At 50.9% G+C, this 143,494-nt stretch overlaps 1 protein-coding gene across 2 annotated transcripts; it reads left to right on the forward strand.

Moving 5' to 3' along the window:
* Positions 1-43,366: 43,366 nt before the first annotated feature.
* CDH22 (cadherin 22) lies at positions 43,367-115,050 on the forward strand. Of its 2 annotated transcripts, none has more exons than XM_057702547.1 (11): positions 43,367-43,627; positions 52,843-53,137; positions 65,812-65,931; positions 75,515-75,682; positions 80,324-80,517; positions 83,132-83,385; positions 92,182-92,318; positions 103,868-103,989; positions 104,111-104,228; positions 109,949-110,203; positions 113,123-115,050. In XM_057702547.1, the coding sequence occupies exons 1-11, from the start codon at positions 43,367-43,369 to the stop codon at positions 113,686-113,688; spliced, it is 2,490 nt and encodes an 829-aa protein (XP_057558530.1). In that variant the 3' UTR covers positions 113,689-115,050. The 2 variants fall into 2 exon arrangements, with proteins under 2 accessions (XP_057558530.1, XP_057558529.1); XM_057702546.1 differs by having other exon boundaries at positions 109,952-110,203.
* Positions 115,051-143,494: the final 28,444 nt, after the last annotated feature.

Below are 143,494 nucleotides of genomic sequence, written 5' to 3' on the forward strand. Positions count from 1 at the left end.
GTACATGTCTCGACGCTTTGACAGTCCCTCAAGGACAGGAACCATGTCTTGTACTAATGGCAGACAGGCAGATGGATCTAGGCACCCATCTTCATCTGATACATATTGGCTGGGTGGCCTTAGGCAAGTCTCTTTGACTTTCTGAGCCTCAGTTTCCTCATCTGTAAAGTGGGAAACCTAAGACCTTCCTTGCTGAGTTGTTACTGGGAATGAATGAGGTAAGGGGCACATCGTGCCCTGCTCAGTATAGGTACCAAATTAATGAAGATGTCCTTCTATATCTTATAGCCAGTTCAGAACATTGAGAGCCTACATTTATCTATGAATATTCACTTATCAGCACCATCCCCAGCTGCCTGCTCTGTACCTGTTTGTCCATCATTCCCCTTCTGAGAAGATATGAAAAGAGGGCACATGAGCTTCAAGACAAGCACTTGGGGGTTCCTGATATAAGAGGATGAAACAGTAAAGGTTGAATTTTATGAATCTTCTGGCCATCAGGCAAGACTCAAGCCTGACCATCTTCTGTCAGGAGGAATTAGGACAGGATAGCCAAAATCTTGGGTTCTGGATCCAGACTGCCTGGGTTTGAGCCCCTGTGTGCTCCTCTTTAGCTGCCTGACCTTGAGCAAGTGATTTAACCACCTCAGTTTCCCCATCTGTAAAATAAGAATGGTAATCACTGTACCTGCTTCATAGAGTGTGGTAAGGATTAAATGAGCTTATATTTGTAAAGTGCTTAGAACAGTGCCTGGTACCTACTAAGCTCTAGAAAAGGGTTTGTCAAGTAAAATTGATGAAGGATTAAGGGAAATAGGAGTGGAGAGCATGGGAGCTGAAGCAGGATAGGAAATGGGCTTTCAGAATTGTGTTTTTGCAGAGCTAGAGTCTAGCCAGTTGCCGGTCAAAGTGGCCTCTTTCTGAGTAAGGAGAAGAAGGGATGTTCTCTAAGTAAAAAGGCGTTTTCTGGAGACCACTGGAGTGCTTCATTTGGGAAAAGATGGGCCCAGGCCCTTTGCACACAGAGGCAGCCTCTGCAGAGGACAGCAGGGAAAGAGACCCAGGGTTCTCAGTGGCACCTCTGAGCCCCAAGGGATTCTCACCTGCCCTTTCTCTGGCCCAGTGGAGGCTCTCTCCTGGCATGACTATTCCCTTCCTGCCAAACACAGGTGAGACTGATTGCTGCGTTCCTATGATGGAGGGGGACCAAGACACTTTGTCACGGGGTCTCAGAGAATTCCTTCCCGCAGTCTGGCTGAGCAGGGAGTGGAAGGTGTGTCCCAGAATCTGCTGCTAGTGAGCACCGGGAAAAGTACAGCGGACCAGGCATGGTCCTTGCCCTTGAGGAAGTTTGGGAAACACAGCCAGTTCCTGGAGTCCCTCTTCTCCTTGGGCCTCAGTTTCCTCATCTGTCCTCTTCCTTTTTACAGAGTGGTCCTTCCACCTGTCCCTCTCTTTTTCTCCTCCTCCCAAGGCTCCTCCCCAAGCAGAGGATGGGAGGGGTCCCCAGGGAGGAGAGGGAGTTTGTACAAACTGGGGGCATGACTGGAACTTCTGATTGGCTGGTCAGGGACATTCTTTTCCCTGGTTGCCATAGCAGCCATTTCCTGGGGTTGTCAGTGATGAAACTCATAACATTGTTTTCAAATAATCCGTGTAATTGAAATAACAATTGAGCTGTTAACTCGTCTCTCACACGGGGCTGGGACAGAGCTTCCTTTCCATATACCCTCCTGCCCACCCCAGGAAGCTCTGGTCCCTCCCCACCTCCTCTCTGAGGCTCCAGCCCCTTCCTTGGGTTGGAGGAAAAAAGAGGAGGTAAATTTGTTATAAAATCCTAGAAACTTCGGCCCCCAGAGTTGAACCAGAACTTAGAAACCAGAATCCCCCTCGCCCCCGCATCTTTTGTAACTAGAGGTGCAGAGGAGGAAGGCGCTTAACCAGGGTCACACAGGAAGGAAACAGCTGAACTAAGACATATAGCTCTGTTCATGGGTGGGAATTGGAGTTGATGTGTTGCACTGAGGGGTTGATAAAGTCCACAGAGCTGCCCCCTCCAAGGACTTCAGTGTGTATGAATATTTACCTACCTGTATCCCCATTTTACGTGAATTGCTGAGGACCCGAGAGGTTAAGCTTAATACAAGTGTTTTTATAACTTTTCAGAAAAAACCTGTTGAATGGGTGGATCTCAAAGAGCACAGACCACTTCTCTCTCTCCTCACTCCCACCCCCACCAACCAGGAACTAAGATCTGGCTTCTTTCAGCCAGAGGACCTCTTGGAAATAGGGGTTGAGAGCAACTGGGGGATTTGTGGCTTAGAGCAAGAAGAGGATGGATTCCTGGAGGAGATAATAGGAGGAGGAAATTTCAAAGTACTGAATCCCCCCCACCCCTACCCCGCTGCCATCCACCCCTATTCAGAGGCTGGGTATTCAGAAGCTTAAATATGAGCAACACAGATCCTTGCCCAGTCTTCAGCTGGGGATGGATGGAAAAATGGAAGAAGCAAGGCCTCTTCTATTAGTAAATATCTCCATGCACATGTGGGAATGCGGGTCTGCACAGACAGCTCCCTATAGTGGCAGCTCCGCTAAGGATAAAAACATAAAAAAAAAAAAAAAAGTGTCTGGTCGCTGTCCAAGGTACTCTCTGGGTCTGCAGACTGTGGGTGGCTGGGGCGGCAGGCACTTGCTGGGACTGGGGGTGGGGACAGTTCTCTGAATGTGAGACTGGGTAACAGCAAGAGGTTGGCTTCCTTCCCTGGATTCCAGAGTGTTGGAACCGCTAAGGGTCTTGGCAACCATCTACTCCCTCCGTTCATTCATTCTTACTTATTCAACATTTATTGAGCACCTACTCTGTGCCAGGCACTGTGTGGGCCATGAGGATATGAGAACTAGGGACACTCAGTCTCCACCTTGAAGGACTCTTTCAGTCTTTTGGGGAAGACACACACACACACACACACAGACACCTTTTGTGAGGGAAATAACTTGGGCTCAGTTGTTGATGGTTGCATAGGAGTTCTCCAGATGGATAATGAAGTAAACAGTATTTCAGAGGGGCAGCATAGGCAAAGAAATAGAAGTATTTACAGTTTATAGAACAGTGGGAAGTTCTGTGTGGTTCAAGTATTGGCTGCCTTTGAAGAGCCTGGGTTCTGGAGAAGGGCAGTGACATCCAAAGTGCTACCTTGACTTGGGGCACAGCTAGGGCTAAAACATGATACCTTACTTTGTCAGTCAGAACTGCAGAGCTAGTTGGGTCTTTGAAAGAATCTAGTCCAAACTGCTGTTTTTCAGATGGGAAAATAGAGGGTCAAGGAAGTTCAGTGTTGTGCTTGGGATCACACAGTAAGGATGTAGCAGAGCTGGGATTTGAAATCTGGTCTATTTGATATCAAAACCTGAAATGTTTTCACAGAACCAAAGTTGGGAGCAGAGTGAGTGCCACCTCAGCTCCGCTAGAGAGGGCTTGGGCAAAGTTGGGCTGCCCCAGTGGGACCTGTGCATGGAGTGGGACGGGCAGCCTGGGCCAGCTCCTGTCCCATTGTTGGCACTCAGCCCTTTCCCAAGAGGAACACAACTCCAGCGGAAAAGCTCAGCAGCAAGACCTTCCTCTTGGCTGGAGTGAGCCTGGTCCTACTTGCAGTCCTGCCCTGACTCTCTGAGTGACCTCAGGCAAGACATTACCTCTCTCCAGGTCTTAGTTTCCACAGTCATCTATATCATAGGAGGGTCCTCCTTGCCTACTCTCTGTGGCAGTTGTTCTTAATGGCGAGGGGGAAGAGGGCATGACTTGGACCCCCAGGGCACATTTGGCAGTGTCTGGAAACAGTTTGGTTGACAGGGATGCTACTGGCATCTAGTGGGTAGAGGCAGGGATGCTGCTGGACATCCTCCAGTGTGCAGGACAGCGCCCCGCCCCCCATAAGAATGATCCAGTCCAAAATGTCAACAGTGCCAAGATGGAGAGGCCCTGCAGTCTGAGCCTTGTTTGTGAAGATCAAGTCGGGCCACAAGGATGAGCACTGAGGGCTGTGCAGAGGTGCACCCCAAGCTTTAACATAGAGAAGCAGAAGTGGCCTATCAAGGGCAGACCTGGCTGTGTTGAGAAGTACTTAACCTCTCTGAGCCTTCGTTGGGTCATCAATGAAATGGAGGCAGTAATAATAGCATCTGTCTCGGGAGACCGTTGAGAGGGTGTGAGATCATGTATGCAGAGGGCAGAGGAAAACGGCAACACGGGAAGTTGCGGGGGCCCCCACCCTGAACCCCTCTACTGCAGACACAAACCCTGAGCTTTTAACCTCAAACTGCAGAGCCAGCTCTGCCATGCAGAGCTATGGGCTCTTAGGCAACATAACCACTCTGTGCCTCAATTTCTCATCTGTAAAATGGGGATGACAATAGTACCTACCATATAGGCTTTTGGGAAGGTTAAAAATGAGTTAACAGATGTAAAGCACTTAGAATGGCACAGAGTAAATGCTATGCAAATGTTAGCTACTACTGTTGTTTGGTTTCTGTTGTTGTTGTTGTTATTATTATTATTATTATATGGATTCTATCTGGAACAAGGCACTCACACAAGTTGCGGAAGGTGCCTCAGATACTGGCCTCTCCAGGTGCCATCTCTCCACAGCTTTCTGCCTGTCCTTCCCCCAACCCAAGCCTTCCATGGACCCAGCTTAGGGCCTCTGCGACCCTAATGTTGCTGGTCTCCCTCTCAACGGTCCCACCCTGCTTGTCTATAGCTTGATGAATCCCATCTCCACCCTCACCCTCCTCCTCTCCTGTTGAGTCTGCCAGAGCCAGAGATGGCTGTGAGAAGCCGAATCCATAGGCAGGGAGACCTGGAGCACCTGCACCTCACTCTATAACTCAGGCCCCATCACACAAGACCTCAGCCCTGAACACTCAGATCCTGAGCCCTGGCCCACCTGGACTAGCCCTTGGCTAACCCTTCAGAGAATGGATAAATTCTTTAGCACAGGGTTTCTCAGCCTCAGCACTACTGATATTTGGGGCTGGATAATTCTCTGTTGAGGAGGGCTTCTCTGTGAATTGTAGGATGTTCAGCAGCATCCCTGGTCTCTACTAAGTAGATGCCAATAGCTCACCTCCTCCAGTTGCGACAACCCAAAATGAGCCCAGACATCGCCAAATGTCTCCTGGGTGGCAAAATCACCTCTGGTGGAGAATCACTGTTCTAGAACTTTGTTATAAGATGTGAGTTGTGTCTTACAGTATCCTGGCAGAGACACTTTAAAAACCTAATAAACATCCACAAATTGGTCCTCTGATGCCACCCTAAACTTGATCCCATTTTCCAACCAAAATTACAATCCCTTGACCCACTGTCAAAACCAATTGGCCACAAGCATCAGGCCCAACTCCCAAACTCTTGGCCCTGACCCCAAACCCTGAATCTTAATCTTAAATCTAAAATTTTAACCTATTTCCCAATCCCCTCACCTTAACTCAGATTCTAATCCTAAACCCTTGACCTGTTCCAAAACTTCAGATTTCTTAACCTCAAACAGAATTCAAAATCCACAGGTTAAATACATACATATATATATATATATATAATATATATATTTATACATATAATATATAATATAATGAATCACTTTGCAGTACACCAGAAACTAACAAAACATTGCAAATCGATTATACTTCAGTTGAAAAAGAAAGAGAAATCAATCAGTCAATCCACAGGTTAGCCCCAATAGGAAACCTACAGTTCCAGATCCTTCCAGCACCACCTCCTAATCCTGATTCCTGTCCCTTCTGGCCTCTGGAGATTCTTTGGTCAAGCTTCTAGCCTCTTCCCCTTCGAGGTGGCCCCAGGTCTCCCAGGGAGAGGCAGGAAGGGCCACAGGAGTAAGAGGCTCCAGGAGACAACCCTATCTCATAACCCCTCCCTCACACCACCCCAGGCAGCCAATCTGGAAATTTTATTATTTATTCATTCAAACATTTAATGATCACCCACTCTCTGGGCTTTGTGTTGGACGCTAGAAAAACAGTGGAGAATTAGATCCTACTGTTGCTGCCTACTATCTACTGGGGGAGAGAAAGAAATAGACAAACAAGTAGACAGATAGTTCAAAACAATGTTTCCAGAGTCATTTCGAGAAATGGCCACTGAGCACATATTATCTGCCAAGCACCATTCTAAGTGCTGGTGATACAGCCCTGAGTACAAAAGACAAAGCTCCTACATGAGCTTCCATTAAAGGGCAAGGAAATAAATCAGTACATGTGTGCTGTATCAGACTGTGCTGAGTTCTATGTGGGCAGGGCAGGGAGAAAGCGGGGCGAGGGGATAGGGGGTTCCTGAGGATGGAGGTGTTGTTCTACTCAGGCTGTCAGGGAAAGTCTCACATTTAAGCCAATATCTGAAGGAAGGGAGAGAGTGAACCATGCAGATATCAGGGGCAACGGTGTTCCAGGGAAGAGGATCAGCAAATGCAAAGGCCCTGAGGATGTAACATGACCATTACATTCAGAGAGCAGACAAGGTCAGTGGGGCTGGAATGGAGGGGGGGATGGTAGGAGGAGGTCAGGAAGTAACAAGTGGCCAGATCATGTTGGGTCTTTTTTCTTTAATATTTATTTATTCGGTAGTGCCGGGTCTTAGTTGCAGCAGGCGGGCTCCTTAGTTGCAGCTCTTGGGCTCCTTAGTTGTGGCATGCGAACTCTTAGTTGTGGCATGCGAACTCTTAGTTGTGGCATGCATGTGGGATCTAGTTCCCTGACCAGGGATTGAACCCAGGCCCCTTGCATTGGGAACACAGAGTTTTAACCACTGCGCCACCAGGGAAGTCCCCATGTTGAGTCTTATGGGCCATTTTACCCAGAGTAAGACGAGACGCTCAAGGAATTTGGAGAGGAGGAGTGTTATGATCTGATTTATGTTTTAACACCATCACCGAGAACAGTCTGTACGGGGCAAAGGCAGAAGCAGGGAGACCAACGAGGAGGCTATTGCAATAGCCCAGGTGAGAGAGAATGGTGGCTTAGACCAGGCTGTGAACAAAGAAGGTGGTGAGAATAGTCAGATTCTGGATCTATTTTAAGGTAGTGCTGGCAGGATTTGCCAAGGGATTGCATGTAGGGTGTGAGATACAGTGAAGTCAAGAAGGACTCCAAGGCTTTTGGCGGAAGCAGCTGGGATCATGGCGTTGCCAGGTACTGAAATGGGAAAGCTGGAAGAGGAGCGGCTTTAAATCTATTTTCTTTTACTGTTATTGGGGGTGGGGGGTGGCAGTTGGGGGACAGAAGTCAGGAGTTCTGTTTTGGACATGATGAGTTTGAAGTGCATTTTAGACATCCAAGTGGAGTTGTTGAACAAACAAGTGGGTTTAGGAGTTGGGGCTGTGGGAGAAATCTAGTTGGACGCACGCACTTGGGAATCATCAGCAAATTGAAGGGCTTTAGTTGTAGGATTGCATGTGGTGACCTAGGGAGTGGGTGTAGACAGAAAAGGTGAGCAGCCCAAGGACTACGCTCTGGGCCCCGCCAGCACATGGGGGGAAATGAGGTAGAAACAGCGAAAGGGACAGTGAAATGGACACGGTAGTGAGGTACAGGTGCTGGGGGGTGGGGCGCGTGATACTGTCTTTGCTCCCGGTCCCTTTCTTCTGCAGTTGTGATCCTACCTTCTCATGAAGTTGTGAGCTGACACAGAGAAGTTGCTAACAGAGAAGAGAGTTGACCCTGGACGAAGGGAAAAGAGAAGAGAGACACCAAATCTAGAGCAGCCAGGGAAAGCTTCATATATTAGAGGTGACATTGGAGCCTGGCTTTGCACAATTAATAAAAAATCCCCCATCAGACAAGATTGGGGAAAAGCATTGCAGGGAGAAGGAACAGCACGTGCAAAGGCTCAGAGGCCTATGACCACCAGGGCACACAATCTGAGCTCATGGTTCCTGACCCTCCAAACCTACGACTCACTCCTCACTCTGTTCCCCACATCACCACTGCACCCACCTTGGAGTCCTCCCCAACAGGTCCCTCTCCCTTACCTCCCTGGAGCACTCCTGCTGTGTCCTGAGGATTCTGCCTCCTGCAGACTTCTAGAAACAGCCCTCTCCTCTCCATCCTCCCCACCCCTACCTGGGATTAGCTCCCTGTTATCACTCACCAGGACAACAGCTGCTTCTCCCACCCCCCTGTTTCTTTCTCAGTCGCCCTGTGAGGGTCCCCACAGGGTAAGTGTGGCCCATCTGCTTTACACACACAGCAGCCTGGGTGAGTTTAACAAAAGGGATAAGGTTCATGGCAATCCTCTGCCTCAGAAGCTTTCAACAACTTCCCATTACTCTCGGGACCAAATTTAAAATTTAACAAGGCCCACGAGGCCCTGCACGGTGTGGCCCCCTGCCCGCTTCTCCAGCCTCATTTCAGCCCTCCTTCCCCATCACTCCTGATGCGCCAGCCCCCTGCTGCCTTTCAGATTTCTCCACTCAACTCGACTCTGCAATCCATCCAGCCTCAGGGCCTTTACCCGTGCTGTGCTGTTCCCTCCACTTATCTGCTCTCTCCCTCCCCACCCCCACTGCTTCAGTTAACACCCACTCATCCCTCCAGGCTGAGAAAATCGTACATCATCAGGGAGCCCTTCCCAGAACTCCAGACTGGACCAGCTCCCCTATTTGAAACCCTACTTGCTCCCTGTACCTTTATTTTATCATCATCATTTGTGTTTTTGTTTTGGCCATGACCAGGGATAGAATCCATGCCCCCCTGAAGTGGAAGTGCAGAGTCGCAGTCACTGGACCACCAGGGAATTCCCATCATCCTTTGTTTTAATGCAGTCCTGAGTAGGTAATGATGATAGCTAACAATTATTGAGTATCTCATGCTCAATAATAAATGATAGTATATTACGCTTTCACATATTTTTTATTCATTTAATTGCTCAAACAACCGTATGAGGTAGCTATATACTATTCTTATTCCCATCCTACAGATGAAGAAACTGGGGCCCAGGAGGGGTTATCTGTGCTGTAAGATCACACAGATATCTTAAAAAAATGTGGATATATGTATATGTATAACGGATTCACTTTGCTGTACAGCAGAAACTAACACAACATTGCAAATCAACTATACTCCAATTTAAAAAAAAAATCACATGGATAGTAAAGTCAGACCGGGATATGGACCCTGGCAGCCTGGCTCCAGAGCCCACAAACCTGTCTTTCTGCTTGATGAGAGACCCCATGAGATGAGGTACCATGTCAGTCTTGTTCACAGCTTCGTCCCCTGCATCATTCAGAGGGCTCAGTAAATGTTGAATGAATGAATGAATGAATGAATAGACTTTTGAGCGGTACAGGGTTCGCAGTATGGGAATGCAAGCAAGGAGGCTGGAATGATGGACAGGACGAGACATGAAAGGCCCTGTATGGCAGCCAGAGGACTGCAGACTTGGCTCTGGTCCATGGGAACCATGGGGCTTTCTTGAGCAGAGGAGGGTGGAGCTCAGATAAGTATCTTGGATCCCGCTGTTGGCTGTTGTGGAGGAGGGCCAGAGGTGGGTCCTTTCCTGCCCAGCAGCCAGGCGAGACTGGCACCTGCCCCCTCCCACCTGGCTCTATTAGCATTCTGCGTGTGACTTGGGCTCCACAATTAACACAAAGGTATAGTCATTCATTCTGACTGGAGGACTCGGGGGATCAGCCGATCGGGGGCTGGCTGCGCAGGGCTTCTGCTGGGAAGGCATGTCACAGCACAGCGGCCACCGAAATGAAAAGCTATTAATAATGATCCTGGAACTTCACTCCCATCAGCTGTTTGTTTAAAGGTGTTCCGTACTTGGAACCGCCTGATTTATGTGGGCAATAACGCGCCCCGGTCGGTCCTCACTTTTTAAAGCAGCGCTAATGGGGTGAGACTGAGACCCCGGGGGATGCTGGGGAATTAGGCTTGAAGGCCGGCCTGGTCAGCCTCAAATCTCAACTCCCTGCCCAGCACCATCTTAAAAGGCACTGGAGATGGCAAAACGGGAAGAGCTGAAAGAGCTGGGAGAGCTGGGCTCAAATCCCAGCCGCTACACTTGACCAGCTTAAGCTGGTCTCTTCCCCTCCACCCCAGCCTCAGTTTCCTCATCTGCACTTTGAGTAAAAAGAACACCCACATGGAAGGGTTGTTAGGAGCATCCGTGAGAAGCACACAGTAGGGGCTCAATAATGTCTTTGTTTTCTCCCCCAACTCTTTTTTTCCCATGGAAAACTGTCCCCACCACCTGCCCAGTCCTCTCCAAGAAGGAGAAGCATTTGATCCACTTCAGTGTTTATCAAGGATCTACGGTTGAAATTTGACATTTAAATTCCTGAAGGCCTCACAACAACACAGGGAGAGAGTATGGTGCCCATTTTAGAGATGGGGAAACTGAAGCTCAGTGGAGCAAAAGACAAGTCTAAGGTGACCCAGCTCAAAGTCCTCTACAATGTGAGTTCCAAATTGGCGGAGATTGGATCTATTCTGTCCACTATTGAGTACCCAGCACTTTGCACGATGCCTGGCACAGTACAGAAGTACAATATATGATTGTTGAATTGAAAACAAAAAGTGTCAGAATCTTTGACTTGGAGGCCTACTGCCCTTTCCATGTTGAATCCCAGGGGTAGACACAGTCAGAAGAGCTGAGTGCTACCCCTACCTCTTGGGTAAGTTACATAATGGGGACATTGGATCAGATGACTCTAGGGAGGGATTTCTCAGCCTCAGCACTATTGACATATTGGATTGGATAATTCTCTGTGCTGGGGGCTGTCCTGTGCACTACAGAAGGTTTCACAGAGTCCCTAGTCTCCACCCTCGAGATGCTAGTAGCATCCCTCCAGCTGTGACAAGCAAAAGTGTCTCCAGACATTGCAAATGTCCCTGGGGGTCAAAGTCGCCCCTGGTTGAGAACCACTATTCTAAGAGCTTTCTCCAGGCATCATACAAACTCTGAATAGCAGAGGGTTATGTTGTGGAAGTCTGGGGGGAAGACAAGACTTAGACTCATGACCCAGCTGTGACCCGAGGAGAAATATCATATTGATATTTTCAGAGTCACATTTTCCCATTTGGCCTGTTAGAGGGCAATTCTTCTGCTTGCCAGAGCCAATCACCTGGCAGTTTCTGCTGATGATGCTAACCTGGTCCACACACAGAAGGTCACCTCCTTTTGTGTAAGGTGAATTTCCCAGAATGCATTGCAGCTAAAACTGAGGACTGCTGGGTCCCTATTAGGTTCAGAGGTGAAGGAGAGATCTGAGGCTGTTGTGGATGAAGGCTAGGAATGATCTGGACTGGTCTCCAGGGATGCTCTGGAGGATTTGGAGAGACAAGAGAAAGACATAGGCAGGTCAGGGGGCAGATACAACTTCAGCAAAGATGAGGAGGCAGGAGTGAGCAGTGGTAGGGAGTAAGGAAGGAACTGGCCTGTACCCATTCCAGAAGGATAGACATGAGGACATCCTTCCTTTTCCAGTGGGCCCTGCCTCCCACCTTCCTACCTGGGGAAGCCACCCCTTTTCCCCAGGGGACACAGTTCCTCCGGGCTCCAAGCCATTCCCTCCAAGCCTCTTTCCCACTGGGACTCATTACACAGAGGCGGCCTGGAGAGGCAGGAAATGTGGATGCTTTGATGTGGGACACCAAGGGTTTCAGTTGCAGATTGGAACTTACAGCCCTGTGGCCTTGGCCCAGTCACATGACCAAGGGTGACTGACATTCAAAATATTTAACAATTGGCACAGCACAGGCACTGACCAGTCAGAACAGATGACACTTGGGGGGGAACAAGAAAACAATAGGGCTGGCTGAACACCATCAGGCCTGCCTCTGCACCTATCTCTCCTCCACCTCCATAGAATAGTGACACATCTACCCCTTGGGGCTATGGGATGAAGTGGAGGGAAAGTGCCCAGCACAGCAACCTGCATACAGTAGGCAATCAATAAATGTTCCGTAACTTCCCCGTAGGATCCAGAAGGTGCTGAGGTTTGAATACGCTGCAGCGGACCCTGGATCCCAGCAAAGACGTCTCTCTTTCCATTTGTTGAGGAAGCTATCTAATGATTCTGCCCCACCCCCCACAACCCTCCAAGGCTCAGGAGCACAGAGGCCGGAGAGATGCACGGGGGTCCAACTACATCAACTACAGCCAGCGCGCTGAGACTGTGGGCCCTGGACCCTTGCCCCCAGGGGTCTCCATCCTGCCCAGGGACCCTGGGACACCCAACTGCCAGCCATCCCAGGGGCACCTAGATCTGTCACTCCATCCTGGCCCAGCCAGCCCCCCTCTCGGTGGGTTTAGGCAGCTTGTCATTACGAAATCCATTTTCTTATCTCTTACCATATCTATTTTTCTAATTCTTACTTAACGAGCTCCCTTGAAAATAAGAAAATCATTGGAACAATTTCCTTAAGTGTGAAAGATTAGTTTGAAATCGGCATTAAGGAGACTAATTACCTGCATTCTCCCACCTTTCCGACAGCCGTGTGTCAGCAGCGAGGACTCATTCATCTGCTGCTCAGGGAAGGTCGTCAACATTTGGCTGCAGTGGGATTCTCTGCTCCCGGTCTTACTCACAGGGCACGCGAGCATGTGTGTGTGTGTGTGTGTGCGTATAAGAGAGAGACAGACAAATGAGAAGTGACAAGAGCAGGATGTCCCATGGTCAGGGCTGGGGGTGGGGTCCTTTTCAGAATAGGGGGGCGGGGTACCTGGGGGAGGTGGAGGCAGGATCCTGCCACACAAATTCCTGACAAGCTCCTCCCCAGGGACCTCGATTCCCCACCACTGACTCACTGAATGGCTTTGGGAAGTCACTTTGTGTCTTTGGGGCTCAGTCTTCTCATCAGTAAAATGAGGGTAGGGAATTCCCTGGTGGTCCTGTGGTTAAGACTCCACGCTTTCACTGCTGAGGGTCCGGGTTCAATCCCTGATCAGGGAACTAAGATCCCACAAGCCACTCAGTGCGGCCAAAAAGAATAAAAATAAAAATAAAATGAGGGTAGTTTACGTAGCTACAGTAACAGTATTTTCGGGCTTTCATGGAGACTGGCACCACTCAGGCGATCCCACCCACTCTTTTTTTTTTTTTAAGTAATTAATTAATTAATTAATTTATTGTCTGTGTTGGGTCTTCGTTGCTGCACACAGCTTTCTCTAGTTGCAGTGAGTGGGGGGGTGCTACTCTTCATTGTGGTGTGCGGGCTTCTTATTGTGGTGGCTTCTTTTGTTGCGGAGCACAGGCTCTAGGCACGGGGGCTTCAGTAGTTGCAGCTCACTGGCTCAATAGTTGTGGCTCATGGGCTCTAGAGCACAGGCTCAGTAGTGGAGGCGCACGGGCTTCGTTGCCCTGTGGCATGTGGGTTCTTCCTGGACCAGGGCTTGAACCCGTGTGCCCTGAATTTGACAGGTGGATTCTTAAGCACTGTGTCACCAGGGAAGCCCCCCCACCCACTCTTAATCCCGCCATAGCCCCGTTAGCAGTGTGTACAGAGGAGAGAGTGGAGGATCAGAGAGGTTAGGGAACATGCCCCAGGTCTCACACACACAGCAAGTTCAGAGCTGGAGGTGGAACCTGGGTCTGTCTGATTCCGGAGTTATGCCCTGTCCACTCTACCTAGGCTCCACACCTCCATCTGCTCCCAGAATCGCACTCCCAGCAAATGCAGAGTCTTAAGACCTGGGCTTTAACCCCAACTCATACCGGTGGTGTGATCAGAGGCACCTGCAGACATCTCTCTGAGCCTCAGTCTTCTCCTCTGTGTCATGGCGATTGTTGTCGTGCTTCCCACCACAGAAGAACGTGGCGAGGCCCACATGTTGGAATACACCCTGTAACCTGAACTGTGAGGTAGCCGCGTGGAGGATGGCAGCAGAGAAGTTCATTTGAGGGCCAAGGACTCAGGGAGAGGCAAGACTTACATAAGGGCATCCTCGGATCTGCAGAAGCTGGGGACAAGAACCCAGGTGTCTGCACTCCCAGCTCCCCCACACCTGGTCAGCTAGCCCCGCTTCTGTCTCCAGTGTTGAGGGACCTCCTCCGAGAACAAGGCTCTGAGCAGCAGGAAAGCAGGTTGACAAATGGCGACGCCCAGAGCGAGGCAGGGATTATGGGCTCCAGCGTCCAGCCTGGTACCTGGTGTGGGGGAGGGGCCATCACCCACCCCCTCTCCTGGGGAAAACTCATTGGGGGAGGCGGATAAGCTCTGAGAAGAGGACGGGAACATCTTCCATTTTCCATTTAACCACCTGATATTGAATTATAAATAATTCATACACCTGCCAAACATTTGATTAAAAGAACCCAATTCGCACTGCATTTGTCAAGGGGTAAGAATTGCATTTGGTGTTTTTATTTTAATCTGTCCTTTAACTCTTTTACGAATATTTATTTATGCTTGGCTGTCAGGTTTTATTCTATTTGCCCTGATTTTATTCTGGCTGTAGCTGGCATTTTTTCCTTTCCCTTTTTATTTTGTCACTTCTGCCTAGTAGTCATGCATTTGAGGGCCCAGAGGTAATAAATAAGGAAGAGGGACACTGTCTCTGCTCTCTCCGTGCACTGCTGCCCCACCCCTGTCTACGCCCGCTGTTTATGGACCCCTCTATCCCCGATCTGCTCCCCACCCACCCAGGCTTAGCTACTCTGGGTCTAACCTGCCAAGTCCAGTGTGTCTGGGCATGTGACACACACACACCTCTGTCTCCCAACCTCTGCCCACGCCCTTCCCTGCCATCCCGCTTCTTTGTTGCCAAGCATCGAGGAGGCCCTCTAATAATTATTTTTTTAATGAATAAATGAAGCAACATCATTAAAATCACCAGTACCAGTGTCTTTGGGGACAAAAAGGGAAGTATTGGTATCCATCAAGTCTGGTGATGAGAACAAGCTGTCACCGTGGGCTTTGCACTCGACAAGCTTGGAACCCCAGCCCTGCCACTTACCCGCTGTGCGAATGTGGGTAAAATATTTTAATTCCCTAGGTCCATACTCCCCCATCCGTAAGAGGCGTATATTAAAATAGCACCCACGTCAGAGATTGATACAGGAATTAGTGCATGCGCCCAGGACAGAGTAAGCATTCAAAAGCTGGCAGCTGCTATTTTTTTTATTATAAACTGCAATCTCTCTCTCTCTCTCAACGCTGCCGTATTCCCACTTGCCCTTCCTGCTTCTCCCTGGAGGCTGAAGTTTTGGGCATTTATGATATTATCCTGAATGCCGGGTGTAGGTCAATAGATGTGTCTGTGACAAACAAGAGAAAGAAAAGCAGGCCATTCCTTTTTTGCTGGCTACCTGCTTCCGCAATAATGTGCTGTGTTTGTCGGAGGGCTTACACCAGTCGGTTTGTGAGTTGACATAAAAACTTGTTTCTGCCAAGTGATTCAGGTGAGCTGGGAATTTACTGGAGACCTTGCCAATGCTCTCTGAATACAAAGGGCCTGGGAGGTTGTGTGCCCAAGAAAGCCTGTGATTGTGACAATAAGAGCATCAGGGTGGGGTATTCGATTTTTTTAAAAGTTTATGAAACATATTCTCATATACATCGTGTTCTATCTCAATCTCCCATAAAATTCTAGCATCTTTCAAAATCCATCCAGCCACCCCACTCTCCCCTGGCTTTCCCCAGTCTGCCAGATATCTCACAGGATTAGAAGGGACCTCAGGGCCCTATCTGTCATCTGAACTGTTCACCAGAGCCTCATCATGGGTCTCCCTGCCTCTGGGCTTGTCCTTCCAAAGCCACACTCCACACTGTGTATTCTTTCTGAGACCTAGCCAACCTTCGATGGCTCCCACTGCCCTCAAGGTCAAGTTCAAGTTGGCCTTTGCTTGTGAGTGGGGACTGCCACCCCAGTTAGATGGTGGAGACTTTGTCCTGCGTCACTAATAATTTAATCCCATGAGAAGCCAAACCACAACTCGTCTGGGTACCTACTTTATGTCACGTACTGTGCCTGGCACGGGGTCCGGGGGTGAGTAAGGCCCCTGCTTAGAGTCAGGAAAGCTGTGGGGAGAGGGTATGAGCAGGAACCAACATTCACAGAGCACTTCCTATGTACATTTTGCCCACTGCAACCTGGAAACTTAGGTATTATTTTGCAGAGCAAGGAAGGGGCTTGTACAAGGTTACGGGCTAGTAAGTGACAGACCTGGGATTCAAATCCAGGTCTCTCTGAGTCTGATATCCAAGGTCTATCTTAGTGCCATACTGCCTCCCAGAAACTAGTGAGTGGGGGTCTCAAGAGAGAAGGCAGCTCCCAAACCAGGTGTCCAAAGTCTTTGGGGCCAGTTCAGGTGGGGCTGTGGGACTTCTCAGTAGAGGCAGCAGGTCCTCCTGAGAGGGGGCTCAGAGTCGGGATGGTGCCCCCACCATGATTATTCTATGAAAACAGTGGCCTGGAGACAGTTCAAAAGGCATTTTCACCCTAGAGCATGAAGCAGTAGAAAGAGGGGTCCGTGGTGGTCCCGTGGTTAGACTCGGTGCCCCCGCTGCAGGAGGCATGGGTTCGATCCCTGGTCAGGGAACTAAGATTCCCATATGCTGTGCAGCGTGGCCAAAATAAAAGGGGGGGGGGCCAGGCTACAGAGCCAGACAGCCCCATTCTGGAATTCCAGTTCTGTCCCCACATGCCACACACGCGACCTGGGGAAAAAAATCACTTCACCTCTCCACGCCCTGGTTTCCTCCTCACTAGAACACAAATTATAATCCGTCCCTCAAAGTCTCGTTGAGAGGATGGAGTAAGGTCAGGTGGGTAAAAAAAATGCTCTGTCAGCTAGAAACTGAATTATATATTCTCTGTGTACATATAATTCAGTTCCCCAAACAATTTCGTGAAATAGGCAGGGCAGGAATTTTTTTAAGTTAATTTCTTTTAGAAAATTAATTTTATGAGAAGTACATGAATCCATTCTCTTAGAAACCAGGACATTGTTGATGAAACTAAAGTCCCCTTGGGGGAATTCCCTGGCGGGCCAGAGGTTAGGACTCTGCGCTTCCATTGCAGAGGGCATGGGTTCGGTCCCTGGTCAACCAGGGATCAGGGAACTAAGATCCCATGAGCCGCACTGGCTCAGCCAAAAAAATAAAGTCACCTTCAACTTGGTCTCTTCCCCACTTCCTTAGAAATCACTCCTGTGGTGAGTTTGATTTGTATTATTGCATACCTTTTTTGTACTTGAGCATACACAACATGTACCTACAGAAAATAAGTAGCATTGTTTTGTATTATTTTAATGTTAATGCATTCCTACTAGATACATCATCGCTCCGCAACTTGCTTTTTTCTCTCCAACGATGTGCTTGAAAGCTATCAATGTTGATAGATCCGGTTCATTCCATTTAAGTGGTTGTGTTCCATGGGATGAAAATACCCCATTTTATGTGCCCCCTCTTTTACCAAGAGACATGTAGACTGTGTTCTCTTTTTCCCTTATTACCAGCAGTGCTTCTGTAACTATGTGCATATCTCCTGGAGCACGTGCTGCTGTTTCTCTAGCACAGATGTCAGACTAGATCAGGGTAGGGCTTGTTAGTAATGATAATAGTTGTCCTGTACAGAGCTTTTGCTGTGTTCTAGGAGCATCACGTTGCATTATCTCATTTAACCCTCACCTAAAACCACGTGTGAGCAAAGAGCATGTCTGGTTTTCAGATGAGAAGACTGAGGCCCGGAAACATGCAGAATTTACTCATAGTCACACAGCCAGTTGGGGCAGAGTCTCCACCAGGCCCTGGTTTTCCTCAGCCCAGCACACATCCTGCCCCAGCAGTGGTGTCGCCCTCTGCTCATGGGGGTTTAGAGCAAGAATATCTGGCAAAACCAACCAGGCTAGTCTACACCCAGAGCCCAGAATCCACAAAATTCCAAGTGGCAGGTGTCCTCTGCTGATAAGAAAGGTATCCAGGTCATTTCTGGGACAGGAGGCTCAACTTGTCAGCTGCGAGGACCACCCTCCCCCTTCATGAGTTTTCCTGAATCGGGACATCAGCGGCCACGGCAGCAGAGGCGGGGACTGGCAGGGACATTGAACCGTGAAATCGCAGGATCCTGGAGCTGGACCTTTGAGGAGAAACTGAGGCCTGGGGCAGGGGCAGGGAGGACTCGCTGATGGCCACATGGCCGACCAGAGAATGTGCAGGACCAGGAGGCTGTCTTGCCCCTGTCCAATGGACTGAGCAGTTGAGCCCAGGGCCCTGGAAGCCTGGGCCTGGCTTAGTGGTCAATGAGAGGTGCAAAGCCAGCACTGCCCCCAGGAGGCTACAACCACATGAGAAAGAGCAGGAGGGGCGGCCCCAGGGAGCAGAGGCCCTGCTCCTGCTCCCAGCTCCACGCTTTCCCCTCCTGTCCTGTCAGAGGAGCCATCCTCTCTCTGCCGGTGCTCCTGGCCCTGCTCTCCTGATTCTGCCCTCAGTCTTCTGCACGTCAGCCTCTCTGGCTCTACCGGCTCCTCCCCATCAGCATGAGCACACTCAACTCTCTCTCCTTTAAAAGTCCCTCCCTCCTGCCTCCTTCCTCTCCAGCTACGGGCCCCTCCCTCTTTTCCTTTGCAGCCCCAGTGATCAAGTTGCCTCCGTTTCACTCCCTCCCACTCACTCCTCAACCCACCCCAATCTGGCATCAGCCCCCCTTCCAGTTACAACCCTCCTAGGGTCCCCACGGCCTCCTCACCTCCCATCCCTGCACCACCATCATCATCACTTTGGTCCTTTATCAACATTGGACACCTGTGGCCACGGCATCCTCCAGAATCTCCCTTCTCTGACCTCCCAGACCCCTGTCTCCTGGTTTCTAACTGCCTCTCCACTACCTTTGCCATCTCCTCCTCCACCTGCCCCTCTATTTGTTTAAAAACATTTGTTTTAAAATACAATTGTTAAAAAACAATATTATTTGAAAAATACAAAAAACGTATACAGAGACAAAGGAACAAAAATGACCTGAAATCTCACCAGTTATTCCCCTGCTGATGTTTTTTTTGAAATAGATGCAGCCCATGAACCGCACATCCGGGAATATGCTGTGTCCAGAGAGCCCCTCCCCCACCCTCCAGCCACCCTCCAGAGGCAAACCCTGATCACGGTGTCTCATAATTCCTTCCAGAAAAATGTTTTGTTCATACTCCAGCACATAGGTCTTTATATTATTTTTATTTACCCCGAGGAGATCATCCTAACAACCCGTTTTGTGCTTTGGCCACCCTTTCAATCCTGAGGCCAACCTGGGCCTCTTCTCCCTCCTCATTCTTGAGCCATCTGGTGTCTTGTGCCCGGGAGGGATGGGGTGTGCAGGGTGGCGTGAGGCCCAAATCACTTGTTGCCGGCTTTCATTTCTTCTCTGGATTCCAGACCCACACATTCAGCGGTATAGTTGGCATCTCCACTTGGATGGCACCTCACACTTTTTGTGGGTTTCTCATCTTCCTCCCCTACCCCCAGACCTGCCACCCAGTCTCCCCAAATGGCTCTACCACTCATCCAAGCCAGCAACCTGGGGTCACCCCTGAAAGCCTAATGTCATCTCTGGCCTGTGTCTGAATCCTGGATGCACCATCTAGGTTGTGGAACCTCCCTGTGTCTCAGGTTCCTGGTGTGTTGTGTGGATTAAGAGATGGGAGCTACCAGGTGCTCAGAGACTTCCCTGGCACACAACCCCTGCCCAAGAAATGCTGTCTGTGGTTATGGGTGTTATCCACAATCCCTCCCTTTTCTGATCACCTGCATCCAATCCATCACCTGTGACTGTCCATTCTGCCAGCCAGGCTGGCTTAAAGCCCCCATCCAGCCTCGCCTCCAGTCTGTTCTGCTCTTAAGCGATCCTTCTGTAACCCTGATTACACCACTCCCCTACTGAAACCCTTCAACGATCAGCAACACGTGTAAACTTAAACTCTACGGTCTCGCCCGTGGCTTAGGGCACAGCAGAGATGCAGCGGGAGGTCCCAGCTGTGTATGGCCAGTGTCCTTTCTTATTGGTTGGTGCCCTGCTGAACTGACTGTTAGGTATTTCGATGTGTCCTAGGTCCTGTCAGCCCACCTCACTAGCCCCATCTCTCCGGCTACTCCCCTTACGGTTCACGTTTCAACTGGAACAAACATATTCCATGTCTCCAAACAGGACACACTTCCTCTCCGACCTCTGAGCCTTCTCACATGCTGTTCCCTGGGCCCGAAACTCTATTCCCTCCTCCCTACCTGGCCAATTCCAACATGTGACTCTCTAGGAAGCCCCCCACCTCATCCCACTCCCATAACAGCCTTCTGTAAAGTTTATCACACTTGTGATCTCTTGGTGATGGGTTGGGGGTTGCCCTCCATTACTGTTTAAGATTTGTTCTTGCCTGTGGTCTTTCTACCACTGAAACGCAAGCCATCTAGGGGTGAGAGATTTGTTCACCCATTCACTGCTGTATGGTCAAGCTCCTGACAGAGAGAGGGCGTTCAGGAAACATTTGTTGAATCACTTATTAATTCTTCCACTTAAATATTTGTTGAATTCCTTTTTGTGTCAGGTATTGTCCTATGCCCTAAGGGTACATCAGGGAATCAAACCGACGCGAATTCCTCTCCCAGTGAAGTAGATGCGCTGTGGATGAGAGAGAGACAATCAATAAGCATAATAAATAAGTAAATCATATACAAAAAAGTGATAAACCCTATGAAAAATCAGGAGGAGGAAAAGGGGATTGGCAGAGACTTGGAGAGATGCTGTCATTTCAGATGGAGTGATTGGGTTGCTTTCCACTGAAAAGATGATATCTGAGCAAAGTTATTAAAATTGATAAGGAAGGGAGCCCTGCAGATATTTAGGGGAAGAATATTCCAGGCAGAGGGAACAGCCAGTGCAAAGGCTGTCAGGTGGGAACACGTCTGTTGTGTTCAAGGAAAACCCAGAAGGCCAGCGGGGCTAGAGCAGAGGGAGGGAGGGACAGGGTGGGAGGGGGATGAAGTCAAAGAGGCCATGATCACAGACCATGTAAGGCCTTGCAGAAACTCTGGCTTTTACGCTGAGGGAAATGAGAGCCTTTTTTTTTTTTCTTTTGACAGCTTTATTGAGGTATAATTTACATGCTATAAAATTCATTCATTGTCAGCATACAATTTGATGATTTTTAGTAAATTACAGACTTGTGCAACCACCATCACTATCCAGTTTTAGAACAATTCTTTTATCCCAGAAAGATCCCTTGTGCCCAACTGCAGTCAATGCCCATTCTCACCGCCAGCCCCAGGCAACCACTAATCTGTTTTCTGTCTCTATAGATTTGCCTTTTCTGGACATTTCACATAAACAAAACCATACAGTAAGTGGTTTTTTTTTGGGGGGGGGGGTGGGGATTGTTTGGTTTTGGTCTGGCTTCTTTCATTGAGCCTAATATTTTTGAGATGCTTTCCATATGATAGCATATATCAGTGGTGTGTTCCTTTTTATTGCTGAATAGTATTCCTCTGTGTAGCTATACCATACTTTGTTTCTCCATTCACCAATTGATAGACTTTTGCATTTTGTTTGTTTGCAACACACCACGCGGCACATGGGACCTTTGTTCCCCGACCAGGCATCAAACCCACATCCCCTACAGTGAAAGCAAGGAGTCTTAAACACTGGACTGCCAGGGAAGTTCCCTTGATAGACTTTTGGGTTGTTTCCGCTTTTTGGCTATTTTGAATCATGCTGCTATGAGCATTTGCTCACACGTCTTCACATGGACCTATGTTTTCACTTCTCTTGGGTAGATACCTGCAGATACCTAGGAGTGGAATTGCTGGATCATATGGTAAATTTATGTTTAACTTTTTAAGAAACTACCAAACTCTTTCCCAAATGGGCTGCTATGTGGACAATAGTCTACAGTGGACCAAGGGTAGAAGCTGAGAGACCAGTTGTTCAATGAGCATCATTAATTAAATAAACCCACCGAGTGTGAGGAGAAAGGAATTAGGACTGTCACCAGATTGGCACCAAAGACCCTCACGGAGGACCCAGGCCAGGAGACCCCTCTCTGCAAACCCAGCCTTTCCAGCCCCAGAAAGGTACAGGGAGGACTGTCTCACGCCCGCCCCTCTGTCCACACTATCCAAACAGCTTCCACGCAGGCAAAGCATGAGAATCCCCAGCGTGGAGAAAATCCGTGTCAGGCGTGACTGTTGGAAGCTATGAAGCCCTCTCCCCCCAGGGAGATGACAACATTTTCTTTGCAATTAAAATTCCTTTGAAACTGAGACCAAGGAAAATGCAGAGCAGAAAGCTTTTTAAACTAGGGGAAATACTCTTCTTAGCAATTACCATGTGTGCATTTCAACAAAAGCTGTTTCTCCTCCCTCCTCCTGCTGGCTGCAGGGAGCTGCCCCTGCCCAGGCTCTGGTTCCACATTCACACTGGGACCCGGAAGTCTCCCTTGGCCTTCAAAACTTTTCCCTGGCTGGTCCTTGCTTCTCTGTCCACTGCCCTGGTTCCCTTACACATTCCAGACTTCACTCTAGGCCTTTACTTACAATGTCACTTCCTCTGAGTCCTCCTTTCCCAACCCAGTGGCTCATCAGCCAAGATGCACGTCCATCTCTGTGCTCCCTCTGGCTCTGTCCTCTCCCCTCTGCTATGGTCCTTCCCCATCCCACAGGGATCTTCCGCACTCTGAGTTCACAGCCCCTATCTCTCTCTGCACAGCTTACTGCTCTGACCACAGCGTGCTATTAGTATCTCAGCCTGGGAGTGTGATGTCCAACGCATTAGAAAGAATGGGATGTTGGAGACCGGGGTTCACTTCATCCATTCAATCAACTCATATTCATCGAGTCATTACGATGTGCCATGCCTGTTGCCAAGCCCTAAGGATTAGCAATTTCTGTGTTTAGAAACAGGAGGCTAGGTTTTTTGGAACAACCCTTCAGCTGAAAAAAGCTAAGAATACTGGATAAAATAGGAAAAGCATCTTATTAAAGCATCAAAGAGCTGACAAGTAAGCTTTTTGTAAGGAATTACCAGGAATTATTAGGTCAAAACTGAAGGGAAAAGAGAAACCCAGAGAAGTTTGAGAGCATAGCATCTGTTTTTGTCCTGAGGGCATTTGCCGATCTTGGAAATTTTGAATTTGATTTTTGATGATCTCCCAGCGTAAAGGGAATTGAAATCAAAGTCCGTGGTCTGAACAAAGTGGGCAGTCAAGTAGGAGACCCTCACCAAAATAGGCTGGGACTCTGGAGGGCTTCATCCGTGCAGTAAAGGGGAACCTAGCCTTGAATCATGAATTTGCAGCCTCATCCACGCCACTTGGCTATCCCAGGGAACTGCAAGCCTTGAACTTTTTTTAAAGCAATCCCAGAATGGTAGCACCACAGCCAAATGCAAATCCTTTTTAGAAGCAAATACTTTTATCCTAGGCATGAAATTTTTCCTAAAAGATTCTTCCTTAAAAAAAAAAAAAAAATCCAAGTATTGGGTTGGCCAAAAATTTCATTCCGGTTTTTCTATAACATCTTACAGAAACCCAAATGAAATTTTTGGCCAACCAATACAATGGCCAATACACAGTCAAAGATAACCAGACATGCCAGAAAGGAATGCTAATGAGCTAAGTAAACAGTAGAGGTACAGTGTGAGCGAACAAATGACATTCCTTGCCTCATAGGGCTTACAGTCCAGCAAGGAAGACAGGTATCAACACACTTATCAAGGCCACTAACAACCTCTGCATTGCTTAATGGAGTCAATTCTCCATCCTCAGTTTACTTTGCCTCTCAGCAACTTTCGACATGCTGACCTCTAGTTAATGCCCTTGGTTTCCATTGACACCATAGTCTCTTGGATAGCCTCCAACCTCACTGGGAGCTTCTCCTCAGTCTGTTTCCTTCTCCTCCTCTGTTTCATCTCTGATGTTGGAGTGCCTCCGGGATCACTTCTGGGTCTGCTCTCTATCTTTCCACAAGTGATCCCATTCATTTCCTCAGCATTAAATATCATCTACATGCTGAGGAATCTCAGATTTATATCCCTTCTCCTTGGAGTCCAGACTGTTCTACCCAACTGCCTGCTACATATCTCCTCTTGCATATCTTGTGAAGGTCTCAAACATAACATACCTAGGACTTCCTAGGTGGCACAGTGGTTAAGAATCCGCCTGCCAATGCAGGGAACATGGGTTCGAGCCCTGCTCTGGGAAGATTCCACATGCCATGGAGCAACTAAGCCCGTGCGCCACAACTATTGAGCCCATGTGCTGCAACTATTGAAGCCCACGCACCTAGCGCCCATGCTCTGCAACAGGAGAAGCCACTACAATGAGCAGCCTGCGCACCATAATGAAGAGTAGCCCCCGCTCACAGCAACTAGAGAAAGCCTGTGTGCAGCAAGGAAGACCCAATGCAGCCAATAAATAAATAAATAAATAAATTTATAAAAAAAAAAACAAAAACAAAAAAAAAACATACCTAAATAAGAACTCTTGCTTCCTCTCCCAACCCTTCCTTCCCTCATTTGCCCCATCATGGTAAGTTTCACACCAACCACTGTTAAGCCAAGAATCTAAGAATCACCATGAATCCCTGGCTTGAATTAGGGTGGTGATAAAGATGATGGAAAGTAGTCAACTTAGAGAGTTATTTAGGAAGTAAAGTGAACCGGACTTAATAATAGATTGCCCATTGGGCCGCAGGGATGAGAGTTATCAAGCATGACTTCCAGCCTTCTGGCTTGGACCACTTGATAGATGTGGATGCCATTCACTGAGATGGGACACCCAGGAGAAGGGCCAGTATGGAGGAAGTAGAATATATGTTTGGCTTTTCACATGTTAGTTTTGAGGTCTCTCAGAGGCACCTAAGTGGAAGTATTGAGAAGCAACTGTATTTTTTATCTCTGGACTTCTTCAGAAGGGAGGTTGAGACTAAGCTTGGGAGTCATCATAGTATTGATGGTAATTGGAATCACTGACAAGGCTGAGATCGCCCAGGAAGAGACTGCGGAGTTTGAAAGTGGGATAGAGGAAGATAAGCCTGCAAAGGAGATGCAGAAAGCACTATTAGAGAGGCGGGAAGGAACCCAGTTTTTACTTTCATGTTCCAAATGCTGCTGAGAGGTCAAGTAAAATGAAAAGTGGAGAACATCCACTGGATTTAGCAAGATGGAGGTCATGGGTGACCTCCGTGAGCTGCCTCGATGCAGTGCTGGGGATGAAAGCCAGATGGCAGTGGGTTGAGAAGTGAGTGAGAGGTGAGTACACCCAGTCTGCAGAGAAGTTCTGCTGTTAAGGGAAGGGGCTGAGAGGTGTCAGGAGGTGTGTGCCTGGTTTTGTTTGTTTTAAGATGGAATCTTCTTGAGCACATGTAAATGCCAGGAGCCCTTCCAAGACAGGTAAAGATAAGGCAGGAGAAGGGAGAATTTGTAGTGTAAGGTTTCTCAGATGCCAGGAAGGTGTGAGTAGGCTTCAGAACCCAGATCAGGGGCCTGACCTCAGACAAGAGAGACATTTTCTCTGTTGCAAAGTGCAAAAAAGAGGAGAAAGGAGATGTGTTCCCTCATCTATAAAATGATGATAATAATAGTGCCTACCTCTGGGGTGGGTGGGGTGGGGATTCCATGAATGGATGCTTGTAATGGGCTCAGCCTGGGGTAGTAATGGCAGGTGGTTAAAGCTCTGCAGATAGCAGCCACTGTTATTATCTTTCACTCGCAAAGCTCTGATCCACTCTCGCTTGTGGATAATAATCATCAAACCTCACCTGGTTACAGCACTTAACTCTTTCCAGAGGATTACTTTGATATTCATCTGTGTGAGCCTCACAGCAAACCTGGGAGGATTTATTTCCCCCATTCTATTAACACAGAGGAGAACACTGAGCCTCAGAGAGGTGAAGTGACTTGCCCGAGGTCACACAGCTGGCAGCAGCAGAGTTGGGAGTCCAGTCTGGGTCCAACTCCCAAGTCCACTTGCCCCACGCCAGCTCCTGCCTTCTCCACAAAGATGAACTCAGATTTAGGGTCTCATCACTCCCCCCATGCAGCCCCTACAGTATAGCACTGTGTGTGAGCTTTGTTTTCTTCAAGAGTTGCAGTGTCCCCTGGAGAAAGGGCTGGGAATCCATGGCTCAAATCTATAGCTTTAAACTCAGGAAGCAGAGGATTAAGGTTTGAACAAGGTGCCGAGCTCGGCGCTCGGCGTGCTTTCTCACTCCAGCCTGAGACAGGAGATTAGGGAAGAAAATGCCCTATCTGCCAGCTCCATCGCTTGTCAGGAGAGAGAAGAGATTGAAACCTCCTTCAGGCCTGGCATCGGTGCTGCCTATCTGTCACCCCAGAAGAGGCTCTGCTCACAGTCTGGGGGCTGATTGGCCAAACTGGTTTGCAGCTTGCAGCCCCACAGTCCCAAACCCGGGGATGTAGGACCAGTGAGAAATAGTCTCTCCCTGTTCCCTTCTCCCATCTGTTCTAGGCACAACTAGGTCATAATGAGTGTTTCCACCTCTAAATTAAGACCCAGCCTGTTGCCAAGGTGCTTAGCCTGGCCACACCTTACTTTTCTACCCTCTTCCCCACCTCCCAGCCCTACCCCCACCCTCACTCTGAATATCCCTTCCTCCAAAACATCACCCAAGTCGTTCCCTCTTCCTGGCGCTCCCTTTCCCCTTTGTTGTACATGGTGAACTCCTACTTGTCCCTTCATGGAGCAATTCAAATGCCACCTGCTACAGGAAGCCCCGTGTGACTTCCTTAGAGAAAAACGAGCCTTTACTGTGCATTTACTATGTGCTGATCCCTGAGTTAGGCTCAGAGATGCATCAGATCCTGGCCTTGCCTTCAGGGTCCAGGATTGCAGTCCAGTAGGAAGAAGTGGCAAGGCTGAAGGTCCCTGGGGATGTGGACGGGAAGCTGCGGAGGAGGTGGGAAGTGACAATCCCAAATGGGCAGGCTTGGGGTGGGGAGACCGAGGACCTCAGGCCCCAGGCCAGAGAATGCAGGTGACAGGTCAGTTTCCCTGACAAAGCAGCCACCTGTACTTCTCCTTGGTATGTTGGCTCCTCTTGGCATCTTCTGTCTGCTCAACCGTTCACAAACTAGCCAGGCAAAGTGCATCAGGGGGCGCACCTGGTGAGGAGCATGGCTCTGATGTCAGACCACCTGTGTGACCTTGGGGACGTCACCTGACCTCTCTGTGCCTCATCCCATCCACAAAATGACAATAGAAATAGGGCCTGCCTCGTCGGGTTGTTGGAGAATTAAGTGGATTACACATGAGATGCTTAGGATGTTGGTATCAAGCACTCAATAGATGTCAGCTCTTTTATTACCGTTTATTATTTTCACCGGCAGAAGATTTGGGCCCATTATCGGCTCCGCCTGTGCACTAGGGAAATTCATCCTCTCTCTGAACCTCTCTCCATCAGGAAGATGAGGAAAGTAGTGGACTTGCAGCTCTGATATCTAAGATAGGAATGAAGGGGGGTAGTAATTGTAAGGGGTTGGGGGAATGGAAATACCCAGGGGCAGATCCCTAAGCAGGGCAGAGCCTGCCCCCCCCAAGAAGCCTACCATGTTGGTGAACCACAAAAGGTAAGCTTCCAGAAGGGAGTTAGCAGCTGGATCAGAGAGAGCCTTAAATGCCAAAACAGTGCTTCTGAGAGGTGACAGGGCTTGATCAATGATTTGGAGATGTGTCTAATCATTAGAGAGATAATGGGTCCTTCAGGAGGGCAGTGATCTCCTCATCCTCAGAGGAATGCAAGCAGAGGCTGAGATCTAAGAGACATCAGACATCAGGTGGGTGGGCCTTAGAGGTCTTAGAGGGCCTGAAACCCTCTAAGAGACTACAGCTCTCCAGGAGCAGTGGCTGGGGGAAGAGGCAGTGGCCATAGTGCTTAAGTGCTGCAGCCTGGAGTCAACTGCTTCCTTGGTGTGTGACCTTGGCAGTTGACCCCATGCTCCCTGGCCCCAGTTTGCCCATCTCTAAAATGGGGGTGATGGTAGTGTCTGGCATCGTGGTTAGTGTGAAGATTAGGTGGAATAGCCTTTATTGCTGGCGTGTTACTCTTATCTCTCCGCCTTGGCCTCCAGAAGCCCGTGTCTTGGCCTCTCCTTTCTCCCATCCTAGGAGGAAGCGGCCGCACTGGAGTCTGGGGCTGACGAGGCTCTAGCCCGAAGCCTCCCTAAGGAGCTTACCATGGTTACCAGCTGCCTGCAAGGAGAGGCCATAAATCCTGAGCCTGGGGTGGTAGGAGGGAGGGAACCCGTGTGTGGGGTGGGAAGGGGGGCAGCTAAGTGGAATTGAATCTTGTTTAAGGAGGAGGCCCACGCCTCCCCGGGCCTGTAATTTACTGCGAGGTTGACAAGACGAAAGCGGAATTTTCAGTGGCATAATCGCCGGGACCTCGGGGAGCTGCGGGAGACGAGCCGTGAGGCTGGTGGTGGCAGCCAGGCTCTAAGCGAGATCTGGGGCGCTGATCCCTCTATGATCACAGCGGGCAGCCGACCAGGGGCACAGGGCTCCAGGCGGGGCTGGCCCAGCTGGCTAAGCCCAGGGCTCGGGCCCCGTCTTGTCCGCTGTCATCTCCAGAGCCAAGGCCAGGCCCCGATTTTTCAACGGATTTTATGTAGTAGAACGTGCCGCCCAAGACAGCTGTGACAGTGGCTGCCGACAGCCCTCAGCTGAACCCCTAAGCCAGGACTGCCCTGAGACAAAGGGAGCTGTCTAGCTCAAGGTCACGCCCCCCCGGGAGGGGTGGACAGCTCACGTCCAATACCTGGTAGATGCACAGATACAAAGGCCAGGCCCCTGGCCTCAGCTTGGAACATCCCAGCTCCAGAGCACCCTGTGGGAGCAGCTGGGGCCTCTGCTGAGACAGCCTCACAGTTCAAGTTCTCCCTCTGCGCAGCCTTGCCTCTCACCCCTTCCAAGGTGTTCCCTTCAACTCTCCTCAATAAACCTTCAGCAGGCAAATCTCTACCCCAGAGCCTGTTTCCAGGGAACTAGACCCCAGGTTTTCCATTACCAGGAGGCTTGTTGAAAAACAGCTTTTGTGTGTAGTGTTGGAAGAGGATCACAGAACCTTTTTTTTCCAGGTGGGGAGAATGAGGCCCAGAGAAGCAAGAAACTTACCCAAGAACAGTTGGTGTTAGGGGTGAAAGCTGGGATGCCAGACTCCCAGCCCACTAGCCCAACTCCTCCATTTTACAGATGGGAAGACTGAGGCCCAGAGAGTTGGGGGATGCAATTCAGCATCTATTACAAGGAACAGGGGAGAGTGGGGTCGTGGAGGCAGTGTGCTGGGGTGAATGCTCACGGCTTTGGAGCTGAATCCTAGTCACATGGTCTTGAGCAAGCCATCTCTTCTTAAGTGCCTCTACTTTTCACTGGTAACTGGAGAGACTAAAGCTCATCTCAGAAGGGTAGGGTGAGGCTCACTTAATAAGAGCTTGCACTGGTTGTGTGTTGGATGAGCGCTTCACACACATCTTGATGAATCACTATGAAAACGTGTTGCTTGTAGTAGGTACACGATGCATGTAGTGTGGGGGTTCCCAGCGCGGCGGCTTGTCTTGCTGTGGAACACGGGCTCTAGGCGTGCAGGCTTCTTTGGGAGTCACACAACTTCCCAACCACCTGCTCCAGGGGCTCACAGGTCAGCATCAGAATCTGGTAGGGGGCTGTCCCAGACCTAGGTCAGGCTCTGGGGCGGACTCTTCTAGTTTAAGTCCTAGATCCTTACCTCCTGGCTATGATTTTGGGCAAGTTACTTCACCTCTCTGTGCCCCAGTGTCTTCATTTGTAAAATAAGAGTAAGAATAAGAAGGAGAATAAGAATAAGAATAAGAAAATAAGAATAAGAATAAGAGGGCTTCCCTGGTAGCACAGTGGTTGAGAATCCACCTGCCAATGCAGGGGACACGGGTTTGATGCTTGCTCCAGGAAGATCCCACATGCTGCAGAGCAACTAAGCCCGTGCACCACAGCTACTGAGCCTGTGCTTTAGAGCCCGTGAGCCACAACTAATGAGCCCACGTGCCACAACTACTGAAACCTGCATGCCTAGAGCCCGTGCTCCACAACAAGAGAAGCCGCCGCGCTGGGAAGCCCGCGCACTGCAATGAAGAGTAGCTCCACTCTCTGCAACTACAGAAAGCCCACATGCAGCAACAAAGACCCAATGCAGCCAATAAAAATAAATAAACAAACAAACAAATAAATAAATATTTTTAAAAAGAATAAGAATAAGAATAAAACAGACTGTGGCACAGATTAAACACGATAACTCATGTAAAGTGCTTAGCACAGTGGTCAACAAGCACAGCTTCTTATTTTTAGCTTATTGATACACAAGCCCTGGCATGTAGGAAGCACCCTATCAATGTTGCCTGTTAGTGTTATTGTCACTGTTACTGAATCAGATGCCCCTGGGACCTGGGCATATGTGTTTTAAGAGTCCCTCTTGTTAAGCTGCCAACATGACCCTGCTCTCAGCAGGTCCTCTGACGAGCCCTGGGAACCACAGTTTGACCTTCCACTGTACAGAAGCCCAGAGAGGGCGGGGACTTGCCCAAGGTCATCCAGCACAGCGGCGGGATCACAGCCAAGCTCCAACCTAGTCCACTTGCCTTCCAGCCTGGAGAGCTTCCTCCTGTGCCGCAAAGGGACAGATCCTTTAATGTCATCGGCTCGGGTTGCAATAAAAATTAACTACCCTGAATATGTGCATCATCAATGCAGCTCTAAGACAGAGAAGGGGTGGAAAAGAGATGTGCCACCCATGCTCCTGGGGCATCCAAGCAACCTCTTGAATGACTCCCTGGAGGGCCCTCCACGCTGTGAGGACCCCCACCAACCAGCTGGTCTCCTCTGCTATGGCCTGGGTGAGACCTGATGCTAGGCACAGGGTGAGTGCCCTTGAGTGAGCAGAGCTGAGGGTGGGGCTTCACCCTTAGCCAGCCCAGTGCCAGTCCCCCTTCCCAACTCATCTTTGCAACTTACAGGTACATCCTGCAGGGCCACTCGGGGACACCTCAGTTCTCACCCCAGCCCAGATGGTAGTGTTTTACTGCCTGAGTGAGGGTGATGGGTGAGGACATCTCTCCCCAGGTTGCTAGAGTAGAAGCCGACGCACGGGGGCAAAGGATCCTGCTGTGGACCCCCAGCCTCTGCCCCTAGGGATCCTTTGCTACAGATAAACTTTAATAGACTCAGGTCTGGGGGAACCTCCCTCTGGCTGGAGCCGCGTATTCCAGGAACTGAGGTGGGGAGGGAGCGACCCAGAGAGAGCATCCAGGCCCCTGGTAGGATGGAGGGGCTGGGATCAGGTATGTGTGTGTGTGTGATATGAACAGATATAGCAGGCAGAACAATGGGAGACAGACAACCAGGGAGGCAAAATGGGGGGAAGAAGATGGAAGGGAAAGAAGAGACAGACTAGAAGGAAGAACAGAAGAAAGGAGGAAAGCAGAGGAAAAAGGAGAATGACTAGAACGGAGATAAAAATTGTGGTATCCTCGTGCACTGGAGTACTATACAGCATTGAAGAGGAAACATGCAAGAACAAAGATGAATCTCAAAAGCATAATGCAAACAAGATGCAAAAGAGTGTGTACAGGATGATTCCATTGATGTCAAGTGCAAAACAAAACTAAACTAAGACTTTAGGAAAGCATAATTAGATAGTAAAGTGTATAAAAAGCAAGGGACTGGTTATCATAAAAGCCAGGGAGAAGGGAAGTCATGGGTTATGGTCAGAAAGGGACACAGTGGGGGCACTTCTGAAGGGGGGGCGATTTTCAGTATTTTGATCAAAAGGGTGATCCAAGGGCTTCAATTTATAATTATTTGTTAAACTCCGCATTTATGTTTTGTGCACTCTTTGGTATGAATGTTGAATTTCACAATTTTAACTGATTACAAGAGTGGAGAAAGAGGAGGAGGAGAGAGAGGAGGGGGCAATTCAGGTGTGAGAAGGAGAAGGACCTCCCAGGGCTCTGCTTGGCTAGCACCACAGCAGGGCCCTGCCCCCCATCCGGCCAAGTTTGTAAAATGGAATAAATATTGACACGGCCAGGATGGTATTCAATTTGTCCTGATCACTGGGCTGCGGTGAGTTCTGACAGGGCGAGGTGTAAAACAGCAGCTCGGATGTAATTTCTACTGTCAACATGATGTACAGCGGGCTCTGCCTGCGGCACCAGCGGGCAGGCAGGGCGGGGGCAGGGCGGGGAGGCAGGTGCAGGCCCCAGGCACCTGGCATGGAGAGTCCAGGTGGCCACCCCAGGACAGGTGAGCAGTGGCAGCCAGGGGGTGTGTGTGTGTGTGTGTGTGTGTGTGTGTGTGTGTGTGTGTGTGTGTGTGTGTAGGTATGAACATGCATACACGTGTGTGCTCATAACTTTCATGGGAGGTCAGGCTTTAAGTAGACATTCAGGCCTGGGGTAAACAGTGTCAAGACGTGTTCAGGGGAGGGACATAGTTCATGTTTAGAGCCAAACGCAGACCTTTCCTTCCTTCCCAGCAGCCACTAAGCATCTCTTTGCCCATCCTTGTTCCCCTCCCTCTGCCACAGCCCGTTTGAATTCCACATCCACCACTAGCTAGCTGTGTGACCTTGGTCAAGTCCCTCAACCTCTCTGAGCCACTGTCCCTTCTTCTGTAATAGAAATTTTAAAGAGAACTGTTGTAAGATTTCAATCAGATCATTGATACAAAGTGCCTTGCAGGGAACTAAGTGTTACCTCTTATTATTAGCTAATTGGATGGCACTGCGCCTGGTGCCCAGTAAAAGTTCTAAAAACGTTATCTATCATCATTCTCACTGACTCAGAATCAGCTCAGTACACGCGACCTGCCCCCCTTTCTTCCTTCTCTATTCCTTTGATCTGCCAAGGCTGTTCCGCCAAAGGAACGACACTTGGGACAAACTGTGCCCCCTGCCCGCATTCTTATCAGAGTGAAATGAGATTGTGAGGGGGATGGGGTGATGATAACTTCCCTTTTGGGGTTATTGTGAGAAATAAGCAAGGTGATGCCCGTAAAGTGCCAGAACAGTGCCTGGGTTTTAGTAGGTGATCAATACATGTCACTTAAAACAAACACCACGGGTCAGACCCAATGTCGCTCCCCCCTCATTCTCTACATCTGACGCATCACCAAGTCTGGTCCACTTTACTTCCTAAATATTTCAAATCTGTCGCCTTCTCTCCAACCCACAACAGCCTCCCTGCTCTGAACCACCACCACCGTCTCTCCCCCAGACACCGCCACCGCTTCCTCTTGGGTCCCCTGCTTCCAGTCCGCACATGCACAGTTTGTCCTTTAAGCCTCAAGCCCATGATCTCCCTCAAAACACAAGTTTGATCACATGTCCTCTGCTAAAAAACCCTTCAGTGCCTTCCCTTTGCTCTGAGCTAAAATTCCAAACTTCTTAAGCCCCTTTGTCTGCTGCCTCTCCCATCACACGCTGTGCTCTGGCCCCTGAGCTTTCAGGCCCTCCAGTGGGCCTTTACACATTCTGTTACCTGGGCCCCAGTATGCCTCTCTCACCTGTTACGTTTCAGCTCAAAAGCCCCTTTCTCAGGGAACTGCCCCTCCCTGGCCCCACCCATCCCTAATGAGGTTGTGTCCCTGTTAAATGTAGGAGTGCCATGTACTTTCCCTCTGTGGAACCTGACCCCGTTGGTAATTGTACATTTACTTGTGAGATGATTGGATTGATGAATATATCTCACACACACAAACACACACACACACACACACAGAAGAGAAAGCCATGGGGGCAGGGACTTTGATTTGCCCGCTGCTGTATCCTCAGCCTCCAGCACAGTGCCCGGCATAGAGTAGGTGCTCAATAAATATTTAATGAGTCAACGAATGGAACAAACAGAAGGAAATGATACCGTAGAAAGGCAGTCTCAGGGGAGGTGGTACAGTGGTAACCAGGCAACCCACCACTTGGCCTTCTGTCCATTCATCCATCCATCCATCCATGCATTCTTTCATCCATTCATTGACACATTCAGTAGCACCCACTCTGAGCATGGCACAGAGGTATGAACTGAAGGGCAGAGAGCAGTAAGGGAGGTGTCCACAGCCAGCTGGCAGGATGCTGAGACCGACACAAGAGAGAGTCTGGTTCTGAGCCACGGCTCAGATGAGTGAGCTCACTGGGGTGGGGGGCCAAGCTGGGGGGAGGCAGAGAGCCTGCATGGAGGAGAGGGAATTTGGGCTGGGCCACGAGAGGTGGGTCAGGGTTGGATGTGTGGCAACATGGGAGAAGGGCATGCCTGGCAGAGAGAACAGCAGGAGCAAAGTCCCAGAGGCATGAAAGTAGTAAACAGTGGTTGGTCCCATTTGCCCAGAGAGATGAGTACATGAAAAGATGCGGTGACAGTAACATAGAGTGGGCGGGTCCAGATCTCGCAGGGCCTTGAGTGGCCAAGTGTGCAGTGACTAAAGCCAACAGCCCAGAGCTCCAATCCCAGCTGCACATCCTCCTGGCTGTATCTTGGGCAAGTTTCACGAACGCTTCATGCCTCAATTTGCTCATCTGAAAAATGGGAGCAAATAACAATCCCCACCTCAAAGGATTAGGTCTAGGTGGAGTCATTGAGCATGAAAAACTCTTTGTTACTCTGAATGGTAACTAACGAATGCCAGGTCCAATTCTGGACTTTATCTTGAAGGTTAAAGGGAGCTGGGGAAAGTTTTGAACAGAACCTTCCAGATTGAGCTGGGCTTCATAAAGGTGCATCTGGCAGCATGCCCAGCATAGACTGGGGGCAAGACCGGGGGGTCCTTGGACCAGCCTTTGCAGATGGGATGATCGCGTAAATGGGGTATCTATGGCCCCAGCTCTGCTCATCCCCTCTCCCCTGACCTCCCACCTTTGCCTCCCTGATAATGGTCCAGCTACCAAGCCCAGACACAAACACTCAGCAATACAGCACTGAGCTTACAGGACACGAGCATCACCCCCAAGGCCCCGGGAACAGCCCACAGACTCAGCTCACACAGAGCAGACCCCCATCCAGTCACTTGGTCTACACTTACTGAGTGCCTGCCACGTGCAGGAAGTTGTTCTAAGTGCTGGGATACAATGTACATGTGTGCTGCCCCTGCACATATCATTACTGATGCAAACACACATACATGCTCAGGCACACACGTACTCATGGATGTCAAGGCAGGGAGGCTGTAACTGGTCTGCTCCCTTGCGTATGGCTCCACCGTGCCTTCCCTGGAGCAGGGGGCAGGGGAGCAATGAGAGGTGAGCAGAGACAAGGTGACTCTGCCCAGCCCCACTCCACACCTCAACAGCTCCTGCATTACGCTGGGATCCATTCTGGCCTGGAGGGAGAATACTTAGCTGGTAGAGATAATTTCCCCCCCGGGACAGGGCAACCGCCAAGCACAGAGAGCTCTGGGCTCAGGATCCAGCAGGCACGGTGCCCTTGGGACTCAGGCAGGGCAGACAGGAGCCAGGCTGCCAAGCACAGTTCTCACTGGCAGACCTGGGAGCCAGGCAGGCATGTACACGCCAACCAAGCCTGCAGGGCAGAGGGAATGAATGAATGAATGAGCAAATGAATGAGCTGCCTCTTCCTGTATCACCCATCCCCCAGGCATTAGCCTAGCCCTGGAGCCGGAAGAACCACCCCACCCCAAGACGTCACCCTTCTTGGAATAAGGTGCCCTCATGGGCTCATAGCAGTTGCCAAATACATGCAGGAGCAAATAAATGAATGACTGAATGAATGAATATCTATGCACTCCTTTTACCTGGCCAGGATACTTTGGACATAATAGGGGCCTAGTAGTATTTTTCAAGTGATCATAAATAATAATAATAATAGCCATTATCAGTACATTAGCCAACATTTATTGCCAAACACGGTGGATCACTTCACATGCATCATCTCATTCATTCCTCATGCTGAGTCTAGAAGGTAAGCACTGTTATCCCCATTTTTCAGTTGAGAAAACTGAGACTCAGAGAAATGGAGAAAATTACCAAGATCATACATACAGTAAAACAATGGAACTGGGACTCAAACCCTGGTCTGACTTTGGACTTCATGGTTTTAGGTCCCCTGAATGTTAAATTCTGCCCCAGAGATAGGGGCTAGGAAGATTATCAGGAATTTGGGAGAAGGAGGCAGGAGCCCCAGGCTGCACCATGACCTCCCCTGCTTTGTCCTGCCTGTGAGGTTACTGAGCCCAGCCCCTCTTCTTGGTCTTGGCAGACTGAGAGTCTGGGAAACAAATGTGGGATGGGTAGGATAAGAATTCCTTCCTCTGTCCCCAAGGAGACAGCCAGATGACAAAGGAGGGCCTGGAGCCACTGAGTTTGCAGTAACACAGCCTTGGCAGCAATGGTACTAGGGCACTGAGAAATCAAGAAAGGACATGCTGGTCACCCAGCCCAGATTCTGAAAGTATAGAGTGTAGGCAGTGGCAGTGATGCCCACAAGACAGACAGGGCCACAGCAAATCAGCAAGGCTGGCAGCTCCTCAGTGAGAAGGAAAGACATATTGCCCAAGCAGCTCCCAAAATCTACCTGAGGTGAAACTCTCCTGAGTCCCTCTCAGGTCCCAGCTCCTTGTTTGGCTCTGCCAGGTGTGTGTGGGGAGGAGCAGAGAGGGGTGGAAGAAGGAACAGGCATGATCTCTGTCCTCCAGAAGATGGCCATCATAGCTGACACCAAATCCCAGAGGAAGACCCAGTCATAAAGATCTAAGCAGGTTCAGAGGAGAGAAAGAAGGAGAGTCTGGAGGAAATGGGGCTGGAAATGGATCATCCAAGCCCAGAATGGATAGGTTCAGTGGTTCAACAATACCATCGAGGATACAAATTGTTCCATCATTTCTTAGTAGGTCCCTTTGGCCTTTTGGAGTAGCTCCCCACATTGTCCCAAAATGGCTGCTATTGCTCCGGCTATCACCTTCTCAAACATGCAGAAAACAAAAAGTTTCTCCTCAAGGCATCTCTTTTTAATGAGTAAATATATATATATATATATATATATATATATATATATATATCTCCAGAAGCTCTCCAGGAGTTATATTTCATTGGCCAAAATTGTGTCACATGATACTTTCTAGACCAATCACTGGTGGGGAGGGGGGAAGGCTCTTATTGGCTTAGACTAATCACTATTCAGAGGGGAGGAGCTGCACATGTGGCCAAGCTGTGGGAGGGTGGATATCAAAACAAAACTGAAACAAGAAAGAAAGATGGGAGAATGAATTAGCCCTTAGCAGCCAGCCCATCTTTTGTACTTCCCATCACTCTCTTTACACACCATAAAACCCAGCCAGCCTGCTGAGGTAGGGGTGGAAGCTGGGGGAGCAGGCAAAACGAACCTTCAAAAACCCCTAGAGGGGCTGCTGCCCACTCACACATGTGTTTCCACCTATTTTCTTCCCAGTCTTTCCCGAATCCACTCCAGTCAGGCCTGCACACCCAGCACTCAACCAAAATAGCTTTTAGCAAGGCCACTAATGACTTCTGTGTTGCTAAATCCAATGGTCAATTCAAAGTCCGCATCTGACTTGACCTATCAGTAGGATGACCATATAATTTATCATGCAACCTGACAGTAAAAAGGGTGGGACACTATTCATAGTTATGCCAGGACAACAGATATAAAGTGGGACTGATGCAGGCAAAGGTGGACACACAGTCACCCGTTTATGCCTCCTTCTTCCTTTCTTCTATTGGCTTCCAAACTACCTCCTCTCTCATCGCCTCCCCTCCCCGTCTCTCCCCTCTTTCTCAACCTCCTTCGCTATTTCCTCCTCATCTCCCTGCTCTCTATGTGCTGAGGTGCAGGACCTCTTCTCCATCTACACTCACTCCTTTGTGAGCTCACCTAGTCTCAGCTCTAAATACCATCCAAACTCCTGTATTTATATCTGCAGCCAGGACCTCGCTCCTGAGCTCCTGACTATAAGTGCAGTTGCCTGCTCAATGTCTCTGCTGGATGTCTAATAGGCTTTGAATGTAGCACATCCAAGACTTGACTGTAATATGTCCCAAATGAGTCCCTGATCATCTCCCCAAATCTGCTCTGCCCACACTTGTCTACAGTTCTGTAAAAGGACACCCTATCATTTCCGTTACCTAGGCTGCAGGAGTGATCGTGCTTGGTTCCTCTCTTTCCCTCTCACCCCATTAATATATCTTGTGATACAGCCTACTTCTCAGCACCTCCTCTGCTCCCACTTGGTCCAAGCCACCTTTACTCCTTGTCTGGATTATTGAAATAGCTCCCTTGCCCTCTCCTAGCTCCCCTCTATTTTGAATGCAACAGCCAACCAGAGTAATATTTTAAAACATAAATCAGATCACGTCATTCCTCTGCTCAAACCCTCCTGTAGGGTCCCATCTCACTCACAGAAACACCCAAAGGAGACTCTGCAGGCTCTGACACCCAGCTCCACATCTCTCTGGCTTCATCTCCTGCTGCCCCCCTGTACTCACTCTACTTCAGCAACACTGGGCTCCTTGCTGTTCCTCCCACACACCAAACATGCACTGGCCTCAGGGCCTTTGCACTTGCAGTTCCCTCAGCCTGGAATGCTCTTCTTCCAACTATGTGCACAGCTCTCTCCTTCCCTTACTTTGGATCTCTGTTCAAATATCAGCTTCACCGTGGGGCCCTCCCTGATCACCTTGTATGAATAATCATTTATAATAGACAATTGAGAGAGAGAGAGGGAGAGAGAAAAATCCCCTCCCCCCAGCACTTCCTGTGCCCCTTATCCTGCTTTGTTTTTCTCCATAGCACTTACCATCATCTGACATGTTATTTGTTTACTGTTGACCCCCACCAGACGTGCAAGGGCAAGGGCTTTGTTTCTTTCCATTGTGCCGAGAACAGCACAGAATGGAAACTCACAAGTATCTGTGGAATGAGTGAATGTGCACCAGATACACACACACACACACTGGCATTCACGATTGCAGGCCTGTGCCTGCATGCACATAGGAACCACACACACTTACGTAGGCCCAAGGGCACATGGATTATAGGAGGTGAGGCTGAACAGCAGACAGGGCAAAGCCAACATTTATTGAGCCAGGCTGGGGCTCAGCTTTTCATCCCATTTGGGATTCAACAACTGTGCAGCAGGCTGAGACATGTGGCATAGAGGAAGCCACCAACATGCCCAAGATCTCACAGGGAGGCCCAGCAGAGCTGAACACGGCCACAAGGCACCACAGTTGCCTCCCCTGAAGGACTTGGAATGCCAGGACAGGGTCCTGTAGTTGACACCCACTCAGAAAAGCAGCTGGAGCAGGAGAGAGAGGAAGGAAGGGAGGGAAGAGGCTGGAGTGTCTGCAGTAGCCCAGGCAGGGATGTGCCCAGCAGTGAACAGTTGGCTGGTGGCCAAGGCACCTGGCCAACAAGGCCCGAAGAAGGACCTGAGGTATGAAGGCCCAGGGAGGAAGGGAAAGATGGGACTATGAGGGCCTCGCCCCTCAAAAGACAGTGCAGGATGTGCCCTGTACAAGGGCTCCTGGCCAAGGGGAAGCCAGGAGGCTGAGATGCAGCCACCCTTGACCTGCCAAACATGCCTCCTGGCACTGGGCTGCATCCGCTCAGAGAGGCATCTTTTCCCATCCCCTCAAAGATGCCCTCTCCCAAGGAGAATCCAAGTCCTGGATTTGAGGGCCCGCTCCATCACCAAGTATCCTACGCAACTTTGGACAACATTCTTGGACTCTGCCCCTTTCTAAAGTGGGATTGGACCTCAGACCTTCCACAGAGCGCTCCCTTTCCTCCCCAACACCCCAAATTCCACGTGTCCAAATCCCTCCTGCGCTTTAACTCCAAGTGCCACCTCCTCTGTGATGCTGTCCCTACTATGCAACCCATTATGCCTGGCCCTCCAAAGCTGAAGGACTGGGGATCATGAAATTCCCTTATGGCCATGTGCCACTTCAGTCTCCCATGGTTTTTAGTGTATAAAGTCCCTCCAAGCATTTCTCTGCATGCTCAGAATAAAATGGATATCACTTTCCTTCCTCCAGTCCTGCCCAATCTGGCTTGTACTCCCCCCAGCCCCCATGCATCTTCAGCTACCCCCTTGCTCAGTACCAGCCACAGTGGCCTCCTTACTGTTCCTCAGCTTGTTCCAGCCTCTGGACTTTTGCATATGCTGTTCCCTCTGCATCGAACCTTGTCGTACTCAGCTCTTTCTCATTCTTCCAGATCAGCCAAATGTCACCTCCTCTGAGAGGTCCTCCCTGATACTCTATCGATAATAACACACATCCCAGTCCTTCCATCATCCTCTTCCATCACTCTTTCCTGCTTTACATTCCTTCTTAATACTTACCACTCCCTGAAATTATATTGTAGATTTGATTCCTTTGTTACCAGAAGGTCAGCTCCATGAGAGCCGGGACTTGATTTTATTACTTTATATACTCCAGTGCCTAGCACAGGGTCTAGCATCAGGGAGGCACGGGTAAATATTTCTAAAAAGAGCAAATGAATAACCAGAAGAAATGCATCTCTTGCCTGTCGTATAGCTGAGCAGCTGATTGCATCTTGCTGTCTTACACAGAGAAATGATTTTTAAAGTGTGTTGAATGAATAAATGAAATGCATTTGTCTCCCCAGTTGTAGTAGACACTACTGTTTGATGAATGAATGAATGACTGAATCTTAGTATGTCCCCCTCTTGTAAAAGGTGTTATAAAGAAAGAAATCCAGGGAAGGAGAGAGAGACACAATGGGGTGCCTGCAAACACTGGGGGATCTCCCCTTGTTCCCACTTCCTGCGCCCCCCCATCCTAAGCCTTCCCCAGAGATGGCCCCAACCCCCCCCCAAACGCTGCCTCCCACCAGCCCCTCCCCCTGCATGCATGCAGGGCTGTGATGGGCCCTGAGACTGCCTGATGGAGTCAGGGGACCAGTTCCTGCAGAGTGCAGGGAAGTCATAAGCTCCAGGAAACGCAGGCTTCTGAGTGGTGCCTCCTCCTCACCCATAACTCCAGCCTCATTACGACCAGCCCAGGCCATAACGTGGGGAATCAACGCTGGATCCTCAGAGGTGGCAGCAAAGCTCAGGGATTGCAAAGCGGGGTCACCCGGGTGGGGGAGGGTCGGCCAACATCCCTTGGTGGTGCCTTCATACCTAGACCCCACAGAGTGGGCAAGGAGGGGGTGGCACAGGGGTGCTGGGGATGCTCACAGCAGGGTCACAGGTCCTCTTGATGGCCATTAATTCAAGGTGGGTCCTAGAGGAAAGAGGGCACCGCTGGCTCAGGGCTCCTCCCCTCTGCTCTTCCTTATGGACTGTTAATGTTTTCTCATTCTCATTGCCCTGAAATGCAGTTTTAAGCCCCTCACCATCACCCATACCTCCCAGCAGATGACTCCCTACCCCAGAACTCCTTCCGTAAAGAAATCCTGGAGCCAATAGTAGGAAAGAACACTGGGGGGTCGAGCATCTGCAAAATGGGTATAAGACACCAACTTTCACAGTTGTTGTGACTCATGTGAATTACTGAATTAAAGGTATGAGAATTGCCTGCTGTGGTCCTGCTGTGGTCCATAGGGAAGTGATCAGGATGCCTTCTGCCCCCAAAGATTCCAACCACTTCCTCTGTCCACAGGAGGACCTGGCTGGGGCCAGGTCAGACCTTCCCAGATTGTCTGCTTAGCCACACACCTCATGTTTCCAACCTGACTCCCCACACTAGCCAGATCACCCTCAGCCGGGCTGCACACTCCTCTGCCGGAATGCCCATCCCTTTCCTCCCTCTGATCAGATACCCCTCCTCCAAGAAGCAGCCCTGATTCCCTCCCACCCACCTGCCCCTTCCAGACACAGGTGTGAGGCTGCACCCCCTTTTATAGCTCTGATCATTTAGGTCATTACTGGGGGTCCTGTCTCTCATCCCACTAAACTGTGAACTTATTTAATCTTTGTCTTAGCATCCAGCCCAAACTGGCACAGAGTCGAAGCTCAGCAGAATGGAGTTGTTGAACTGAACTGGGCTTGGGGAGAGGAAAAGTGGGGACTGGGCCCCTCACCTCCACTCACGCTTCTCAGTGCTTGAAATTCCTCAATGAAAGCAGCATAGCTGTCCCCTGTAAACACCCACATTAAGCCATTATTCATCATTATGGCTTGAGTAGGAGTTAGTCCCTCAGATCCTTTCTTGCTGAAAGCAGGATGTGATGGAGGGAGGGAAGGAGAGATGGGTTGATCTGGGGATGGCAGTGCTGGTCCAGGAAGGTGTGGGGGGGAGTGTCTCTCAGACTCTGGGAAAGGAAGGTTTTCTGGGGGGTGTGGAGACACCAAAGGCAAGCTCAGAGGGGATGCGACCCTGCCTAAAGCCACACAGGGCGCCTCCAAGCAAGGCCCTCTGGGATGCAGGTGCCCCACCCTTGAAAGGGGTGTGGAGGGACTCCCATGAGGTCAGCGGGGCTTCCCTGGGCTCCTGTTTTGGATGGAATGACCTCTCTGTGCTGCTGTGAGAGGGCGGGAGTGGTGGGTGGCAGGCTGGGTGCTGGACTCTGTGCACCCAGGAGGTCTGGGTGCTGGGAGATCTTGAAGACCTCTTCTAGAAGGGCTAGCTTCCTCTCTGGGATGGGGGAGCCAGAGACCGTCTGCCAGGGGGCAGAGAAAGCAGCTCATAAGGTCCCTGCTGGCGGAGAACCACTAAGAAAGGACTGGATGAGTGGGCTGTGAGGAAAGGCGGGTGCTGGGAGAGGAGAGGTGTGTGGTAGGAGTTGAAAGGAAGCATCCAGGGCTGGGGGAGGGGGAGGGGCAGGACTACTAGACTCTGGGCCCAAGAAGGCAAGAACCACTACGTCCCGTTTGTCCCACCCTGCACAGTGCCAGGCACACAGCAGATATTTAATTAGTACCCAAAGGACGAAAAGACAGACCCAACCTGCCCTGTCCCCGCAGAGAACCTCCTCTGATGTCTTCTTGTTTCTCTCGCAGGCTCCTGGGCGGGACGGCCCCCTGTCCCCAGAGGATCAGCCGGGCCCCGACCAGCACCCCTGCGCGCAGGCACCATGGCACACCCCCGACTCCGGACCTGCCGAGGCACCGCCTGGTGACCCGACCCCGGCGGCGCCAGGGGGGCGCGGGCGGGGACCCCGGGGGCCGTCCATGCCCCGGGTGCGGCCGCGCCCCCTCCCCCTCCAGCCGGGCGCCCCCACGGCTGGGAGGCGTTCAGGGCCGCGGGCCTGTCCGGGTGCCCCGTCGGGGGCGGCGCCCCGGCGGCCGCGCTGAGGCCACCATGTGACTCGGCGCCCCTCCGTCCTGCCACCGAGCGGCGACGCCCTGGTGCCTCCCGTCCATGCTCCTGGGCCCGGGCCCCTCGCAGGCCAAGCATGAGGCCGCGGTCCGACGGTCGGGGGCTCCGGGCGGGAGCCGCGCTGTCGCCCGCGTCGCTGCTGCTGCTGCTGCTGCTGCTGCCGCCGCCGCCGCCGCTGCGGGGGCCCCTGGGGGCGGCGGGCACGCCTGCGCCGTCGGCGGCCCGGGCTGCGCAGGACGGCGCGCCGGGCGGGGGCCGGGTGAAGCGCGGCTGGGTGTGGAACCAGTTCTTCGTGGTGGAGGAGTACACGGGCACCGAGCCCCTGTACGTGGGCAAGGTAAAGTGGGACTCCGCACTCGCTGTCCCGGTAGACGCCCGCCGGTAGACCCAAGGGACCCTAGTTCCCCTCCCCACCCATCCCAGTCCCTGCTGCCTCCTCCCAGCTGCCGCTGGTCGGGGGCGCACCACAGGGTCATCACTCCGCTCCCGTCCCCACCCCCACATCCTTCTCTAGTCCCTCCTGCGTTTTGCATCTTAGAGCAGAGAGCACTAGTAGGGAGGGAAACCCGTCTTGTAGCTAGATGCATCTAGAATGTAGAAACGAGTTTGCAAATCTGACCATGTCACACACAAACTCTCGCCACTGTGCTTGAAATTCTTCAATAGCTTTCCATGCACTTGGGGTCAAATCCAAATTCCATCCCACTGCTGCAAAGATCTGGCTCCCTCCTCCAGCCTCATCTCCTGCCACGCTGGCTCTGCATTTCCAGCCACAACACCCTTCCGATGCCCTCCCGATGGTCCCTCCGATGCCCCCACAGTCTCCTGCCGGCACCGCTCCCCCCTTATCTATAGTGTTTGCCTCCCTCAGCTGCTCCATCCTGCTCCTTCTGCTGCTTACTTTATCTCACACTCAGGTCTCCGCTCAGATACCACTTTCTCAGAGAAGCCATCCCTAACCATCCCAGGCTGGGACAGATCCCTCTGCATGTAGCCGTCCCTCCCTGTTATGTGCCCTCCTAGGTCCACATATCTTTCCTTCATAACACTTAATTATGCATGTGTTTGTTTGATTATGCAATTTATGCATGTCTTTCCTATTAGATTGTGTTTGTTTTGCTCACCATAAAATCCCCAGTGCCTAGCACAGACATTGCTCACAAACTGTTCATTGAATGAATGAATGCTACTTTCTCAAACTCTCTAAGTGTTGGTTAATGTAGCTGAAGATCTGTGCCCTAAGAGTAGAAGGAGCTGAGAAGGACTTTTGTTCATCCATTCAATCCTTGAGCCCCTCATGGGTGCAATGCTGGAGAGGCAGACACCCTGGTGCATAACCTCACAGGTCAGCACCCGGCACTGAGTAGACATTCAATAAGTGGTATTTGTTGGCTGGCTTCATGGAAGTGTTTTCTAAATGCCTGAGCTGGGTTTTGATGTATGAGTAGGAGTTTGGGCTGATGCAGAAGAGGGTATAACCTATCAAAAGACATGGAGGCCTGACGGAGTCTGGCTTATTCAGAGACTTGTTTGCAGTTGAGATGTTGAAGTGGAGGGTGTTTATAGGGCATGAAAAGCAGGGTGGTGCCCAGGGGCAGTTTTCTGACTTCTGCTGAGGCCAATCTGCTTTCCAGGAAGTTTTGGTCAGCAGAGATGAGGGGAGACCAACTGTGGAATTTCCTGTGTGCTTAAATGACTCTGAGAATTTGGGGGCTGACCAAGCTGCTCAGTTCAAGGCTCAGGGATCAGGACCCTTGAGAAAGAGGAGAGGAAAGTCCTGATGTAAACCTGTGGGCTTGTCTTGCAGGAAACCCAGATTCTCACTGGTCTAGATACAGTTATCCTTGGTCCTTGGCTACTCTCCCCTCCATACATGTGGCTGAAGTTGATCCCCAAAACTGAGCCAAGTGAGGATTTGACAGACCACAGAGAGGCCCATGTCTCTGCTCAAGGACACTCAGCAAACTAGTGGCAAAGCCTAGGACCCCTGGCTCCCAGCCAGGGTGGTGGGATGGTGAGGCTGGTAGAATGGGGTGAGGGGAGGGGGAAGGAGGAACCAGAACCAGCTGGGCAATAGCTAATGGTGAGGTAGCTAGGGATGTAGACTTTGGAGTCAGACCCACCTGAGCTCGAGGCCTGGTTCTGCCAACCCATTAATCATATTACCTGAAACAAGTTACTTCACCTCTCTGAACCTCAGTCTCTTCGTATGTAAAAGTAGGGCTAGGGGAGCCCACTTCCAAGGGTTGTTGAAAGGATTAAAGAAGAAAACTGAGCACAGAAAGTTTGGCCTGTGGCCTGGTTGTTTATTGTTGTTTTCTCATTGTTCCCGTATGAAGCACTTAACCCTTAAACTGCAAGGTAGAAATCGTTCCCTTTTGTAGATGAGGAACTTGAGGTGCAGAGAGGGCAGGCCTGCAGTGGGCAAGAGGCTTAGCCAGGACTGGAACCCGTGTTCTGATTCTCCAAACGCCTCCAAGACCTCCAGGCCTGGGAGAGAGACTGTGGTCCAGGAAAAGCCCGGAAAATCAGGGAAGAACTCTGACACAGCTACTTGAATGTCAGCTGTGGTGGTCTCAGGCACCTCAGCCCTGTTGTCTGCCCGGCAGCTGGGGCTCTGAGAAGGCTTCCTGGGCCACCCACATCCTGAAAAGATGAGAGAAACCAGCCGCTGATTCACCACTTCTAACCTGCTTCCACCTCGCTGTTATTATTATGAGCCACCCCTACCTCCTTGAATCACAGTCTGTCAGCAATGGGGGAATGGATGGGGATCCTAGTAATCCCTTCCTTGTAAGACAGGGAAACTGAGGCTAGAGGCAGAGAGCATCATGCTAAAGCCAATCAGCTCTCCAGGGAGTTTTGATTAGCAGAGATGGGGTGAGTGCAACAGGGTGGTAGAACCAACCCCAAGAGACAAGGCTCTCCTGACACCAGGTCTGGGCCCCATGCAATTTTTAAAAAAATTTTTATTGGAGTATAGTTGATTTACAGTGTTGTGTTAGTTTCTGCTGTACAGCAAAGTGAATCAGTTATATATCATATATCCACTCTTTTTTTAGATTCTTTTCCCATATAGGTCATTACAGAGTACTGAGTAGAGTTCCCTGTACTATACAGTATTGTCCTGTATTAAGCATCTTTTATGAGCCAAGCATTGTGCCCAGCCCTGGGGGTCTTTCTTCTCCTCACAGCAACCTCTCGTAGCATCCCCACTGCTGTCATGACCATGTTATCTTCCCCCTGCATCATCTTCATCTGGAGCCCCTCCTCTCTTACTCTCAAGGCCACCTCCAAAGAAGCACTCTATACAGGAAGGAAAGAGAAGTTTCCATCTCTTTGCAAACATGTGCCCAAAGCACCCTTTCTTGTGAAAGATGGTATAGTGTGTGATTCAGGGGGGCCAACCAGAGCCAGACTGCTAGGGCTCCAATCCCAGCTCTGCTGCTGATTCCCTCTCTGACCTTGGCACAGTATTTAACCTCTCTGTGCCTTAGTTTCTTTATCTGCTGAGTGAGGCTATACCTGGCCCCTCCTCAAAGAGTTGTGGTGAGGATTCAATGAGTTAGCATATGCCAAGAACCTGGAGAGCGCCTGGTATGTGCTCAGTGTTAGCTTTTATTATAATGGGTCTTGCCTGATACTTTCACCACCTAGAGTATATAGAGATATTATGAACCCCTGCCCCAAATCCCAAAAGCCTTCTTGGCAACCTGATGTCCTAGTTTCTCACCACAAAGTAGGGGGAGGTGGTCGCCAGCCCACCCCTCACTCTAGGAAGATGAGCTCAGCCTTTTAAAAAATCACCTGTCCCCTTTCCAGCCAAGTCCCACATTTGTACAAGTGGTCGTGTGTGCACACACACACGCATACACACACACATACTCATACCACGCTCTCTCGCTCTTCAGGGAGAAAGGACTTCTCCACGGTTTCAGTTAATTCACTGCTTCCCGTTCCCCCGCCCCAGGGAGCCGCTGGGAGCATCTGTCCTTGTCGAATTCCAAAGGTAGCTTAGCAACAGCACCATCCATGGAGTGAACCCCGGGCGCCCAACAGTAACCTATTTTACAACCGCCTCCTCCATCACTCACCGCCAGGCTCCTGTCGGCACCTGCAGGAACCACTGGGCCCCGTGGTTGTCGCCAGGGCCCCCACCAACAGCTCCCTCTGCTGTCCTGCCCGGCCCCCCTCCCATCTGCAGCCTGGCCCACCTCTTCCCCTCACCTTCTCACAACACCCACCCTCAGAGCAACCTCCCAACATTTCCATACAATCTGGGTACTTTGACTAATCCCTTTTCCGAACTATAATTTCCCCCGAGGCTTCTGTCAGCTGGATGTGGATTTTGTAGGATTTTTAATTTTTTTTTTTTAAAAAGAGAATTATGGGGTCAGCACTTATGACCAACTCCTGTGGGCGGTGAGATCTATTTTAGATATACGGCAGGATTAAAGTGGGGAGGAGAGCAGATTTAATTAAGTTGCTAATATTTAAAGAAAATTGATGAACTCCTGGTTTACGAGTAGCACAGGCATGAACAGACCCCTCATTCCAGGGGAGGCTTTTTATTTGATTTGCTTTCTGTTTAAATCCTGGACTCGTTTTATTTGCGTAGCCGCACTGTCCATTTAATTGTCTTTAATAAGGAAAACGTACCTCTGCTCGCATTTAATTTTGATTTAATTAGGAGGAAGTAATTAATGGCCTCGTAAATCCCATTTTTCAGCCCCCCAGGATGAGAAGCCATCACTCTGGTGTTTTTCACGTTGTTTATGACCCAGGGCTGGGGCTTAGGGAGGGGGAATCCCCTCCCCGGGCTTGTCTACACTGGATGCAGAGAAAAGAACTGGGGATGTGGAGCCAGATAGGCCTCAGGCTACCTCTTGTTAGCTGTGTGGCTTTAGGTAGGATATGGGCCCTCTCTGAGCCTCAGCTTGCCAATCTGTACAGTGGGGAGAGGATAACCTCTGAGTCACAAGATCATTATGAGCTATCAAGGAGGTAACGTAGGGGGTCTAGAAGCGTGCCCAGTGACTGTCCTTCCTAGTCTAGCTCGTGTGTACCTGCGATTTACCAGAGTGACGGATCCTCCAGAAATCGCTGAAGACAGTTGGAGAATTATAATGACAGTTGTATATTTCATTATTCATGTATTCAGTGTTTGGTGCTGTGGCCTATCCTCGGTACTGGGGAAACGGAAATGAATGGCCATATGCTTGATCCTCAGGAAGCTCACTATCTCTCTCTCTCTCTCACACACACACACACACACACACACACACACACACACACACACACACACACATTCAGCTCTCCCACTCCCCCTGTATTTTCCCTGCATGCACTGTCAGGACATCTAGTGTGTGCCAGGCGTGGGGAGTTCAGACAGAGATGAATCAAAGTTACTCCCTGCCCTGAGCCCCATGACAACTGGGGAGACAGATTGCCACACAGAGGTGTCACAGGAGGGTGTGGAGCAGAGGGGAGTGTACACGGGGCAGGGGTACAGAGCAGGGGGAGGGCAAATGGGGAGGCATCTGGGAAGGCTGCCTGAAGGAGGAAACAAGCTGAGTTTAAAAGACAAGAAGATTTTGCACGATGGCCCCTGTGTCTCCAGTGGGTCAGGATTTGAGTCAGTGGTTCTTGTGTCAGGAGATGGGGGGATGAACTGGGTGACCCTCAATCCCTCCTGAGACCAGGTGCCAGAAAAGGAGAGAAAACTCGTCTTCACTGAGCACTTACTATGTGCCAGGAGCTCCCACATATTATCTAAGGAATCTTTGGACTCTGTGAGGAGCACTATCAGTCTCCTCTATAGATGAGAAAACAGACTCAGAAAAGGGTAGCCTCTTGCTCAGCGCCAGGAAACAAGTGGGTGACAAAGCTGATGCACGCACCCAGCCGTTCCTGAATCCAAAGCCCATCACCTCTCCTGATTTGTGTTGTGAAGTCCTTTTCCAAATGATGAAATAGAGCCTCAGATTGAAAAGGCCGCCAGTGACCATGGCCTGCGGGTACAGGGTGATACAGGCCTCTCCCCCAGCCATGCAGCCCAGTGACCGCCCTGCAGTCCACTCTGTCTTCCTTTCTCCCTCTTCCTTAGCCAGAAATTTTGTAAGCAGACTAACCAGATTCCAAAGCCTGCAGAGGGACCAACCCGCACTTTGGAGTCAAACAGAACTAAGCCCAACTCGGTCTGCTGGAAAATGGGGGGACGTTTACATATGCCACAAAATTAAGTTAGATTTCTGCAGAGGCCTGCAATCTGGCACATAGTAGGCGCTCAGTAAATAAGAGCACCATCCTCCAGCCTCACAGCTGAGATTCTTGAGAAATAGCCTCCTGGGGTAGAACCACAGGCACTTCCTCTCCACTCCAGAGCCAGGACCCAGGCAGGCCGGGCAAGCAGCCCCAACCCAGCCCAGACCTGCAGCTCTGAGCTCCTAGTACCTCCCCAGGCCGACCAGCCCTGTCTGACTCTGCAGTCCCCAGAGAGCAGCCACTGGGCCCCAGTGTGAGCTCTGTGTCATGCTTCACGGAAGAATATCAGTGACATCACCACTGGGTTCCACTTCCTCCTCCCCCCTCCTCACTGGTAGGGGATCCCTGGCCAGGGTCTGAGATAAAATGTCATGGGCTGCAGGGACATGATGGAGACCCAGGAGACAGAAAGTGAAGGAGACAGCCGCTTGCAGAGTGTGTAGGTCATTACCAACATGTGTCACGTTTCATCTTCACCACACCTCTGCCAGGTAGGACTTGATCTGATTTCTCCGGTGGAAAAATGGACCCAGAGGGGTAAAATTAGCAAGCCCAGGATCACAACATTAGTGAGCCATGGGATCAGGAGATTGGCTTCCCTCACTTAGCTGGGTGACAAAGCAAATGACCTCCCCTCCAGGCGCCTCAGTTTCCTCACCTGAGAAATGGGAATAATAACAATGTTTCATAGGGCGGTGATGAAGACTAATAAGATTACAGCTGTTAAGCATTCCCCCAACTGGTATCTATTCCACCACATTGCGCGGGAACGTTTGCTGATTAAATAAGCCGGCAACAGGTCTGATTGGGAAGTGGGTGACGGCATCCTAAAAGAGAACATGTTTGCCCTCTCCTGTCCCCATCTCTCCTGGGCAAAGGTGGAGGAAAAGCATAAACAGCAAACAGGAGAGACAGGTCTCCTCATCCCCAGCACTGCTGATGATTCAGGGCCTATGTCTTGAGATAATTTTATTGGGGGTATTAAACTGAGTTATGAGGTTTTTACAATCCAGCCACTTATGAGAAATCTATTAACAGTAACTGGACAGGAAGAAGGCTTCTCAGTGGAGCCCAGGACGGGCATTAATTGGGGCAATCTATAACAGGACGGGGACCCGGAAAGGTTCCACCCGACGCCTCCATTTACTCCCCGCAATTTCTGCTGAGAATCAGCAGACTCGCCAAAAAGAGAGAGATGCCCATTAATCGGCTAATGAAATATGAAAATGTTTATGGGCCATTCAATCATCCAAATGGCACTTCTATAATCCACCTTTCAGACACAAAGTTCCACCAGCAGAATTTATACTCAGGCTCCTCCTGCATGGCAGGGGGTGGGCTTTCATCTCTCTTCATGATGACTTCATTGGCACCTGTTATCCTGCTGAGTGAGCTGGGGTACATGGCATCCTGGCCCAAAGGGGCCTCAGGGATTCTCTTGTTCACATCCCATCTTTGCGGATGCTCAGACAGGAGCAGGGACCTGCCCAAGGTCACCAGCTTCATCAGATGCGTTTTCCTCCACTCAGCGCTGCCTCAGAGATTTGGACATTGGAGGATAAGGACTTGGGTGTTTGTATTTGAGAGAACAGTCTTTCTGCTGGTTCCTTGCCCAGGAGATCTCAGTGCAGTGAAAACAGCCTAGCTTCCAAAGCTTAACAGTGCCTGGATTAAATCCCAGTTATATATAGCTAACATTTAGTAATAATATAATAATAACGATAGCTACCATTTATGGGACACTTATTATGTCTCAGGCCAGGCTGATTTTCAGCTAGTACCTACCAGTATAGTTGTACTGGTTGTTAAAATAGTGAAAAAGCTCCCTACCTGCGGTAAATAGTCTGTTTCCTCTCCCTCGCCTCAACTCCCCCAGCTCCTCCGACCTCTCTGTGATCCAGCATCCAAAGAGTTCCTGCCTGGGACCAGTAGGGGCCCTGCTGCGGTACCACTCCATGGTCAGTGCCTCTGCCGGTCTGGCTGTTATATACTGTAAGTGTCACCTGGTGCCAGCAGATGCTAAGGGCCTTTCTTGAACTTTACACTCAATTAGCCCACTTCTAGGAGGAGGTGCTGTTATGATCCACATATTACAGAGGCGGCACCTGAGGCCCAGAGAGGTACAGTAACTTGTGCAAGGACTCACAGGGAGGTGATGCTGGAGCCGAGGCTGGACCAGGCTGGACTGCCTCTTCCCCTGACCATGGGCTCCTCCTAAGAGGCTTGAGGATGGAGTGAGAAAGCCCATGCTGTGGACCAGGCCAGTTCCTCCAGCAGTCTGACCATGAGCAAATCATCCCATTTCTCTATTCCTCAGTAGGAAAAATGAAGAAAAAAAATCTGCAAAGTGAAGATAGCAAAACCTACTCTGGCAGGGATTTTTTTTTAAGAACTCTGAACCAGATAAGTGTGTAAATTGCTCAACACACTGCCTGGCACATAGTAGGTGTTCCTCCAATTTGCATCCCCTTTTCCCCTCTGTCCCTCCACCAAGCCCTGAGGCTGGCTCTCCAAGTACCAGATGAGTAAGAGGGTACCTTCCGGGGGCCCAGAGCTTAGGGATCCTGGACCTACAACTCAGAGTGAAGTCGTGGACAGCAGCTTGGAAATTTGTTAGAAATGCAAATTCTGAAGCCCCACCCCAGACCTACTGGGTCAGAATCTGCTTTTTAATATGATCTTCGGGTGATTTGCATGCACATTAAGATTTGAGAAGCATGGCCACAGCGATCCTACAGGCTGAACGTGATAATGATGGCTCAATGTATTGCAAAGATCTCGGAGGGGAAAAGCGGGATTGGGTGGGGGGGAATCCACAAAAGCTTTCAGGAAGAGGTGGCATTGGAACTGAGCCTTGCAGGATGAGTAGACTTTCAGTAGACAGGGAAATAAGGACAGGGCTCTCCAAGAAGCAGAGAGGTGTGGATGTGGCTCTGATTTCTTTGTAAGGGCAGTAGGGAGCCATGGAAGATTTGCAAGCATGGGAGGACATGCTCAGATCTGCCCCTGAAGCTGAGAGCTCTCGCTGCAGAGGGGGAGATAGATTACAGGGCCAGGGCTGGAGCAGGAAGAGCCATGGAGGGCTAGTGAAACACGCCAGACCAGACAGTGAGGCCTGGGACTGGGATGACACATGACTTCCCCAGGCTCAGTGTCTTCACTGAAGAATGGGTATGTCAGAAAAGAGATGTGCTTAGGAACAGGCCCCCAGTGGGACCTGGCGGGGGCAGTGCACCAAGAGGAGCTCCCACCCCAGCCTCCACCCTGCCTTCCTCTCTGCCTCCCCAGATCCACTCAGATTCAGACGAGGGTGACGGGGCCATCAAGTACACCATCTCAGGCGAGGGTGCTGGGACCATCTTCCTGATTGATGAGCTGACGGGCGACATCCACGCCATGGAGCGCCTGGACCGGGAGCAGAAAACCTTCTACACGCTACGGGCTCAGGCTCGGGACCGCGCCACCAACCGCCTGCTGGAGCCTGAGTCAGAGTTCATCATCAAGGTGCAGGACATCAACGACAGCGAGCCCCGCTTCCTGCACGGCCCCTACATTGGCAGCGTGGCCGAGCTCTCACCCACAGGTGGGCTGCAGGCTCTGGGAGGAAGGGGTGAGCGAGGGAGAGGGGAAGGGGGCTGCCAGGTTGGAAGAGGGCTCCTGCTGAGGGGAGGGGCAGGGGAGACAGGAACTGTTGTCCTGGGCAGAGGGTACAGGTGTGAGCCTAGGTGCTCACATGGGCTCGGGCTCAGGCACAGTTCTGGACAGTCACAGGACATCTGGACAGAGACACACATGTGATCTCAGACACATACATGGGCACAGTCCCCACGTGGACATGGACCTATGTGTAGACACAGAGACACACTTGGATGTGCTCAGCTGTCCACCTGTATATGGCCCTACTCAGGCATGGCCCCACGCGTGGGCAACATCAGGACAGTCACATACACACGGACGGCTGTCCACCTTGACACAGCCCTTCACCAGACTTCCGCCCCACACAGACACAGCACGGCCCTTGGCTGCAACTCCCAAACGAATGCAGGCACAACTGGACAAGGGCACACCTGCAACTGGAATCAAACAGAGTGGGTACAGCTGAAACAAGGCCCAACCACACAACCAGACGTGGCCTCACACTAGACACACACAACAACCCAGGAAACAGCCCCTCACACGGATGGAGCTTGTGCACAGACACCTACCTAGACACAGACAAAAGCCACAACCAGGCATTCTTACCATCCTGGCGTCGGGCTCCACCAGAGCGTAGCCACAGACAGGCGTGGGCACAGCCTGACGCAACAGCCTCCAGACAGCTTCGCCACGGCCTGCAGGAAGCCCCAGTACACCAACACCCAGCCATCTGGGGACACCCAGGCTCACAGAGGTGGCCAACTCCCCAGACACAGATTCAGCCGCCTCTGCCCAGGTGTGGCTGCAAACACCCAGGGGCACTACACACGCACGGTTGTACATAGAAAAGGCAGGACACACACCAGAACACACCTCTGCAAGAAGCTCTCAGACACAGCCACACTCAGAAACACATTTGCACAGCAGCAGGACACTGAAAGGAAAGGTTGGATGAATCTGCCTTCTCCCACTATGGGGCCCGCAGGTAGTTGACTGGCCATCAAGGCCCCACTTAACCTGGGGCTCCTGTTAGAAGCTGGAGTCATGGGCAGAGGGACAAGTCAGTAGCTGCCATTTTCTCCACCATGTTAGCCTAAGTCACCTGCAAGCCAGGTTGGACAGGGAGCAGTGGCCCTAGGTTCTAGAACACGTCCTGTCGCTGGCATACTGTGGCCACAGGCTTGGCACTGCCTCTCTCTTGGCCTTACAGCTCTGCAGCTACAGGTCAGAGGCCAGGGGAATTTGGGTTCTTGGGGAAAAGTACAGTCAGCCCCAGCTTCCCCAGATCTGGCAGATTGGTGGGTAACGAATGGGCAGCCAGTAACAGAAGAGAAGGGAGTGGACCAGAGAAAATGGTGGGCACAAAGGGATGGTGGGAGAACAGGGATGGCGAGGGTGTGAGTATAGGTGCGGGCTGGTGTTCACACACACACACACACACACACGGATGTACGTGCGTGTCTGATGCATGTATGTATTCTCATGCATGTGTAGATGAGCACATGCACGGCCTCTAAGACCCGTGCATGCATGTGACAGGTTATGTGTCTGTGGAACAGACTCATTCATTCATTTAACAAATATGCATATAGGCACTGGGGACACAGCGAGGAGAAGGCAGACCAGCCTCCCTGCTCTCATGGAGGGTATATTCTGGCTGAAGAAGACAGTCAGGAAGCTGGTTAGCAAACAGATCATAGATCTGGGAAGATGACATTGAAGCAAAGACTTGAAAGAAGTGAGGGCATGGGCCCTAGGGAACAACATTCCAGGCAGTGGGAACAGTAGGTGCAAAGGTCCCAAGGTTGAATTCCCTCTGAGGGGAAGTGGAGTGGCGACCAGATCCTGCAGCCATGTGATCATTGTCAGGCTTTTGCCTTTTATGTTCAGCAAGCTGGGAAGTCAGTGGAGGGGCTTGTTCAGAAGAATGACATGACGTGACTTAATTTGAACAGGATCCTGTGGCTGTTCCGTGAAGATTAGATGGGGAAGTGGGGGTAAGGGCAGAAGCAGATTGCCCATTGAAAAGGATATTGCAATTACCTAGGCAGCAAATGATGGTGGTTTGGAATAAGGTGGTACCAGTAAGGGTATTGAAAAGAGATTGACTCCTGGATATATTTTGAAGATAGAGCTGAAAGCATTTGCTAATGGATTGGATGTGGGGTGTGAGAGATAGAAAATTTAAGGATGACTACAGAGATTTTGACCTGAGCAATTAAATAGATGGAATCTCCACTTACTGAGATGGGAGAAACAGTGGGAGGAACAGATTTTGGGGGGATGGAGGGAAATCAGGAGTTTGGTTTCAGACGTGCTAAGTTGGAAGTATTAATTAGGAAGTGAAGGAGAGATCTTGAAAAAGGCAGTTCAATATACAGTTTCAACGGCAAGGTCTGGGCTGGAGAGATAAATTTGGAGGTTGTCTATGGCACAGACCTGGAGTACTTAGAAATCAATTTTTCAAGTGGGGAAACTGAGGCTCAGAAGAGCACTGATGTGTCCAAAGTCACACAGCAAGTCAGAGGTAGCTTAAGCCTCTGAATTCGCAGGTCCAGCAGCCCCCACTCCTGGACTCAAACTCTGGAAAAGGAGACGTGGCCCTGTCTCTCTTCACCCAAAACTGAACTGCATGTTTCTGCATGGAAAAGGCCAGAAAGATGATGAGAGATGGAGCTAGAGAAGGAAGCTGGAATCATATGCAAAGATCTTGAGGGAAGCATGTACCCTGGGAAAGGTTTAAGCATGGAAGTAATGTAGGCAGACCTGTATTTTGGAAGTCTTGCTGTGCTGTGGGGTGGAGAGTGGGTGGGGATGAGGGGTCCAGAGGGAGGTGCAGCCCCATATCCACTTGCCCATCACCACTTCACTCTCACTTCAACTCTGAGAGATGGCAGGACTGATGTCAGCATCCTCACTGAACAGGTGGTAACACCAAGGCTCAGAGAGAGGAGAAGATGTACCCATAGTCACATAGCAAGTCAATGACCGAGCAAATCATTGGGCTTGGCTCCCAGGCTGTTGGAGTGGCAAGGTTCTTGTGTCACTCACGGGGAAAATGAGACCGAGAAAAGGGCAAGGACTCATTCAAGGTCACCCAGAGAGTGGGAGGCAGAGCCAGCCCCCGGCTTCATGAGTGCAGCCCCAAAGAGCCCCAGCCCTGTGTCTCCTCCCTCTCCTGGTCCACTGACTCTGACATTCCGCTCAGGAAAACGTGGGGACTTTACTCGGATAAGCCAGGGGAACCCAGGAGGGGGAAGGAGGAAGCAGAAATTAAATTAGTTTATTTTATTTGAGCAACTTTTTGAAGGGAAAGCAAATCCGACACCGGACTCCTTACGGAGACTCCAGGCAGCTTTGAAAATCAGTCACAATTACTGAGCCTCCTGATCTGGGCTGAGGGGGGTGGGGCCGACAAGCAGCACCAGGGTCTGGGCGGCTTCGGAGATCAGAGGGAGCAGGGACACAGCTTGGGACATGAAAGGCAGCAGCGCTCACAAATTAAACCACTCACAGCTTAAAAGGGAAGGGAAGTGTGCCGGGGGCCTCCAATGAGCCACGCTTCTGAGGAGGGGCATGCCAGCCACGCGGAGCCTAATGCAGCGAAGCAAGCGGGTCCTGCATCTGACAGTCAGGAGGCCTGGCTCCCCGCGTGACCTTGGGGAAGTCCCTGCCCCTCTCTGGGCCCCAGATTCCCTTCTGAGCACGGAGGGGGCTCATTCATGCCCAGATGTTTACTGAGTGCCTGCTCTGTGCCAGGCACTGTTCCTGGCATTGGGGACTCTTGGGAAGCCTGCATCTAGAGCAGGGAGAGAGACAGGAAAGAAATAAGCCAATATATAAATACACCTTGTGGTGTAAGTGCTGTGAAGACTAAGGGAACTGGGAGTTATACTGGGGGAGTGCTGTTTTAGATAGAGGAGTCAAGGAATGCCTTTCTTTTTTATAAGAGAACATTTGAACAAAGATCTGAAGGAACCAAGGGAATGGACCAAGGAGCTATGTGAAAAAGTGGTTTTCAAACTTTATTGTGCATCCAAGTTAGTTGGAGGACTTGTTAAAACACAAATGGCTCCCCTCTTCCCCCCAGGGTTTCTGATTCAATAGGTCTGGACTATTAGAAATGTTTGCATTTTTAACAAAGATGCTGTCAAAGGTGATGCTGATGCTACTGGTTCAGGGACCACACTTAGAGAACTACTAAGGATAGAATGTTCCAGGCAGAGGGAACAGAAAGTGCAAAGGTCCTGAGGCATAATGCATTTTGTCATGTTTTAAGGAAGTCAGTGTGGCTGAAGAGAAGAGTAAATGAGGGGGAGAAGATCCATGGTGGTCAGAAGAGGTAGCAGAAGCTGGACTGGATAGGACTTTGTAGCCATTGAAAGCTTTGGTTGTACTGTGAATGAGATAGGGAGCAAAGGAGTTATATGATCCAATGTAGATATTAAAAAGATGATTTGCTGGCCACCATATTGAAAATAGACTGTAGGGCTCAAAGATGGACGAGGGAGATCAGTGAGGAGACAACTGCAATCATGGGGGCAAGAGGCGATGGTGACTTGGATTTTGGATCTATGTTGAAGGTAGAACCAACAGGGTTTGTGAGGGATTGGATGTGGGGGGTGAGAGAGAGAGAAGACAAAGGTGATGCTGAAGTTTTTGATCTGAGCAACTGGATGGATGGAGCTGCTGTTGCTGAGATGGGGAATGCTCCAGGAAGAGCAAGTTTGCAGCACAAAATTAAGAATTCATTATTGGTCACGTTAAGATTGAGATGTCTACTAGAAATCCACGTGTAGTTGTCAAGGGCACAGTTGGATCTCTGAGTCTGGAGGTCAGGAGCAATATCAGGGCTAGAGTTACAACTTTGGAAGTCATCAGCAGAGAGAATTTAAAGCTTGAGGCTGGGTGAAATCAACAAGGGAGTGAGTTTTGGTAGAGAAGCATTAGACTAGGTAATCTCTTGATGTTGGGGGGCTAGACCCCTTCCCTAGGCTGTCACAACCTGACCAGTGGACCACAAGAGAATTTCACAGGGCTCCTGTTCCCAGTTCAACTCCACCTTCTTATTAATGCCAACTGTGTTTAAGACAAAATACTTGGCACTGTTGAGGATGCAAAAATGAGAAGCTCAATCCAACACACATCTATTAGCCACTACTTTATTCTGGGCACTGCAGGGGATATAAAGATAAGTAATTGAATTAAATCCACGAATGTTTATTAGCACCCATTATATATAAGGCCGCCAGTGTACTTGGCTCTGTAGGGGTTGCAAAGATGAGTCACCCAACTAAGCAAACATTTATTAGCACCTACTTTATATATGTAGCACCAAGGGGATAGAAAAATAAGCAGTTGCTTTAGTTCAGTAAATACGTAATAGTTCCTCCTACATACATGGCTACGTACTTTGCTAGGTATGCGGGGATGCAAAGATAAGCAAGATACTGCCACTGACCTCAAAGTGGTAGCAGATCAGTTTCACCTCTGGTGCCAACTCTGATCAACTGGTAGTGACTGTAGGGCTGTGTCGAGAAGGAGTCTGAGGTCTCACTGGGGCTCAGCTGAAAAGAATGCCACAATCGATTAGTGATGTCTGCTGGGAGCAAAGGAAGGAGAATGTGGTGGTGGCACATACACCATAGGACTGGCATTGCTGGACCATGGGAACGGGGCTCAACAGACTGAGGAAATGGACAGGGGCCCCGTCACAGCCACTTTCCCGTGTATTCCAGTCCCTCTGTGAGCAGCATCTTTAATAGATGGAAAAAGAGCCTCTTGTAGTACAGTCTGCACTTCTTGGGACATTCACTAAATAATAGCTATCAGCCAACACTGCTTTCACAGAGCTATTTCCCTTTATTCTCACAATCCCGGGGAATAAGCAGGGCAGGTATTTCTGTCCTCATTCTACCAATGAGGAGATAAATGCAGAGAGAGATAATGTAACTTGCCTGAGGTTCCATAGTAAGAGCTGGAGCCGGAACCAGACCCGGAATCTGGAACCAGAACCTAAGCTGCTTGCCTCGGTGTACATGGGCAACAGTCACAACCATCTCTTTAGTGTGCACAGGACTTTACAGCTTGCAAAACACTTTCACATCCCTAATCTCATTTCATCCTTCCAGGAACTCTCTTGGGTTAAGTGTTCACACCCCCATTTTACAACTGAGGAAACTGAGGCTCAAGAGGGGAGGGGAAATAAAATCTGGAAGGCAGACTATCTGATTCCCAGGTTCCATGCTTGGGAGGATGGTGGCAGAGAGGAAAGGAGGAAAGCAAGAGGCCGCGTGCTCCCCAAGGGTCTCATTTGGGGAGGGCAGTGGCAGGACAATCAGGGAGCCTCTGATTGTCCCATCTGCAGCTGGAGAGAGTGTGGCTCAACAGCCCTCAGGCCCAAGCCAGGAATCAATCGCTGGCCTCTGTAGAGACAACTTCTAAAGATGTTTTTAATTAAAGTCCAGGAAGATCTATATGTGCAATATCTCCTTGCCTAGCAACGGCACTGGCTCTCACCACCCAGGATGGGGAGAAATGGGACAAGATGTTTCTGGTGGAGAGAGGTGGCAGAGAAGAGCAGAGGTCCTGGCCCTCAGGAGTCAGCCCCACGTCTTTCTTTGTCTTTTCCATCAATAAATCCCTCAGCAAATGTGAGCACCCTCTCTATGCCAGGCCTTGTGCCCACATGGCAGTGGGTACAAAGGTGACAAATCTACCATCCTGCCAAGGGTCTGGCACATAGTAGGTGCTCTGTAGATATTGGGTGACTCAATGGAACTGAATTATAAGCCAAAAATATTTGCTTTCTGCAACTGGCAGAGGGATGCTACTACAGACGCTTAGAATGCTGCTGTCCCAAACAAACAAGGTGACTGGTCTGCTTCACAGAAGACCCCATTTAAATGTAGAGAGGACAGAAGAGCCTATGGGACTCAATTTGGGACAATAGGAGAGTCCCCTCTCTCGGGGATAGATGAGATACACACACACACTCAAGTGTTGCCTATCTGGGTGAGTCCATGGCTACCTTTTTCTGTTCCACTGTCTCTGTCCCACTGCCCACCCCCTCTGTCTCTCTCTCTCTCGCTCTCTCTCTGTCTTTATATATTTCTGCCTCTCTGACCCTCATCTCTCTGTCTCTGTCCTAATTTCTCCCTATGTGTCTGGGTACCTCTGTTTTTCTCACTTTCTCTCTGTCCATCTCTCTGCATCTCTGTCCCTCTGTCCCTTGTTTCTCTGTCTCTGACCCACTTCCTTGCTCCATCTCTCTATGCCTTCTCTGTCGCTTGTCTCTGGGCCTGTCTGCACCCCCCCACCTCCCCCCCGCTCCATCGTCCAACCTCCCCTTCCTGTGCAGCCGCTTTCCTACATCTCCTGTGCATCATCCATCTACATTAGGCTGCCCTAGCTGGGCAGCCTGTAGCAGGGTTGAGGCCAGTCCAGTGAGCCAGCATTGGAAGTGATGAGAAAGAGGGAGTTGGGAGGGGGGTGGTGAGGGGGGAGTTTGAGAAGGGGCTTGTTTCCTGTGTAATCTGAACGATCCCAGGGACTCGACAAGTGGTTTTTAATTTTTAATAGGAAGCAGTCCACGCAGTTCTGGCAGCAGCAGGGGGTGGGACTCATTTTTCATAAATGTTTGAGAAGCTAAATGTGAGCTGAGGGTTTCCCCAGGCCCAGCAGGGCAGCAAAGGGAGGTAGGGAAGAGGTAGGATGATAATAATTACAAACATCTTAGTAATAATGACTCTTGGTCAGCGCAATTGAGGACTTGTTCTTTTCCAAAGTGTTTCATCTCTTTCATCTTACTAAGGGGTCTCCCTCACCCACGAGACAGAAAGGATAAAGTGTTATCTCCATTTTCCAGGAGGGGAACTGAGGCCCAGTCAGGTTGGGTAGTTTTCCCACAGCCACACAGAGAGCCAAGGACAGGGCTGGAATGAGAATTTGTCTTCAACGCCTGACCTCCACTCTACATGGTACCACCTTCTCCCTGAGCATCTGGGGGGTTCTGGGGCCCAAGTTTAGGCTTCAATTGATCTCACAGACAGCAAAGGTTAAAGGGACAAGAAGGGAAAGAATTCTGGCCTGGGAGCCAGAGCATGGATTCCAGTTCTGGCTCCATGACAAACCATGTCAGAACTACCCAGATAAACTAGAAATAAGGGGTGGGCAAGCCCCCTCCCTTCTGATACTGGTGCCCAGGGGTCTCCTACCCTGGGCTAAGGACACAGCCCCAAAGATCTTCTGACCATATAGAGAGAGGAGAAAGGAATAAACTCTTATTGAGCAGCTACTACATGCCTGGCTTCACCAGCCACTTAAATCCATCATCTCTAATGCCCATAGCACCTCTGAGAGGCAGAGTGTGACCTTCTAAATTACCAGAGAGGAAACAGGTCAAACAAGGGGAAAGACTTGATTGAGGGCACAGAGTGAGGAAGTGGTGGGATTTGAACCCAGGACTCGCTGATGCCAAAGTCCACCCTGTCTCCATGACGTTGTGAGGGGCATCTGTTTGTAGGAGTGTCCAACTTCTCATGCTGATTTGGTGGCTTGTGTCTTCCTTGCTGCTTCCTTCTGGGTGTCAGTCTCAGCACAGGCACAGTTAGTCCAAGAGGGTGACATGCTGCCACAGAGATGTGGGTTTGAGTCTTTTTCTACCTCTTACTAATGACTTAACCTTGGGAAAGACATGGAGCCTCTCTGTGACTCAGTTTCTTCATCAGCTCTCAGTCTGAAGTGCACTTCAGAACCACTGCAGGAGCTTTTAAAATACCCTTGCCTGTGCTCCACCCCAAGAGAGCTCTGTTAAATTGGTCTGGGATGGGGCTCAGCATCAGTTTTGTTTTAAAGCTCCTAAGAGATTCTAATGTGCAGCCAGGTTGAGAACCACTGGTTTCTGTGCTCTCCGAGGACCAGCCTTTTCATAGTCAACATTCCACATGGAGCCCTGGGCTCCGAGATCCTGTTTACCCAAGAATCCTTTGGGCAATCCTTCCTATGCCAGCCTGGAATTAGGCCCTTAATCCCACGTAGCAGAAGGGCCGGGTGGAAGCACCATGGACAGCGAATGGCTCATTCTAGCCAATCCCATCCCTGCTTCTGGAAGTCTGGGCTTGAACCAGCTCCCAGAGAGGGAGAAACAGGAACCCGGTTCCTTGCTATTCCCCTGCTCTTCCCTCCCTCTCCTTTCTTTGACTCTCCTCTCGCTTGCCTGTGTACTTCTACTCCTATTGATCCCCTCTCCTGCAACCTTATAAGGCAAAATACCTGTGTGTTTTGACATCAGATCGACCTGGGTTTGAATCCTGCCTCTCCTGTTTCCTCGCCAGATGAATTTAGCCAGGCGCTGTCCTTGCTGCTGAACAAGGAGATCTATCTGAGTTCTCACAACCATCCTGAGAGCTTGGCAGTAATATTACCCCCATTTCACAAATGATGAAATTGAGGCAAAAGGGAGGTTCATTACAAAACTTCACTCAGCCTCCATTTCCCCATCTGCAAAATGGAAATCTTAACAGAGCTTACTTCAAGGCTCTATTATATGAATTCCATGAAGTACTATACATAAAGGGCTTATTATAATATGTAGCACAAAGTAGTTATTTAGTAAACCTAATCTATCATTATCATTGAATAGGGATATATAATAATGGGTTTCATTATTATTCGTTATTAATTTACATTGTCACCCTTCACTGTGCATAGTAGTCTCCTCATCTGTAAAATGGAAATGATGCAGGATTGCACTGGAGTCAGCTCATGTCAGCTCATGAGAACCAAATATTGATTTTCAGGAGTTTTATGAACCACTTGATATCACATTGGTAGCTTGAAATTGGCCATGGTGAGAGTATTTACACCGTAGAAATCAGCAAACACTACAAAGCAGGGCATCCCTCCCCACCCGTCCATCCCCCAGAGCTGATGGTTAAACATTTGCCAGCATGCCACTGCATCTACATCAGAGATATGGCATGAGGACTGAAGGAGAGAATGGCCATGATGGTGCTTTGTAAAATGCAAACTGTTAAACTTAGGGGGATGGCACAAAGTGGTCCTACAGCAGCCACAAGCCTGGCACCCTTTTGTCTGCCCATTCTGGGCAGCTGATGACTTGCAAAGAAGGTGGGAGGGGGTGTGGGGCCTGGGGAACCAGTGGTGAATCACTGACCCTTCACCATCCCCACGTGTCGGCATTAACTGTAATGGCTGCAATAAAGAATCCCAGATTGGGGAAATGATTCCATCATCCCCGCGGGAGTCCCTGGGATGCAGCCAGGGAGAGAGAGCGCGCGCTCATCCACGCCCTGGGGAGTCACTCAGTCCGGCATTGTGCCTTGCCCAGGGGGTGGGGGGAACATGCAGAGGAGAGTGACAGGGAGACCCTCTCTCATAACAGCTACAACAGCCACTATTTATTGAGCACCCACCATGAGCCTGCTGCTTTATGTATCGTCTCTCATTTCAGTATGTCTGTGAGGGAGGCTTGATTGTGCCGTTGTATACAGGCGTGCAGTGCCTCCTGAGAGGACAACAAAAACCTGCATTTATTGAGTTCTTAGCATGGGATAGGCACTGTCCTCGGTGCTGAATACAGAAACCGATTTGAATTCTGAAACCGATCCCAGGAGTTTGGTGGTACTCTCACCCTCATTTTACAAATGAGGAAATTGAGGCAAAAATGGGGTTCATGACAGGCCCAAGGTCAAACTGCTAATAAATGGCAGAGTCACTGGTTGTGACCACCATCCAGAGTCACTGTGCCTGTGCTGACTCTGGCTCCCAGAGGACTTTGGCTTTAGAGAGTCCGAGGTTCAAATCCCACCACTTCCTCACTCTGTGCCTTCGGTCGAGTCTTTTCCCCTGTTTGACCTCTTTCCTCACCTGTAATTTAGAGGGGCCCACTCTGCCTCTTAGAGATGCTATGAGAATTAGAGATGATGTATTTAAGTGGCTGGTGAAGCTAGGCATGTAGCGAGTGCTCGATAGGGTTTATTTCTTTCTCCTCTTTCTGTTTAAGAGGAGGTGCCTGGGATCATGTCTTTGCCCTGAATAGGAGACTCCTGGGTACCAAACATCAAGAGGGAGGGGGCTTGCCCAAACCTCTTCCCCAGTTTCTCCAGGCAACTCTGACATGGTTGGTATGGAGCTGGAGCTGCCAAAGAGAGAGGCGCATTGCAGGGCCGGTTCAGGAGGCTGGGAGGGGGGACACGGAGAGGGAAATGAGAAATGCAAAAGAGTGAAAAATAAATACATGTGTCTGTCTGGAATGATCGAGGGCCCCAGGCTGGAGGTGGGAGAGGCAGGCAGCGGGCTGCGCTTAGCAGAATTGCTGCAGTAGCACTTCCAGAGCCTCACTCATTAGCCAGGCAGCGAACTGGCCTCACCCCCCAGCATGCCGCCTCGCTGGCCCAGAGAGCCCAACCCACTGGGAGGGCCCTACCCAGAACCTCTGGAGGCCTGGGCCCCATCCCCTCACCAGCAGGGCACCCAGAAGAGGGTGTTTCCGTGAAGTGAGGTTTTAGTCTCATCCCCCTTGGGTCCTACCCTGAGCCCCCAAGACTCCCTCTTGGGTCTTCCACTTCACTCCCTCCTATCCAGAGAGCTTCAGATGGACCACACAGCTTTGCCCATTTCTCCAACCAACCCCTCCCCCACCCCTTCCATCACCCCCACCCTGTCCAGCCTCACGTCCCAAGCCCTGCTTTCGTCAAATTGAACATGATGTCAAATTAGAGCCATCTCTGGGACAGGCCGAGAGAAGCTCCCAGTTTAATGAGGCAGCGTCGAAAATCAATAACTTAATTGCCGCTGTTTGATGGACTTTTATCCAATTTATACTCTCCCCAGCAGCCTACGTGCGGAGCATAAGGAGAAATGTGTGTGTCGGGGGCGGGGACTGTCTGGGCACCTGGGGGGAGGAGTGAGGAGGGCACCAGGGCCCACAGCCAAGTACTTCCCAAAGGGAAAGCTGGCTGCTGCTATTTTTCTGCCTGGGGGCCAAGAGACATGGGTCCCTGAGCCCCAGTGAACTTGGTTGTCCTTCTGGGATGCCTACAAACACCCATGGTGGGATGGGGGCGGGGGTGGGGTGGGGATTAGGAGGTGGGAGGAAGGAGGCAGAATTCCCTTGAGAAATCAGGAGGGCCTGGGAAGGGTAGAAAGACCCCTGCTTTGGGAGTAAAGTGCCTGGTTGCCAGTCTTAGCTGTAACTCTGTGATGATCTTAATTGGTGAAAATAACCACTTCCACCAGCCCATTCTGCACTGGGAGTTTAAAATGCGTTCCCTCTTGAACCAAGACCTAAGATTGTTCCCATTTTGCTGGTGAGGAAACTAAGATTCAGAGAGGCTGTCTTCCCTTGCCAGAGTCCTCCAGCTGGGAACCACCGAAGGGTGATTTGAATCCAGATCTGACTCCATGGTCACGCTTGTGCCACTGGGAAGGCCCCAGCGGGCTGGGGCTTAATGTGGGGATGGGAACTGTGAGGGGACTGCCTTCAATGACCTCTGGCCTAGGTCTCCTTTCCCAGCTTCTCTGGGAGTGGGGAGAGGTGGGGAGGACGAGCACAGTGGCCCCAGCTGACCCCTGTCTCGCTTGGTCCCCCGGGCCCAGGCACATCGGTGATGCAGGTGATGGCCTCGGATGCGGATGACCCCACGTACGGCAGCAGCGCTCGGCTGGTGTACAGCGTGCTGGATGGCGAGCACCACTTCACCGTGGACCCCAAGACCGGTGAGGGGCGGGCCAGGCCAAAGGGGCGGAGCTGGGGCGGAACCAGAGGCGTGGAGCAAGGGGCGGGGCCGGAGGGGCGGGCGGAAGTCGGCTCTCAGCCTTCCAACCAACAGCGCTGAGGTTAGGACAGAGGACACCGAGGCATCTTGCCGGCTCCGAGAGACCCCAGGGTCTCGGAGAGGGAGGGCGGCCAGGCAGGAAGAGAGAAGGCCTGAGGAGCAGAAAAAAATTGGGATGGAGGCGCCTGTAAGACTGGCGCGAAAACAAAAAGTCAGGAGGTGGTCACTATGGGCCCCCTGAAAGGACTTCGGAGATCTGAACTCAGTGCCCCTCCACCCCGCCCTTGGAGCTAAACTGAAGCGGGCGTGTCCGCAGCCCATACAGAGTTGGTCGTGGTCATAAGCGTAGCTGGGGGCCGGGGGTACAGGGGCGTCGGTCTGCCAGTGAAGGGCACCTTTTCGGCAGTTGTGAAAGCTGTTCAGGTGGCAGTTGTTAAGGATCTGATGGGAAGACCGATACTGTTAGGGAAGGATGACTTCTTGGCTTACTTGCCCTCCCCACCACCACCAAGCAATGGTGCAGCACCTCCACCCACCATCCCCCACTTCACTCACTCTGAGGCTAGAACCGGACTACATCTCTGAGAGGCCTTGCGGGAGTGGCAGCGGCGACAGAAGGAGGGAGGCTGAGGCTCAGAGAGGTGAAGTGGTTCTCTGGAGGTCCCACAGCTGGGAGCGGCTGCCAGTGCCAAGGGCAGTGCTCTCGGTGTCCCTGGGACAGAAGAAGGCAGGGGATGAGACATCAGACACCACAGAATGTTTATCAAATGTCATCATGGGGCTCACAGTCCAGCGGGGGCAGGGGGACAGGCATCTTCATGCGCAATTAGGATGCCGGTTTCTCGGAGGCGGTAGCAGCAATCTCCAAAGGATAAGGAAGGGTTGGCCAGACCGAGATTCAGAGAAGGGCATTCCAGGCAGAGGGCATGGTGCAGGCAAAACTGGGAGGAAGAGAACAGCCTGAGGCATGAGGGGAATTGTAAGCAACTCAGGACTGGGGAAGAGGCTTGTTGAGAGGTGATGTGGAGAGGCTGGCAGGCCTGACCGCGCTGCGTGTAAGGCAGGCTGAAGCACTTGGATTTTATTCTAAGGGCAGTGGGGCAGGAGGGTGTTTGATGCATTTGGGTTTGGGGTTTTTGTGTTGCGTGTTTGTTTTGTTTAGGGGGTGGGGTTGAGGGGTCCAGTCTATAATTGCATTCTCTTACATAAAATATCCACATTATTTTTTCTCCTCGCAAAACTAGTTCATTTTAGAAAACATTCAGACATTAAAGAAATTTTTTTAAAATTTATTTATTGGCTGTGTTGGGTCTTTGTTGCTGCATGTGGGCTTTCTCTAGTTGCAGAGAGCAGGGGCTACTCTTTGCTGTGGTGCATGGGCTTCTCATTGCAATGACTTCTCTTGGGGAGCACGGGCTCTAGGCATGCAGGCTTCAGTAGTTTTGGCATGTGGGCTCAGTAGTTGTGGCTTGTGGCTCGAGGGCTTTAGAGCACAGGCTCAGTAGTCATGGCACACGGGTTTAGTTGCTCTGCAGCATGTGGGATCTTCCCAGACAAGGGATCAAACCCGTGTCACCTGCATTGGCAGGCAGATTCTTAACCACTGCACTACCAGGAAAGTCCCAAAGAAATGTTTTTAAAAAGAGAGCAAGCAAGGAAGAGCTTCCCACCCGCATCCCCAGTAGTAGCCACTTAGTGTATATATCCATTGAGACCTTAAACTCGCTCACTTGAAAAATATTAAGATTTTTTGAGTAGATAATACATTTCAAGGTTCAAAATTCAAAAAGTCCAAATCTGTATTTAGTGGAAATGCTTCACCCCTTCTAGTCCCCCAGCCACCCAATCTGTATCCCCAAGGCAACCAGTGTAATTTTCCTGTGTATCTTTCCAGAGCTATTCTATGCATGTACAAGAAAATAGGGACGTGTATTTGTGTTTTTTACACAAATGGTAGCTATAAACACCCACTATACACACTGCTTGCCTTTTTCACTTAACAGTGCATCTTGCAGATTATTCCATATCAGTACATAAAGACCTTCCTCATTCTTTTATTTCACAGCTGTTGTGGATACACTAAAATTTATTTCACCAGTCCCCTATTGATGGACACTTATGCTGTTTCCAATCTTTTGCTACAACGAACAATGCTACAGTGAATGACCTCATACATCTATCATTTGGGGCTTGTGTGAATATACCTGCAGGATAATTTTCGGGAAGTGGAAAAGCTGGGTCAAAGAGCGTGTGCGTTTGGAATCTGGGTAGATAATGAGGAAATGTACCGGATTATACCCCCGAAGAGCCGCCTACAAGAGAGCCTGTTTCCCCTCCCCCTCGCCAACACTGTGGGTTCATTGATGACTTTTAAGCAGAGAAGTGACATGCTCAGGTTTTCATTTTAACAAGATCCCTCGGGCTGCCGCTATGTAGCTGGCTCAGAGGCAGAAACTGAATTCAGGGAGACCCAGGAGCCTGGGGTGCCCAGCAGAGAGCCCCGGAGGACAAAAGCCAAAGCCTGTGCCCCTTCTCGGCGCCCACCCAGACTCCTTAACCTGCTTCATCTAGTTAGGGAGCCAGAGGTGGTACAGGATTGGTAGGGAGGCCTAGTTGAGAGGCTGAGGAGGGAGAATGAGGGATGACAGTGAGATCCTGCGAAGGGCAAACCTTGGAGGCCTGGATGAATGTACGGGCCAAACTGAGGGAGGAATCTGGGGGTTCCTAACTTTGGAACGTGGGATGGGAAGGGGCACCACCTATAGAAACAGAAGGAGGAATGTGGATTAAGAAAACTGTCTGGGGGCAGAGGAATTACTGAATGTGCTCCAGGATTTGGGGCAGAGCTGATTAATTCCATCTTAACCGTATTGGCTTTAAGATGAGAGAAGAAGAGGAAAGAAACATCTAAAATGGGCCATCCGAAATATGGGCCTAAAGCTCCAAGAATGGTTGAGGCTCTTTGAGCTTTGGTTTCCCCATGTACACAGAGAGATAACAATACTCATCTCACGTGATTATTGTGAGGATCCAATGTGAGAGTTCATTCATTCATTCAACAACTCTCTATTGAGTGCACATCCATGCCCAGCTCTCTCTAAGCTCTCAGAAGGCAGCAGCAGAGAAACCCAAGACCCTACCCTCAGGGAGATTTAAATCAAGTAGAAAATTCAGAAAATAAGCACATACACATACAACATAATGTTGGGTAGCAGTGAGTGCTAGGAAGACACATAAACAGGGTAAAAGAGTAGACTTAGACGAAATCAGGACAGGCCTTTCTGGGGAGGTGACGTTGGAGCTGAGCCCTGAATGAAGTGAGGGTGTGAGCCGCTCAGTATCTAGGAGAGAACATGCAGGCCGGGGGAACAGGGAGGGTGTGACGTGCTCAGCGCAATACCTGGTTTCGTAAACATAAACCAAGGGGATGATAGGGATGATGGTGATGATGATGAAGCCTTCCTCCATTCAACCTGAGGAGGTGAGGCCCTTAGAGTTGATCAGCTTTAAGGTGGGGAGGAAAAGACAGAACACAGAAATAAGGGAAGGGCCAGGACCGAGTCCAGGAGGTGGCAGGGGTAGGCAAATGAAGCATCAGACTCCAAAGAGAGTGAGGAGGATGGCCAGGTTCTAAGAAAGAGCATCCCCCACTGCAGAGAGTCGGGAGGAGGGTGGCAAGTGGGAGGCCGTGGAGCCTGGGTGGGCAGGAACAGTTCTGAAGAAGCCAGAAAGTGGGTACCAGGCAAGGCAAGTGAAGAAACACAAACGGGGTCGTTGTCCTAGGGTCCTTCAACTTTCTCAGCCTGAAAGGGTCTTTGCGGACATTGCCCAGGAAGGACCTGATTTTTCCTCCCCTTGCCTTCGTCCCCATGGTAGGAGCCGCCCTGGTGCCATTTCCAGCCCCAGCTCCGTTTCCCCAGCCAGGAATATTCCGCTGATGCGGGTCTATATTTAGCAGCTGCTGCGAGGTACAGTCTGTTCTCGCTGTGCAGATAGCAGGGAGCAGAGCCGGAACGGGGCCTGAGAGGAAGGTGTGAGGGAAGGGAGGAGGCGGGGCGCCACGAGGCCCGTGCCAGAGGAGGAATTAACTTGTGTGTTTTAAAGGCCAGGCCTGCCAGCAAACCCCCCACAGGGAAAACACGGATGGCATTTGCAGGCTAATGAGGCGTCACTTGGGCTCCAGGGCCCCTTCTGCAGCATTTGGAGGGGACAGTGGGGGCGGGGAGGACAACAGCTGGAACTGGGGGCGACCAGTGAGGACAAGGCTACCGGGAGCCGGGGCCAGGTTCTCATTACCAGCCCCCGCCCACCACCACCCCGGCAAGAATAGAAAGCCTCTCTCTCTCAGAGACTTCAAGATATCTGCAGAAAATTCTCAACTGAGCTAGAGATGTCTGCTTTCCTGGGAGGGGATGAAACTAACCTTTGTAAGTGCCAGGTCCTGGCATCAGGATGACGTACTAGATCTGGTTTCTGCCTTCATGGGGCTTGTGTTCCAACAGAGAAACCAGAAACAAATAGACAACTACACCCAGGCTGCGAGAGGTGGGCAGAGGGTCTATGGGAGTAGGTAAGCAAGTCAAAGTGTTCGTCAAACACCTGCTATGTGCCAGACCCTATAGATAAGACGATGAACAAGGCCAGCAGGGATCTCGGACCTTGTGGAACTGATGTATGAGGTCCTCAGCCTAGGGCTTGAGGAGAGGGAATCATCAAGGCTTCTCCAAAATGTGGGACCTGCTGCTAGAAGCTTTGTCTCATTTAACCCTCTTAACAGCCTGTCTAACTGGGTATCCCCATTTGACAGAATAGGAAACTGAGGCTCAGAGAGAGTTAAGAACTTGCCCAAGGTCAGATAACATATAAATGGTGGAAAGAAGGCATGAACCCATATCTGTCTGACTCCAAAGTCCCTCAAAGTCCCCAACTGCCTCTTTTTTGACTCTGTGTAGCCCTGGCACATAGTAGGCCCTCAGTAAGTGTCTAATAAATGGGTCAGTGAATGAACTTTCAGAGCCAGATGGTTTAAGAACAACTTCATAGGCTGACCTGGGAATTTTCCGCCAGGCCCCCCAGGAGGGCACCAGCCTCCAGGATGCTTCTCCCAGCAGCAGGAGGTAGAGTGAGGAGTGGAACAGAGTGGATCGCAAAATATGCCATCAGTTCCTCCCATCCCTGAACTGGCCTCTTGATAGAGTGACTGTGCCGCTCTTCCCATCAAGTGGGGGAGGAGGAGTCTATTTCCCTGCCCCTTGAATCTGAGCCGCCTTATGACTTGCTTTGGCCAATAGAATGTAGCAGAAGTGACGTTCTGCAAATTCCCAGATTAGGCCTTAAGAGACCTTGCAGCTCTCAGTCTTCCCTCCTGGAACATGGTCCGGAGACCAGCATTTAAAGAAGCCAGCCCAGCCCACTGGAGGATGAGAGAAGGTCTGGCCAACAGCCAGGATCAACCGCCAGACATGTACATGAGGTCATCTTGGGCGTTCCAGCCAGATGACCCTCTAGTTAAATGCAGCTGCACAAATGGGCCCAGGAGAGGAACGGGCTGGGGAACTCGATTTCTCTATTAACCTATCTACTGCTGTATGACAAACTGTCCCCAAACATAGTGGCTTAAAACAGCAACAATTTATTATTTGTCACAATTCTGTGGGTTAGATGGGCAGTTCTTTTGCTGGGGTCACTCACATGGCAACAGTCTGCTGGCAGGTCAGCTAGGACAGCTGTCGTGGCTGGGCCTACCATGTGGCCTTTCATCCTGGGCGTCTTTGTAGCACAGTGGTCTCAGGGTGCCAGGAGGACAAGCCCCAGTGCACAAGGCTTTATCAAGCCTCTGCTTTTGTCGCGCTTGCTGATGTCCTATTAGTCAAAGCAAGTCGCACGGCCAGGGCCAGAGTCATTGTGCGAGGGGATGACCCAAGAGCATGGATCCCAGCAGGCGTAGTTCATCGGGAGCTATCACCATAGCAACCTATCACTGGGTGTGACCCTGGGAGGCAGGGTGCAGAGGCAGCATGGCCTCAGGGTACCCATCTTCTAGGTGCCCAGAGATGGCGCCTGATCACACACTCAGCAAGGCTTCATGACCTGTTTCCAAGTGAGAAGGCTTTAGTGTCCCCACTTCCTCTGGAGCTGCAAGGGACAGGGACAGCAAGGAGGCCAGCCATATAAGGGTGGCTCCTCACCCACAGGGGTAGATCTCAGCCAGACCGCTTCTCCAGGCCCCACTCAGAGTTGGGGTCACTGAGCTTTTGGTCCACAAGCTCATAGATGCACAGTGGCCCCGATCCCATCACCAGCCACCACATTAGTGAGATCCTAGATGTAAAGGACATGCACAAAGCTTAGCATATCGAAAATACTTGACTGGCCCGCCCCCCTCCTGCCTTTCTGCCTGGCTCACGCAGGGAGCCCCCCAACCATGTCTCTGGCCTGGTGATCACTCCCCTGTCAATCCATCTGTCTGCCCTCTCCTTTCCTCCCTCCCACCCTCTTTCTCTACCCCTGCCTGTCCGTCTGCCTCTCTGGCATCCCTGCGAAGGTCTGTTCATGCTGGCCCTGCTGTTCTTCATCTTACTTTCTTCCCCCCTTTCTTCTTTTCTTTCCTCTCTTCCTTTCTTTTCCTTTCTTTCTTTCTTTCTTTCTTTCTTTCTTTCTTTCTTTCTTTCTTTCTTTCTTTCTTTCTTTCTTTCTCTTCCTTTCTTTCTTTCTTTCTTTCTTTCTTTCTTTCTTTCTTTCTTTCTTTCTTTCCTTCCTTCCTTCTTTCTTCTTTCTTTCTGTCTGTCTCTCTCTCTCTCATCCTCTCTCTCTCTCTCGCCAGGTCTCTTTCTCTCTGTGAGTCTCTCTCTTACTGCCTCCTCCTGGGTGTGTGTGTTTCTCTCTAGCGTTACTGCTTCCCTCTTTCCTTCTCTCTTTTTCTGTCTCCATGGGTCTCCCTTTCCCTCTCTGCACCTCCTCTCTCTTCCTCTCTGCCTCTGAGTACATGGTTCTTTCTCTGGCTCTTTCCCCTCTGGCTCTCACGAGATTCCTCTCTGTCTTCTTTCTCTCTCTTCTTCCCTCTCTGCCACCTTCATCCTTCTTCCTCTCCTTCCCTTTCTCCTCTTTCCCTCCTTCCAACCCCCCAGGGGAGAGGACACGACAGGCCCACCTTCCCAGTACAGGCCCTGCCAGCCAGGACTGCAAACACTCAACTAAAAGACCAGCTGAAGCCTTGGGCCCAGTCCTCATCCCCAGAAGGGCATCCCTCTGACAATCTCAGCTTGGAGGGCAGCACCAGGGGGATGGGACAAGGGACCTTCTGTGCGATTGGAAGCATGTCTTCCCTGATTAGGACTGAGACGAGCAAGGGAGCTCTCTCAGGAGCTGAGACAGGACCATATAACAAGCATCACTCTGTCAGAGGCCTGGGCTCTCCCCTTGTACCTGGTGGTGGGTGGGGCAGGGGATACCAGGTTGGCTGGGCAGGACCCTCCACCTTTACAGTGGTCCAGCAGAGCAGTCCACAGGATGGACTCTGGCCCCAGAGTGCCTGCTGGAATCCTGACTGTGCACTTTCTACATGTGCGACCTTGGGCCAGTGCTTAAACTCTTTGTGCCTCCACCTCCTCATCTGTAAATTGGGTATAACCACAGCATCTTCTTCATAGGGGTGTTGAGAAGATTAAATGAGGCAGCTCGCTTAAGGCGCTTAGAACAGTGCTGGGCACAGCATAAAGGCACATCAGTGTCAGTTATTGTCACATGCAATTCTCATGAGATGAAAGTCTGCACCAGTGGTTCTCAACTGATTTTGTCCCCAGGGACCATTTGACAATGTCTGGAACTAGGGTTGGGCAGGGAGAGTGCTGCTACCGTCATCTAGTGGGTAGAATTATTCTGCCGAAAATATCAATGGTGCCAAGTTGGAGAAATCCTGTTCTTTAGGGAGATATTGTGATTGTCCCATTTTACAGATAAGGAAACAGAGGTTCAGGGAGGTCACATGGTCAACAAATGGCAGATCTGGGATTTATCCCAAATTTGTCTGCTTCCAAGTCTCCCCTGCCCTTGGAAAGACCAGTCCTGGCTAAGGAGGGGTCAAGAGGGAGTTTATTGAAGAGTCTTGAAGGCTGCTGATAGAGGGTGTGTATGACCCCTGATTAGACAGACTGCACTTTCCATATCTCCATGGGATCTGACAAAAGCAGGGTCACCCCCTAGGTGCCCACCCCGGCTGCCCCAGCTACACACACACACACACACACACGCACACACACTACAGCCTCTCCTCCCATTCCGTTGCCTGTATTGGAGTCTAGGGGCTGTCTGGGGACATCAGGAGTGAGAGATTGTGTTTTACGGGGCACATCATGGGGCTGCTGGTGCGTGACTCCACCTGGCACTCAGGCCCTGGGCACCACCTGTCACCACCTGGTGCTCACAGGTTGGAGTGGGTTGGGGGGTGGGGGTTGGGGGGGAGGCTCTGAATGGCTCATCAACTCCTCCCTCCCCCCGGCCTCCCACTGGCAGGGAGACAAGAATCCCAGCCTTCCCCTGTGCAGACTTAGTCTTGTGGCGGGGCGTCCACAACACCTGCAGCCCCTCCCCCGCTTCCATTAGCAGCTTGAAGGACGGTCTGATCAGGGATTAGCTGGTGCCTGGACAGAGAATCTAGGGCCAGGCCTGAGAGGAAGGGGCTGGGGCCCCCAGGGCTGGGGGATGATTTTGTCTTGGAGGGGTGTGTGTGTAAGTGTGTGCAGTAGCTATACATGTGTGTGTGACCTCATGTGCGTTACATATGTAGTATTGTGTGTGAGGCATATCAGTATTTGTGTGCAGGTGAGTGTGACTCCATAGTGAATGTGTTTGAGGGTGGGTGTGAGTCCAGTTCATTTTGTTAAACAGTCACCAAGCTGCCACTCCGGGCCGGGCTCTGGGCTGAGTGCCACCAGCCGAGACGAATCAGACATGGGCCAGGCTCACACAGAGAAGGGCGGGGTACTCCCTCAGGTGGGGAAACTGAGGCCCCAAAAGTGGAATCGGTGGCCCAGGGGAGTCACACAGTGCCTGCTTCTAGTCCCCATGCTTCTTTTTAGTAAACCAAATAGTCCCTATTCTGTTGCTTTTGTGTTGCGTGTGAGTGAGTGTACACGTGTGTTTGAGTGTGTGTTTGAAAGTGTGTATTAGAATGTCTGTATATAAATATGTGTGTGTATGTGTGTAGGGGAGGGTGTGTGTTTTAAAGTGTGTATGTGTGAATTTGGTAGTTGTATGCATGTGTATGTGTGAGAGAGTAGTGTGTGTGTGTGTGTGTGTGTGTACGTGTGTGTGGAATATTGAGTGTGTGTTATCTGTGAGCATATCTGTATAAGCATGTGTGTGTGTGTGTGTGTGTGTGTGTGTGGTGGCTGCATCCGTGTCTTCTGCATAGGCCACTCCCTTCCTCAACTTGAATGAGTCTGGTCTCTGCCTGGGGAGGGGTCTCCATATCAGCTGACAGCTGGCAGGGGGGCATCCCTGGCCTCACCCTCCCTCATCCACAGGCGTGATCCGGACGGCCGTGCCTGACCTTGACCGCGAGAGCCAGGAGCGCTACGAGGTGGTGATCCAAGCCACAGACATGGCGGGCCAGCTGGGCGGCCTGTCCGGCTCCACGACCGTCACCATCGTGGTCACTGACGTCAACGACAACCCGCCCCGCTTCCCGCAGAGTGAGTGAGGCCTTCCCAGAGGGAGGAGGCAGATCTGTGTGTCTGTCTTGTGTGTCTGTCTGATTGTCCCTCCAAGTCACCCGCTGACCCCGAGCGGTCCTGTAGGCTTCCCGCCCTAGAGGGACTCCCCCATCTGTCTGTGTCTGTCCATCCAAGTCACCCACTTACCGCCTGCCCCCTCCAATCACACTTCTTGCAGGAGATGGCCCCCAGGTTGTCTGATTTTCCATCCATCCAAGTAACACGGTTACCTTCCCACCCCTCACCTTGCTCCCTGCTAAGAGTGAGCCTCTGTCCACCCACCCCAAGTGGCCCTTGCACACACCCTGTCCTGCTTCTTGTGTGTGATCTGCTACTGACCCGAGCTTGCAAAGGGACTTTAGGGGCAGGAGGACAGATACAGGGATATCTTAGGGATATAGACAGAGGCTGCAGACATGCCCAGGCCGAGGGACACCTATAATTGTGCATGGAAATGCCAAGGTCTGGAGGGACCGGTCTTACCCTTCTCTTCTGAGCCTGGGGGGCGGGCTTCTGTGCTCCTGAATTAGGCCTTTCCACTCTCTGCCTCCCCAGGCACAACAGGGTGGGGGTGGCTTCTCTGGCCCAGTCCCCCACCTGCCCACCAGCCCAGTCAGCCTCCCTGTCCCAGGTTCAGGCTGAGAGCCGCGTCGGGGAAGCCGCCGAAGCTGGCAGAGACTAAATGCCGTGGGGAGCTGGGCTGATTCCTATCAGGCGAGTCATTACTTGAGGTCTGCTGCTCTCACATTAGGCCCCGCCACAGGGGACTGACCCCCCGAGAGATAAGGGAATCCAATCCCTTAGCTGAGAGCACATCGCAGCCTAAGCACCTCCGTCCAGACGCAGAGTGGGGCGGGCAAAGCCCGCCAGCCAGCTCCATGTCGTTGCCAGGGAGCCTGGTACAGCAGCCGCCCCCAGCCACTCCTCCAGCCCAGCCCCACTCACTGATGCAGAACCTTCAAAGCATCGTGTGGAGGGGTGGGGGCCACCCAGTCTTCTCCCCAGTTGTGCCAGGCTCTGTGGCAGCCCTGAGCTGGAAGGGGTATGGCAGATTCAGGGGGCCAGGGTCCCCTAAAGACTTGTTTATTCATTTATATATCCCTTCTTTATTTTTTTTTTTGCTGCATTTGGTCTTCGTTGCTGCACGCGGGCTTTCTCTGGTTGTGGCGAGTGGGGGCTACTCTACTGAAGTGCGCAGGCTTCTCGTTGCGGTGGCTTCTCTTGTTGCAGAGCACGGGCTCTAGGCACGCGGGCTTCAGTAGTTGTGGCACGTGAGCTCAGTAGTTGTGGCTTGCGGGCTCTAGAGCACAAGCTCAGTAGTTGTGGCTTACGGGCTTAGTTGCTCCGCAGCATGTGGGATCTTCCTGGACCAGGGATCGAACCCATGTCCCCTGCATTGGCAGGTGGATTCTTAACCACTGCGCCACCAGGGAAGTCCTTCTTCATTTCTTTATTGTGAAATACAGCACACTAACAAAAGGGCGTAAAATATAAATGTCCAGTTCAACAAATAATTACAAAGCAAATACTCCTGTAACCACCCACCAGCACCCCAGAAACCCCCACGTGCCCTTTCTTGATCATAACTTCTCCCCGCAACCCCTTCCTCCAGTGTTAACCACCATCTTCTTTTGTGATCATCACCTCCTTTTCTTTTTTCCTTTTTTTATGGAAGTATAGTTGATGTATAATGTAGAAATTATAGGTGTACAATAGAGTGCTTCACAATTTTTAAAGGTTATAATCCACTTATAGTTATTATAAATTACTTGCTATATCCCCGTGTTGTACAATATATCCTTGTACCTTATTTTAAACCTAATAATTTGTACCTCTTAATCCCCGCCTCCTATCTTGCCTCTTTCCCCTTCCCTCTCCCCATTGGTAACCACTAGTTTATTCTCTATATCTGTGACTCTGCTTCTATATCTGTGACTCCGCTTCTTTTTTGTTATGTTCACTCGTTTCTTATATTTTTAGATTCCACATATGAATGATATCATACAGTATTTGTCTTTTTCTGACTTATTTCACTTAGCATAATGCCCTCTAAGTCTATCCATGTTGCTGCAGATGGCAAAATTTCATCCTTTTTTATGGCTGTGTAGTATTTCAGTGTGTGTGTATTTATATATATACACCACATCTTCTTTATCCATTCCTTTAGGGTTGATTCACCCATGCAGACATCACTAACATTATAGTTTAATTTCATGTTTTTATCTAAATGGAACCACACAATACAAATGATTTGTGTCTTGCTTTTTTTGGTCCTCAGAATTGTGTTTGTGAAATCACACGTTGTTGCCTGTAGCTACAATTTTTTCATTTTCACTGCTGTATAGTATTCCATGATTTATCTATTCTCCTGTCCATGGACATTTGTGCTGTTTCCAGTTTGAGGCTTTTATGGAGGATACTGCTTTGAACATTGTTTCATGTGTCCTAGTGCCATTTTGCATGCATTTCTCTAGTGTAGAGAGGAGCAGAATAAACTCATCTTCAACCTCACTAAATAAAGCCAAATTGTTTTCCCCACGAAGAAATGCATGTGTCCATCGTACCATATCCTCGCCGACAGTTGGTACTGTCAGATTCTTTCATTTGTGTTAATCTGGTGAGTATACTAGTATCTCATGCCGCTTTTCATTCATTCACTCACTAGTCACTCACACATTTAATTTATGTGACAGCCTGGTGTTCTGCCAGGCACCATGAATGCCTGATGAATAAGAGATGTGGTCCCTGCCTTGCAGGAGCTCACACCCCAGAGGGAGGGAGGGAGGGGGAGAGAGAGAGAGAAGAAAATGATAGGGAAATGCAATAATCCTTACAATGGGATAAGCTTGGGGGCCCTGGACACACAGGAACAGAGCCTGGAGGTCTGGGAAGCTTCCCTGTTGGAGGTAATATTCAGTGAGACTAAAAAAGAGTAGGAATGGGGGAGGTGAAGGCAGAGAAGAGAAAAAAGAGAGGGACTGTCTAGAGGTGGGACAGAGCAAGTCATCCTTAAGGAATTACAAGAACTTCAGCCAGATTGAGGCTCAAGTTAGGATGGGTGGTTGGGGGCATGAGGCTGTAGAAGTCAGCAGGGGCCAGGCAGCAAGCATCTTGCAGGGCAGACCAAGGGGCTTGTATAACTCCATCCTGAGGGTGGCGGGGAGCTACGGCAAGGACTAACGCAGGGGAGTGGTGTGGTCAGCTTGTGTTAAGAGCCCCCCTGGCAGCTTATGTGAGAATGAATCAGAGGCAGCCACTCCACACAAGGGTATCCAGACCAGTGGGGGTCCCAAGAGACACACCCCCAGCTCCACAGCCCCTGCTTCTCCTGGGCTGGCCCATCATTTAGCAAATCACCCTCACCTTCATCTCGGCTCTGGGAGGAGAGCAGGGAGCTGTTTGTGGACCACCTGACCCTCATTTCTGCTGGTTTCCCCTCTGCTAACCACCCTCTGGCCACAATGGGCATCTTGCCATTCTTCAAACATGCCAGGCATTGCACCCACCTCAGGGCCTTTGCACCTGCCATTCCCTCTGTCTGGAATGTTCCTTCCAAAATATCTGCTTGACTCACTCCCTCACCTCCTTCAGACTTTTGCAGAAATGTCTTTTCCTTGATTACCCTATTTAAAACCCCACATACACCTTCATCATCATTCCCCATTTGTCCTTCCCAGCTTTATTTTTCTCCAAACCACCATTGACATACTGTTTTACTGATGTGATTGTTTAGTGTCTTTCTCCTTCCATTAAGAGGAAAGCAGGGACTTCCCTGGCAGTTCAGTGGTTAAGACTTCACCTTCCAATGCTGCGGGTGCGGGTTCAATCCCTGGTTGGGGAGCTAAGATCCCACATGCCTCCAGGCCAAAAAACTCAAAACATTAAAAAAAAAACAGAAGCAATATTGTAACAAATTCAATAAAGACTTAAAAAAAAAAAAAAAAGAGGAAAGCACTGTGAGCCCTGGGATTTGGGTCTGTTTTGCTTGTTCCTGGAACCCCAGTGCAAAGAGCTGCATCTGGGACATCATAGATGCTTGATAAATATGTGGAAATGAAGGAACCAATATCATTAACATCAACAGCAACAAAAAATCAGCATGAAGCCTCACTGTTTTAATGCAGTTTGTTCCATTTATTGGGTAGCTACCAGGTGCCAGGTCCTATGCTAAGCAATTGACATGCATGATCATCTGAGTTAATTGCAAGATGAATGGTTTTGTTAGGAAGGCACTATTATTCCCATTCTACAGATGAGGAAAACCAAAGTTTGGGATTACACAGCCAGGAGTGACTCTAGAGCCTTAGCCTTGATCACTGTGCTTCTCTGTCCCCTCACTAGGCAGATGGGGATGCTGAGTCCCAAAGAACTGCAGGCATTTTCCCAAATCAATCAAAGAATAAAGCCAGGGTGAGAATTAAAACCCTCTCATTGCACTGCATCCCACATTTCTGCAGAGGACGTGCCTCTCCCAGCACTGGCCCTGGCCAAGCAGGGAACTCCTTTAAGACACTGCCCTCCAAGGGGTCCATCTGAGACACCCGCCCCTCCCCTAGAGCAGATTGAAGCTGGGGGGAGGGGCTGCCACTCCATCCCTGCTCACACCTGTATCCCCTACAGAGATGTACCAGTTCAGCATTCAGGAGTCGGCCCCAGTCGGCACAGCCGTGGGACGCGTGAAGGCCGAGGACTCGGATGTGGGCGAAAACACAGACATGACTTACCACCTCAGGGAGGAGAGCGGCAGTGGCGGCCATGTGTTCAAGGTCACCACAGACAGCGACACTCAGGAGGCCATCATCGTAGTGCAGAAGGTGCGGCTGCCCCGGGAAGGATGGGGGAGGCAGGCCCCAGGGCAGCAGGGTCGGGTGGGGGGGGGGCACCGATGAGCGACCAAATACCCCCACCCACTCCACGCCAGGGATTGTCTCTCCAGAGACCCTGGACCAACCTGGGAAAACACTGATGGTGTCATTCCCATTTTACAAGTGAGAAAATGAGGCACAGAGAGGCTAAGTGACTTATCCAAGGTGGTACAGCTAGTTGTCAAGAGTCAGGATTCAATCCAGATTTGAATCCATGCTCTTAAACACTACACTGAGCTACCTCACATTCACACCAGGCCCTTCACATTCATCGTTTCCTATTATTCCCGTGTTGCCTTCTGAAGGAAACATATTATACCCATTTTTACAAGTGAGAAAACAGAGGCTCAGAGAGGTAAAAGGGCTTGCCCCAGATCACACCTGTAAAGGGTAGAGTGGGATTTGAACCCAGATCTGGTGACCCCAAAGTTCTTCCCTTCCTGAGTCTAACAGCCTTGCCATGCACTGGCCAGCCCAGGAACCAGAAGCTAAAGCAGCAAACTCAGCAACCCCTAGGGAAAGGCGACGGAGGTCAAATAAAAAAGCAAAAATCCAACTTCCAGGACTTGGTCACGGGCTTGGCATTTCAGGGCTGCACAGGCCTTTCAGACCATCCACTCCAGCCCTGCTGCCCCATGGAGATCTAAATCTCCTGCCCTGGCCCACAAAAGGTTGTAGGCCTTTGGACACCCCCAGATATGGGATGCTCACTCCCTACCATTGTCCAGCTCTTCCTCCTCCCATTCAGCCAGAATCTGTCTCCTTAAATCTGCTCCTATCAGCCCAAGCCCTGCCCCCTGGGACCCACAGAAACATCTGCCCCTTCATTCACTCAACACACAAACTCTCTACCTGGCCTTGAGGTTTTTAGGACAGAGAAAACTCCCAGCTTCTTCAACAAGGATAACAATGATACTAGTAACTTAGAATGAAGTGTTTACGATGTGCCAGGTGCCCTTCCACTGCTTTCCATGTATTAACTCATTTAATCCTTACAACAACCCTCTGAGGTACTATTATTGCCCATTTTATAGATGAGAAACTGAGGCCCTGAAAAGTTCAGTCATTTGCATCCAAGGTCATGCATCTTACAGAGCAGTTATAGATCTATGGGCCTGGCTCCAGAATCTACCCTCTTAAGCATTACATCGTTTTCAGTCTTCTGATCTCCATTTGTCCTCACTGAAAGATGAACCCATTTCACAGATGGGGAACTGGAGTCCCAGAGAGACCCAGCATCACAGAACAACAGAATCAGGCCCCAAGCCCAGCCTGGGGACCCCAGCACAGCATTTGCTCTCATCCCCAATGATGCCCCTATCCTGCCCCCCTCTCTTCCCTGGCTCTTGGGCCCCTTCCTGCCTGCTCCAGCAGTGGTGCTTGAGGTGTCTCTGTGGAGTCCGTGCTGGCTCAGTGAACAGAGCCCCCAGCTGATTGATGACCCGGCTCCAGAGCCCATCGCTCACTCCCAGGCCAGGCCCACGCCTGCCTCCTTGCATCCTGATTTCCCAGGCAACAGGATGGAGGAAGGAGTTAGGAGGTAGCTCTTCTTCCCCCCCACCCAGCTGCTGGAGAAGGGGGAGGGGAGATGGGAGGTTCTGAGAGGAAAGGAGGGTCCTGACACACAGGGCAGGTCTCCAGGAAGGTGGCCCTTGCCGCTCAGATAGCTCCCCCACCATGTAACAGAGGTGCCTGTGGTTCCACCACTGCAATTTCTCTTTACTCTAAGGCATTGTCCTTAGGAGGCCAGCGCCCACACAGCCATGGAGCTCGTCCATCAGAGGGTCACCCACCAGCACTCCCTGATGAGAAGCAGGGCTCAGCATGGCTTTAGCCAGATCTCTGAGGAAAGCTCTAAGGCAGCCCGGCTTATCAGGCTCAACTCACATTAGCAGCTGCCACCGATAGACCAGGAACGTCTCATTTAACCCTCCCACCTGAGGTTCAGAGAGGCCAAATAGATTGCCCGCAGACACAGAGGCAGTCAGCAGCGGATCCAGTGCCTTTCCTCTCATGGGACTGGGACTGGGGAGCCGCACTGCCCAGGGTTTGAATCCCACCTCTGCTAGGGACTCACTGCTAAGTGACCTTGGGCAAGTTATACAGCCTTCTCGGTCTTGATTTCCTTAGGTGTAAAATGTGATGATAATAATAATTTAATATAAGCCTCTTTGGGATGTTGTAAAATTAGATAAGTCACTATGTTTAGAACACTGGCACCTAGTGCTTTGTAAATTAATAAATTAATGTCCCAACCTACTGTGCCCTGTAGCAGGAAGTCTGGGCGTCAGTACTTGACCCTGTGTCTCTGGGCAAGACTGTCCCCAGCAGGACCTTACTTTCTCCACCTGTAACTCCAGAGGGATGGTCTGGGTCTTGGACAGCTGGTTCTGCGGTGCAGCCTGATATTCCCGAGCCCCTGCTGAGTCAACTGTGACCTTGGGCCCACCCTGCCCTCTCTGGGCCCATCCCCCCTGACTTGGGATCAGTTCGCCTGGAGGTGTCCAGCAGACCCCAACCCACTCACCGGCCCTCTGCTCCTTCCCCCCTCCACCACCCCCAGCGCCTGGACTTCGAGTCCCAGCCGGTGCACACCGTGGTCCTGGAGGCGCTCAACAAGTTCGTGGACCCCCGCTTCGCTGACCTGGGCACGTTCCGCGACCAGGCAATCGTGCGCGTGGCCGTGACCGATGTGGATGAGCCCCCCGAGTTCCAGCCGCCCTCCGGCCTCCTGGAGGTACAGGAGGACGCGCAGGTGGGCTCCCTGGTCGGCGTGGTGACGGCGCGGGACCCCGACGCCGCCAACCGGCCCGTCCGGTGAGACCCCCGCCCGGGGCCGACGCCTGCTGCCTGCTGCCCCGCCAGCGCCCGCCGACAGACGGCGGGCAGAGGGGGAGGAGGGAAAGATGGTGTGGGGGGAGGGGAGAGAGAGGGACACAGAGATGGAGGGAAACAGGCCAGGAGCCAAAGGGCAAAGGAAACAGATTCAACAACAGTCGCAGAGAGACAAGGGACTCAGGATAAGGGTTCAGCCTTGGTCGTCCACACACACACACACACACACACACACACACACACACACACACACACAAGATAATTTCATCCTTCCAGCTCTTCAGGTCAAAAACGTTGAAAACATCCTCAAGTTCTATTTTTCTCTCACACCTCCCTCCAAACCATCAGCAAACCCTGTCATCTCTGCTTTAAAAACATCAGCAGAATCTGACCACTTCTCACCTCCTCCACTGCTACCACCCTGGTAGCAGGGAGGTCCAAGCCACCTCTTTCTCTTGCCTGGATTACTGCCTCCTTGCTGGTCTCTCTGCTGCTGTCCTCACCCTTCTTCAATCTAGAATGGGCACAGGAGCCAGGCAGATCCCACCCAAATGTAAATCAGAGCGAGGCCCTCCTCTGCTCAAAACCCTCCAAAGGCACCTCTTGGGCTCAGGATAAAAGCCCAGACCCTCACAATGCCCCCCAGACCCTACCCGATATGGCCTCACTGTAACCTCTCAGACCCCACCTCCCACTACTCTCCTTTCCTGGTTCACTCTGCTCAGCCACACGGGCTGCCTCATAGCTCCACAGATACACCCAGGCCACCTCTACCCCAGGGCCTTTGCAACTCCTGATCCCTCTGCCTGGAATGTTCTCTCCTTAATGCCCCCATGGTTGGTCCTCTCACTTCCTCCAGGACTTTCCTCCAGGACTTTTCCTTCTCAGTGCAACCTTCCCCAACCACCCTTTCTAAAATGCCAACCCGACCCCAACCTATCCCCACACTTCCTATCCATTTTCCTTTGTCCTTCATCACCATCCGACCTGCTACCTATTTTTCTGATGACTTCGCTTGTCCCTCCTCCTAAAAGAAAAGTGCCAGGAAGGTAGGGATACATGTCTGTGTTCACTGCTATATCCTCAGGGCCTCCCCCACTGCCTAGCGTTCAGTGGACACTCCCTGATGAATGGTGAATGAATGAAATATAAAAACAGAGAAAGACTGAGAAAAGAGAGAGACTCCTGGAGAGGCAGCGAGACCAACAATGCGAGAAAGTGACCAGAGAAGAAGAGCAGTGGAAAGAGGGCAGGAGTAACTAAAGGACAGAGGGACCTACCTGACACCGTAGGAACAGAGAGAGGCGACTTGGAGAGAAAGCCAGAAGGGGAAGAAATAGAACCAAACACAGAGAGAGAGGCAGAGCAGGGAGGGGGGCAGGTGGGTGGAGGGGATGAGATGCTGCAGCACTCTTGGTGTCCCTGGAAGGGTTTGGGAGCTGCAGGGGTTGGGGAATCCCTGACCATGGCCCAGGTTGGAAGAATGTCAGATACAAACTGATCGAGAAGAGGAGGTCAGGATGGGGCAAATGGCCATTGTTGGATGAATAGGAAAAAGTGTCAGGAGCTCCCTGCTTACTCCCTGAAACCCCTGTATATAGTCAGTGAATGATCCCTGAGCCAACTATGTGCCTAGCTCTGTGCTGAGCACTGGAGAGAGAGGGAAGGGAAGTTACTTTGAGGATCTCTGCATTACACAACTCCAGATGGGTAACATTCCCATCATCATCCATGTGAATGGCTCTCTCAGATTTGTACAGTGCACAGCCTGTGCAACCTTACATGGCAGCCCGAGGTGAGGACACAAAGATACCATCCTACTTAATTACCCACGGGCTTCCAGACTAGGAGCTACCCTCAGGGGTCTAGAAAGACTTCTTAGAGGAGGGAGGAATTGAACTGAGCTGGGTACCTGAGTCTGGTCAGGTGTAACTATGAGGAGAAGGCCATTCTGGGTGCAGGCATATGGAGGCAGAGGGGTGGTAGGTGTGCCTGGAGAAGAGTAGACTGTGATAGCTACAGAAGGCTTAGGGAGAAGTCTGATGGGCCTCAAAGGTAGGCTGAGGAGCTCAGACTCTGTCCAGAGGTCCAGAATGCCTCCTAGGCTGCTTCCACCCTTCTGAAGGTGAAAAACACCCTCGGAACTCCTCCACCGTCCTTCCATCCCCGCTGTTGGTAGGCACAGTCTTTAAATATCCCCATCAGCCTCTGACTCAGCCCAGACCTCTCCCAGGAGGGCATTATCACCCATGTTTGGCAGGAAACTGAGGCCCAGGGAGGGGAGGAAGCTTCCCCGGGCTCTCACAGGGAGTTAATAACCAGCAGTAGGAGCCTCACCCTCGCCTCCCAGGTCTGTGCTCCAGTCTGCCTGCCCCCCTCCTCTCCAACATCGCTCTCCTCACCCCCTCTCAGCCCTCTGCCTCCACCCTCCATTGACTTCCCTTCCCCCCCTGCTTTTATCTGCACTGAAAGGGCCAACTTTGAAACCTGCTTCTCACCTCCTTTCATCTCTCTTTGCCGCCCCTTCCCTGGGGCTCCTCAGATGTGGAGGCGGTGAGGAGCTTGAGACAGGTCCAATTTCACACCACAAACATTTACCCAACTCCTCCCCCGTGCCCGGCCCTGAGCCAGGACTGAGATGACTCAGCCAAGGGCAGAGCTGGGGAGGCATGCCCACTCTGTAGGGGACAGACGTGGAGATGGGAGGCCAGAGTAGGGGTCCTCACAGGTCACATGTGTGGCCCAGAGCCCGGCTTATATTCCAGCTCTCCGAGTTCCAAGGGTCCTGGACTCGGTCAGCACCTATGCATTGCCATGCATCATGTCATGTCAAACACTGATCCGGGCAATGGGGAAACAGTGGTGGTAAGACCCAGTCCCTCCCCTCATGGAGTTTGCCTTCTCCTGCCAACAAGTAGTTGAATGTTTTGACACAAGTCAACAAATGGTTAAAAGGGATCCTTGCTGATAAGAGCAATGAAGAAAATAAACCAGGTAGTAGGATAAGGGGCCAAGGGGGGCTACTTTGGATTAAGTGGTCAAGGAGTTGGCAGATAAGCTCACACCAGAATGATAAAGAGAGAGCCAATCAAAGATTTGGGGAAGTGCATTCCAGGTGGAAGGAATAGCAAGTGCAAAGGCCCTGAGGCAGGAACAAGCTTAGTGTATTCCTGGAAATGAAGAACTGAAGTGGTATCCTGAGAGATTTTGCCTAGCATGGTATACACCTGGAAATACAGAAATGCAGATGTACAGTGATTCTTCTGAGTCACTGCACTGGAGAGAGTGGAAGATGCCTCATACTGTGGCTTTTGGCCCTCAGGATGTAGTGTACTCATTTTACAGATGAAGAAAATGAGGGTCAGAGAAGAGAAGTGACCCTCCCAATGTCACTTCCCCTGAAAGGGGAAGGAATGAGATTTAACCCATGATTGTCTGCTTCTTGAGTCCAGCCTCCTGCCATTTCACCCCTGCTTCTGACTCTCTTTGTAGTTGGAACAATTTCCAGCCCTATGCTGTGCCCTCCCCTGTGCGTGAGGCCCAGAGAGTCAGGCAGGGGCAATGGGAAGGCTGGGGCCCCGTGGAAGTGAATCTAGTGACAGATCTAAATCTGAGTGTGCCAAGGCAAAGGCTTAAGGACTAAGGAGCTCCAAGGAGGGGCAAGGACTCTGGGCACCAAGGAGGGATGGCCCCTGAGCAAGGATGAAGAGAGTGAGGTTGAAATGTGAGGACAGCACTCCAGCGTGGAGTGATAGTGAGGGCCTGGTGGCAGGAACAAAATCGTGGAGCCAGGAGGTTATGTTCAGGAGCAGGGAGGTCAGCTGGATGAGCTCATGTGAGGGGAGAGGAGGTCAGGGGGGCCCTTGGGGACAAGCTGTGAAGGACCCTGAATGTCAGATGAAGGTGTGGGACTTTATCCTTAGACAGTGGGAAGTCTTGGAAGGCTTTTGAGAAGAGGAGAGGGCTCGGATGGCCCAATCTCTGGATTAGGCAGCCTTGCAGATAGACTGGCTGTTTTTCAGCCCAGCCCCACCTCTACCAGCCGCAGCCCCCTCATGCATCTTCCTTGAATGCCAAAAACAGGTGAGCCCATGCTGGACCGGAGAGAGTGAACACTTCATTTCCTCCCAGCACTCCACAATGGGCTGCAGCAGAAAGTACATGGGCTTTAGAATCAGAGAAGCACTGGGTTTGAATTCCAGCTCAGTTGTAGAATTGTGGGAAAATCACTGTATCTTCTCTAAGTCTCAGTTTCCCCAGCTCTAAAATGGGTACCATGGTAGTTTCTGCCTCATTGATTTATTCAAAAAAACAGGTACTGAATGTCTATATGGACCAGATTCTGTGCTCAGTGGTCCCAGGCTTGGAGGGAGGATTAAGTGTTTGGCACATAATAGGTCCTCAGGAAATGGACATTACCATTTGTCCTGGTAGTCTGGACACCTGTTTCTCCCCTTCATTCTGCAACCAGTACTAACCACATACAAATTTCTAGGCATCATGTGTGGGTTGGGAGGAGAGGAAAGAGTCAAAGACAGGATGGAGTGAGCAGAGAGGAATCCCCAGGTCAGGGGAGCAGCCCCTTTTGCATCTGAAGAGTTTCCCCCACTAGGAGCTCAGGTGGGGTCTGCGTCATTCAGGCTGCTGCATACGCACATGTATGCACACGAGCCCAGACACAGGAGCACCGGGCAGCCTGGACACGCATGAATCTGCAGACTCTCATATTTATCATGCCTGTGTGAGCTATATATGCACATATTTATGTGGAGAAAACCCACATGCTCACTCAAGCCAGGAAGAAGTATCCTCCCCACTTCTCTCACCCTGACCTTGACAACAGCAGCATTTTGTGCTGTTCCCAGGGTGTGGGAAGCCCTCAGGGATACCTGGCTGGCCCTGAGGAGGGTGTTCTTAGTTAGACCTGGGACTCTGGACAGACAGCCATGGCTTGGAAATTTGGCTCTGCCACTAACCAGCCCTTTTGACCCAAGGCAAGGCACCTGGCTTCTCTGAGCCTCAGTTTCCTCATGTGTAAAGTGGCAGCAGCAATGATGAGTTATCTGCAAGGACTGGAGGAACTCGTGCATGTGAAGCCCTTACACAGGCCTGGCACAAAGTTTTGCTGAGCAAATAAAAATAAGAGCTAATCCGTACGCCATGTGACAGGTGCCCAGCACTGTTAAAAGCGTTTTATTGGTGTTTTATTGGTAGTACTTGTCTAATCCTCACAACCACCCTGCAAGGTAGATATTATTATTAGCACCATTTTGAAGAGGAGGGAACTGAAGACCAGAGAGGTTAAGTGACTTGCTCAAGGTCACACAGCTAGGTTTCAAACCTAGGCTGATGGCCACCAGATCCACACTCCTGATCATTCCCAGGCTTTCTTTGCATGCGTGCACACACACACACACACACACACATGCACGCACACACTAACGGATACATACCCACACTCTCTCACCGCACTCTTCCACCCATACCTGCTCCTGTTCCCCTCCCTCCCCCCCCAGGTCCTGGATGACCAAATGAGAAGTCGGACAGTGAGATTTGAGCAGAACCTTCTACACCACAGATGCCTCCTGTCCACAAACCACTGGCAATGCTCCCAGGCCCATACACGGTGCCTCCCACCCCCAGGCATGCAGATCACACACTGGGTTGAAGGATGTCCTGTGTCCCCCTACCAGACATTTCTGAATGCTCATTAGAATAACAATAGTTCTCACTCAGGAAGTCATTTTCCTGGAACCCGGCTAGGTGCCTGTCCCCCAGCTAGGCATTTAATTCTCCCAAACACTTGCAAAGTAGGAGTAAAATCATTTCCATTTTCCTGAATATTAAGGCTCAAAGATGAAGTGACTTGTCCGGGGACATCGTGGATCCAGACCCAGGGCTGAGCCGCTGCCTCTTGTACCTTCCAACTGCAACATAACATCACACACGCGTGCGCGTGCGTACACACACACACACACACACAGTTTCCACCCACAACACAGACACACAACTCTTGCACCTACATGTGAGGGGTACAAGCCTCCCCTGCTACCCTCCACGTCTGCCAGGCCATGCTCCTTGCCACACGCCACGCCCTCCACCCCTCCCTCCCACTCACTCGCTGGCTCCCTGAGCTGCGACAAAGCCACCTGGGCTCAACCAGCCACACTGACCTGCAGCCCCAAGTCTTTAGCTGGTTAATGGAGGCTCCCCGCGGGCCTCCCCAGCTTGGCCTTGGGAACAGCTGCCTCCACTTAGATTCCAGCTCCCCGCTTCCCCTCCGGGAGGGAACAAAAGAGAATAACTGAGAGGAGGAGGGCGAGGAGGAGGGAGAAGAGAGGAAAGAAGGCCGAGCAGAAAGGAGAGGAGAAACAAGAAGGCAGTGGGCATCCTCCCACCAGTCCTGCCTCACACCCAGCCGTGACCAGGCCATCAGGAGCCCCAGGCTGTGTTATGCCCCTGGCTCTCTCCTGGACTCACTTCTCCCACCTGTAAAGTCAGGAGGAGGTCTCCACAGTTCCTTCCAGCCGAGCTGACACTACTCAGAGTCTGGTTCTACTTCCTTTGGACGCAAACATCCAACAGACCAGGCCTGGGGCAAAGGCAACCTGAGACTCCATGCATTGCCACTTTGGGTGGTTCAATGAGCTATAAACAACTCTGGGTACAGATGCCCAAACTGGGGGACAAATTCCAATTCTGTGACACTCCCTGTGCAAACTTGGGCAGGGTTATCGCTAGCCCTTATGGCACCTTTTGTAAATAAGAAAAAGATCCCCCTTTTGAGCAGATGCTCCCTGGGCTAGGACACAAGGCTGAGTAAGCAGAACACTGGCTGGACTTCACCCCCACTTCTCCTCTTCAGCCTGGTAACTCTGTGCAGGACACAACCTGCACAACCATACTTGGCAGCCCTAAGCTTGGCACGTTTCCTCTCTGCGCCTCAATGTCTCCATCTGCAAAATGGGATGAGCTCACATGGGCCTCACAAGATGCCAGGCAGGGAGGGACCTCGTCTGTCTTGTTTGCCATTTTATTCCCAGGGCTTAGCACAGAGCAGCACAGAGAAGGCACTCAACTAATGTTTAGGCTTAAAGGAACAACAGGAGGGATGGCTGGAGGGAAAACGTGAGCTACTAACTGCTAAGTGCTGTACTGGTGGGAGGAATTATCATCTTGGATCTGAACCTCTCCACACACTTTCACCCAGGTCTGGGGGACCCAGGCTGATCAGGGCCAAAGAGGATGTGGGCTTAGCAAGCTTAGAGACAGGAAGGAGCATTAAGCTAGGACTCAGGAGACTGGCTGTAATGCCCACTACACCCATGTGCCCAGGCCTTTGCAGTTTGCCACTAAGCCTCCACCTCCACTACAACAGTGAACAGGAAAAGAATAAGGGCTGTCACCTATGCCCAGTTCCATGAATTACCTCCTCTAACCCATACCACTGTGAGGTATGAATCACCCTATTTTCCAGACAAGCAAACGGAGGCCAAAGAGGTCCAGTGACTTGTCAAGGTCACACAAGTGGAGTAAGAAGCAGAGTCAAAGCCAGCTCCCAAATCTATGCAGTCCCACTGGGTATCATTAACCTCATTCAACAGATGAGGAAACTGAGGCTCAGAGAGGTTTGGTGATGCAACCAAGGCCGCACTGAAGGGTCATCTCAGGGCTTTGGGTTCCCAGTAAAGGGTGTTTCTGGTATCCTCACCTCCCTGGGCCTCAGCTTCCCCCCGGCTCTGGAAGATGGGGGAAGGGCCCCTTTCCTCCTGCTGGTGGAAGGGGCTAGGGCCCCGCCTGGGGCCCCGCCCCACCACGTTCCTTTGTCCGCGCTGCACAAAGAGCCCTTGCTTGGCATTCGGGGCCTTTGTCGGCCGCGCAGCCTGGCGGCGCCCCCGCCCGCCTTATCAGCGCGGGGAAGCGGCGGACAGAGCTGGCGGGGCCTCTCTGGGCCGCCGCCGCCCGAGACATGTGTTGGACACGGGCCTTTCAGGCCTGGAGCCGCCGCACAAAGGCCCGGGAAGAAGGCGGAACAAAGGGCTTTTTCACGCGGCAACTGAAAAGCCGCAGATTAGCACGGGCGTGCTGCGCTGGCGGGGAGGGGCCGGCGGCCATCCTCCCAGACCCCTTCCCGCGGCCTCTGCTCAGCCCGTGTCCCGGTTCCGGGGCCTCCGGAGAGCCTCAGAGCGGCAGAGCCGACCCTCTCTCTCCTGCTTAAAATCCCCCGTGGGTCCCCAGGACACTCAACCCCCTGAATTCTGCACTCTCCCTGTTCTGATGCCTCCCCCTCCCCACTTCCCAGTTCTGGCCTTTTTTTGCACCATTCGCCATTCCCTGAATAATTCTCACCTGCCTTTTGCAGCTTCCGTTCCCCCTGCCTGGAATGCCAGCCTGTCGCTTTCTCAAGCCTAGTTCTAGGGTCACCTCTTATGGAAAGATAAGAATCAAATATCCCGTGAGTGCTAACTCTGTGCTGGGCACTTTGCCTTCTTCCAGCCCTCACAACGACCGTGGGATGCAAATTATTAGCCCCATTACCCAGCTAAGGAAACTGAGGCTCAGAAAGGTTGAGCGTTGCCCATGGTCACAAGGCAGGTACCCAGTGCAGCTGAGATGCAAACTCAGATCCATTTCCACTCCTCGTCTGTCGGAAAGGGTCTCTCTGCTTCTTGTGTCTCCCAGGCAGGTGGTTCCTCTTTCGGGACAGGGTGGAGGGACGGGGCACAGGCTCCACTGGCGCCGGGGCACCTTCAATCAGCCCCAACCTGCCTCCCTTAGGTACGCCATTGACCGCGACTCGGATTTGGACCAGATCTTTGATATCGATGCGGACACGGGCGCCATCGTAACCGGCAAGGGGCTGGACCGAGAGACGGCCGGCTGGCACAACATCACGGTGCTGGCCATGGAGGCAGGTGAGCCAGGGTGCGGGGCGATGGCTGAGGGTGGGGCTGTGGGCGGGGAAAAGCCCAGGGAGGAGGGGCCAAGGGCTGGGAGCGGGGCAAAGAGTGAGAAACTGGGCGAAGCTGGGATGGAGGAGTGGTCAGCAAAAGCTGACCTGCAGGAACAAAGATCTGGAAAGGATCCCAGGCCAAAAAGGCAGGGCCAGTCTTGGGACTGGCTTTCTTCCCTCAGCAATTATTAAGCCCCTCCTACACACCAATCCCCTAAAAGAGGATCTGAAAAAGAGACTGGGGATACAGACCCGAACAAGATAGAAAAACTCCTGTCTCCATGGGGTAGAGCTAGACTGTCAACAAACTGAGAGAAAAGGTGTGCACATTGCAGCTGATGCTAAGTGCTGACAAGAAACTGGGAAAGAAGAAAGCAGAGGAAGGGGATTCGCAGGGGATGGTTTCTCTTAGGGGAGGGCCTCTCTGGGAAGGAGACATTTCAACAGAGAGCTCAGTAAAGTGAGAGAGTCATGCCGTCATCGAAGGGAAGAGTGTCCCAAGGAGAGGGAACAGTCCAAGAAAAGGCCCTGAGGTGTAGTTGGCCTAGCATTGGAGGAACAGCAAGGAGGCCAGTGTAGTTGGCAAGGGGCAGAGTGGTCAGCCATTGCAGGATTTTTAGACTTGACTCCGTATAAGGTGGGAGTCACTGGGGGGTGGTTGAGCAGATGAGGGAGTTTATCTGACATGATACTTCTGGCTGCTGCATTGAGAATAGACTATTTGGGGGCTGCAGGGCGGGGGGAGGAGCGGGGGCTCAGTTAGAAGTTACATGTGACAGTGCCTGGAAGATGAGATAGTGTCCTGGCCCAGGATGATAGCCATGGAAATGGTGAGAAGTGGTCCGTTTGGGAGACAGGCTGAAGACAGAGCCCCTGGACCTGCTGATGGGATGATATGGAGGAGGGAGATGGAGAGGGGTCAAGGATGACTCCAAGGTGCTTGGCCTGAGTTTCTGGAAGTGTGTGTGTGTATGTGTGTGTGTGTCACAGGCAGTTTGGTGCAGCTGGGGAGGAGTGTGAGCTGAGAGAGAAAGAGGGTGCCCTGGGACATGGGGTCCAGACAAGTCAGGCCATGGAGGTGAGGAGCTGAGAGCATGGGGGTTCACAGCACCCCAGGAGTAGGGAGAGGGCAGTTCCAGGCCTCCTCCACAACTAGAGCAACGCTGACACTGCCCCTGCCCTACCTGCAAGCTCCCCCACTCTGTCAGTTCTCCAGTCTCAGGAGCCAGCAGAGCCACCAGCAAGCAGTGGTGACAACAGGAATACTCAGAGTCTCTGAGCCTTGGGCTGGGGCAGGTGCCATTCAAACTCCCTTCTGCATGCCCTGGTCCCAAGCCCCTCCTGCCCCTTCAAGCCCTCCTGGCTGCCATCCTCCTCCTCCTCCCCCTGCTGGTGCCTCCCACTTCCTGGGCCCCACCAGCCCATTCCAGCCGAGGAAGTCCCTAGGCTGAAGTTCCCTTGTCTCTTTCAACTTTGGTTTAAAAGAAAATACAAAGCTGGCTCAAACCTCAGTGCCTGCTGCTCCCAAGCCTTTGAATCCACTTCTCCACCGCATGAAAGGGAGATAACAAAGGTGGCCAGAGAGGAAGTGGTGGCTGGACTGGAGGGAAGACAGCTCCCCCTCCTTACCTCCCTGAACCTGCTCCCTGGGCAGCCAGGGGGACTGGCCGGGCTGCTGGGCAGAGATGCCTGCTCTCGCTACCCACAGATGCATCTCCTCCACCAGCTGTCACACTGCCCGACGGCCCAGCACTAGCAAGTCCCTCCTTGGGTTAAGCATTGGCTTCTACCCAGGGAGTCTCTTTGAGAAAGCAGCTAGAGCCACCTGCAAAGTCTGCAACGCTTCCATTTCACAGGACAGAGTGTGTCAGGGGGACTCTCCCCCGCAGTTTACAATGTTTACCTAATAGATACTGAGCTCGATGCTTTCTAACACATACTTTTATTGAATCATGATCAGTTACAGGTCAGCACCCATTTTACTGATGGGAAAATCGAGGCTCAGAGCATTAGGAGATCTGTCCAAGGATATGCGGTGGCAGAACTGGGATTTGGACCAAGCCTTCCTGGTTTCCTCCACAGCTTTGCTATGTGGCCTCCCTTTTCCTGGTACTCTGCTCTGTGGGCCCCACTTCTATTCCCCTCTCCATCCCCAGCAACTGAGCATAGGGAAGGAGATGAGTCTCTGAAAGGAAAAGACTGGGCTAGAGAACACTCCCCTCTGAGCTGCAATTCACAAACCCTGCCCAACCCTTACCAGGGATATTAATCAATGGGAAAATGAATGCTTCCCACTTCACAGTGCTGGTGGGAGAATTAAATAGGGTAATACACAGAAAGAACTTAGCCTAGTACTTAGTGTTCAGTTAGTGGTATCTATCAATTTTGACTCTGTGCACTTGACTTAAGCACCAACTCTGTGCCAGGCACTCTACAGCGCTGTGTGCATTGAATCTTCCCACCTATCAGGTGTTGATTCTGCCCTTATCCCCAATGCGTGGATGAGGAAACTAAGATTCAGAGAGCTGAAGTCATTTGTCCAAATTCCCAGCCCCAGCCTGTCTGACTGCACAGCCCGGCTCTCACCCAGATGCCCCTCAAGTCATATGTATTTGGTGCCAGGCACAAAGCCAGGAGTGTCGCAAATAACCCACCCACTCCGGCTTCTTGCCATCTCTGTAAGACAAGGACAAATTATTATCCCCACTTTACAGCCAAGGAAATAGAGGCTTGGGGAGGAATAGCGATGGCCCCAAAGTCACAGAGCAAGTCCATGCAGGACCAGGGCTCCCAGCAGCCAGCCAGGACCCCAAGGGCAACACCCTTGCCCTCCTGCTAAAGCATCCACTTGGCTTCCTCAGAAACAAGGGATGGTGGCAGGGTCACAGCACCCCGCCTGCTCCAGGTGTAACAAACGTGAGGTGACAAGAATCAGAGGGGAAATATTTATACACAGCAGCCAAGCTTTGCAAGCACCAAGCACCTCGGAGAATGCAGCACTCAGCCAGGAGCCACCGCCTGTCATGCCGGATTAGCTCAAAGACTCCCCAGCCACTTAGTATGCCGGCTCCCTGCTCCCCGAACTTCTGAGTCATCCATTCTGCCCCTGCAGACGCTCCTTCCACGGACATTAACGTTTTGTAATCATGAAATATTAATGACCGATATTGAATTTAAAGTACAATTTGTGTCTGAATCCTTCAGTGGAAAGGGCAGTTGTAAAGGGACAGTCTTCAAAGAGATGGGGGGTGGGGGTGGGGGAGGACTTGGAAAGCCAGCACTGGGGTGTGGGGGTGCTAGGGGCCTGCATCCGGCCTGCTCTTCCAGGCCCTAAGCTGGTCTGGAGGGGTGGTCTCTAGCTTCCCAGGACAGCAAAGAGTTAACCAGATCAGCTAGAAGCTTCCCCATCTGGGTCACCCCAGGCCAATTCACAATTTTACAGCCCCCTGATTTTTTCTTCATAGCACAGAGCACACTTTAGGATTTATATATGCATTTGTGTGCATACTTAGTTAATCTCTCTTCCCCAGGAAACAGTACCTTCCATGAGTGCAGGGTCTCATCTGTATCCGTAACATTCACACCATGCCTGGCACTTAGTAGGTGTGTATAAATATTTCCTCAATGGATGGATAAATGGGCTCGCCTGTCCAGTTAGGAAAGCAGGGTGTCATGATGGAGAAAAACTGGGTCTAGTGGCATGGCTCCCAGCTGTGAGTTTGGACAGTTGTTTCCCCTCTTCTTGCCTTAGTTTTCTCATCTGTTAAATGGTACCATACTGGATGGCTATAAGGATAATAACTGTTATTAACTATTAATAATAACAGCTTCTATTTATTTGAAGCTCACAATATGCCAGATATCATGCTGAATGCTTTATATAAAGTGTCTGCCAAGGGCCTCTTGTCACCCACCTGGCCTGGGCACTGGGATCTGGTGGTAAAAAGTCTTGGCCACTGACCTCAGGAGCTCACAGGTAGGCAGAGAGAGACACATCAACTGTCAGTGACAACACACAGTGCAAGGAAGTGGGGCTGGGCACTCGGGAGGTACAGGCAGGGACTTGCCCACCCAGAGGGAAAGCAGGCAAGAAGCCTTTCCTAGAGGAGCGGATATCTGAGCTGGGTCTCAAAGGCCAAGGAAAGGGGGTTTGGGAGCTCCCAGCAGAAAGACGCCTGCGAGCCAAGGCCTGGAGGCTTGGCCAGCAGAAAGACCACTGTCCATTCTGAGAACAGAGAGACTGGGTGTGGCCAGAGGATGGCTGGGGCAGTCGCGGTGAGGTGAGTGCTCAGAAGCTCACTGGGCTTCCACAGGAAGGGCTTGGATGGCCTGTGAGCAGCGGACATCTCCTGGGGACCACAGGGAGCCAGTGCAGGTCTTCGAGCAGAAGAGGGAGATGGTCAGATGTGCAGCCCCCAGTGTTCACTCGGGTTCATGGGGGAGGGTGGACAAGAGACAGGCAGCCTGGAGCGGGGAACAGATGGGAGGCTGTCAGGAAGACTCGGGCTTAGACATGTGCTGAGGGTGCAGGGCAGGGCTGGGAAAGGCAGGAGGAAGTGCCAGGGAGGCTGACTGTGGTGCCATCTGGGAGAGGCTTGGCACAGCCCTGCATGGAAGGGGTTGCTTTGGAAGGCAAGGAGCTCCCCATCACCAGAGGTGTGTAAGTCAGGCCTGGGTTCCTCTTGGACTGGGTAACTCCTGGGACCCTGTGCCACCCAGGTACTTAACAGATGCTGACAGGAACAAAGATTCTGTGATGTCCATGGAGTCTCACAGGGCTGTGCGAAGTATCAGGACCAGCTCATCCCTAGGGAGGAAAACTTCCCCCCCACCCCCGATTCCAGGGCCCCTATTTGACCCAAAAGTCCTCCCCCACCCTTTGGAGGACCAAACATCCCCACCCCAACAAGGTCAAACCTCCAATCTCCATGTGGAAGCTGAACAGATATCAAAGAAACTGAGAGGGCATCCTATCCTCATGCTTCCACTGGAGGTGAGTGGGGACAGGGCAGAGAGTGGGAGGCGTCTGCCCCCTCAGCAGCCCTGACACCCCTCCCCTGGAGCACCCCATCCTGCTCACACAGGCCCCCTCACGTCCTGCCTGCTTGTCTTGGCCAGCTCGTAATTGGGATGATAAATCTTCCTGCCCAGCTGGCCAGCGCTAATCAGAGCCTGGTGTTTGGATGCAACTTAATTCCCTGGAGAGAGGGGGAGGCGCTGAGGGGACGGTGGAGATAAAGGTCCGGGCTCTGCTCCTCCCACCCTTGTACCACTGCAAGTGAGGGAGAAGGAGGTGCCTTCCAGCTGCCCCCCACTTCTCTGTCCCCCTCCTTCTCCCCCCCCCCCCACTTCTCACTCTCCTTCCCACTCCCACTCTTGCGACCTCACTTCTCTCCTCTCTGGGCTTCTCTCTTTCTCTGTGATAGCCAAGGAGAACTTCAGAGTCCAGCTCCATTTGTTTTACGGATGAGAAAAGCTTGGTCCAGAGAGAAAGGCGAGAACAGGGTCACAAAGCTAGACTGCTCCCTAGATGGCGGGATCGGGGGGTGGGGGTGATGCAGCCCCCACAGAATTAGTCCATCCAGAGGTCTCAGTCTCTCCCTGTCACCTCTGCAGCATCCCAGCATAGTCAGGGATGTCACAGACAGTGAAATCCATTTGATAAATCTTTATTTAGCACCTGCTGTGTGCCATGCTCAGAGGGGCTGGGATACAGCAGTAAACACAAGAGACCAAGATTCTGCTTACTTTCTAGTGGGGGAGATAGATGATGGGCAAGTTAAGTAAGTAAAAATATAGGGGATGTTGGATAAGTGCTGTGAAGAGAAGTAGAGCAGGGAAGCGGGTATCTGGTGGGGTTGCAAGGAGCAAAGTAAAATAAAATCATCAGAAGCGGTCTCTCTGAGAAGGCATCTGGGCAAAGATCTGAAGGCGGCAAAGCAGGAAACTTGGAGCAGAGGAAAAGAGAGAGTGGGGTGAGGGATGAGGCCAGCGAGGAAGATCACACGGACTTTATGTATATGTAGGTCTTTGGCTTATAGTCTGCGCAGGACTGAGGGCAGTCAAGGAAAGCTTCCTGGAGGAGGCAGAGACATTTATTTGGGGCCTTGGGGCAAGTCGGACTCTGGCAGCTGAAGATGGTCAGAAAGGTAGGACCATTTGATGGGTAGAAACTCCTCCTCTGGAAACAGACCCAGGTTCTGTTGATTGTTCCCTATGAGACTTTGGGCAAGTTCTTTACCCTCTTTGAGCCAGTTTCCTCATCAGCAAAATGGCAATAATTCAAATCCCTGCCTCCCACAATGGTTGACAGGATGCAATGAGGCAGAATAGACCCTGGCCCATGGCAGGTGCTCGATGTGTGTTTGCTGGTGTTCTTCTGCGAGGGGCACATTCCTAGGAGTTCCCTAGCAGGTTCACTAGGCCAGGCCCCTTCCCCTCTAGCCTTCCTACTGGTGTCCAGCCCTCCAAGTCCAGTTTGGTCCAGACATCTGGTTAAGAACTGCCAGGGGGTGGGGGGTCTTCCTTAGAAGAAATCCAGAGTCTTACTATCTACAGCCTCCCCTCTCACCCCAGGACCTTTGCACGTGCTGTTCCTACTGCTTGGAGCACTCTTTCCTTCCCATCCCCTTCACCTGATTACTTCCTAGTTGGTTCTAAGCCTAAAGGTCACCTACTCCAGGGCAAATATCTCTGCACCCCTCCAGGGTAGGAGCCCCTGCCTCATACTCTCACTGTCCTGGACTTTTTTCTTTCAACTCTTATCACAGTCTGGAGTGATGTCTGTCCCTGCCACTAGACCCAGAGGCCGTGTTAGTCCTGTTCAATGTTGTGTCCTTGGTACAAAGGAGGCGCTCAAACTGTAATAGTCAGCAGAAACCAGAAGTCTTAGTTTCAAACTGCCCAGTCCAATCCCCCATCTTGTTATACACAGGGGACTCTGAGACCCAAAGAAGGTAAGGGGCCTGCCCACACTGCACAGCCGCTCTCCCGCCCAAGCCCGCTCTCTTCCCAAGGCCCCCACGGAATTGCCCACCCTCCTCAGCCTCTCAGCCTCCCAGGGCTACACCTGCCACCTCCCCGGATTAGTGGTGAGCCAGCTCCGAGAGGACACACCCGGCCGAAGCACGTTTAATTTTAATTTAGGAATCGGTTAAGACTGCGGGCCTGCTAGCTCTGGGCTGTCAATCAGCCTTCCTCAAGGCTGCATCAATTAGTTTAAAAATATTGAATGTAATTTTGCCTGACACAACATATTGCAGCTACTGCAAAATATAATTTATTTTAGAAGAAGAAATAATTAAACTAATTTGCATGTCAGTCAGCTGAACTGAGATGCCAAGGGAGGGGGGCGGGACCCATGGGGATCCAGCCCCTGGAGAGGGTACCTGCCGCTGGGCATTGGGTGAGGTCAGCCTGGGCCTTGTTCCGAGAAGTAGCTGCATCTGGATGGACAAACATTCAGGCAGCAGGAGGGCCCACTGCACTGCATCTAGACCACGCACTGGACTTAGGGTTGGGAGACCTAGGACCCAACCCCAGTTCTGCCACTGACTTGCCTGTGGCTTTGGACAGTCTTGCCCCTTTCTGGGCCTCAGTTTCTCCATCTAAAAAATGGGTTTAGGGAATTCCCTGGCAGTCCAATGGTTAGGACTTGAAATTTTCACTGCCGGACCCAGGTTCGATCCCTAGTCAGGGAGCTCAGATCCTGCAAGCCATGTGGCACGGCCAAAAATTTTTTAAAAAATGGATTTAACAAGACCTCCTTTGTGGGTTGTTTTGAGGATCCAATGAAGTCATAGATAAGAAACTTTGTTATAAATTAGAGAGTCCTGTGCTTCCTAGGTGGCGCAGTGATTGAGAATCTGCCTGCCAATGCAGGGGACACGGGTTCGGGCCCTACTCCAGGAAGATCCCACATGCCGTGGAGCAACTAAGCCCGTGCACCACAACTACTGAGCCTGCGCTTTAGAGCCCGTGAGCCACAACTATTGAGCCCATGTGCTGCAACTACTGAAGCCCACACGCCTAGAGCCTGTGCTCCGCCATAAGAGAAGCCACGGCAATGAGGCGCCTGCACACCACAATGAAGAGTAGCCCCCACTCACCACAACTAAAAAGAAAGCCTGCACACAGCAGAAGAGACCCAACACAGCCAATTAAATAAATAAGTAAATAAATTTATAAAAAAAAAATTACAGAGTCCTGCACAGAGAGGAAGATTGATTAATTGATGGATTTCTTGTTTTATACCAGAAACATTTAAGGTGGTAAAAACTATCCATTATTATCAATTATTACAAATGATGCTGTGACCAGGAGGGGTTTGGAGGAAGCCAGTCAGAGGCTAGATGTCTGGTTGGACCTCCCCCAGCACCTGCCAGTCACCCCAGGGCAGTAGTTTGCAACACTTGCTGCATGTTAGATGCAGCTGGAGCTGTTTAAGAAACCATCAATGACCAAGTCTTGGGTGTGAGTACGTTTTAAAGGCTTCCCAGGTGATTCTAATGAGCCAGACTGGAGACTGCCATGATGTCAAGAGCACAGGGTGCTGACTTAGGGCTGGCCCACGAGCTCTGGGGGGTCCAGGCCAGCCCCCAGTGCAGGGGTCTCTGGGATAAGCTCTGTAGGTGGCAACTTTGGCGACGTAGAGGCACACCTCTCAGATGCCCCACCTCTCAGATCTGAGACTCTCACTCATGACAAAGCGTTCAGGGCCTTCCCAAGAGGTGACCCGTGACATCTGAAAGGAGGAATAGGACAATGTATTAACTAATTTCATTGTGACAAACATTTCACAATATCTAAGTGTATTGAATCACAGCATTTTACACCTTAAATTTACACAATGTTATGTGTCAATTACATCTCAGTAAAGCTGGGGGGAAAAAGAGGTAGGAGAGGCCCAGCAGAACCCAAAGGAATGGTACAGTCATGGAGGTCTCACCAGCAGTGGACCCAGCCCTCCAGCAGTGTGTCTGCCCACTGAGGATCTCATCCTACTCTGAGGTCCTCCTTCTGCACGGCGGCATAGGACCCTGTCTCTCCCTCCAGCCCTGCACCCCACCCCCACCACAGGGAGGGGGCCCTGGCCACCCCCTGCCCTCCCTCTGCCTCACTGGGGAGAGAGGTGCCTGTTCCTGGCAGCAGACTTCACCCTTCCCTCCTCTCCTCGTCCCCTCCTCCCCTCCTCCCCTCCTCCCCAAAGCACCCATCGGCTGGCTGTTTAAGTTCTCCAGCAAAACACTCTTAAAAATAACAGCTCACCCGGCATTCCCAGTCACGACTCCCATCTCCCGCCCCCGGAAAAGCCCCCTCTAATCGCTGAAGCGGCAGATCTGGGTGAGCTGAGAAGATAAGGCGCCCCTGCCTAAGGGGAGCTCCAGAGAGGAGTTGGGGTCTGAGTTAATTAAGAACTAGCCCCCCCTTCCTTTCCCTGACCCCCCAGGAGGTGGCCGCACCTGCCTCCCAATCTGCATGTCTCTCTTTATCAACACAGGAGCAGCTGCAGTCGGCCTCCAGTGGGCCCCTGAGTTCAGAGAACGAAGCAACCAACCAGCCCCCACTTCCCCCTCAAAACTCACGGGGTTCCTGGCTGCCTGGAAGCTTCCAGGCTGCCCCCCAAATAGCTCCCTGCCAGCCGGGCCAGAGACCCAGCCATCAGGTCACTGTTTGGAAGGAGGTAGTTTCCTCTCCCAGGGGACGTCCTTGATTTCACTGGCGGGTAGAACATGTCAGTAATGAACTCGTGGCTAAGATAGCCAAGGACGTGGCACCAGTGAGCACTCAGAGGCCTGGGGGGCAGTGGGGGTGCTATGAAGGGCCAACATTCAGGGTGCTTCTCAGAGAGGACAGGCTGGGATGAGGTGTCCCAACAGCCTAGAGTCACTGAATGTCATTGCTGAAAGGATCCTTTAAGGATGCCTGTTTATTTAACAAATCCTTACGTAACACTTATGTGCTGTATACACACTTCTAAGTGCTTTGCAGATATTAACTCAATCTGTCCTCTTAACCAACCCGATACTCGTAACCCTGTTTTGTAGGTAAGAAAACCAAGGCACAGAGAGGTCAAGTGACCTGGCATGGATCAAACAGCTACTAAGTGACAGAGTTGAAATGGAAACCACTCGGCTCCTTGCTCTTAATCACTATGCTGTGTTGATTTTCCAGGTGTGGAAACTGATATCAGAAAAAGAAAAGTCTTACCCAAAGTCAAACACTGTGTCAGGGTCAGAGCCATGTCTGAAATTCAAGTCTCTTTCTGTCTAAATGTTTCCATGACTCATTCGTTCATTCAGCAAATCTAGTAGGACCTACTGTATGCCACATCCCACAATGCTGGGGGACCCAGGGTTTAATACAACACAGGCCTTGACCTCAACGACATCCCCGTTGGAGAAGTGGGGTCTGTGTGGCTTTGCTGAGGACCCTGGCGAAGACCCACCTCCAGTGATCTTGTCTTGCCTCTCAGGATCAGATCTTAAAAGAGCAGAGGTTTGGGACTCAGTTGTCAGCTGACCAATTCTTTAAACTTTGCTGTGTTTTAGTTTCTCCTCTGCAATATAGGTGTAGAAATTGTACCAAACCACAGGATTTCTCCAAGGATACCTGAGATAATGGGCATGGATACTCCAGGAGCATTCTGTGCACTCCGCATGGCAGAATGGAGACGGCAGTGTTTGTAGTGTTGGAGGTGGGAATGGGGGTGATGATGTGATAGTGATTTGGGTGAGGATGGCAGCGTCATGGTAGTATTGGTGGGGCTCGTAATGGCAGTTGTGGTGGAGATGATGGAGATAGTGAGTGGTGATGATGGTGGTGATGTCGGTGATGGCGGCAGTAGGGGAACAGTGGCAGCATAAGGGTGGTGAGAGTGATGGCCTTAGTGTTTGTGATGCTGGCAGAGATGAGGAAGGTGGTACTAGTGGGTACAGTGGTGGCAGTAATTCTAATGGTGATGATCTAATGGTGGTGGTAACAGAGGAGTTGTGATGGCATTGGTGATGGTGATGGTGGTGAGGAAGGTGATGGTGGTACTGATAGTTATGCTGGTAGAGGTGGCAATGATAATGCTAATGGTGGTAGTGGGCATGGTTTAATGGCGGTAGTGGTACTAGTAATGGTGACAGTGATGGTGAAAGTAGTCATGGTGGAGACAGCGATGGTATTGGTGATGGTGATGGGGTGGTAGTGGTGATTATGGTGGTGGAGGTTGTAATGCCAATGGTACCAATGCTAATGGCAGTGGTGGTGATGGTGATAGTGACAGTAATGGTGATGGTTACAGTGATGATCTAATGGTAGCAACAGTGTTGGTGGTAGTGATGGTTACGGTGATGATGACTCATTTAGCCAGATGTCTTTGGTCCTGGTCCTAATATGAGCTTGATCAACCCACAGATCTCTCAGTGTGACCCCACTGCCTAATCTTGTCCTAGCATTAGATGGGGGGATTGTCTAGATCTCACACTGGATGCCTCCCACCCTACTGCTGTGCTCTTGTTACAGACAATCATGCCCAGCTATCCCGGGCATCCCTAAGGATCCGAATCCTGGATGTGAATGACAATCCCCCTGAGCTGGCCACACCCTATGAGGCAGCCGTGTGTGAGGATGCCAAGCCAGGCCAGGTACCACTGAGGGGCTGGGGACTGGGGGTTGCTGCCAGGACTAGCCAGGGCACCCTCTACTCAAGCCCAGGGTGGGCTCAGCCTCACATCAGCTCCCTGCCCCCTCCTCCTCACCCTTCAGCTCATCCAGACCATCAGCGTGGTGGACAGAGACGAGCCCCAGAGTGGGCACCGCTTCTATTTCCGCCTGGTGCCTGAAGCTCCCAGCAACCCTCATTTCTCTCTGCTCGACATCCAAGGTGAGTTACCTCTGAACCACCAAATCCTAGGATTAGTGGAGGGTGGAGTCTAGCCTTCCCAACCCCTTCCCATATTATAGAGGCACCCAGAGGGCCAGTGGTGGGGCCAAGATCACACAGAAAGTCAGAGCCAAGCTGGGGCTGTTACCCAGCCTGCTAGCCAGACCATGAGGAACAAGCAGGAGATGGGTTGGCTGAGCGGAGGGGGCAGCCCAGGGGTAGAGGATGGAAGATGGAAAGATACAGAGATGGAATACATGAGGAGTGGGGGTGGAGGGGCCAGCCTCCAAGGTAGAAAGAGCCCCTGATCTAAGTGAAGGTTGGAATAAGCCACATGCACACACCTCCCACCCTTCCATTTAAAAAGTGCTTTATCCTACTCACGTTTCTCTTTGCATCTTCACAATCACCTTGGGAGATGGTTTTCTTACCCCTCCCCCATTTTGCAGGTGATGAGACTCTAAGAGGATAAGGGACCCACCCAGGGTCATATGAGGAGTCAGTGGTGAGGCTGGGATTCAAACCCACACCTGTCTTTGTTCTAATGTGCTTGCTGCTTGCTATCTTGAAAGCAAGCTGTCCCACCCAGCCTGAGCTTATCCCATTGTGAAACGCACCCCTGCAAGTTCCCCTTCGGCACGAAGTTGAAGTCTGAACCTTTGAGGAATAGACTGGGGGATGGGAGGTGGTCAGTGGACTGGGAGTGAGGGACCTGGGTCCCAGCCCAGGCTCTGTTGAAGGTTTTCTATGCAACCCTAAGGTCTACCTCAATTTCATCATCTGTAAAATGGGGCTGAAAATGCCGGCCAGGCAGCTAGGTGGCCCCAGTGAGATGTGGGCTACTGAGGAATATTGTCAGTACCTAGCACATGGCATTTCCTTCATTCAGCAATTATTTATTGAACATGTGTTGAAACACAATGCCTATATGTCAGGCACTATTCTAGGTTCTGAAAAATGCAGTGACACACAAGACAAAATCCCTGCCTTCATGGAGTTTACATTCTAGGGAGAGGAAACAGAAATTAAACAAATAAATAATATGATGGGGATGATAAGTGGCCAGTGGGGAGGAGTAATGCAGTCTTCACAAGTCTGGACTTTTTTCTCTTCAGTGCTGGACCCTGGGTGCCTGGCACATAGTGGGTATTCAAAAACACGTTTTAGGGAATTCCCTGATGGTCCAGTGGTTAGGACTCCCCACTTCCACTGCAGGGGGCATGGGTTTGATCCTTGGTTGGGAAATTAAGATCCCGCAAGCCACATGGTATGGCCAAAGAAAAACAAACAAAAAAACTCCAAAAAATATGTTAGACAAAAACAGGAGGAAATAAGGCAAGGTAAAAGTGGAAGCTATTTTAAATTAGGTGATCTAGGAAGGTCTTTCTGAAGGAATCAATAGTGAGTAGGGATCTAAAGGAAGTAAGAGGGTGAGCCATGCAGATGACCTGACAAAGAATGATCCAAGTGCAAGAAATAGGAAGTGCAAAGGCCCTGAGGTAGGAACAGGCTTGGACGTTCAAGACCTGCATCAATGGGGTGAGTGAGTGAAAGAACTGGAGGAGATGTTGTCAGAGAGGTACTAGGGGACAGATCACGTGGGTTCCTTCTGATCCTAGAACAGGTCTGGGATCACCCGCAAGACCTGAAACCCCTTGCCTCAGTGGTGTCTGAAGCCAGACCCATCTGTATTTCCAGGAGTCATATTAAAAATATTTAACAACCAGTGCAGCTCAGATAACCAATCAGAAAGGACCCTGATCATAAGTAAACTTGAGTAGGACCTTGGAGCCTCAGCAGAGCCAGGCTTTAACCCCTTAGTGACTTGATTGTGTTAAAGTTGGGGTGTGCTTAGGGGAGAGGCTGAGGCAGCAGGGAAGGACTTGGGGGACTCAGAGTCATGGCTATTTAAACCTTTTTGGGAGTAGTTCAATATTTTAACAACTTTAACGTCTAGTACTACCCTGCCTGCTCATTATTGCAGTGGTATCCTGAACTGGGCACAGGAGACGCAAACAGCCCTGGCTTGACCTCGCCAAGTTCACAAATCTTTCCAACCCAAGGGGCCTGAGATTCTGCCCCAACTGCCTCTCTCTGATCGGGAGTGGGGGGTAGGGGGCTGGGTTGGCCACCGGAGCTCCCATCCAATGTGACCACCTGTGTACGAGCCCTGGGAGCCAGAGTGGCAGCAGCGTGCTGAGGTCAGCACAGCCAGGGAAGGGCTCCTCCTCCAGTCCCCCAGCCCCTTCCCATGGTGTGCCAAGACCCCTCCTCCTCACCATATAAATATCCCTGTTGACAAACGGCTACCCCAACCCATCTGTTTCTTTGTACAAATTTGTAGCCAGTTTGGAAACGTGATTTATAAATATTGCTTTTGCAGCCAGGGATTGACACTGATGTATGTCAGCCCAGATGGATGGATGCAGCGCTGGGCGCAGATCCTGCCTAGAAGGGTGGGGTAGGGGTCTGGGGTGGCCAGTGGCTTCCCCAAATGAAGCCAGCTGCTGCCCAGGAGGGCAGCTAAGAGGCACAAGGATGATGCTCAGGGAGTTCCTCCTACGGGGTAAAATAGTAGGGACCAGAGCCTTCCAAACATATGGTTCCATGGCCAAAGACAGCAACCCTGAGAAACAAACATCTCCTCTCCTCTCCTCTGTTCTTGCTTGGGAACTATTTGAGGCTGAGGCTGAGCCAGAGCCAGCCACTCATCTTTCAAATCTGTCTACTTCTCTGTGCCTCCACTACCACTATTATTTCACATCTAAAACACACGATAGCTTCCTAACTGGTCTTCCACATTGTATTTTAGATTAGAGGCTCTCTTGCTTAGAAGGTAGGCTCAGCGAAGGCAGGGACCATGTCTATCTTGTTCATTGCTGTATCCTCAGGGGCTAGAATAATCCTGACCTAGAGAGGGTGTTTAATTGGTATGCGCTGTTGAAAAGATGGACGATATGTCACTAGGTCGCTTCTTTGCCCACCAATCAATGGCCTCCTATTGCCTTTAAGAAAATAACCCAATTCCTTACCATGGCCTCTAAGACTTTCTACAACAAACCCCTCGCTCAGCCTCTTGCCTCTTCTTAGCTCACTCTAGTCATCATCCTCATCCCTCCAGCCACAAGGACTGCTCTCAGCTCCTTGAGATCCTATGCCTCTTCCAACCTCAGGACCTTTGCATGGGCTATTCCCTCTCCTAGAACTATTGTTCAGGGCTCACAATAATATCCCTTCTTCCAAAATGTTCTCCCCGACCTCCCAGACTGGGTCAGATCCTCTGTTATATGCTCTTCTATATTTTCCTTCTTACCACTCACCATGGTTTGCACTTGTAGACTAAATTGTGGGTTTATTTGATTAACATTTGTCTCTCACTTCAGAATATAAGGCCAGATCCAGGACTGTGGTTGATTTAGCTCTCCACTATTTCCCCCAAGTGACTAGCATGGTGCCAAGCACACAGTAGTTACTCAATAAAGATTTATTGGATGGATGGATGGATGGATGGTTGAATGGATGGATAGATATGGATGGATAGATGGATGGAAAAAGTAGCTATGCCAGCAATTCATAGGATAAATGCAGACAAGTCCCTTCTCTCCGGGCCTCAACTTCCACATATATAAAAAAGGAACAATGTTATAACCCTTGGTGGTTTTGAGCATTAAACATTTCTATGTATTTAAAGTATCCACCCAGTCCTTGATACATAAAAAGCATGCAGCCAATGCAAAGGAATCCCACACCATTCCTTCTTTTCCTCGTCTTGCTCATGAGCCTTTCTTTCCCAGGGGAAGGCAGATGTTGTCACAGCTGGGGTTGACTCACCCTTTGGCAGGAGGGCTAGAGTTCAAGCCACAGCTCAAGGAGCTGACCCAGGACCACCAGTTCCCCTAAAAGATGTGGTTCATTCAAGCATCATTCTTCAAGGCTGGCTTAATGCCAGGGAAGAGACAGGCACATGCTACCTTAACACAGCGTGACAAGTGCTGTAACAGAAGTATGCGTGGCACCTGCATAGTCAGAGCAGGGAGGGGGAGCCATAAATCCTTCCTTCCCAGGGAAGCGAAGAAAAGAGGCCACAGAAAGGAGGTGACATTTAGCTGGAGCATGACGGATGAGGGATTTGCCCAGGCAAGAAGGTGGAGGGGGTGTTCCAGCTAGCAGAAACTTGGTGAATGAAGGCAGGGCAGCCTAGACAGAGAGCGGGCGCGGGGTGCAGCGTGTGGGGGGTGGGGCATGAAAAAATTAACAATCAGCATTCGTGCAGAATTTCTACGTGTTGGGAACTATTCTAAGGGTTATATGCAAATCATACTATTTCATCCTCACACCTATGTGATGCTGTTTTCCTCAGTTTCAGATGAGGAAAACGAGGTCCAGAGAAGCTAAATGAATTTCCCAAGGTAGTAAATGATCAACTCAGCATTAGTTATTAACATTTTAATGGAAATTTTCAAAGATGTATAAAAGTAGATAGAATAACACAATGAACTCCTGTGTGCCAATCACGTGAGCTTCAACCTAAAACCAGTCTTGTTTCAGCTGCACCTCCAGTCCATTTCACAGATGTGCCCAAGGTCACAAGTCGGCCCTTCCAAGGGCTCTTTTTCCTGCATGATGGGGAAGGCCAGGACAGGTGCACTGAATTGGGGGCTGCCAGGAAGAGGCTGAGTTGACTGGGACCACAAAGCTGGGGAAGGGACCCAGGCTACCAAAGTCTGAGGTCAAGGAGACCAGCCTGAAGCCTGGGAGAGCAGAGAGGAGGACTCAGGAGGGAGGCCTGGCCCTCCAGCAGGAAGCAGGGCCCCCTTTTGTGGAGCTGACCGTCAAGGGTGGGGGCAGCAGGCAGCTGGGCTCTGAGTACCTCTCGACCACCACATTGGCAGCCACCAAAATGACGGCGGGTCAGTGATGGCCTGGCCCATACAGGGGAGGTGTGGAGGAGTCAGGAGGGCAGGGGACGTGGGCATGCCTACACCTCAGCCCGCGTTCTACACGCCCCCCCCCCCGCCCCGCCCCAGTCCTGACTGGCACGCCCAGCAGGACGCCGAAGCACTGCGCTGAGTGTGACTCCTGTGAGTTCACTGTCCCCTCTGGCCACACGCATCAAAAGGAAAGAGATGGGTGAGGAGACCTTGGTGCCCTGGAGTGTCCTCCAGGCTCAGCTCTTAAAGAGACTCCTGACAGAAAGCTCCCTCCGCCAAAGGCAGGTGCCAGCCCTTGCTCCCAGTCTTCTCTGATGACCCAGAACTTGTCAGGGCCCAGCAAACCACAGCCCAAGGACCACAGGACCCCAGGGTCAGGATGCATTGGACAGCTGGGGTGGAATCTGGAAAAACAACAACAAAAAAGGCTATTGAGACAAATGGCAAGAAAAAAAATTGACATAGCCAGGGACAGGACCTTGGCCCAGCTGGGGACAGAATCTTGGAATCGCTGAAAACAGAATTTGGGGACAGCTGGGAACAGAAGCTTAGGATAGCTGAGGACAGAACGGAAGGCTCTGTGGCTGGGGACAGGACCTTCAAGCAGCTGGAGTCAGAATTTGGGGACAGGCAGTAACAGAATTTTGGGAGATCAAGAAATAGACTCACATGGGTCAGCTGGGAGGCCAAAGCTGGGGGCAAAGCGAGGCAAATCCTGAGATGGAATTGAGAGGTGGCTGGAACGGGGGAGGCTGACCCCAAGTCACATGCCACTCCCTTTCTCTGGAGCAGACAACACTGCCGCGGTGCACACGCAGCACATGGGCTTCAACCGACAGGAGCAGGATGTGTTCTTCCTGCCCATCCTGGTGGTGGACAGCGGGCCGCCCACGCTGAGCAGCACGGGGACACTCACCATCCGCATCTGTGGCTGCGACAGCTCTGGCGCCATCCAGTCCTGCAACACCACGGCCTTCGTCATGGCCGCCTCCCTCAGCCCCGGCGCCCTCATTGCTCTCTTGGTCTGTGTCCTCATCCTGGTCGGTGAGTCTGCCAAGAGCCAGCCCCCCTGCCCGATGGGCCCCCATCCTCAGGCCCTGGATTTCCTTCCTGAGTGGCCCCCATGGGGGGGTGTCACTTTCCCTGTCCGTGCAAGGAAGGACTGGCTTGATTGAGCTCCAAGGTCTAACCTGCAGCTCCTACAAAACATCTTCTAAGTACAGAGCAGCCCCACCGCCAACTCCAGAAGGTGTCAGCCCCCAGCTGAGACTAAATTTACGCTGGCCCACCCTCTACATGGCCCAAAGTCTCCCTAATTTTTAAAGACCAAGCCTATTTTTAAGGCCGTCCTCATGTCTATTGTCCTCTTTTAGTCTTTATGCAGGACTTTTAGTAAAAAGGGTTCTTGTGAACTTCACAGCTACTCAGCCAGGTCATCATCGCCGTTTTTCAGATGATGAAACTGAGGCTCAAAGAGGGTAAGTGGCTTGCAAAAGGAGACCCACTTAGTCTTCTGACTTGAAATCAGGCCCTTCCACCCTGTGTTCCCTGCTCCTTTAACTACCCCCTAGGAATCTAAACTGGGGGCAAAACTTTGGGGTAGCTGGGGTGAAATCTTAAGACACTTGGGGAGGGGGCAAAATCGACTCTAGTATCAGTTCCACCAGCAGCCAGTGGAACCCCCAAGTGTCCCCAGGGAAGAGGTCAAGTTTCAGGAGCTAAACTGGATTCAGGTGGCCTCAATGCCACCTCTCACTGTCAAGGTAGAGAGGCCTCACCTCAGTCCTGACTCCTGGACTTCACCGAAGAGCCAGAGCTGGAGGAACCCGAGGAAGGGCCAGATTGCAGATCCCAGGTTTGCTCAGTTCCCTGGGAGATTCAGCTGCCTCCCACACCTCGCTGCCCACCCCCAGGACCTGCAGAGGCCCTAGGCAGGCCCCTCCTAGCTGGGAGCACCCCCCTTCTTTCCCCTCCCCAGCCCGTGGCTCCAAACCCTTTTTCCAGAGGGTGCACTTTACAGCGGTTTCATTTTCCGAGGCAGTGCAAACAAATTTCTGCCTAATTGCCCACAAACGAAGAAAGTGCACATCAGTGCTCTAAAGGTGACGGGCGGAATCGCTGATCAGGCCTGGCACATCTGTCGCCCGCCGCCCACACTCCCCACCATCTGCTCTCATGGGCATCCCCCTCCGCAGCTCCCGGCCTCCAGCTCCAGAAGCCGTCCATCCATCTTTCCCACTTCTCTCCTGACACCTTTTCTCCCTCCCGACCTGTCCCTGGATCCTACCTCCTTCCCTGTCATGAGCTACCTTGTTAGGTCGTGAGCCAGCATCCTGCCCCATGGCCCTCACAGCTGGTTCTGGCCACTAGCCTGGCCTGAGCTATTTGAAGCAGCAAGAAGAATCCAGTGCCTGATATGATACACACGTGTCTGTCCATCCATCCACCCACCTATCCACTTAATTCTCTCATTTGCTCATCAGTTCCTAATTTACCCATCCAGTGAGTCCCCCTCCCCCCACACTCATGGGCTAAATTATTCTAGGCACTGGGATTCATCAGTGAATGAAAGTGACAAAAGCCCTGAGTAACTGGAAAGTGGAGGTGGCCATCGCTGAGACTGGGAGACTGAGGGTGGGAAGGGGGAACGATTATTCTTTTAAATTTGGACATGTTGAGTTGCAGTTCTCCTGGTCAACCCCGAGGACTTGTTGGGGAGGAAACTGGATGTACAATCTAGGTTTCAGGGGAGAAGTCCAGGCTGGAGACTGCAATATGGGAGTTGTCAGCCTCTAAATGGAATTTAAAGTCACAAGACAAGGAAAGCGACGAGAGGGGGTGTGGAAAAAGGACTAAAGAGTGAGTCCTAGGACGTCTGATGTTAAGAAGTCAGAGAGGAGAGGAGAAGAGAAGCTTGCTTAGAAGGTTGAGAACACTCTATCAGTGAGGCAGGAAAAGGAAGAGTATACAGAGTCCTGGAAGGCAAGTGAAGACAGCCAAGAAGGGACGACTCATTCATCCTCTCATCCTTGCATCACCCAGGTCTCCATCCAGTTATTCATTGTCATTCATTCAACAAGCATGGTTCTCGTGCTTACTGCACACCAGGCACCACGATAGGGGAACGAACATTCCCCAGGTCCCCGGGGGCAACGTAGAATGTGTATGTTGAGGTGGGGCGAGACCATGTTAACATGGCAGGGTCTATGCTATGAAGGAGCGGTGGCTTTCAAACCTAAGTGGCCTGGGCATCACCTGGAGGCCTTATTGAAACAGATTGCTGGGCCCCACCCAATACATTTAGGATGGGACCTGAGAATTTGCATTTCTAACAAGTTCCCAGGAGATGCTGATGCTGCTCCAGGGACCAAACCAGGATGATAGAGAGGAAACCCTCCTCAGGGCGGCTTGGAGGTGGTGGCACTGGACCCGGCCTAGGGCTCTCTGGGAAGGGCTCCTGCAGGAGATATCTTGACCTAAGACTCAAAGGGCTAACAAGGTGATCAGGGCTTCTGGAGTGGACAGAGGAGGGCAACGGTGAAAGAGAGGTCAGGGTTAAGGACATTTCACTTCCCCCAGACCTCAGCTGCCCCCTTCCCACCCCCCAGCACCCAGAGACCTCAGGGGGATGTATCTCTTCATAGAGTTGAGGATGGAGACCTCAGAGGTTGGGTCCAGCCGTCAACACCCGAAATCTCTTAACACTGCTCTCTGACCCCACCCCACCCCCAGTAGTGGTGTAGCCTGGATTTGCACACCTCCCAAGATGGGCAGCTCACTACCTATCCAGATAGCCAGCTATATTCTGACTGTGAGAAAGGTATTTTTGTACAGAGGTCTAGGAAATTTGCATGAGCATTTAGGCTGAGCCAGGTCTGCTGGGGACGAGGGGAAGGGTGGTCCCCGGATTGCCCCAGGTGGGGCTCGGCCCTCACCGGGGGGCACCCTTCTGTCTCCCGCCAGTGCTGGTGCTGCTGATCCTCACCCTCAGGCGCCACCACAAGAGCCACCTGAACTCGGACGAGGACGAGGACATGCGGGACAATGTCATCAAATACAACGACGAGGGCGGCGGCGAGCAGGACACCGAAGCCTACGACATGTCGGCGCTGCGGAGCCTCTACGACTTCGGCGAGCTCAAGGGCGGCGGCGGCGGCGGCGACAGCAGCGGCGGCGGGGTCCCGGGCGGGGGCGCGGGGAGCCCCCCGCAGGCCCACCTGCCCTCGGAGCGCCACTCGCTGCCGCAGGGGCCGCCGAGCCCCGAGCCGGACTTCTCGGTGTTCAGGGACTTCATCAGCCGCAAGGTGGCGCTGGCGGACGGGGACCTGTCGGTGCCGCCCTACGACGCCTTCCAGACCTACGCCTTCGAGGGCGCGGACTCGCCGGCCGCCTCGCTCAGCTCGCTGCACAGCGGCTCGTCGGGCTCCGAGCAGGACTTCGCCTATCTCAGCAGCTGGGGCCCGCGCTTCCGGCCCCTGGCCGCCCTCTACGCCGGCCACCGTCCGGACGATGAGGCCCCGGCCTCCTAGCCCGTCCTCCCTGCCGCCCAGGACCAGAGTGGACCCCAGGACAAAGCACGTCCCCTGCTCACCCCCTTGCCTAACCCTCCCACCCTCCCAGGGCGGCCGGATAGGAGGGGGCCCTTGTTCCGGGAGCGGACTCCCCGACGGCATCCTTCCCCTGGGGGGATGGGCAGCTTTCGCCCAGAGGCGCGGGAATTCAGACCAACATCATTAAAACTGCAGCGAGAACGGGCACTGAGTGGCTCTGGGGTTAGACAGGGAGAGAGGGCAGCGTGGCTCCCTCCTGGCTGGGGGAGAAGCCTGGAGGGAGGACGCTGCTGAAGTGTCCCCCCTCCCCAGGTATCCTCCATCAGAGTTAAGAGAAAAGAAGGGCTGTTCATTTACTAAGCACCTACTGTGTGCTGGGACTGTGCAGAGACCATCTTAGTCGTCACAGAAACCGCGAGGTGGGGCCCTGCAAGTAACAGATGGAGAAAGCCACCCAGAGAAGTGGCTGGGACCTGTCCAAGGACACTTCACCAGTGTACCGTGGAGCCAGGGCACTTACCGGCTACCTGGCCTTGGGCAAGTTACCTCCCTTCTCTGGGCCTCAGTTTCCTCCTGCGTCAAACGAGGCAAATAGCAGAACCTACCTCGAAGAGTCATGAGGATAAAAAGGCTTCACATGTGTCAAGTGGTTAGGACAGTGCCTGGCACATAGTAGGTGTTCAATAAATGTTAGCCTTTGATACTGTTATTATCTTCGTCGTTATTAGAAGCCCAGCGTGTCTGCCTCCCAGATCTGAGCTCTTTCCCCCTTTTCCCATCTCCAAGGAAGGAGAAAACCTGACCATCGGTGTTGCTCCTTCTCTGAGTTGGGGATAGGGATGTTCCCAGCAATTGGAGAGCCTTCTGGAGTCTCAGGCGACATTGGAATAGGACACCTGGCAGAGGTGCTGAGAGAGATCAAGGTGGGCAGCTCCAGGACTTGAGTGAGGTGGGAGGGTTGATGAGAGATGAAGGGGTCCAGAAGCCACTGGATGTGATGAGGATCTTATCTGTTTGGTCTCGGAACCCAACAGTTTCCCCAGTTCATGGATCCCAAGTTAAGGACCCCAGGGCTAAGTCAGCTCTAAGAGCCTCCAGCTCTAAAACCATTTGATCGTAAGATATAGGTTATTTGCCCTCCCATTCCCAGCCCAAGTGATTCATTCATTCCACATTGATTGGCTGTGAATTCCAGCTCCTGCTAGGTGGGCATCCTTCATCAAGGTCCTCAACTGCTGAAGCCTCGGTTTCCTCATATGTAAAATGGGGCTAATGATAGTCCCTTCCTTAAACGATTGTTAAGAGGCTTAAAGAAGATAATAAATGTTAAGCTCTGATCTCAGTGCCTTCCTGCCACATTGAAAGTTCTCAATAAATGCTCATTCGCCTTATTCTTTTATCCTCCCAGGAAGCATTCATTCATTCCCTCCACATTTGCCAAGGTCCACTTTGACAGATCCAGATATAGTCATTACGTCCTGAGTGCCTTACCTGTGTTATCTAAGTTAGATACTGTCGGCCCTAGTTCACAGGTGAGGAAACTGAGGCTCAGAGAGTAGTAACCCGAGCAAGGTTACACAGAGCATTAGTAGTTCCTGCCTTCCAGTAACCTCTGCCCCAACCAACTGGGTGGGGGCAGGAGGCAGAGGGCCAGAAGCAGCCAGTAACAATGCATTGGGTAAGAGTTGTAGCAGAATTAACAGAAAAAGGTCCTGGAAACACTGAAGAAAGATTGAATAATTCCCAGAGGAGGTGACTCCAACTGGATCTTGAAGAATGAGTGTGAGATGTATGAGATGGTCGAGCAAGCAGGAGCATTCCAGGCAGAGAGAAGAAGAGCATCCTGAAAGGGCAGGAGCAGGGGTGCAGCAGGAAGCATGTGGCGGCTTCAGGAGTGATGTGTGGTCCCCGGGGCTGGACCACTGGGTGGAGGAATAGTGAGGTGTGAGCAGGGAAGGCTGGTTAGAGGGTTGGGAAAAGACCTTGATGGCTGGGCTAAGAAACGATGCTTTGCTCAACTTGACCATGTCTCCTAAAGTCCAGTGAGGAATATGGGGTTAGTGTGGTCAGCCCAGGTCGGGACATGTTGGGACCGTCGTCCACACAGGAGCCTTAACCCATGGTTCCTGTAGCTCATGCTATGAATGGGTATTGTAACTTGGGGACCACTGGGGAGACGTATGATCCCTTCTGTCACCCATGTATGCCCAGTTCGTACAGAATCCCAACGATTCTCAGGTTGGTTATTGCTATCTCCATTGTAGAGAGCAAAACTGAGACCCAGACCCAGAGAAGTAAGGTGACAGGCTCAAGGTCACCCAGCTGGTGGGGACAGAGCTGGGACAACACAGGACCTCTGATTTCAAGTGTCTGTTCCACATGTGCTCATTGCCTTAACAGGCTCTGACCCTGCCAAGAAGATTACAGGCAGATTACATGTCCAGAGGAAAAACACAGTCACAAAGACCCTCACATGTCTTGTCCAAATCCCATACATGGGGAATGGCTTTCTCAAGGTCACAGAACTTGCCAGAGATAAAAAACTTCATTCATCCAGATTCACCTTCTGAGCCTCTGGCTCTTCCGTTTTCCAGCTATGTGACTTCGGACAAGTGTTTTACTCTCTCTGGCCTCCGTTTTCTTATCCATAAAACACATCCACTAGAACACCTACTCCATAGGATTGTAGTGAGGATAAAATGCAGAAATAACCACTGACACTTATCAAGCGTTTCCCACGCACCAGGCACTGCTCTAAGCACTTCACGTGAATTAACTATTTTAATCCCTCACCAGCTCAGTGAGGTAGCCCTCATTTTATAGGTCAGAAAGTGAGGCACAGAGAGGTTAAGTGACTTGCCCAAGATTAAACAGCTAGTTAGTGGAGATCCCAAGATTTAACAGGAGCACTCTGGCTCCCAGAGCCTACAGCACACAGTGCCTGGCACACAGGAAGCATTGGACACATGGCCTGGGTGTATCCAGTGTCCCTGGGAGAGCTTGTTCCTCCACTCTCTGCCACATTCTACACCCTGTGGGAGTCCTCAAGCCCCCCCCCCATGATTTCTGCTCATCCGGGGTGGGGATGCAGGGATAGGTACTGTTCCCTCAATCCCCTCTTCTTCCAGCTCCTGCACCCACACTTGCCTTCTCCACTGGGCCCTGAGCCAACCCTGGAGTGAAATACGTGAGTCCGGCACCTTCTCTGGGTTCCACGAGGTGTCCATTAATGCCAAGCATTTTGTGAGCTTTGTACACTTTTCTGTTGGTTTTGGGGTCGCAGACAAGGGTCTTGTTGAGGCGTACACAGCCTTTGGCCATCAGCCTCATTGGTTCCCACCAATTTTCCCCACGAGCTCCATTTCCTCTCCCTGTGTTATACAGAGAGCACAGCCAGCCCAGCTCCAAGCTCTAATTGGGCACACCCGACTCTGTGAAGGAGCCCAGAAAACAAAGAGCCTTCCCTTTCCCATGTCTGCCCCCCTTTCAAAGCATCTGAGAAAATGAAAAGAAAAAAAATTCTCTTTTATTGTCATCATCTCCATCACCGTTGGGATAAAAGAGCATTCAGGGTCATGAGCAAGAATTGATGTATAATTGGCCAAGAATTTTCGAACCAGGGATATTAATGACAACGACAATGATGGTAATGAGGACGATGACAGCACCCTTCCATGGCCCTCGTTGCAGGTCAACCACCGCTCTAAGCCCTGTATGTACTTATTACTAATACAGGTAAAAACCCATGGAAGGTAGACTCTATGTTTACTGTGTTTAGTGCTTTAAGTGGCTTTGTTTAATTTTAAGTAAGTACATCCTTAGCCCCGCTTTACAGGTGAGGAACCCAGTGCTCACAATTGGGGAGGGTCTAGCTCAGGGACATAGAGCTTATAAGGGCCGGGACCATTTCACACTCACCCCATCACGATTCTGCGCAGAACCAGGACAGTGCGGATGCTGAGTGGAGTTTCTGGGGGAGTGTGGGGGAGGAGAGAGAAGCAGTTGGTGAGAAGGGGAGGCACTTCAGACAGATGGCAGAGCTGGGCAGCAAGGTGGAGGTGGGGCCGAGGCCACAGTCCAAGCCCAGGTCTGTGTCTCTGGTGTGTCCCGACGTGTGCGTGTCTGCACGTGGATTTGGGCAGGCACCAGAGAAGTGGGAAGCCAGGGCTGAGCACACAGGTCAAGAACTAACCTCCCACCTCCTGCTTCAGGCAGCTCAGAGAGCCGGCTGCTGTCATAGGGCGCGGCTAAGCGCTGCATCTGTCAGCCAGCCATCATGACTGCCCACCCCCAGGTCACGAATCAGCAGCTCCACTTACCTCCTGCCAGCCAGCTCTCTCAGGCCAGCTCTGTCACTGGCCGCTGAGCCTTTGGAAAATGTAACCCTGTCAGCCCTCACTCGGAGGCAAGAGGGTTCACGCTTCAGTGAGTGCATATGGGGGTACGAGCACACCCACATACTCACGCCAGCACACGACACAGGCACGTGTGTCCCCTCAGACATGTTCCTAGCTGGGTGCACGGTGCAGACACAAGCATACTCCCAGCCATGCACACAGAACATACCCCTGCAGATCTGCAAATGTGGTCACGTGCCCCACACCATGCACATACTAGAGGCACGCTCTCACGTGTGCACTCACACGTGTACACAAAATTTGTGCACAGCCTTCCATAGCTGTGTTCTCTGACATGCATGTATGTGTGTGTCCACTTATACCCTTCCAGAACCATGCCTGAATTTCCTCATACAGGCATGCACGTATACACATTCATGAACATACGTGTGTCCCCAGACACTCCCAGGCAGGTACATGGTACACGTATGCATTTCCCCCCACATGTACCTGGGCACCTGAACGCATAGCTCCATGCATGCATTCATCGTGCAAATGCACTTTTGCATGCATGCACAGGAAAGCACATGTAGCCTCAGGAACAGTCGGTTACAAACTAAATTCATCTGCATGATGCCCAGAGGTGTGTATGTACATGTGAGCACATAGGTCTGTGTTTACATGATATACAAGCATCTAACCACACAGGCATCCTTCAGCAGGCGCTTGGATCTACACCAAGGACACACACGCATGCAATGATACACACGCCCATGCATCTGCCCACCTCCACCTGTGTACCTCCACTTCCACACCACCTGTCCTCAGGCACCTAACCATCTCTGTCCATGTGTGCCTTCAGACTGGCCCACCACAGTTGACCCACGGCCAGGCCACGCGTGTCTAACTCCACAACCAAGCATGCACACAGACAGACACGTGCCTCTGAAGCCCGTCTCCCACATGTGTGTGGGATCAGAGCTCTGGCACGTGGGTGCACACACACCCCCTCTGGGGAGCAGCCTGTCCTAGCCCCAGATTGTCAGGTGTGCTGGGGAGAGCAGGAATGATGCCCACACGTAGAAATCGCCACTCACGCAGAATTGCATCTGCCGCAAACTTCTCATCTGCTTTGCAAATGATGATTAAACGTTATTGTGCAAAAGAAAAAGGCAAGGAGGGATTCATTAGCTTTATTGTCAAAAAGGACTCCATGGGCTCCAGCTCCCATCTCCAAGGCTGGCTTAACCCCCTGTGTGCTGGGGACATTGCGCTCCAACGTAGACTTGTGGAGGATAAAGGCCCCGGAGACAGAGATCCCAGCATAGGGCCCACATGGGCCAGCTGGGTGCAGAGAGCACTGGAGAGGGAATCATGAGTCCAGGTGGCTGCTGCAAACTTGCCCCTCATTTTCTGGGTAGCCTTGGACTTGTCATTTCATTCATCAGTCTCTCACCCCACCATGCCCCAGGAATGCAGAGATACAGAGGCCATGGTCCCTCCTGGATGCATGGGGCTTCTCAGATAGAGAAGGGCATTCTAGGCTGACGAAATACCTTAAGCAAAGGATTGAAGGCTGGGAAACACAGTAGCAGTGCCGGGCTTGTCCAGGAAACACTGGGCCTGGACAGGTCAGTTGGAGGACGGATTGTAAAGGGCCAGTAAACCCTTCCAAAGAGCTTGGGCCTTTTCCTAAGAACAATGGAGAACCATGAAAGGTGTATGGAAAGCGCTGACAAGATTAACTACAGGGTGCCCAGCTGTACTTGAATTTCAGATAAATAACAAACACTTGTCTTAGTATTGGTATGTCCTAAATAGTGCACAGGCCATAATTATAATAAAACATGTATCATTGTTTATCTGAAATTCACATTTTTAAAAAATTTTATTTATATGTTTATTGATTTTTATTTATATTTATTTATCAGCTGCATTGGGTCTTCATTGCTGTGCACAGGCTTTCTCTAGAGTGGGGGCTACTCTTCATTGCAGTGGGTGGGCTTCTCATTGCTGTGGCTTCTCTTGTTGCAGAACATGGGCTCTAGGCACATGGGCTTCAGTAGTTGTGGCACATGGGCTCAGTAGTTGTGGCTCGCCGGCTCTAGAGCACAGTCTCAGTATTTGTGGCTCACAGGCTTAGTTGCTCTGAGGCATGTGGGATCTTCCCAGACCAAGGATCAAACCCATGTCCCCTGCATTGGCAGGTAGATTCTCAACCACTGTGCCACCAGGGAAGGTCCTGAAATTCATATTTAACTGGGAATCCTGTCTTTGCCCAATCTGGCAATGCTATGTAAGGATTTGCATTTTAGAAGGATCCCCCGGTTTGCTGCATCCAGGGTAGATTAGAGGGTGAGAGAAGAGAGAGGGAGACCAGTGAAGGGGTGAGGAGCTCACATTCTCACCTTCTTTTTTTAAAAAAAAAAGTTATTTATGTATTTATTTTTGGCTGCATTGGGTCTTAGTTGTGGCACAGAGGCTCTTTCGTTGTGGTGATGTGCGGGCCTTTCATTGCTACATGCAGGCTTCTCTCTAGTTGTGGTAAGTGGTCTTAGTTGTCTTGTTCATGTGAAATCTCAGTTCCCTGACCAGGGATCGAGCCCTCGTCCCCTGCATTGGAAGGCAGATTCTTAACCACTGGACCACCAAGGAAGTCCGTCACCATCTTCTTTAATCAGAAAACCCCCAATTTTTGGCTGGGTACATGGCCCTCTGTCACCAGGACCACATTTCCCAGTCTCCGTCACAACTATGTATTGCATGAACTGAGTCCCAGTCAACACAATCTAAGCAGAATTGTTAAGTGTCAGCTTCTGGGAACACCTCCTTAAAAGACTGTTGACCCATGCCTTTAGCCTCTTTTTCCTGCTCCTTTATCCTTTCTGCTGGCCGAACATAGCTGAGGTGGCTGGCACTCAAGCACCCACCTTGGACCATGAAGACAAATGCTGACCATATGGATGCCAAACAGTGAACTAGAAGGAGACCTGATTCCTTTTAACCTCATGAAGCCACTATACCAGCCCTGAACTGCCCACATCCACACTTGGTTGGTTTACATGAGAGAGAAATAAACTCCCAACTTGCTGAAGTTACTGTTATTTTAGTTTTCTCTCCCAAGCAACTAAGCTTAATTCTAAGCTGATACAAGAAGCTAATACAGGAATCTCAGAGAGAGAAGCTGGGGTTTAAACTGGGTCAGCAACAGGGAATTTGAGAAGTATTTAAGAGGAAGACCCAGGGGGAGTCAGCGATTGACTGGATGTGGGGATGGAGGGTAGAGTGGGTCAAAGGCTTCAGGCTTGAGTGACAAGAACAGAGAAGCTGGTAATGAACTAAGGAACCCATGAGATGCCTCGGATCAGGGATCATGAAAAGTCAGTTTGGCTTGGGACATGTTGAGTTTGAGGGGGCTACAGGCCATGTGCACAAGACATGGAAATTCAGGGCTGGGGCTCAGGAAAGAGAAAGGGCCAACAAGAGCTCTGCTGGTCACCCTTGTCTGCAGAATCGCTCAAGTCATAAGAGCAGGAGAGGGTAGAGTGATCAGAGCATCAAGGGTGAACTCTGAGGAAGCATCAGAGGCAGGTGGAGGGAGAAGAACCACTTGGACCTCAATTTCCCCAGCTGTAAAATGGGAGCAGGTGAGAGGGATGACCTAACTTGTTCTAAAGTTCTTTCCTGATCTAACATTCAAGAATTAAGGCATCATCTTAGACCACTTATTTCTCCTCCTTGTGATTCAGTTTCCCCTTTACAAAATGGGGCTAAAAATATTACCTACCTCATGGGGTTGTTTGGAGGACCAAGTAACCCAGTTCAGTGCCTAGCTCAGCCCTAGTAAGAGCAGGACACAGGTGCAGGGGCTTAGCGAGGGTGAAGGAGTGGTGGGGATGAGCCCTCTTTCCCATTCCAAGCCCAGAAAGAGGCTGAAAGCCTGGGGCCCCTCACTGAGACCTTTGGTGGGCACCTGCTGTATGCAGAACACGGAGCCAGATGGGGAGGTGGGGAAATGGGGAGAAAGATGTGCTCGCTCTCGCAAAGGTGATAAAGCCCAGCCTTGCCAGGGAAGTTTGGGAAAGGGACAGAGGTGGGGTTTTCTAGCCCAGAGGAGGGGCTGATGACCCAAGGACTTGAGGGAAGCGTGCTTGGTCCTGGAGGGAGCCTAGTGGATCCTACTGGGCAGAGCGAAGATGTGGGGCAGCCTGCTGGTTACAGCACGGGCACCTGTGAAATGGGTCTGCAGGAAGCAGAAGAGCTAGGAGAAGCGCTTCCAACCCTTCACATCCCCGGATCAGTTTGCTAGGGGTGCTGTAACAAGGCACCAGAAGCAGAAATGTATTATCTCACAGTGCTGGAGGCTAGATATCAGAAATGCAGGTGCCAACAAAGTTGGTTCCTAGTGTGTGGGTATGCGGGCCTAGGTAAGACCCATGTATGTGAGGCTATGTGAGGGAAGGATCCACGAGAGGCAGGCCGCTCTCCTTGGCTTCTAGATGGCTGTCTTCTCCCCTCTATGCATGTCTGTCTCCCTGTCCAAATGTCCCCTTTTTCTAAGGCTACCAGTCATATTGGATTAGGGGTCCACCAGACTGCAGGACGACCTCCTCTTAGCTAATCACATCTGCAATGACTCTATTTCCAAATAAGGTCACATTCTGAAGCACTGCCGTTTAGGACTTCAACATATGAATCTTGGGGAGACAAAATTCATCCCACATGCCTGGCTCAACACCAGCTGTCATCAGAGACACTGGGCTCCCCCAGCTCCTCACTGGGGCTGTGTGGGACGTCCACCCTTTGGTGGAAGCTTGTACAGTCTGAGGGAGGAGGCCTTGGGACCCTGACCACCAGCTGGGATGGGGTGAGGAGAGGGCATAGTTTTCTCCCTTACTCTTCCTTCTTACCGGTCAATTCACTCGGAACTTCACATTGAACCACAGACACACACAAACACGCACACATATATACACATTCACAGACTCTCTACTCAGAGAAAACCCCAGAGACCCTCCCATATACATGAAGACACACACAAAGACACACACATACAAAGACACTCAGGCAGAACCCTCACACACGAAGAATCACACACGTAGATACACATGCTCACAGCTACGGAGATGTACAGAGACCACAACTCATATACATCCCCCAGACATGTGCTAACAGACCCACACAGGGAGAGTGATGTCACTGTGATGGACGCACAGAGACACATCTACAGCCTCCGAGCCACAAGATGCAAATCTGCCTGTGCATTGTCGCAGGCCCTTATGGCTACACACAAAGACACAGAACACATGGACAAAGGCTTTCCCATGCACACCCCCCCACACAGGGGCTGTCTGCGCACAGGACTGTTTAATCCTGTTGTGGTTGGCAGAGCCTGGCATGCACACGCCATCCCTCTGGCTTCCCAGCTCACCATCCACTGCCTGGTAATTGGAGGCAATTTAATCCCCCTCCTGCCCAGCCAATCACAGGCTCCACAGAGCAGGCAGCCATCAACATGCCCCACCATGGAGGCGGCGAGGCAGAGAGCCCCCTCCCCAACTCCGGTTTCCCCATCCACCTTTGTAGCTGAGACAGGATTTACTAACCTAGACACGCCTCCAAGCATACACACACACATGCTGAAGTCTTGAGGTTGTATACACACACAATCACAAATACGCAGAAACACACAATCGCATGCACACACACAACTACACAGAGGCATAGGAAGATAGATTACACATCAGATATTAAGGCACCGTGAGATAGATGGTGTCTGTATCTACAAAGACCCACAGTGTCCTGGTCGGTGGTGTGAGTGTGCGTACATTGTTCCAGGAGCTCTGCTAACGCGTGTGAACACACAGACATATGGTGACACCTTGAGATTGAGGACCCTTACACAGAGCCGTACGCAGATCCACGGGTGCTCGGTGAACACCCTTCTGGGGTCTGAGCACGTGCACACTGACACACAGTGACAATAAGAAGGTACACAGCACAGGGACTGCTCTGAAGGTCCAGTGGTTAAGAATCCTTGCTTCCACGGCAGGGGGCATGGGTTCAATACCTGGTGGGGGAACTAAGACCTCACGTGCCACGTGGTGCAGCCAAAAAAAAAAAAGGAAGGTACACAGGAGCAGGTGTACACGTGCATGCACACACACACAAAACACACAGGACCCTCACTGGCCCATGGTGTGTCCCTCCGAGGCCCACGTCTGCTGAACCCAGAGATGGTCCGAGTCCCTCCCCCACCAGGGTGATTTCCTAGGAGCCGGCGGGGTCGGGGCGGGGCAGGGGGGAGCGGGGAGTGGAGGGTGAAACCCCACCTGTCAACCTGCTGTTTGTCACTCCATCGCGGCCAGTGCGCTGACATTCAGAGACCGGCACTGCTGTGATCGTATTTAGCTGTAATGTACCACAGATTGCACTGACATTTGGAAAATATTCCACCTCGGGACCCATTCAACTTCAAACTTTTTTCCTGGAAGAGGAGAGAAACGGCAGAGAGGGGGCAGCGAGGGCCCGCCATATTCTGCAAAGGAGCTGCTTCCCAGCCCAGGCCCCAGGAGCTGACTCCCAGCCCCTCCTCCCAGAGACCCCTGGGCGCTGGCTGCCCCATCTGCATCTACCTGGGGACAGAGGGATGGGGAGGGGGAATGGACGTTCCCAATGCAGAGACGAAGTTCCAGACCACCCAGCACACCTTCACAGAAGGTCTGCCAGGAGTCTCTCCATCAGGTATGACCTGGTGATAGCTACCTGCCAACAGTAGAGCACCTACTAAGCACGTTACATACTGACCTCATTTGCAACCGTAACAACCTTGTGAGGTAGGAACTGTCCTCATCTCATTTGAATGATGACAGACCCAAAGCTCAGAGAGGTGACTTGCCCAAGGTCACACAGCCAGAAAAGCCTGGAGCTGAGATTTGAACCCCAGTCTATCTGGCTCCAGAACCTGTCCTTTCCCCACCTGCACGTGGTGAACTTGTAAGATGTATCACGGAGTCAAGCAGATGCTGAATCCTCCCCAGACCCTCTCACTGCCCTTCCCTGTCTCTTCTTTCCCTTCTCCTCTCCTTCCTCTCTCTGCTTCCTTTCTCTCCTCTCGCATCCCTTCTCCGCCTCTCTGAGCATAACAAGTGTTCCCAGAATGATGGTACAGTCTAGGACGGCTTCCTGGAAGGGAGGAGGAGGTCTGAGCTGCACCTGGAGACAGAGGAGTGGATGGGGAGGATTGACATCTGCAAATTCGATGAGCAAGCCTCACAGAAAAGCCTCTGGAAGCCACTGCCTTTGGGTGGATGGAATGTTTGGGTCCTTCCTATGTGACAGCTGCATTGAGCAAGGACTTGGATGGGGGAGACTGGCCTGGGGTGGTCCAGCCCTCTCTGAGGTTGTGCCCAGACTGGGACCCGGGCAACAAGGCCATCCAAGTAAGCTAATGGCAGCCAGAGATGTGCCTACTTGTCCCCTAAAGACGAGCCAGCAGAGGCCTCTGCTTAGGTGAACTAGGCAGTAAAAATACAGGCAGGGTGGTGGGCAAAAGATATTTTGAAAGTGGGGTAAAAATGACACAGTCCCAGCTAATCCAAAAAGAGAGAGAAGAAGTAAGAAGATTGTCTGGTTCTCTGACGAGCTGATTCATCTCCTTAAATAACTTGCAGTCCAACTTCCCAAAAGGCAAAAGAAAGTTAGGCTAATCTACTCTAAATGACCCCTGAGCTTCTCAGGGGTAATCAATACACACACACCCTCTCTCTCTTCGTAAGTAATTCTCAGTAATTGCAAGAAAGAGGGGTTTTTGGTGGAAAATGACATTCTTTACCACAGAGAGAATCCCCGGCCAGGGGATCAATAGGCCACTGGTCGGGAGGCCAGTTCTGCAGCTGGGGGGAGGCCAGGAAAGGGCCGCCATCACATCATACTGCAAGCTGCAGGGTCATCCTGGGGTCTGTCTGCCTGCAGGAGCTTTAATTGACTGGATAAAAGGAGACTGAATGGGGAGGGTGAATGAGATCTCCAGGAGAAGCAAAGCCTGGCTCCTCCCAGTGCCCGTCACTGATGTCATTGAGGTGACCAGTGCTCAGCACCAGGGCCCACTTTGGATGCCAAAGGAGCACCATCAATGCCCATTACCAATACCCTTGGGAGCATATCAATGCTTAGCACCAACACCCTGAGGACAGCACCAGAGCTAACCAGTGATGACTTTGGGGCAACATCAATGTTCATCATCAGGATCCTTACAGGTCCATCTCTATATTCTTGGGAATACCCATCAGTATCCATCCCCAAAGCCCTTGGTTGGCATCCTCATTGATGCCCTTGAGCACAGGGACTGTGTCATTCTTGGTCATCACTATATCTCCACTAGCCACCGTGCCTGGCACATAATAACTCAATAAACATCTTTTGGTTTTTGTTTTTGGGGGTTTTTTTGGGGGGGTTCTTTATTTTTTTTTAATTGGAGTATAATTGCTTTACGATGTTGTTTTAGTTTCTGCTGTACAATGGAGTGAATCAGCTATACGTGTACCTATATCCCCTCCTTCTTGGACTGCCCTCCCACCTCCCCATCCCACCCAAAAATCTTTTGAATAGATGAATAAGTGGGTGAATGTTCTTAGGAAGGACAGGAACTTCTTTTTCCTGTTCACCCCCCTGCCACTCTATCCTCAGGACCTTACCCCACCGCTTGGCCAAGGAGAATGCCCCATGACTATCTGTTGGATGGATGAGTGGGTGGATAGATGAATGGGTAGATGGGTGGGTGGATGGATGGGTGGGTGGATGGGTGGGTGGATGGGTGGATGGGGGATGCATTCACGGAAGAAAGAAAGGATAACCTTTGCAGCACAGTCAGTGCCATCTGTAATTCCAGGCAATCAGCCTCCAAGACCAGAGTTCAGCGCAAAGTAATCCTGAGAGAGAAAACAAGGCTGCCTGCTGCCTCACCCCTAGTGCTTCTGGGCACCGCCATGACCTCACCTGATTCCCTCCTTTGCTGTAGGGATGGGGGTGAAGATGCAGATGGGCAGAGGTAGGAAGAATCTCTCACCTCCTGGCTCTCCTCTCCCCCTCCCACTCTCCAACCCGAATACAATTTTCTAGAATGTCCCCAGGTCCTGGAGGGAACGCTCATTACCTGCAATCTGCCCATAAAAACATCAGTAGCTGCCTGCCGGCTGGGGAGCCAGTTGCTATCAATTCAGCCTGGCAGCGGAGTGGGCAGGGAGACCACAGTGGTGGTGTGCAGGCTGGGGGGGGTCAACTCAGCCTCTCTGAAGATGCCAGCTTTGTGTAGACCCAGCCATGACCTGTGGCAGTGCTGACTGTCCAGTACCTCCCAGAGGGCCATTCCAGGATGGGGAATGCCCAGTCTACCTGCCATATATTCAATACCCATTCATTCCAGGCCCTCAACATGCTGCCTGTTATTATTACGAATAACAACATCAACAACCCAGGTTGGGGCACCCTTGGTCCCAGGCACCTCTTGGCCCACCTCCCACTCTGCAGCCTCACCCACTGTCAGGAAGGGCTTTCCCATAGCACACCTGCTGCACAAATCACTGCCATCGATTTCTTGGAAAGCAGCTTCAGGGATTTTGTGATTTTTTTTCTTTTAGTTTGATTTTAAATCCTGGTATATTCTTAGCACCTTAAGAGAGGAAGTGGAGATTTGGAGGCAGGCTGGATCCTTTCCGCCACCTGGTTTTCCTGTTCTTTCACCCTACTTCACCCCCAAACCCAGCCCGCCTCTTCTACATAACTTGTCTTTTCCCCCAAAGGGGGTGGCACCAGGACCTCTGCCCTGACCTGGGATGGGAGGAGGGGATGGAGTGAAAGATAGTAACTTGGAGCCCAGGCACTGTCCTCTGTCCTCCTGGTGATTCCCCCCACCCAAGCTCTAGTCAGGATCTCCCCTCCCCAACCCCAGCCTTGGACTCAGAGCCCTGGCCCAGGAGCCCCATAAACTCTGCCCCTTCCGGCTGTGTGCCTTTGGGCACACCATTAAAACTCTCAAGGCCTCTGTTTCCTCCTGCAAAACGGGTACAAAGGTGCCATCTCCCTGTACTGTGGGAGCACCCACGGAGATAACCAAGGTGGTGGGTGCTTTGTGAGTGCTCTGACGCGTGAAGGGTTCTCGGTGATCACCGTCTCGCTGGGAGAGGGTCTGGCTGCCTCCCAGGGGCCACTGGGTCCAGGTGGAGTCAGAAAGACAGGACTTCCCAGCTGAGCGTTTCAAGCTCAGGCTCTGGAAATGTTGCAGCTGCCACTCTGCTACGACCCAGCTGGGACCCACTGACAGTATCTTAATTTCAGCCCAAGCTCTTTTCCAGACGGGCTGCTAATTAGGGCTAATGGGCATCTCTCCCTGCTGATTCCCGCTGCCTCCTCCTCTTCTATTAAAGCGAACCACTGAGCAGGGTCGCTGGGCTGATGCCCCAGGGCCCCGCTGGTGAGTCAGTCCTCTGGGTTAAGCATTGCTCTCCAAAGTCTCTTGGCCAGGATGAGCTTTTTTGTTGCTTTTCCACCTCACAAACGGGAGGTGAAGGAAGGGGCAATATTCATCGAGGCAGGCAGTTCAGTGGCCATGTACCCATGTCCTACTTTATGTCAGGCCCATGGGAGGCACGGAGGCCATACAGATAAGCTGAACCCGAAGCCAGACACTCCTCAATTCAAAACTTAGTTTAATCTTGTTCTGGCTGTGTGACCTTGGGCAAGTTACTTAACCTCTCTGAACCTAGGCTCCACATTTGTAAGACAGTCCCTACTTCACAGGGATGCTGTAAGGATGAGATGAGATGTGGTGAGCTGAACACAGTGAACAGCACCACGGCCATGAAGCTGGAAGGAGTCTAAGGGATCATAAAAGGCCTTGAGCGCCATCTTGAGAAGCTAGAACTTCATGCCCAGAGGGCAATAAACAGGAACTGTTATTCTTACCATGTTTGTTTCATTTCAATGCTTATTAAGCACCTCCAAACTGCTGAGAATATGATACTAGCTACACTTACCCAGCGCTCATTATGTCACTGTTATAAGTAACTCATTTAATCCCCACAACAACCCTACAAAATGGGGGTGATTATTCTCCCCAATTTACAGACACAGAAACTGAGACACAGAAAGGTCTTTCCCATGACCGCCTAGTCGGTATTTAATTACCTATCGCTGTATAACATAGCACTGTATAACAAATTAGCCCAAAACTTAATAGCTTAAAGCAATAAACATTTATTATCTCACTGTTTCTGTAGGTCAGGACTCCAGGCACAGTTTACCTGGGTGCCCCAGGTCCTCAATGCTATTGGCTGGAGATGTTATTTCCTTGCCATGTGGGCCTCTCCATAGACCATAGGGCAGTTCATAACATGACAGCTGTCTTCCTTCATAGAGAGCGAGCAAGATACGGTACCCAAGATGGAAGCTTTTATCCTTTTATAACCTACTCTCAGAGGTGACCTTCCATCACTTCTGCCATGTTGTATTTATTCGAAGCAAGTCACTAGGTCCAGCCCACACTCTAGAAGAAGGTATGCCACAAAGGCATAAATACCAGATGCCACCACCCCATTGGGGGCCATCTTAATAGGTATCCAGTACAGCCAGTAAATCAAGGAGCTGAGGTATGAATCCAGGAAGGCTGGGTCCAGAATCCGTGTTCTTAATCCAGAATCTGGTTAATATCCCAGTTCCACAATCATTGCCTGAAAGATGAGGAATGAGACACCACCCCTGTCCTCCTGAAGCTCTCCATCCAGAGAGAGAAGCAGAAAAATAAGAGAGAGATGAAAAGTGCACCAGCAGAGGAGGGCGGAGCCGATTAAGCAGGAAGCCTTCCTGAAGGTGATGCCTGATCTGAGAAGCAAAAGACAAGGTGGAGGTGGCCAAGCAAAGAGGGGTAAGAAAGAGAATCTGGCAGCTGGAACAATTTGTGCCAAGGCTCACGTGGAAGACTGGTGCTTTGCATGAAGGCCAATGCATGTATGGGAAAAAGAGGGGAGGGCTGGGCAGGTAAAGAAGGAGCTGGAGAGGTAAACAGAGACCAGGTGGTAAAGGGGCAAGGCAACTTGGATATTATTCCAAAGTACTAGGGAGCCATGGAAGGTTGTCCACGGTAAGTTTTGTGTTTTTAAGACTATCCTAAATGGTGTGGAGAATGGAAGAGGGTGGCTGGGGCCAAGGAAAGGAGTGAGGATGTTCTTCCTTCTTTTATTCATTCATTCAGGACATGAATATTTACCAAAGGCCAACTATGTGTAGGCACTGGAGGAACGGCCATCAATAATACGAGGCTGTTCTCTCTCGGAAGTCACATTCTAGTGGGAGAAAATAATAAACTTACAAAACTAATAAATAAAAATGAAAATTACCAAGGTGATAGGTGCTATGAAAGATAATAATCATAAAGCAAAGTAGCATGAAAGCAAAGTGACCACATAAGCCACATCGACCTTAAACCTGAATGACAAGAAAGAGCTGGCCATGGGAACACAGCATTCCAGGCAAAGAAATAGCTAGTGCAAAGGTCCTGCGGTGGAGCGGGTTTGGTTGGAGGCCAGTACAGCTGAGGTCTACTAGCCAAGAGGGAGAAAGACAGGAAATGAGGCTGAAGAAGTAGACAAAAGCCAGAACAAGAGAGGGGTCTCGTTCTGCTCCTGATCCTAAGCCCTGGCAGCCGGGAAATGCCAGCTGGGAAAGGTAGAAATGCCAAGGGGTGTTATGAAAAAGGCACAATCCACTGGCCTTGTGTAAGCAAATCAGAGGAATGATGCTGGCCCCAGTGGACCAGAGGAGCCATGGCAAGTGAGGGAGAGAGAGAAGAGGCTGGCCCAACCCTGGCCCACTTTCCAAACCGCCTCCTCCCCACGGGTCCAGCTGCAAATTAACAGTCATCCCCACAGCAGACGCGGGTGAAGGCAGCGGAAAGGCAGTATTTGCATATTTGTTTAATAAAAAGTTATGGATGTACAAAGACGGATAATTAATTGCTCAGCATATTTTCCCTCCATTCCCCCACCCCTCCTGCACATAACCACCGGGGCCCCAATCACTTTCCTCTCTTTCTGGCTGAGTCAGCAGAATCCTTGCCTCTTCTGGGGAGGAGGGGTGGCCAGGCCCAAGAAATATGTACTTATGAAGTGTGCATTGTGGCCAGTCAGGCCTGCCCAAGCGGCAGTCCCGACTGTTCTGCCTGAAGTATTTATGCCAATTCCTAGGGCCACTTTAGCTATTTATTTTCGCAAAGAAATTAAATTAGATAGTTTGATAGCTTTCAGTGTAATTATAAAAGAAATGTACATGAGATGGTTATGAGGAGAAGGGGGATCATTAAGCACCCAAACCCCAAGGACATCCATTGGTTGGAACCCCTCCCTTATTTCCTCCTCAGCCACCGCAAGAGGGCCAGGAGGTGTCCCTCCCAGGGAAAGCCAGGGGTGGGGGAAAGGGATCCAAATTGCTGGAACAGGAGCCCCGAGAGGGTGGGCGTGGTCTGTCTGTTTCAGCAGTGGGCGTGAAGCATAGTAAGTGCCCAGTGAACACCCAGACAGAGTGGATACCAGCTCCCCCAAGCGAAGGGGTTTCGTATCTTGGAGCCTCAGTTTCCCCATCTGTAATAATGCCTCCCTCACCAAGTTGTTCTGAGAATTCAATGAGATCATGCAAGCAAATGCTCCCTAACCACAGCTGCCATTTATGGAGCCCTTATGGTATTCCAGGAACTGTTCCAGGTACCATACTGAATCCTCTTCATCATTTTCCCCTGCTGGTCTAGGGGTTAGGATTTGGCGTGCTCACTCATAACAATCATTTAAATCAGATGTCAGTACTTTAACTTTATCCCCACTTAATGGATGGGAAAAGCGAGAGTTGACCAGGTTAAATGAGTTATCCCAGCAGCTCAGGGCAGGGCCAGTTTTAAACCAGGCAGCTGGGTAGAGCCCAAGCCTCTGTGCAGGAGCTATGCAACCACCCTAGCTTTCTTTGAAGTGGGCAGGTCTTGCATCTTAGAGCTAAAGACCTACTTACTACCTTCACCTGCGCCTAAGTGTAGCCAGGGAAACCCAGACTCAGGAAGGAAGAGCGTTGTGCCAGAGTCCCACTGAGCGAGCTGGCGGCTGGAACCCTCCTAGTGCTGCTGCGCTCACCTCCCCACGGGCTGAGTAATTATCTGGGGTTGATTAGCACTGATTGCGGGGGCCCCCTGCGATCCAGAGGAAGGAGCCCTGCCTAGGGCTGGGGCTGTGTGATGGGGGAGTGAGGGCACCACGGTGCTGGGGATTCCTTTCATCCACCCGGTCACCCGGTCACCTGCTCACCCGCCCAGGGAGCTAGGATTGGGCCCTGGAGGGATGTCCCCGGAAACCCAGGGCTGAGGAAACACACTTTAATCCAAAACTTGGGAACTGAAGCTGGTTAAGGGAGCTACCGGGGGGCCCAAAACACCTGAATTCTAATTCTGCCTCTGCCACTTGAACTAGCTGTGTGGCAAGTTAACCTCTCTGAGCCTCTGTTTCTTCATCCATAAAATGGGAAGATAATAATAGTCCCTTCCTCCTTGAGTTTCATGAGGACAAAAAAAGGCCTGAAAGGAAGTAAGCACTCAAAAACATACTATTATTAAAGCAGCGAACTGTCTTTTTAACCAGAGGCTGCATGGCTGATGGAGGCAGGAGAAAACTCTACCTTTGGGGCATACAGGCAGAGTGCGGTGGCTATCTTCTGGCTCTTTGAAAGCCCCCCACCCCCACCTATCTTGGAGGAGGGCTGAAGAAGGAAACACCATGCGCTGATGGTCTGTGTGTGCCAGGTAAAGTCATTCAGGTGAGTCCCATTCCCAAATGAGGACACAGGTGCAAGTCCTTTGCACAGATCACCCATCAGGGGGCGGAGCCAAAATCCCAGCCCGGGTCCCTCTGACCCCCAAACCTCTGGGGCACCTGGGGTGCCAGCTTGCAGCCCTTTTCTCGGCAGGGGAAGTCACCTGGAACCTGGGTGACTCTGCCTGTCCCGGGCCCTGCCCAGGGCAGAAACTCAGCTAAAAGGAGCATGGAGGATTTAATAGAGGAAGCTATCAGGAAATCCTAGAGAGGATGCCAGACAAGATCCAATTAAAATGCCAGCCACCGTGAGTTCCCCTTTTTAATTTTCCACAAATTAGCTTAAAAGGGGGGATGGAAATGAAGATTTTTTTTTTAAGAGCCAAGAGAGAAAATCCTTTGAGGATTATATTACTTGTTTCTCTTTAAAAAAAAAAAAACCACTCTCAGCTGAGGGATTTGGGTTCCATCTCTATCCCCCTTGGAGGCAATTTTCAGGGCCAGCCTGTTAGAGTGCTGGCATGGTAACCCCTTTATAATATAAAACACCATTTCCTGAATGAGCACTTAGCATGTGTACCTTCCAACCCTCACCACCCCACAGAGCAGCATCATTGCACCTGTTTACATGTAACTGAGGCTCAGAGAGGTGAAATGATTTGCTCTAGGTCACCCAGCTGGGAAGTGGTACAGCCTGGCTCCAATAGTCACGTGCTTCTCACTGCAGCCAGGCTCTTGTTCAGCCCCAGATCCTGGTCCAAGCCTACTCTGGATCTGCTTTAGGAACCTGCAGAGTTGAGGACAGGACACAAGCAGGCTCCAGCCTGCCCTCTGCATCCTGCAGGGCCTGCCAGAGGTCATTAGTATTCCAGAGGCCCCATGGACTTCCTGGCCTTCACTCAAGGTGGGGTAGTCCCAGGGGGGCAGTAATTTCTGACCCCCGACACATGCACTCACACACACACGCACAGGAACTGGGTTTCTGCCCTTCGGCGCCTTGCAGCTGGGACCCAACCCATTCATCACTGTCTCCAGGCAAAGGCCAGCTCCTGCCACCATCACCCCCACAGTGACCGGCCCTGGCAACCGGTGCCCTTGATCTCACTGCAGTGTCCTCCACTCCCGTGTCCCTCCCCCCCCCATCCTCCTGTCTACTGGAAAAAAATTTGTTGCTGATGTGGAGACAATACAAACTTAGGCTCAGCCACAACAACCCCCCGACCATGTCTTCTACATAGGTGACAGCACCCCCAAAGCCCGAGTGCACTCCCAAGCTCTGTTACAAGTCCAGGGGCAGGATCTTGGCAGAGACAAAGTTCCCACCCTTCAGGGCTGTGTATCTTTGGACAAGTGACTTAACCTCTCTGTGACTCCATTTCATCATCAGAATGAGTGTAATAAAAAGCTAGCTCAAAATGTTATGGGGGTACTTCCCTGGTGACGCAGTAGTTAAGACTCCGAGCTCCCAATGAAGCAGGCCCGGGTTCAATCCCTGGTCAGGGAATTAGATCCCACATGCCACAACTAAGGAGCCTGAGCACTGCAACTAAGGAGCCCGAGAGCCACAACTAAGAAGCCTGCCTGCTGCAACTAAGACCTGGCGCAACTAAATAAATTCTTTTTTAAGATTTATTTATTTAATTTATTTATTTTTGGCTGCGTTGGGTCTTTGTTGCTGTGTGTGGGATTTCTCTATTTGTGGCAAGCGGGGTCTACTCTTCGTTGTGATGTGTGGGCTTCTCAGTGTGGTGGCTTCTCTTGTTGCAGAACACAGGTTCTAGGTGCATGGGCTTCAGTAGTTGCAGTGCATGGGCTCAGTAGTTGTGGCTTGTGGGCTCTAGAGCACAGGCTCAGTAGTTGTGGCACACGGGCTTAGCTGCTCCTTGGCATGTGGGAGTTTCCTGGACCAGGGCTTAAATCTGTGTGCCCTGCATTGGCAGGAGGATTCTTAACCACTGTGCCACCAGGGAAGTCCCTAAATATTGTTTTTTAAAAAAAGGTTATGGTGAGTGTTCCATGAGACCACAGTCATGCCAGGCCCCAGTGTAGAGAGGATGCTCGATAAATGTTCCCCTCTTCCCTCCAGAAATTGGGAGGTAAAGGCCCAGCTGGGATTGGGATTCAGGGAAAAGGAAGCAAGAGAGGGCTGAAAAGATGAGACAAGACTTCCCTTAATGGTGTCCCGAGTTCACTGAAAGGGAGATAAATGAGGCATCAGGGGCTGAGTGACAGATGAAAATAGCTTGGCTGCCTCCCTGACCCAGTAGAAAGGGCCAGGGCAGACCTGAAACTTCCCAGGTCAGTGCTTCCTAAGTCCTTGCCAGTGAAACAGTATCTCTGCCCCTGGGAGGGCACTGTGAGAGCCAAAGCCAGTAGTGACTTCAAGGTTTGGTATGAGCTTGTTTGGGGGTGATCCCTTGGATTCTGGTGGCAGCCCAAGGCTGGGGATGCCCAAGCTAAGGGTTCGAGTGTAGTTCAAGGAGATGTTTAAATCTGGGCTTGTGCCGAAACCACATTTAGAGGATGTCTGTATAGGGAGCTAACTCTGAACTTGGGGCTGGCCCTGGTTGTGAAGTTCTAGGTTTAGGAGGCTGTAGGTCTGCATTTGGTGTTAAGACTGAGCTGAACCCCCAGTCTGTCTGTGAGCCCAAGCCTAGGAGATATTAGAGTCTTAAGTGAGCTCTGAATGTGGGGTATGCTGAGAGTGAACTTTAAAATATTGGGGTATCTGCGAGCCCAAGTATGTGAGCCTCACATCTGAGGGATATGGTCTGCTTAGGAGCCCCACGTGTGAGGGTTCCCACCAGCCCTGGAGGTGCGTCGGGGAAGGAGGCAGGCATCGCAGGGCAGTGAGGAATGAGTCCTGGGGGGATTCCTGGGCAGCAGGTGAACACCCGCCCAGCTCCCCATCCTTTGGCTCATGCTTTACCCTCTATCAGCCAAACAATCCTCATATTTTTGGTCTCATCCTCCGTCCCCCCCTGGGGTCTCATCATTCATCCCCCCTCCTTTACCCCCATCTCTGCCCTAAACTTCTCTTCAGAAACCTCTGTTCTGAACCCCAAGAGCCAGGCGCCTCCACATTCCTTCCCTGGGTGAGGAGGATCAAGGGATGAGGGGGAGAGAAAATCCATCATCTCCTACTCCGTCAACAGGGTAAGTCCTCCCCAAATCACCCTTTGGGGCCTGGGAAAGGCAGATTCGATTCTTGGGGAGCTCAGGCCTGCTGCCTTATCTAAGCCTCTGGAACAAGCATTTTGCATTTATTCCCCCAAATGTGATGCTGAATTGCGTTCCAGCCTATGGCTCCCAGCCATCTGCAGAGAGAAATCCAGTTAGACCTTGTATAATAAGTTCCTGACAATCTTGCCGAGGATGCTGGGTCATAAAAGTCTCCTGGTTTTATCGCCGGTAACAGACACGGAGTGAAATTAAGTTGTCTTATCAAATTTAGATAATATATATCCCTCTAGAGTAGAAGGCTCTGCATGGGGTTTTCATGGTATGAGCCCAGGAGGGGGACGGGGAGGGGAGGAGTGTTCCTAAGATGTGGCAAAGGGTGGGAGCCTTGATGGGGAGCCTAGCAGGACTGGCAGGCAGGAGGACAGAGTTACTGGCATCCCAGTTCTCAGTGTCAGCCAGGCCTGAATTTGAGATCTGACTCTGTCATTTCCATGCTGGGTAAACTTGGACAACTTCCTTTCCTTCTCAGCTTCTTCATCTGTAAAGTGGGCATGATGATAATAGTGCCTGCCTCCTGGGTTGGTGTGAAATTTAAATGAGGTGCTGCATGCAACAGGCTTGGCCCAGTGCACAGCACGTGGTGGGTGCTTAATATGTGTTGTCTGTAATTTGGGAATGGGAGAAGGGAAACAAGGGCTGGACGCTGATAATTATCTGTTCCATTCTCTTCCCATTTTACAGGTGGGGAAACTGAGATGGGGAGTAAATAGACAGTCATCACACAGCAGAGTGGGTTCCCAAGTCACTCCTTCTGGACTGAGCCATCCCAGCTCTCTCCCACCGCAACTTGGGCCTCCTGAGGGGCTGAAGGTTACCACTTTCCATACTCTCTCTGTGGTCCCCCCCACCCCCAATTCAGGGTCTTGCCCCAGGGAATGGACATACATGGCTGGAAGCTTGGCCATCCCTTTGTTAGTGGAATGGGCTCCCAGAGCATTCCAGTGTCAGGCTTCCAGACCTGCCCAGCTGGTCCTGGAAAACATTAGTATTTCTTTTATTTTCTTTTTCTTTTTTCTCTCTTTTTTTTTTTTTTCTTTTTTAATTTGGCCACGCCGTGCAGCTTGCAGGAGCTTAGTTCCCCAATCAGGGATCAAACCCAGGCCCTGGCAGTGAAAGAGCCGAATTCTAACTACTTGACCGCCAGGGAATTCCCTGGTCCTGGAAAACTTATCCCGTCACACCCCAAACCAGTGTCTGCCTGATGGAATTGATCCACCTTTCTCCCATAGCTGGGGTCTTCTCTGTGGCAACCTCACACACTGTCATTCCTCCAGTGATGGAGAGCTCATGACCTTACCAGGCAATCATTCCATTTTCCCAGCCTGGGTTTAGACAACCTCAACTCATCTGACTTCTGAGCTAAGATCATTCATTCTAAAACCACACCCTGCCATCATAACTTCCTTTCAGCACAGCCCAAGTGTATGTGAGCGTGTGTGTGTTACTGGGTTTCTCTGTGTGTGTGCCACACTGTGAATTCTAAGGGGAGAGGAAACTGGATTGGTACAGCTCTGTGTTCTCAAGGGACACAGAATAGGACTCAAATAACAATAATAATAATGGCTAACTTTTATTGAGCACTTACCATGTGTCAGGCATGAGTTACATGCATTAACTCATTTAATCATTATAATAACCCCAAGGAACTACCATTATTATCTCCAACTTACAGGGAGGAAACCTGAGGCACAGAGAGGTCAGGCAACTTGCCCTATGTCACACAGCCAGGACACAGGAAAGCCAAGATTTGAATGCAGGCCATGTGAGTCCAGAGCTATGACTCATCTCCCAGGTATTCCTAAAGATGATTTGGAATGAAGGAAGGAAAAGAAAACAGGAAGGGCAGACCCAGGTTTGTGTATCCATCTCTTCCAAGTAAACTGGACTCCTGAAGGGCAGGAAATGTGTGTTACTCATTTCTCTCTACCTCAGCACTTAACACAGTGCTTGGCAAATATTAGGTGCTTAATAAATGGTTTTTTTTTCCCTCAATAAATGTTAAATGACTCATCATCTGTATATTTTTCTCCCCCGCTACCCCAAGAGCCCTTGGATCAGGAACTGAATTATATTCATCTCTATAGAACTGTCACTAACCCATTTTGTGTGGATTAGGAAAAAGCAGGCATGATCCCCTGAACATGGCTTGTCAAGCTAATGGCCCATTGTGCAAAAAAAAAAAAAGGAAAAGAAAAATCTTCTGCCACCTGGGGTCTCAGGTTGGCATGTTGAGCCCCACTTTCCCAGGGATGAACCTGAAGAACTGTGTATGGGAATCCTGACCTGGCTCCCTGGGGCCCAGCACTGAGCCTGAACATGCAATAGGCATTGTGAGTGTTTGTTGAATGACTATTTGCCAGTATTTGCTGCTCTCCTACCCAGTTTCACCCGTAGCCAGTCTGAGCCCCAGGAGAGCGATTGGTGAAAGAGCCACCAGCTGGGTGTCATGCAGTCGTGGTGCTGATGGGGGAGTTTGCAGACACAAGAGGGACAGACAGGGTCAGGCATAATTGGTAAATATTTGTCTATCTAATCAGAGGGCCTTTTAATTAGCAATTTTATCCTTGCAACTGGTTTATTATTTTTTTCTTTCTGTGGGAAGTCAATTAAATGTAACAGATGGAAGAGAACATGGGGGTTTCCTTGTCTCCCACCATCTGTCCCATTCCACCACCACTACCACCACCCCTCCAGCTGCACCCACACCTCATTGGTGGAGCTGCCTGCCAGTTGCCAGAGAGGGGCGGGGCTATGGGCCTGATGCGCAAGGGCGGGGTCTCTGACCCCCAGGAAGCCTTCCTCGATGCTCCCCATCTCCCCGGCTACCTGGCACTTCCAAGGCTGATCCTGTCTGCAAGATTTGTGGCCGCAGGTCCTGAGGCCCTTTGACAGCTGAAGATCTCCCCCCTTCCTTCCTGCCTGGGAGCTAGTACCATGGAAGGTGTGCAAGTTTTAGCTCCCACTGCAGGCCTGCCATGGACCCCATCCAGAGGAGACTCTCGATTAGTGCAACAAATCTTTATTGAGTGTCTGCTCTCTGCCAGGCAATGTGTCAGGCACTGAGGACATAAATCGGGCAGTCCATGCCCTTCAGGAATTTGTAACCCATTGGAGAAGACATTCATTCACTTATTCTCTAGATATTTATTAAGCAGCATGTGTGTGCCAAGCTCTGTGCTGGGCCCTGAGGACACAATGATGAATCCAACCATTCCCTGACTTTAAATAACTATTAGCAGAGGAGACAGGCAGGTAAATCCATGCATTTGATAAGTATTTACAGAGCGTCTACATGAGCTGTTCTGGCTGTTGAGTACACAGCAGTCAACAGCACAAAGTTCATGTCCTTTCTAATAGGGGGACAGGCAATAAACAGATGGATGTACAACACCAGGAATGATCAGTGATTTGGAGAAAAAATAAGCATAATATTCTGTGGAATCTGAGCTCTGGAATTAGAAATCCAGCATCCTTGGCATGGCCAACAAGGGCCCTGAGCACCAGTCACCTGATCATTTTCCCTCTAAGAGCATTTCTTGCCACTCCCTGCCTCCCAGGCTACATTTCAGCCCTGTCCACCTTCTGATGACTTCTCCACCCTTTTTTGTTTTGTTTTGTTTTGTTTTGTTTTATTTGGCTGTGTTGGGTCTTGTTGCCGCACATGAGTTTTCTCTAATTGTGTAGAGCGGGGGCTACTCTTCATTGCGGTGCACGGGGTTCTCAGTGTGGTGGCTTTTCTTGTTGCGGAGCATGGGCTCTAGGTGTGCGGGCTTCAGTTCTTGCAGCACGTGGGCTCAGTTGCGGCACACAGGCCCTAGAGCACACGGGCTTCAGTAGTTGTGGCTTGTGGGCTCTAGAGCGCAAGCTCAGTAGTTGTGGCACACGGGCTTTGTTGCTCCACGGCATGTCGGATCTTCCCGGACCAGGGATCGAACCTGTGTCCCCTGCTTCGGCAGGCAGATTCTTAACCGTTGCACCATCAGGGAAGTCCTCCTCCAACCTTTGTGCTCTGTCCTGAGGCTTTCACCTAGTCTGTTCCCTCTGCCTGCCACACTCTTCCCCCTATTCTTTGCCTGGCTAAGCTCCACAGCTGAAACATTCCCTCTGCCCCCTCTGGATCTCTCAGGCTGTGTTAGTCTCTTCCACTGCATTTCTGCAGCCCCAATGCTCCCTGCATCCCAGATTCTTCTTCCAGGTTGGCTGTGGCCGGGTATTCATCCAGCTCCCTCATCCTGCCTGGGAGGCAGCTCAGGGCCCAGACTGAGTCTGTCTTGCTCCTCTAAAGTGTGTCACCAGCACAGTGCCTGGCATATGCCTCAGCACCTAGCCATCCCACAGATGTTGACTGGACCGAATTAACCCAGGTAGAGAAAAGGAGAAAGGACATCCCAGTCAGGGGCCAAGATTTGCAAAGACAATTAGTGCAAAAGATTCCTAAGAGTTTCAGAGACAGGGAGCAGCCCAATGTGCTCAGATTAAGGCGAAGAGCAGCGTACAAGCTGGAGTCAAGCCGTGAATGTTAAACTACAACTTTACCCTTGTAAGCCTATAAGCCAACTTCTAACTGCTCACATTGCTCTTCCATGATTTGTGCTGGAGATCCATGTGTTTCTGTACAACTGTTGGCTTTTTTCTTTCAATGATCACTTTTTTATTGTATTTTTCAATAATGATTTTATCAAGATATAACTCACATAACAAAATCTGCCATTTTAAAGTATACAATTCAGTGATTCTGATTTAGCACATTCACAGTTGTACAATCACCACTAATTTCTGAACATTTTCGTCACCTATTGTCAGTCATTTCCCATTTCCCCTGCCCCCAGATCCACTGGCAACCACTAATCTATTTTCTGTTTCTATGGATTTGCCTATTCTGGACGTTTCAGATGAATGAACTTGTACAATATCTGACGTGGCCTTTTGTGACTGGCTTTTTTCAATTAGCAAACTGGTGATGAGATCCATCCGTGTTGTAGCATGTAGCAGTATTTCATTCCTTTTTATTGCTGAATAATATTCCATTGTATAGATATACCACATTCATCAGTTGTTTCTATATTTTGGATATCTGAGTTTCTATATTTTGGCTATTTTGAATAATGCCACTATCAATGCTTACGTACAAGTTTTCGTGTGGCTGTATGTTTTCAATTCTCTTGAGTATATACCTAGGAGTGGAATTGCTGGGTTATGTGATAACCCCAAGTCTAACTTTTTGAGGAAGAAGAACTGTCAAACTATTTCCAAAGTGGCTGCACCATTTTACAATCCCACCACCAATATATGAGCATTCCAGATTCTCTACATCTTTGCTAACACTTGCTACTGTCTTTTTCATTTTAGCCATCCTAGCAGCTAAATTCTAATGGGTTTGAAATGGCATCTCATTGAGATTTGAATTTGCATTTCCCTAATGACAATGACTAATGATGTTAAATATCTTTTCATGTGCTTATGGGCCATTCGTATGTCACCTTTGGAGAAATGTCTATTCAAGTCCTTTGCCCATTTTTAATTGCGTTGTTTGTCTTTTTATTGTTGAGTTGTAAGAGTTCTTTAGATATTCTGGACACAAGTCTGTTATGAGATCTTTTTTTGCTTTATTCTTAAAAGGAAAGTTTATATCACGATCTAAAGTGGAAAAAAAACAAGGACAGCTGTCATAAATCAAAGGGATTGTAAATATATATATATAATTCATTAATTCAAGAAACGAATACTTAATAATCATCTCCAGTGACCCAGGCACCATTCTTGGCTTTGGAGATACAGCAATGAACAAGACAGGTTCCCACTAAAATTCCTACTGAACATTTTACTAACTAAAGCTCTTGGTTTATAGTTACATGGGGAAAAGCAAAAACCAAACAAAGGAAACAAAATTGCCATGCTCTGCTGTGATTGAAGAGGCAGATGTGGTCCTGTCTGGGGGTGACTTGGCTATTGGATGGTCAGTCCTCTCTGAGGAGGTGACCCTCAAGCAGACAGCTAAAGTAAGAGAAGACACTGAGCATTCGAAGATCAAGGACGAAAAAAAAAAAAAAAAATCAAGGACGAGAGGATCCTGGACAGAGAGAATAAGGTGGAACTAAGCTCCGTGTGACCGGAACACAGTGGGCAAGGGAGAGAGTCACATGGGATGAAGAGAGAGAAACAGACAGAAAAAGACCCCAGTTATATGGGTCCTTGTAAATCAGAGCAAAGGGCTTGGAATTTTGTAAGCACAAGGGAATTCCCTTTGAAAATTTTAAGCAGTGGAGTGACATCATCTGATTAATGTTTTTAAACACCTTTCTGGCTGTTGTGCGGTAGATTGTAGGGGTGCAAGGTAGAAGCAGCAGGACCAGTGCAGACACACCTGTAACATGCAGGTGAGGGATGGAGATGGCTTGCGCCAGGACAAGAAGCCGTGGAGGGGAGTGGCTGCTTCAGAATATGTTTTGCAGGTAAAGTTGACAGGTATAGCTGATGGATTGGATGCAGCGGGTGAGAAAGAGAGAGGAACCAAGGATAACCCCTAGATGTTTAAGCATCTCCTGAAACAGGGCAGGCAAGAGGGGAGGCAGAGATGTGGGGTAACTCAAGCTCCACTTCGGACTTTTAGGTAGAGATGGACATCCAGGTGGTGATGTCGAGAGGGCAGCTGGACATTTCTTTGAGTCTGGAGAGAAATATTTGGGTCTCACTGGTAGTGTTGAAGTCCACAGGACTGGATAAAGTCCCAGATAAGAAGGGGCCCAATGGCACACCAGCTTTAGAGGGCCAACCCCAGAGGACAATCGAGAACAGGAGATTGGGGGAGGAGCAGCCAGTGAGGAGGATACAAAGAAGAAAGCATGCAGCTGAGGAGCCAAGCGGAGAGGTGCTTTGAGAAGAAGGAAATGGTTAGAGAAATCTAGTTTGAAAACACATCAGGGATATTGAGTTCAAACAGAGGCAGTTGCTTGCTGATGGCTCTGGGTCTGAGCCTAATCTCCCTTTGGTAAAAGATGTGAAAGAACAACATTGTAAAGCAACCATACTCCAATAAAAATTAATAATAATAATAATTAAAACTCTTCAAAACAATGTGAAAGGAAAACTACCACCAAAAGGAGATGTCCTCCTTGGCACTGAAAGAGAACTGGAAAGTCTCCAATGGACCCCAGATCATGTACCACCTAAGGTTATGCCCCAACTTCCTGGGTTCTCCTGGAGCATTTAGAGAATCTTTTCTGTGGGCAAAGGGGAGTCATCGAAGGCTGTGGAAGAGGGGGTGACATGGTCAAATTAACAGGGATGGAAAATGCAATAGAGGAGGAGAAACTGGGTAGGAAAAGCAGGGAGGGAGGAGTAACCGCCCTGAAAAGAGTTGTGAAG

This window comes from Hippopotamus amphibius, chromosome 12 (assembly GCF_030028045.1).
Source record: "Hippopotamus amphibius kiboko isolate mHipAmp2 chromosome 12, mHipAmp2.hap2, whole genome shotgun sequence".
Lineage (NCBI taxonomy): Eukaryota > Metazoa > Chordata > Mammalia > Artiodactyla > Hippopotamidae > Hippopotamus > Hippopotamus amphibius.

Coding starts and splice junctions, on each gene's coding strand:
- CDH22 (XM_057702547.1), top strand. CDS start 43,367: ATGAGGCCGCGGTCCGACGGTCGGGGGCTCCGGGCGGGAGCCGCGCTG. Junction 53,138..65,811: donor GGCCGAGCTCTCACCCACAG/GTGGGCTGCAGG, acceptor CCCCGGGCCCAG/GCACATCGGTGATGCAGGTG. Junction 103,990..104,110: donor AGGATGCCAAGCCAGGCCAG/GTACCACTGAGG, acceptor CTCACCCTTCAG/CTCATCCAGACCATCAGCGT.